Source organism: Cebidichthys violaceus, unplaced genomic scaffold (genome assembly GCF_023349555.1).
Source record: "Cebidichthys violaceus isolate CVI_PGR_0920_01 unplaced genomic scaffold, fCebVio1.0.p SCAF_19, whole genome shotgun sequence".
Taxonomy (NCBI): Eukaryota; Metazoa; Chordata; class Actinopteri; order Perciformes; family Stichaeidae; genus Cebidichthys; species Cebidichthys violaceus.
In genome coordinates this window covers 8,237,814-8,378,880 of record NW_027176361.1, presented here as the reverse complement: position 1 = coordinate 8,378,880, position 141,067 = coordinate 8,237,814, and the positions used below count along the sequence as shown (strand labels likewise).

General features: G+C 42.7%; 2 protein-coding genes across 2 annotated transcripts; one reads left to right on the top strand and one right to left on the bottom strand.

Annotated features, from left to right (window-relative positions):
* Window positions 1-7,489: 7,489 nt before the first annotated feature.
* On the bottom strand, window positions 7,490-32,372 carry LOC137874648 (leucine-rich repeat and fibronectin type-III domain-containing protein 2). Its single transcript, XM_068713506.1, has 7 exons — window positions 31,793-32,372; window positions 29,639-30,579; window positions 12,691-13,302; window positions 12,412-12,574; window positions 10,646-10,816; window positions 9,273-9,434; window positions 7,490-8,463 (listed from the first exon to the last, which is right to left on the bottom strand). The coding sequence occupies exons 3-7, from the start codon at window positions 13,274-13,276 to the stop codon at window positions 7,662-7,664; spliced, it is 1,884 nt and encodes a 627-aa protein (XP_068569607.1). The 5' UTR covers window positions 13,277-13,302; window positions 29,639-30,579; window positions 31,793-32,372; the 3' UTR covers window positions 7,490-7,661.
* Window positions 32,373-41,760: 9,388 nt separating this feature from the next.
* On the top strand, window positions 41,761-105,491 carry LOC137874831 (pyruvate carboxylase, mitochondrial-like). Its single transcript, XM_068713800.1, has 16 exons — window positions 41,761-41,772; window positions 49,420-49,564; window positions 50,602-50,691; window positions 56,434-56,655; window positions 62,222-62,378; window positions 65,249-65,489; window positions 67,875-68,042; window positions 68,580-68,661; window positions 76,298-76,455; window positions 77,076-77,162; window positions 87,609-87,788; window positions 92,610-92,784; window positions 93,660-93,733; window positions 104,168-104,308; window positions 104,671-104,772; window positions 105,315-105,491. The coding sequence occupies exons 1-16, from the start codon at window positions 41,761-41,763 to the stop codon at window positions 105,462-105,464; spliced, it is 2,184 nt and encodes a 727-aa protein (XP_068569901.1). The 3' UTR covers window positions 105,465-105,491.
* Window positions 105,492-141,067: the final 35,576 nt, after the last annotated feature.

Below are 141,067 nucleotides of genomic sequence, written 5' to 3'. Positions count from 1 at the left end.
ATTGGTGTGTATATGTGGATTCAAACAACTGGATGCTATACTAGGCCAGACAATATGGAGAAAATCTAATATCTCTATATTTGTAACAAATGTCGATATTGTTGGGTTGACCAACAAAGTATTTACGCTATTGTTGGATAATTAATCTTCAGTAATGTACATATAATGACTAAGTGAATTAAAGGCAAATGCGAGCAGCCTGGTAAGTTCAAAAGATGACATCGCTTTACTGTAGTGCAGCCTTTAAAACCAGGAAAAGACTACACTCATGTCATGTTATGATATCCAAAGACAATATCTAGTCTCATATCACAATATCAATATAATATTGATACCTTGCCCAGCCCTAGTCTATACTACTGTATGTATGATAAACTGCTGCACGGCATCAAGCTATTCAATTGGAGTTCAAAGAGTCATTTTTTTCCTAATCCTGCCATTAAACACTGCTTCTTTTATTCCCTATATCCTCCATCCTCCCCCTCTATCCGTCCTTTCAGCTCCTCTTCGATCCTCCCTCCGCCGATCTATCCTCCTTATCCTCCTTATTCTCTTTCCATCCGTCTTTTATGAACAGATTTCCCCATTTTCGCTGATCGGTCCCTCGCTCTTATCTCTCCATATCCTCCGCCCTTTCCATTGCTATTGTAACCGGCCACCCTGTCGTTTCCCCCAACCTAAATCTGCAGTCGGTGCACTCCTTTTTTTTTTTTTTTTTTTTTTCATTCCATTTCCGAGCTCTTTCTTGGCACCTTAGATTTTTAGTTGTGTTCGTTCTCTCTCTCTCTCTCTCTCTCTCTCTCTCTCTCTCTCTCTCTCTCTGCAGCCAATCAGCTCTGCTCCCACTGTAAATCCCTCTGCTATTCTCACCGGGCTCCACCTGACCCCCTAGCCTCTCTTCTTTCTGCAGTCACTGTATTATGTCTCTATTAGCCACAGCTATAACCATGTACCATTATTTAGCATCCAAGGTCATTCTTCCTCTTTCTCTCCTCTCTCAACATTTCCTCTATAGCTGCATCCTCATCCTCTCCCCTCCTCGCTTCCTCCATCGCTGTCACCTCTCCATTTGCCCACATCTTATGTTTCTCATCCTCCCTCACCCTCCCTCCCTCCCTCCCTCCCTCCCTGTATCACCGCTCTTCCTCTCCCCCGCCCCACCACCTCTCCTTTCTCTTATGAGATTGTGAATCACCTCTCCAGTTGTTTTTTGCAGAAGAAACAGGCAAGCAAATTCGCTGCAATATACATGGCATTGACAAACACATGCATCTTTGATATGCTGATTCTCTCCCACTCGCTGCATTATGCATTTTTAACTATATTTACATCTTCGTTGTCACATGTGCATGCGAACGTGCGGCTTTGTGGACACATGGAATACTATTCCCCTAAATCCCCCAGTGCTCTTGATACCGATATGTTCATGAATATAAAGTGCTCCCCTTATGACTTGGACCACTGCTCTGGAATAAAATAAATTGATTGAATGGTTATGTCGAAGAGGCAGGCCTGTTGTTCTCGTCGCGGTCCTCTGTACTCGCAGACACTGGCGCTGTGCTCCGTGACCCGACGTGCAAAGCGTGAGTGCGTGTCCGTCTCTGCTCTTCTAATTACGGTTAAACCCCGCAAAAAGGCGCGCAGCCACGCAAACCGATGCAGGGAGAAAGTGGGAGAGACGAGGGAGTGCTTTGCTCAAGCTGGTGACACAGAAACGAGTAATTATTAGTACCCGGGAGAGGGAGAAGAAGAAAAGAGTGAAAGAGTGATAGCAAGGGGATAAAGGAGTGGTAGAATCATGTACCCTTTATTTTCCCTCGTCTTTTTCTTTCCTTCCTCTCTCTCCCTTTTTTTTTTTTTTTTAAACCTAGTCTGGTGGTCTGACACCAGACAAGAAATGGCACAGAGAGCAAGAGAGACGGAGGGGAGAGAGGGACGGAATGAAAGACGAGGAGGAACAACAAAGCAATTATCTCCTCTTCTGGCTGACATCTGCGCTGCCCTCATTTCCTTTTCTCTCTCATGTCATGTCTCATGTCCGTCCACCCTTCCTCCCATTTTTGGTCTTGATTCGTCGGACTGTTTACCGTCTCATCGGCCGTCTCCCTCAATTTTGTCTGATCTCTTCTTCTGTTTTTCTTGATCTGTCTTTCCGTCAATCCCCCCCCCCCCCCCTCTGGATTTTGTTTCATCCCTCCTTCTGTCTTTTCGCTTTCCTTAATCTATCCTTCTCGCTCGGCTCTCCCTCATTTGGCCTGATTTTCCCGCGACGCCTTCTTCACTTGTTTTTCTCTCTCGTTCCCGCTCCTTTATTTTTTTTAATGAACTCCTTCTCCTCACAAATCCCCCAGTATTCGTCCCTGTCCCTCATTCCTCACATAATCAGCGGTAGTATCTCCCCGTCTCACTCTCCCACCTTCCTCTGACCCCGCCGTATAATATGAGTTGACATATGGATCGAGTGCTGACCCTTTCTCTTTTCCTTCCCTCCTCTGCCTCTGATGTGAGGTGACACGTATATTGACACAGTAGTTTAACACTTAATTATGTCTTCCCCTGGGGGGTCCAACTCTCAACCCCATTTCATCCCTCCCCTATCGTCGCCTCCATCTTCATGGCTGTCCTTTAGCTGTCTTTCTTTCTCCCTCTTTCCACATCTCCTGCCTCCCCGATGCCCCGCTGTTATATCTCTCCTTACATCCTTATCCATCCCTGCCTCAGCAGATGCACTTATCTTCTTTCTCCTATGATGTCTTGTAATGGTTACCAGGCACGTAACAGGGCTAAAGTAGGATGCTGATATTTGTTTCCTCAGTAATAGTCATAGTGTGCAACACAAAGAGCATATGCAGCATGATAGAAACTCAAAGCATCTCTGGATGTTTGATTTCTGCAGATGAGGAAACTAGTATATAGTCTATAGTATACCACATAGTATAGTGCAGCAAGTCTCCGTGTATTTTGAAATATATTTATAGACCAGATCTGCATTCCTTTTTGAATATTAGTCGAACACGGCGGGTAATTAGTGGCATCAAATCATTGCTAATGCCATGCACTTTGCGGTTTCCAGGTTCTACGTTCTTAAATCCCCCCCCCCCCTCGTGTTGCTCATTAACAATGTTCTCATCTGTCTGTGTCTCAGCGTGCTCCTTTCCTATGGCTGTCAAACGCTCAGCCCGGTGTCACTTTTGAACTGTGCGTCCCTTTTTTTTTTCTGAGGCTTTTACTCTCATTATTGTCATTATTTCTTAAGCTCTGCACGATCCAACTTCCTCCTGCCTCCGTCCCTGTGATCCTTCCTGTTCCCATTAAATTGTCCGTCACACTTGGCACTTCTAGTGCCCAGCAGGACGGTCTGGGCCTGTGGTGATGGGGGGGGGGGGGGGGGGGGGGGGATGCAGGAATTGTGAAGATTGTCAAAAACCCCCTCACGCTCCCGCCTGCACACTTAAAACACTGCTGAACCTAACGAGAAACGTTTGCCTCCGACATGTACAAGTGGCAGACAAGTACCCCCACCGACATACCGGTGATTCATAAGGTATCGTCAACTTCTATCCCAAGGTTGGTAACACAATGGAGAGCAACAGACTGCATCTCGTAGAGTTCAGAGAATAATGTCAGATTCTCCCAGTTACACTGAAACAGGTAATATTGATGCAAAGCTTTGAGCGGTAATATTTACTTCATGATAGATGGGTTGGGACATTCTTTTCTTTCATATTTTTCTGTATGTTGTGTGTTGGTTTACAAACTGAACTGAAACAGGGAAACTTGAAAAAAACGGAAACTAGAAATCTGAGAAGCGACACCGATTTTTCTAACAGATGGTACCAGAGGTCGCAAACGCCGCCTCATTAACATGACGGGACATTCTTTCCCCTGTTCTTTGTCCTTCAGGTAGGCTCTACCCATGTGTGGGCAGAAAGAAACGCAATGCCAATTCAATTATTGCTCACATTCAACCAACCAGCAACCGTGGTCAAATCCTTGGTTATTGTATTGCCGGCCCCCCCTTTTTTTTTCCTCCTCAGAATATCTGAACGCCATCAAGGACATTTCCTTGGCGATCAAATCAAAGTGTTCCACTGTAACATTGTGGCAAAGCTCCAGGTGACGGTGTCGGGGGAGCCGAGGGTGACGCGGGGAGCGGTGCCCAGCGGACGCCACATGGACGACATCCCACCTGCCACTGTCACACAGATGCCAGTAGAATTAGGCAAGCCATGCAAAAAAAAAAAAAAAAAATGGAGGCCTGTCTTGTACAGCTTGTGACTGACCTTTTTAAAGATGATTAAATCTGGCAGCCACCCAATGTGCTCTACTTTCCTGCAGTAGATATTTAGATGTCTTCCTTTTTCTCCCCTCTATCTTTCCTTGCTTTTCTTTCTTAAATCCTCTCTGCTTTCTTCTCTTTCTGTCTCACTCCGTCCCCCTTTCCTCAGCTCAACTCAGCTGGGCTGATTTGTGTTTTTTTCTTCTTCTTCACAAACATACAGCAGCAGCAACAATGACGTCAACAACAAAAAACCCGACACAAATCCCCGATAGAAAGCATGAAATCTCACTCGCCCATTCTCTCCTTTTGAATTCGTAAGCCGGACTCCGTTTGGCCGACTCCTCTCTTCCCTCAGCCTCGCTAGCTGCCGTGATACTGCGGCTGCCGCTGGCACGTTGATAGCACGATAGAATCTATACTGGAAGTCCCTGACTGCAGTGTGTGGCGTGCCTCCTTTTCAAATGCTGCTCCCCACCCTTTCCGTTTACTCTTTATCTGTCCTCCGAGACCGATATCCCGGCTTCCTCCCTCAAAGCCCTCAGACTTCTCGTCTCTTCTTTCAACCTTTTCTCTTCTCTTTTCCAATCCGTTCAAATTTATATCTCAATTTCACCTTTTGAGATAGCCGCCACTTCTCCATCTCTCCTTCGAGGCAGCCATCCCCTCCCTCCGTTTTTGTTTGGCGGCTTGATTTGTTTAGGGTTTAGTCAAACTTCGGATCGCTTACTCCCTCCCCGCTGAGTTGCAGCATCTCTCCTGTGACGCCGCTTTGCCTCGGCTCAGTCATTCACGCTTATCTCCCCTCTATTTCGCTTCTCTGGGAGTCTCTGTGTCTATCGGCATTTTCTTGTCTCGAGCTGCACAGCTGAGCCCTCACCTCAACAGATGCCGCCATTCCACTATTCCTTTAAAGTTTGTTCCCTCTGAGTTCTACCTCTGTTGCCTTTTGGTTTGCAAGAGCTACATTCAGCCAGGGCAGCTGGGAATTTGAGGTAATACTATAAACAGCTAAACAGCTGTATAACTGACAGCAATCCAATACTACCTTCTCATTGTTCAGATTTTGTTTAAATGCGTCAAAGCTGTTGTTTCAGCTCTGTAGGTGAGGCCACTATAGAGCTATATGCCGTATGCGTTGGCTGCACTATGAGACACCTTTTACTTGATGTTAAGTAGCAACACAGCTCTCCTAATAATAGAGTATTTTCCGCAGAGGAGTTAATGCAGCTGATCAGCGAGGGAGCTAAGATCTCATTCGGTTCATTCAATTCAATCTTGTAATTAGTTCTCTGTGTGTAATTGCCACAAATGTGTCATGGGACTGTACAGAATCTGCACTTGTCTGTTTCGATATTGCATTTCCGTTTGACGCCTCTTCGCTACAGGACTTTCACCGCATCGCCCTGGCTCCATTTCTTCTCACTATTTTCCTTTTTTAATTATGATTATTGTTGGGTTTTTTTAGGGATCCTTTCCATCTCTTTCTTTTATCCCATGTTTCCGAGGGCTACTTTCTCATTCGCTACCTTGGTCCTTCCACTTCCACACTCCTTCTTCCATACCCAGGTGTATTTCGTTTTCTCTCTTACTCTATTTCAGTGATGGATTTAAATACTTCCCCTCCCTCTCTCCACCCTTGCTTCATTGCTTTTTCCTTGAGGGTCCTTTAAACCCACCCCTCTGTCTTCTCCCCCCTATTGTCTGTCATTCTCCCTCCTTCCACCCATCCTTCTTTCATCTCACTCTCTCCCATGGTAATTTGGGTTGAGCCTATCTTCCCCTTCTCCCTCAATCCCTTTTTTTTCTTCCTTCTAAAATTCTCTGAGGCCTCATTCCTATCTTAAAATTTGCCCGTTCCTCCCTTTTGGCTTAATTCATCACTCGAACTATTAGTTCCTTCTCCCCATCCATCTTTCTTTTTTCCCCCCCCCATTCACCCTTGGCTGCTATCTCCCTCAATCCTTCAGATTACACCCGCACACAGTTTGTCATATTTCCAATTATCTTTCCATCTGCCTGTCTTCCCTGTTGTCTTCCTGTCATGTGGAGAGCTCCCTTTACCCCTTCTCAATACCACTTACAGCAAAACTCCATCTTATCTGAGGGGGGAACCACATTCGGACCCTGCATTACTGCGGAGTGCAAAACAACACAAATAATGTCGTGATGGCAACGTCTGCTCCCCATCTCACATTCCCTCATCCTGTCACTGCTTCAGCCGCTGCTTTGCTGCAGCAACCTCCCCAACACAAACATGTTGCATCAGTCTTTTTACTGGTGAATAGAGAGGCACTTAACTTTGGATTCATCGCTGCAAAATTTGGGAACAGCGCAATAAGAGTATTATACATGCAAGTACACCAAGTACTAAACCCAAGCCACGCTGTCATATTTTGGAAAAACAAGACTTCTTTTTTGTGAATCCATCGATTTCAGACTTATTTACTCCTCGGTTTCGTTCATACTTCCTGTCTCTGCCCATGTTTCTGTTGACGTTTTAGAAGTTTCACAGTGCTGGCACAGAAACTTTAAAACTCATAAAAAGAAAAGGTTTGTTAAAAAGGAACTCTGGGCTTTGACTCGTCTCTCCTCCTCCCTTATTGTCGGCTGTTCGAAGTGTCTACAGTAGTACTCCATCATTCTTTTTCGCGAGGCCTGCAGCTACTGCTCACAAATTGGCTCACAGCGCACACAATGCATGGAAACGGAGAGCAGAGATTGGCAGCTTTGCCAACTCTGTTCACCTCATTTTCACAGTTATAAGACGGGGTGTGGCAGCGACCTCCTAAATAATTTGTGATAACAAGAACACCATTGCAGCCCTCAACCTCCACTCAGGTCTTCATAAAACTTTGATTGTTTTTCTTACTCCATGAGCGTAGTGAGTAAACACGGACGGTGAAGGGATCTCATACTTAATGCAATATGACATTGCTTACTGAAGGTATAAACGTTAAAATAAAAAATCCCATTCAGACCCTCTGTTGCTTGATCAGACGTGTCGAGTAATGCTGTTGCTGTGTTCAGAGTCAAACACTATTTTCTACATGTGATCGTGTTACGGGGGAAACGGTTACCCTCCCACAAAATCCCCTCTATCCCCCCCCCAATGTTCATCCGCCCGTTCTCCCATGTGCACTGACTACGCACCTGTCGGGTTTAAGTGTCACACTGAGATGGAGATAAATTATTAACTCCCCTCGACCCTCTACCCCTTCATCTGTCTCCCCATTCATCCTTTCCCTCGAGCGATCCACCCGTCCATGGACATGGTGAACAGTTGCACTACTGAAGTCTCATGCTGTAATGGATAAATATTTAAGGGGTTTTGCATAAAATCAGGATATCCACCTTTTCATAGAGGAGGAGATGATAACAGTTAATTACTGGCAAGTATCAAGTATTTCATCACATCTGTTCCTATTAAGAAACGTGTGTTACACAGTTGAACTGACCTGTAGATGAGGGTCTCGTCGACGGTGCAGTTGTACTGTATCTGATACATCCAGACGACGTAAGCTGCGGACAAATGCCCCAAATCCCATCGGACCTGAGCCGAGGTTGACGTAACGCTTTGTACTCCAACCATCCTCCCTTCCTCCTCGTCCCCCTCGTCGTCCTCCACGCTCCCTCCGTCGGGCCTCCCCCCTTCGGAGGCCCTGTCGCCCTCATCGTCCTCCCCTGCTCTTCTCCCATCCTCCGCCTCTCCTCCACGTCCTGCGCCGTTGTTAATCCCTCCGTTTTTCCCCGTGCTGATATCCGAGGAGCCCGGATCGGTCCGTAAAATCCCATTGGTCACGTTCCTGTTGTTTTTGCCGTTCACATTGTTATTCCCCGTGTTTCCGCCTGCTCCTCCCCGGTGAGGCAGGGGGATTATTTTCAGGTCCACAGTGGCAGTCGCTTCACCCGCCGCGTTTATTGCAATACAGGTGTACGCCCCGTCGTCGCGGGCCACCGTTACCAAGATATCCAAGGTCCCATTGCTGAAGGAGCTGGTCCGGGACGAATTCGCAACGATGCGGTCGTCTGGTGAAACCCAGTGGATGACTGGCTCAGGGTCGCCAATGGCACGGCATTTTAGCGTGGCCCGCTGGCCCTCCAGCACCCACAGCTTGTGAGTGTGTCGGGTGATGAGAGGTGGTTCACAGGTGAACTCCTCCTCAGGAATCGACCAGAAATATCTGAGAGACAAAGATGAAGCCAATGAGAGAGAGAGAGAGAGAGAGAGAGAGAGAGAGAGAGAGAGAGAGAGAGAGAGAGAGAGAGAGAGAGAGAGAGAGAGAGAGAGAGAGAGAGAGAGAGAGAGAGAGAGAGAGAGAGAGAGAGAGCGCAGAATCACCTTTTTGGCTAAGTACAGGAATCTGTCTTCCTTTATCCCTCCGAGGTTGGTTTGGCAGATTAATTTGCTACATTAACCTAAAGATCTATGTGCTCTCGTCTATCAATTTTAGGGTAAAGTTCAGCAGTGCACAACCGTCCATACAATTTCCTAATGCGACTCCACACAAAAGATGACTAAGCAAAGAGTAATTAATGCCGACAGTGATGACAGATGCTCATTTTCCTCCTCAATCCTTTGTCTTCGCTCCATAATGTTGGTTACAGGTTTAGACCTGAACGTTCAGAGTGACGCAGGGCGGAGAGAGTGTGATCTGTGTCGCGTCATTGTTCAGAAAACTCAGTCCTTCAGGCCTACCTGTCCTGTTTTTTAATTTTTTTATCTCCAGCTCTGTTCTTGTACACATGGTGATCCAATTAAGATATCATACAATGCGAGACCCTTAATTGGATTTGTGCTAAAACAGACTTGCAGTACAGCGTGGCCTTGAGACAAGGTTGGAGAGCATTGATGGATGATGTTCAGTTAGTCATTTTGTAACTATTCTGTTGCTTCCCCTGACATTGAAGAGTGCCTCACTGATTAAACGGATCAGGATGTAAAACTGAGCAGGTTACACAGACAACACATTGACCAAAGGACGATGTTTACCTCGCAGCCAGGTGAGGAGGAGTGGCACACGTCTCCATGTCGTCCCCGCGGATAAGCCGCCGTAGCCACAGCAGTTCACAATTGCAGTGCAGCGGGTTCCCACCAAAATTTAGGCTTATGACAGCATTGTAGGGGGTGGGGCTTATTGCACCTGTCTGGGACCTGAAGATGAGAGGAATGAGAGGGCCGTCAGTTCACTTTCACAAATTCGGAAGCGTTAAGTCAAAATGAGATGCTTTACTCTTGATCGGTTTGACTTATAGAGGGAAACAATCTATTTTGAACTAATAAGCGTATCTCACCTCATGCTCTACCATTTAAAATGTAAGAGGGTTAATCCGTTTGCGCACCAAATCCACATAGCAGAAATATCTTGTTAACATTTTAATCAACGTTTTTTTTTCCTTTTCCAACTAGTCAAGGTTTAGCTTCTTTGTCATTTTTCCCTTGATTTGTAAAATTGCCTCAGTTTTTCTCTTTATTGCTATTTAATTGTTTCGGATTCAAAGGGAAAGTTTAAAGTAAAGGAAATAATTATGCCAGGAAGTGGATTTAACAAGTTAACAAGAGCTTGTTGCTCAAAATGAGAGAAACAAACAGTTTTGAAAATGGTGCACAGCAGGCGGTCCAATCCTACCCAGGAGCAATGCTAAGCAGCAGTGCTGTTTATAAGCTACTTGCATCTGGCCTGTGCAAATTCAAAATGGAATAATTTGCCAAAATCAAGGATGAAAACAGGACTCGGTAAAGTTGACTTCCTCCGTAGGTTTCTAAAGACCGGTGCGGTATTGCACTGTATCACTGTATAATAGCTTGAACACCTGTATCATTTTCTAAAGGCACATTGTTGGTAAATACAGCAGAGGTGTAAGGCTGCAGTATGGCACTTTCCATGGCTACATACGGAGATAAAAAGCACACACAGGTAAATTTAGATGACAGCGTTTAGTGAAGCTCTCGGCAGCGCAGTCAGCGTCAGCTATAATGAAAAAACAAGATCGAGAGAGAAGGAGAAAGCAATCTGAACTGTAGAATGGCGTACTTAAGACGCTGCTTTTAGAAGCAATCAGGTTTGGATTTAAATTTGTATGCATCGAGCTGTGTGGGGAAAAAACAACAAAACAAGACAAAGAATAATTGTATCTTTTCTTTGACAGCAGGCCTGATTTGAAAAAGCATCATTATCATACAGTGCTGGTCTTGCCATCATGCCGTTTACAAAGGTGAACATACACACTATGTATAGCCAGTAAGTGGGCACTAGAGACCTGTAAGGGCCTTATTCCGTCACCTAGTGGCCTCTTGCCCTTGTGGCTTTCTTTGCCATGAAGCCACGTTTTAGAGAAGCAGAACAGAAGAAGCTCATGAGTTACCTTGCAAATAGTGGATCAGGAGGCAGAGTTCGCAGCCTGTTGGAGGTCATATCCAGCCTCGCAAGCTTGTACAGCTCTCCAAAGACTCCTTCTGCGATGTGGTCTATCAGGTTATGGTCCAGGTTGAGAGTGTGCAGGCTGGCCATGTTCTGAATGGACTCCCATGGTACCCTGCAGCAATGAAATAAAGGATTCTTTTAGAGATTCATTGAATAAAAAGACATTGTGCCAAGATGGGATATTCATTCTTGTTTAAAAGTGGATGAATTAGAGAACATCTCCTGATAGTAATGGCTGCTGTGGAGACCGGTCCACCACCCTGCTGTGATGGGGATACACTGACACTTCATTTAAAAAACTAAAACACACACACACACACACACACACACACACACACACACACACACACACACACACACACACACACACACACACAATGTGTGCCACTATTATCAGTCAAAGTTTGCTCTCCATGTTCTGAGCACATCTGAATCTTGTTACTCTGCAGCAAATGGGAATGAGCAATGACTAATTACAGGTGACATCAATGATGAAATTACAACGACAGATGCTCATTTTTCCCTCTCAATCTTTCTCTTTTACTGGGTGTCACTAGTCCCATCTGTGACCCATGGCTGCAGTCATTCAGTATTCCTTTTGAGCATTCATTCACCGACGACTGAGAACCAGCGGCGTGGGATAAATGTGAAGTGATGCATTTATTTTTGGAGTCGGGGGGGGTTCATAGCTACACTGTTCATTTTCACCTTGTGTCCTGCCTTTGTTGATTTCACCGCATCTAAATTATTTCCCACAAACACTTTGATTTTGTTACTAGAGGAGAGACCTCAGGCAAAAAACATGGCGATATCCATTAGTTACACGTTGTACCCTTGTCAACCGGAGTGTGCCTCAAACTCATCTTACAAACAGATCTTGATACACAACAGTCAGACGCTAAGCATCCATAAGTTCCCTCCACACCTGGATAAGAAGAGTCCTCATATTAAATGACCTGTTTCCAGTTGATAAGGAAGAATCGGTGATGCAGGCTCACTTTGAATCTCAGTCTTAACGACTCCTCTCAGTAACCCACAACAAAGGGCAAACAGCGGTTGCTTGTTGTGTGCATCATTAAAACTCTTTGCTCTTTTCTCATGGTCGGTGGAGGTTGGAGAGAGGCCAGAGAGCTCCTGGAGAGGAGACGAATGAAACATCCTAATCAGAACTGACAGCCAAAAGCTGCTGAATTCAACAATGCAGCGAGGGAATGTGAAGAGGGGCTCGATGGAGAATATCATCATTGTTCCGACTTATTATTCAGTGCAGAGGAATGGCGTCTCCGTTGTGCTGGACAGAGACGAGTGGAATGCCACACGGTGCACTAGGAGGAACCATGCAGAGTAGCTGAAGCGATGCGCGCTCCTACTCAGTGGGGTGAGCGCAGGCGAGCGCTCATCAAATCTTAACAAAATCGAAGTCAAAGAAAACTAGGACCTCATCAAAATTGGATTTGCTTTCAATTTCCTGAGCCGTTAGTCGTCTCCTCCCACCCTCAGCAGTTTGAGCTGGTTCCTCTTCGTTGTATCTGCTGACTCTGAGATCATACAGTTAACGCTACGCCTTGGAAGGTTTTTGGGGAGCTCAGCTGTGCGTCTGCAGCATACGCTTGAGACCGACGCCTGAGCGTGAGTGATACAGTGTGTTTCCACTTAACAAAGCAGAACGGAGTGCATCGCGTGATCCCAACGGAGGCAAAAGCTTACTTCCTGAGGTTATTGTAGGACATGTCGAGGTCTTCCAGTGTGAGCAGGAAGTCGTCAAACGCCTGGACGGAGACTTTGACCAGCTGGTTGTTGTTGACGATCAGGTGTTGCAGATTGAGCAAACCTGCGAGGTCCCTAGGTCCAAGTGTTGTCAAGCGATTACCTAGACACACAAATATGAATAATACGACTTAAAGGTTTAACTATTTCACCAGGTTGTCAAACCCAAGTAGTTTAAACCAGCAGTTATCTTATAATGGGATTACTGTTTCAGCTCACCATCCAGATGCAGCGAGCGCAAACTCTCCAGGTCACCGAATGTCATCGGTCGGATCAGGTGGATGGTGTTCCTCGACAGAGTCAGATCCACCAATCCCGACATGTTGACAAAGTCGATCCCGCCCACCTCCGTGATGAAGTTGTCGGCCAGTCGCAGCTCCACGGTGCGGCGGTCGACGTGCGGGGGCACGAACAGGAGGCCCTTGTCGGCGCAGAGCGTGCTGAGCGCCTCGGAGAGGTTCCGGCACACGCAGTGAAAGGGGCAGGCCGAGACCATGCCCCACGTCTCCCCCGCTCCGATCAGAGAAGGCAGCAGGCAGCATGTGACCAGAGTCAGCCAGTGGAAGGCCGGGAAGGGGACGGGGACGGGAAGGGTTCTTTTCGACGCCCTGGGGCACGCGCAGTGGACGAGATGGGATGAGGCGGGCAGAGATGACACGACGAGAGGGGGGAGGAGAGAGAGCGAGAGGATGGATGGAGGGAAGAGGGAGGGGGAGGCGGACCGCTCTGCCCTCTGTTCGGGGTGGAGGTGCGTGTGGGGCAGGTGTTTCTGTCTGCGGGGATTGAAGAATGGGGGGACAGGCATGGTAGAATGCCTGGCGATCCACAGACCTGGAGGGAGACAAAGAGGGAGAGGGGGAAAAAAAGAGCAGAAATGTGTTTAAGACTCGTTCCCTGGTCAGAGATTGTTTTTTTAAGAGATGTCTGAAGTGTGTTTTTTTGGGTCTGCTTTGCCGTCTTCCACCCACTCTGACTAGACAGAGCTGGAACAAGAGCCTGTTCTACACACACACACACACACACACACACACACACACACACACACACACACACGTGTGCTGGTGTGGGCTAAGGCCTCCTCTTAAATGAGTACCACTCTGCACTAATGCCCACTTGGTGCCTCGTAGCATGAAAAGAATCCATATTGAGGAATGGCGGACGCTCCCTGCAACAAACACCTTATTAAATATACACTTTTGCAAGAACCTCTTCACCACCACCACCGCAGCATATCGCCTAGCAACAACATGCCTGAACACAGCCAGTCCCCATAGAAACCGTTACCTAGAAACCTGTAAGAGAGGATTAGTGTTATGTCATCGGACCCTCTTCTTAAGACTGCAGGGTCAGAGAATCAAATTGGGTCACCGGCCTTCATTCTGCGGCAAGTCCAGCACATTGCGGAATGTTTCCTAGTGAACACACAGACATCCCTAAATACGGCTCCGTGCCGGCGAGGTATAGGGATGAGTCACTGCCGCTGATTGGCATGCGTAGTAGTTGTCATAGTAACCGTAACCTAGATACAGGCGGAGTGACAGGGAGTGTTGATAACAGTCACAGTCACAGAGAGGAGACGGCGAGTCAGAGACACCAGCATCGTTGGAGAAGGACCGGTGCATCTTGGGAAAGCTCTCCGGAAATTTATACGGAGATGTATAATGTGTGCAACCCAATACTTTGAGTAACACCAAGACGCAGCCGTACATCATGCTGACTTTACAGGTTGACACAAATTGCTGCCTCAATGTTTCTTCCATTAGGTGTTAGCGTGGAACTAGAAGAGGTTTTATTTTATAACTTTTGGCTCAGATATTGAAGCGGCGTCGATATCAAAGCGCGGGGGGATTCCGGCAGTATTTTGCACTCTCCTCCCTGCTACATGGTTTGCTTTGGTCTGCATCCAAAATGTGAGCTCTATTAGACAGACTACAGCGTCCCGGTTTCTGAAACCTTCAGTCATGATGAAGAAACCCAGTGCTTTGAAATGATGTGTTTTGAGCTCAGCCTCCTAAATGTTTTCACCGTTAAAGCGAAGAGAAGGAGGGAAATAAGCAGCATCCCTCTTAGATGATGGGAATACATTACTTATGGATCACGGTGCGCTCCAACGAATGCTATCATTGCTTTCTTAATGCCGAGCGTTTCCTTTTGAAACAGGATCTTTGGGCGGAACATAAAACCGATGGGCTATTAGTTAAAGAGAGAAAGGAAGTTTGACGGGCCGAATGGCCGGTTTGTGGCCGTTCATGTGATCTTTAATAAGCTACAGTGACTGACGTGTTGGGAAACATCGCTGTAGTCAATTTTTGCTGCTTAACTCTTAATACTTGAGTGGCGCTCAGTCACTCTAGGGAGCTGTAATAAATACCAGGAACCCTTTTTAAACCAAACCTTAAAAAGAAACTTACTCCAACACACACACACACACACACACACACACACACACACACACACACACACACACACACACACACACACTCCAACTTATGTCTGGTGTCATCGGTTCCAAAAAATTGCTTGCAGCAGGAGAGGGTTGGGTTGTGTGTGTGTGTGTGTGTGTGTGTGTGTGTGTGTGTGTGTGTGTGTGTGTGTGTGTGTGTGTGTGTGTGTGTGTGTGTGTGTGTGTGTGTGTGTGTGTGTGTGTGTGTGTGTGTGTAGGAGGGGGGGGGGGACAAAGTCACGAATGCCTGCAGTGACAGCCAGTCCCCAGGGCAGTCGGCGTTGGAAGTCGACTGCTCCTGAAGCTCCCGTGGAGTCGTGCATACTAAAATGTGGAAACGCTCCGGAAAAAAAAGTGAAATGCCGCTTAAAAATGTGTCTACTCTGCGGCCCTAAAAAAAAAACCCACCACCCTAACGTCAGGTGCTGTCGAGCAGGGCGCTCCGGTCTTGTGCTCGACCGGCTCCACCCCCACCGCTCTGCTAATGCTCGCTCCTCAGACAGCTTACTTTAGCCAGCGGCTCGCTGAATGTCAATACGCTCACGCACTCTCCTGTTGCGCGGCCTGCGCCTCTCCACTCCAGCATTTGACCTTTATCTTTCCTTCACCCCCCATTTCGTACCTCTTTTCCCCCTCCTTTACTCTGCCGCCTTCCTGCCCTGTCTCGCTTGTGCTCTCTCCCTCTCTTAATAACTCCCTCTACCTCCCTTCTTCTTCTCTCTTTCTCCTCGGGAAAGCCTTCACCTCCTTTTCCTTGTGTCATGCCTTGATGCCCCCCCCCCCCCCCCTACTGGACTCTATTACTCGGGATTGCTCTTTGTTTCTCTACCATCCATCCCCTGCCATTTATCTCTGCCTGCCGCGCTCCTCCTCCTCCTCGTGTTTTCTATCCGTTTCCGTCTCCATCTTTGCTCACCTTCCATCTTATAACCCTTTCCGCCTCGGGCTGCTCCGTAAATTTTCCGCATTTTCTTTCTTTCTTTATGTCTCATTCCCTCTCTTTCTCTCTCTCTCTCTGTCTTGTCTGCCCTTGAGGCAACCTGAGTACGACAATGTTATCAGTCACAGCTCTACCCCACCACCTTTTTCACCCCCACCCCCACTCCTCCACCTCCTCTGCCTGTCTTTTTGTCTTGTCTCTCTATCGTTTGCTGACTCTGCTGCCCTCCATGTCTCCTTGCCTCTCTCGTGCTCAGTCGCAAACTATGCACACACACACACACACACACACACACACACACACACACACACACACACACACACACACACACACACACACACACACACACACACGCTCAGATCGTACGTGCCACACACGTGTTTTTCTTCTATCTTCTTCCGTGCTCTGCCCTATCTCAGAGACACGCTCCCTCCTTGCTCTTCTTTTCCACTTCTCCCTCTCCCCTTCATCTCCTGCTCTTCCTCTATTAGGGAGCCGATCTCATTTGCAACTAGAACAGTGCAGTACTGAAGCTCTCTGAGACGCACGCACGCACACACACACACACACACACACACACACACACACACACACACACACACACACACACACACACTCGACGGATCGTGTGTAACCGATCCGTCCACTTGGTGATCGATCTGACCCAGAGAGATGGATAGCACCCTGTCCCATTCATTTACACTCCTGCTCTTTCTCTTCTCTAAACATTGTCTTCCATGCCCTCTTTCTATTGTGTTCCTTGTCTTTCCCATTTAAAGGTGGCAATCATACGAGTAATTGATTTGTTAGAGGGTTTTTCACTTTGTACGCCGAGGCTTTTGGTGTGTGTGTGTGTGTGTGTGTGTGTGTGTGTGTGTGTGTGTGTGTGTGTGTGTGTGTGTGTGCGCACTCACTCGTTTGGAAACGACATGTACTTGCTAGCCGCACAGCTGTTTCAGTGTAGCTTCCAATGAAATGTAGTGTGTGCATGTTAAGTGAATTTTGAAATCGTGGAAAAACAAAATGTGAATCAGCTTGTTTTATGGAAATATATTCAAGAGGATGTGACACAATATCTACAGCAATACCTCAACATCAGATATATCTTTTTTAAATTTGAATAAATGAATGGATGAAAATCTTATATGTCAAAAAATGAAAAGCTCCCACATTCCAAGGCTATTGTATGTCTTTAGATTTCTTGGTTTGAAATATTATAACAGAAGACATTTACCAATCCTCACACTTTAGATACCTCTACTGACTATTTTATATACTAGATATTGGATAATACTACATATCAGATTACGTAGCACATTGCTGCTTTCAATTTTCTCAGGCATTAATGGAGCCGCACTACAGGTCAAAAACTGTTTTGCACATCCTACTTGTGTGCTCTAGAATAGGGTTTTGTATGTAGCTTTATCATTCCGATTTTATCTCGAAGAAGCTTTTCTTTTCCTTATCTGTTTCTTGTTTTACTGCAATGCTTGAGTTTCCCCTCTGGGGATCAATACAGTCTTATCTTACACATTGCACTGATGCAGAATACAGGTGCAGTACAGTGTGTGTGTGTGTGTGTGTGTGTGAGAGTTAACCATCAGCTAGTATCTACACCCGCTGTGTATGGTTAGCTCCACCATGAGTGTGTGTGTGTGTGTGTGTGTGTGTGTGTGTGTGTGTGTGTGTGTGTGTGTGTGTGTGTGTGTGTGTGTGTGTGTGTGTGTGTGTGTGTGTGTGTGTATTGTTGGGACTTTCTCCTGCACTTAAGAAGCCTCCACTTGCTCGTAAGAGTTTGTTGCTGAATTTGCGATAAAATGGGGATCCACACCCACGAACACACACACACACACACACACACACACACACACACACACACACACACAGTATAGCAAAGGCCAAAAACCCTTTGATATCAAGTCTGACTGATACTTTTTGGGAAGGAAACAATTCGCAAAGGAGGAGAGGACAGAATGATGACATGAAAGAGATCAGATAAAGAACAGATGAAATGTGTTATGGAGGGATAAATTCCCGTCACATACATATATGTGCATTTGCTTAGATGTTTGTGTTTTCAGAGTGCTCCTATGCACATGTTACGTACAAGTGTTGGCAACCGCTTAGTTTAAAAAAAAACAATATTGTTTCTTCCTTTTGCTCCCTCTATTTTGGGAAGCCGCTTGCTTCGCTACCCTGCGCGAACCCTCCACCCTCCAGAGAGCAGGAAACAGGCGGTTGCAGAGAGCAGAGAGGCTTCACGGACCCAGCGAGAGAACAGGAGCTAAAAGCGTCCGTGGAAGGAGCTGCTCGCCGGCGCACCAGTGCTGGAGCACGACTCTGAGCTGCAGGGCTGGACCTAACCTCGCCTCAACGTTTCTGTTTGAACGCCCACCACAGAAGGTGGCCTTTTGTCAGACTGATCCCTGCTAAATATGACTCTGCTAAATGTTACTCTGTTACTTTTTGAACCCAAAACTGCGCAATTAATGGAAGCTTCAGGCGTGACTTCTAAGCAGTAATGTGTCTGTTTGGAAGGATCTTTGTTATTTCACGTGGAAGACCGAAACTCAAAGGCTTCATTTTCTATTTGGTCTCAGTCCGTAATTCACAGTTGACTATTATAAATGTCAGGGCCTCTTAAATGCCAGCCACCATGATGGTGATAAATACTGTGTTTGTGTGTGTGTGTGTGTGTGTGTGTGTGTGTGTGTGTGTGTGTGTGTGTGTGTGTGTGTGTGTGTGTGTGTGTGTGTGTGTGTGTGTGTGTGTGTGTGTGTGTGTGTGTGTGTGTGTGTGTGTTTGCATGTACATATCCGAATCTGCATATCGGCGTATGTGTTTGCGCATCCTCTCCGGCACGTGCGAATGCCATTAGCCCGTAATCGACTTAAATCGACTTAGGGAACGTGGCAGTGTTTATAAACAAGGGGATTTGCATTAGCTCTCAAAAGCCACTTATCACAAGCGCGGTAATCCACCGATCTGATTGGAGCGCGAAGAGGCACACATCAAGGCCTCCGTCAGAAGCACTGCCAGCCCCGGTCGCCGCAGCGCCATGAAGGGGCGAACCTTCGGGGCGCGAAAGAAGATGTTGCAGGCGGGAACGAATGTCATGGAAACGACACGTGTTGGCCCGCTGCATTGTTCGATGTGGAAAAATACACACAAGCTCTACCGGTACAAATACTGGGATCAAATACAGAGGCAGCCACAAACACACAGACATTCTTTCAATCACTCTAAGGCTTCCTAGTATGCACTCTTACTCATAATCCAGGCCCTTGATATTAGGTGAGCACTTTCATACAGAAACAACTGCCAGCATACCAAAACAGTCTTCCCACACAATCATAATTATAGGGAGGCCGACACATACTCTTTCTCTCTCTCTCTTTCTCTCTCTCTCTCTCTCTCTCTCTCTCTAGGCAAGGAACAAAAGAACGCCCACATAGCCTCTCCGTGCGGCAGTCGTGTGTACTGTAAGCCCACTCATCCTTTTGATACCATCACTCCTCTGTCACTCCTCTGTCGTATTCTGTCCTCTTCAGTCATCCAGAATGTAGAAAGCACAGGGAGAGGGGTGCAACATTGGATATGGAAACGGACAACAAATGAGGGACGCAGAAATAGGCCAACTGCGCGAAATACATGGAGAGGGAGAGGGGGAAAGAAAAGCACATGGGAGTAGACTGCACAAGATGGTGAAGGAGGAGAGGGGGGAGAGAGGAGGAGGGGGGTGGGGGGAGCAGTGTGAAGAGCGGAGTGGAAGAAGACGACAGGAGGGAAGATGGAGGAGTCTGAGGAGGATGGAAAGAAGGAGGGATGAAGAGTCGGTGTGTATGAATGTGTGTCGTTAAGCGGATCGGCAGAGAAATATGTAAAGGCGATAAACGGGTGAAGGCCGCCATCCATCACTGTCGGAGAGAGGGATGAGGGAGGGAAGAGAGGATTTGATTAGGGAAAGGCAGAGCCGTGTCTGAACTGAGTTTGTAAGGCCGCAGAGAGAAGGCGGCGTGGCTGAAGCAAGGGAGTGAAAAGGTGATGAGGTAAAAAAAAAAAAAAAAAAAGAAGAAGTGAAAGGAGAAAGAAAGAGAGGTCACCGGTCAAGAGAGTGACAGTTAAGTTAAAGTATTGGCTGGGGCCATATTACGCAACACTGAAACGTTATTGCCACCATAATGTCCGAAAATCTTTCGTCGAGGCATTAAACTCTTATCGGAGGTCAGCCATTTTTCATTTTTATTAAATGTCTTAAAGTCCCGGTTGTAGCATCACTAGCTTCTGTGCTGCGAGTATTCCCCGGTGAAGTAGAGTATTTGAGTCACAAGAGGGATTTAAATCAGATCCTTCGCATGCGATTGGACCTCTAAGAAGTGGGCGGAGTTACAATTTAGCAACGCCACAGAGGACCGCGATACACACACCTTTCTGTCGCTCAAGGTTGCAGATTGATCAGTGGATGATGTCATGATGTTATTGGTTGGTAGTTTACGTACGCACATGTTTGGTTTTACAAAAGGATTAGATGCACGATGAGATCTAAAAGACTTAAAAGAGCATTTCAAAATAAATCTAATAATAATCTCAACTTTAATGATAAGCTGTACCGTATTTGAATTTAGATATTTCCCCCTCTTCATCAGATACGGTATCATTTGAAAGTCTTCAATATTAGTGTCAATATGATACCGGAGTTTCAGGAATTGTTGCATTGCAAGAACATTGCCTGAGTACATTGGAATTGGTGAAATTTTGAATTAGACCAGGATGTAGCTGGTTAAAACCAGTAAACAAGACTCAAAATTTAACCAGATGTTCAATGCCAATTTGGGTTGAATAATTCATGCACTAACAAGCGTCTAAAGAGGAAGTCTGCAAAGAGAACTATTCAGTCCTCATGTCTGTTTTCGGTGTCTGGCTGTGGAAGTCATGTCTGAACATCACTAGCTTTCAGACACAGATAGCATGTAATCCCAGTCTTTTTGTTCAGTCTTTGCCCCTCAAAAAAGAAAAGATGTGCAAATGTCAGGCATTAAGTGCTTGATGTGTAGTGCTTTTTTTTCCCGAGCCGTACAGTCATTGTGGACTTTTTTTCTTCTTCCCCCAGCTATGTAGGTAGGGGGTATTGATGGGAAAAAGCCCACAGAACCCCTGAGGTAAATGGTAGGAGTGAAGCAAGAGAAATGGGAAATCATAGAAAAAGAACTGAAGTGTGTTCTCTTTAAAATAAGAGGACTGCATTCTCCTCACAGCGGGGCTCCAAAATAATAGTTCTTCTGAAATACTCCACTCAACTAATTCCTCCCAAACCTCTATGTTGTTTTTGAGAGAGAAAAAGGTGTGTGTGTGTGTGTGTGTGTGTGTGTGTGTGTGTGTGTGTGTGCGTGTGCGTGTGCGCGTGTGCGTGTGTGTGTGTGTGGAGAGCACAGTATACCCATCTGTATGCACCACCCGCTCTGACTAAATCCTGTTGGAATCAATCCTATTTGGAAGATTTTGATAATTGTTTCTATTCCTGGAACATTGCACAGTCACATTTTTTTTTTTTTTTTTTAATGTTTTTGTTTTGGGCTGTTTTTTTTTTTTACATCTTTGGAAAAGTTCCACCTCTGCATCAGTTTAGGAATTACATGCTTACATAAAGACCTTGTTTTTGTCTCTCGGATGCGTATTTCACAGCTCTTAAGGAGACTGTTGAAGCTCAAGTTCTGCTGATTTTCTTCAGCAGTATGAAAATCAAACGTTTGCGCCTTGTGTCCAGAAAATTCCCTTTCGGGGACACGAGCGTTTCATCCGAGTGAAATTGAGGAGAGTGCTTTTGATTGCAGCACCTTATCTTAAGTAAGGAGTTCTTAAAAGTATCTATATATTTTTTTTTTTACATGGCAGTACTTCAGAGGAGGTGAAAGCCACTCTGGTGTTTGGAGTAAAAACATAAAAATAGGATTGGTGAAGGCTTTAAAGTTCTGCTTTAGAAAGGCTGCCTACTTATCTCCTTTGCACAGATAAGCAACCCCAGTCTTTAATGAACTTGAACTCAAAAATGAAGTTTAAAAAAGCCAAAGAAGTTGATGTCACCGTGGATTCTCTGAAAGTACTTCTGTTTTGGGAGTCATAACCTCCTCTCTCTGATGCGTAGAAGAAACGAAGTAAGCGCAGCCAATAAAGGCTCTGTCTCATTTTCCTTATTTTTTCATTATAATGAGTTTATTTCTAATATTTGACTGGGCACTATATTAGCAGTTATCATCATGAAGCTGAAATAAGATTAAAAAAAGAAATAAAAACTCAATACAAGCTTAAAACCTCATCTAACTGTTACTAAAGCAAACTAGGCTCGTGTTTCCACCCCTTCTACGAGCGAACAGCTCAGAAACTTTCCTCAGCAATTCCGCTGCAGCCTCGCGTCGTATCTGTGGCAGCCAATCTCCCGCTCCTTGCTGAGCTTTTGTAATTTTGCTTCCTCCCTTTGGAGATCCCGCACGGCTGCACTGCTCGGGGATCAAATTTTCTGGGAGGTGAATTGAATTGGCAAACCATGGAGGTGACAATGATTTTCCCGTGGCGCTTCATTGGCTCAGATTGTGCCGGGGAGCGGCCCTAACGTGATCCGTTATGAAGCTCTCTATGAAATCTGGAAGTGTGATCCACTACTTGGTCTTTAACTGCTGGAAGATCAGTGTTTGTGTACGTGATTATAGAAGTATACTGTGCTGGCACAGGCTGCCTTGGTCTGCATTTTCTTTCACGAGAACATTTTTCTTTTCTTTTTTCCTTTACCTTGTAATCCCTCAATATCAACGTCAACATTATCTGTTTTGAAAGTGCTTTCATTCTATACGTCTGCATTAGTCTTATAGATGGATCCAGTTGAACAGCTGAAAACAACTGAGCAAATGAGGGACATGAATGCTGAAATCAGCACCGTCGCGCCGCTCTACCGGGACGCCTTCTTTACTTGGACAGGACTCATTTTTCATTGGTGGGAGAGCTGTCACTTTGGTGCCAGAGCGGCGGCTCAATACCGCTCTGTTTTGATGCTCCTTTACTCCAGATGGCAAGAGCACAGTTGCATCTGATTAAATTGCACATGGTTTAAAATGGGGGGGGGGCCTGATAAAGCCTTTAATGAATAGTTGACAGTCTTTGTGTTTGCCTCATGCTCTTCTTTTGATGCACATTCCACACTGTGCTGAGTGTGACTTCACCTTGGCATCTGTATGGATTGGCATCCTCTATGTAAGCTTTTTTTTTTTTTATTTGAAAGCGGTATTTCACCATCGCATCAGACAAAAATGATGAGAGGGGATCGCTCCAAGTGGTGATCCTGCATAGACAATTTCCTCTCATGTTTTTAGAAGCTAAATATTGGACGTGTATCGTGCGATGCTTTAAATCTGCAATTTATTCCAGATGCATGTTGACTACTCCAGTCAGACTTCAAGGGAAGCGGCTGTGGACTTGGTCCAACTCATGACAGTCCCACCTGTAAGAGTCTGGTGCCTCTCCCGCTGTCTGCATCAGCCTGTGTCTGATTAGAAACTGAATGCTGCTCAGACTTTGTAATTATGTCCCCGTCCCGTAAAATGCGACGTGCCCTAGCCTGCGGTTTGGGCCCCATTCCAAACACTTGGAGTATGAAGCATCCAATCTATTTGAGTTCAGTCCCACTAAATATTCTTATTCAGTTTGACGCTTTGAGGATTTGTGTCGGTTGCATGTGAAAAGGGGTGGTGTTGTTTGTGTGTGTGTGTGGGTGCTCAGTCAGCGAAGGGTCAACGCTTCAACTTGAACTCCTTCCTTTTCTAATCTTCACTCACAAACGTGGGCGACACATACGGATGCTTAAACACAGTTCTGCTCACACACGCAAATTTCCCTTTGCAGGACGCACACTATAACAAGTGTTGCAAAATAACTGGCCTGCCACTCACCCCGAACATTATGGGCTTGCAGTTTTGTGTGTCGCTCTCCTCCTCCTCCCTCCATAAAGATAATGTTTCTCATTCCTCTGTCCTCCTTCTCAGTCACTCGGATCCCCCCCCCCCCCCCCCCCTCTTCGTTCTCCTGTACCAGCCTTTCCCGCACATTTCCACCGGCTGATTGTATGTGTTGTGTGCACCTGTGTATGTTTACATAGCTGCGGCCAATCAACGACGGGGGGGGGGGGGGGGAGGGATTACAATCCGCCGCAAACGCCGATCAAACGAGCCACACACAAACACATCGCTTCTGAGCTGACAACATCTCCCGCCCAATCACAAACCCTGCGGCAGCAATTATATTGACCCTGATTGGCTGACCCGACAGGATGCGGCATGACAAAAAGTGTTTCTGTGTGTGTGTGTGTGTGTGTGTGTGTGTGTGTGTGTGTGTGTGTGTGTGTGTGTGTGTGTGTGTGTGTGTGTGTGTGTGAGACAGATTGTTGATCCAGCAGGGCTCCTAGCTTTCTTAGGGGGAATCCTGAGTAAGAGAGCAGTTGGCCAATCAGCGCTCTGCATCCAGCACAGTGGGATGAGAACATGCCAACCAGGCCTCTGAATCAAAGTGATGGATGCACTGATCTACACACGCATGCACGTACACACAAACTGTGTCTGTATTGCTCTTGCATCCGTTCCTCTATGAAACTCAACCACGGCTAGGGATAAGCACTGATAATAACGTGGTTAAGGCCTGTTTGATCACAGCGGCTACTCTCAACCGTAATGAATCACAAGCTGCACTGTAACTCACCTCCTGACGCGGAGACACTAATAAAAGCTACACAACACTGCGCTGCAATGAGCCTGCAGGGTAAAACTGGTTTCCCTTGAGTTTGTTTATTGCTACATCTCGTATATTCTGATGCTTTAGCGCTGCTGATGCAGGCGGGGACGCTCCGCGCTTTCCGCTGTCAAACTTTAGGCTCGTGCGTGTTGCAGACGAGGCACTACAAGCCGGTTCTCTTTCCGACAGTCATCGCCCACGCGGCATTCCGCAGCGTGATTCACTCGAAACGTCTATAAACCCGCTGCATCTGTTGGGCGTAGTTGCAATGCTGACAAACACCTGCGAGTCACAGAAGTGGTTGGGTTTGTGTGCCGGCGCACAGCTGCCGTTGAGGTGTTGCCAACATGCGTGGCAAGGGTTCCTACAAACCACCTTTGTAAGCTGTCTCGCTCACATGTTCAGTAACTCGCTCTCGAAGGTTTTACACCCGAAGAACTACATGTACCGGTTCCGACCTCTCTCAGCGCAGTATTTGCTGCTTTTCTCAGTTATATGTAATTAGAAAAGAAATGTGTTTGTGCAGGACTGTATTAAATATTAATTTAAAGACATTTTGTTAATTGTGACATTTTATTGATTCGTAATGGCAATAGATTCAGAGAGGACTTCTCAACGGATCAATGAATAATGAAGCGTATCGGTTGTTCAGCCGTAGTTTGATAAAAGACTTGGATGGGACACGTGGCCGTCGGTGTTCCCTCCTCTCATACGACTGAACACATCACAGTTTAGTGTAAATCCGTGCCCTCTTTCCCCTCTCCATCTCCAGAGGGGGGGTTTTCACAAAGCAGGATTAGGAAGTTAGCCAGACAACTTTAAAAAAGTACTTTTGTATTTCGTAAGCAATTCTCCGTCTGCATTGCTGAATGATGTATCGACCCACCTAATATTCAAATGCAGTGGTATTGATTCATATCAGCATTACCAGGAGAATGGAGTAATCTTTTACAGATATGTGGGTAGCTCCTGATTCCTTAAATGAGTCGGTTCTAGCAGATACCTCCTCCTCCATCTTCCCTCTCTTCCTCTTCATGCTCTCTTTCATCCCTCTTTTCCTACTTGTGTCACTCTGTTGTGTGACTCCCCTCTAATCCCCCCCCCCTGTCGTCTCCCACACACACTCTTTCACAGTTGGCTCTCCCCCCCATTTCCTCCTCCCTCCCCCTTTTATCTGCCTCCCCCCAAAACCATCCCTCCGTCTGTCTCCGCCGGTTGCCGTGGCTACAGTTTGCTCTGCTCATCAGGCGCCCGCTGTGCCTAAACAGACTGTCAACAGTTTAATTACTCATCCTTTCATCCCTCTATCTATCCACACTTCTGCACTACGCTTGCGCTTGTTGCTTCCACCTCTCAGTCCGCTCCTCCCCTCCGTGACAAACTCTTTATCTCTCCTTTCATCATCTTCTTCCTCTCATCCTCATTCCTCTCCCGTCCCTCTTTTCCTCCTATGTCTGACTACTAACTGTCTAATTACTCCCCCTTTTCAACATTCCGTCGCGTTGCAGTTTTATTCCATTCATTCATCCATCTCTCCATTGCTTTATTAGCGTAGTTTTCTCTTTCAGACATTGTTATTCCTCTATTCCCTCATCCCCACCCCCTCTTATCATCCACCTCTCAAGTGTCATCGCTCGGCTTTTCATTCTTCATTAGTCAGTCTCTCTCCATCCTCTTGAGTGTTCCTCCCTATCTTAAGCAGCCAGTCTTGTAATTACTCCTCTTCATCACGCTATTGTTCCATACCTCTCTTTCCATCACCCACCATTCGGTTCCTCAGCTGTTGACAGCGGGCTGATGTCTCATCCTTATAGCCTCCCATCCTTGTTTCGCTTCCCTCCCTCCGCCATTTGTCATCTACCCATCAAATGCCACCTTTCTGACAGTGGCCACGTCTACCTTGTTTCTGGGTTTCAAATCTTGCGCTTTGTCGGCCCGGATTGAAAGCTGGTTTGAGAATCAGAAGGGTGTGTGACATCCTACATCTATCATCCATCACTGCTTTGATGCCTTTTCATGTGTCTTTCTTCCTCGGTTTCATTCATCCACAGTCCCTGCAGCTATTGCACTCGGGATTTAGTCGGCCACTATTTTCTGAACACTTCATAAATCGCCCTCTCTCATTTGTTCATTTTAACTTTTAATTCCTTAGCTGGCGTTCGCTAAACCCCTGCCCCGACAGCTAATGGTCAATCATAGCGTAGCAACCGTAAGTGGGTGAAGTAGGTCTGTCAAGCTTTTTCATTCTCCGCATGCTGGATCTCCAGTGGGAGCAGTGCTCAGTAGTTTATATAATGGATTCCTTCTTTTTAACCCAAGAGCAAAAGTAGATTAATGGATCATGTTTGTCTGTTTTAACGTAAAATACAAAAGTCAGACTAACTAGCTCATTATAGTAGCAACCAGCATTACTGCCAAGGCCAGCAGCATTACGTAACACATTGTTTTGCGGTTTACATGTTGCTTAAAAAGAAGCCGGGCCTGGATGCCACGATATCATACTTTAGAGTCACAGCAGCGGCTCTGTCCTGCTCTGCGTTCACAAAACACATCGGTTCGCCCTTAATCCTGAATGTCTTTTTCTCTCTTGGCATTAAAAATGAAAACATACTGTTTTAAAATAGGACTGCCCTGTTCAAGTACGTAAGCTCGGCTAAGTCTTTTAGCCATGCGCCATGTGTGTAGTCATCAAGTGCACAGTTAACATTCCTGTTGCAGGATTCTGTTTTTAAAACAAAGGCGGAAACAGGGCGCTAACGTTAGCTTAATTAGCTGATAAAACCGGCCAGTGACGGTTGTGACAGCTGCAAAACCGCCGGTCGCCGGCTAGAAATGAGAAGCCGGCTTATGTCTGAAATGAAGGACCCATTATTCCCAAAGAAGTTCGATGATAAATTTGTGCCGCGCAAAAGAAAAAGCTTAGCAAAGGGTAGCAACAGCAACTGAGGAGGGAGGGGCTTAGCAAAGGGAAACTCATCGATCTGCATTCTTTTTTACTCCCTTTCAATCAGTAATGCATTGCCTGCCTTTATTTTTTATTTTTTTCTAGAGTCCTTCATTCACTTGCCAGTCTGCTCATGCTGGCAAGGCTCCTGCTTTGAACAGTGAGCGTCCCATCTGTTCGAGCGTCTTCCTCACTGTAGCCTCAGAATGACAGACACCCGCGCTAACAACAAGACGATGTAGAGAATGTTCTTTCATTCTGCCTTTTGTTTCACTGTTTGAACCATGTGACACTCGCCTGTTCTGTATTCTTCTGACTATCACTAGCGGGAGAGTGAATCCAATTATAGAATTATGATTTGCTTAATGGAATTCAAAAGGCCTCTTTGTTGCACTTTAAAAAAAAAAAAAAAAAAATCAGTCATTTTCTTTTCAGAAATAGAGCTGCCCCTGTTCAAAGCGAGAGTCAAAACTGCTGTTAACGATCAACAGAGCTAGTAATGAGCCCTGTCTCCCTTATTTCAAAACACTTATTGTTCATAGAAATAGTTTATAACGGTGTATTGTTTTTAAGCTGAATCTCTCTCGTTTCCAGGCTAATTAATGTTCCTCTAAGGTAGAATTTCACTTTTCCCCTAAGTTGGGCTTCATAATTGGCATGTCTGTTACATGGAAAAGCCCCATAGTACACCATACTCCCCTTGTAGCTCTGTCTCTAAATAGCTCATTACTGGTGTTAGTGATCTTTCACAGACTTTTTGGGGTCATGTAAGACTAATTGTAGCCATTGGTGATAGTAGAAGGCTACATAATGATGGCCATCTGTCATTTCTAATTATTGCTTCCCGATCTATCTTTCTGTTTTTTATCTCCCTACGGTAAATCACCATTAATTTATCATGTTAGCCTCTTTCTAACCTTCTTTTTGACTCATCATTCTAGATTTCTTAAAGTCTTATTGTCTATCTCCTCCTTTCCTCCTCCTATAAGACTTTTTCCCCGTTCCCTCCATTCGTCTCTCGTTTTTTCCTCGTCACTTGAAGAAGTCAATCACTGTGTCTCACTTCACCTCTGCAATCCTTTCATCTGACCTCTCTAAGCCCTCGGGGCCCATCACTGTGTCGCCCCATCCCTCCCTGTCTCCCCTTTCCATTTCCTCCTCCCTCTTCCTCCCTCTCGCACTTTCCCCTCTCCTCCCGTCTCCATTTCTTTCTCATCGCCCTCTCATCCTCCCATATATCCACTCAGTCGGTCTGATCTCCTGTGTCAGTGTGCCAAATCTGTGTATGTGAGCGCGCTCAGACACAGCTTACGTAAAAAAAAAAAAAATCCTCAAACGAAGGGAGGTTAGAACTATTCTGTGCTGCTGCTGCATCCGCCGCCACCACACAAACACTCGCAGCCCCGGCATCCTCACACACTCTCACCGTGATGCACACACACACACACACACACACACACACACACACACACACACACACACACACGACACGCCAGGTGAGATTACATAAAGGCGAGGTGATGAAAGCCAAGCTAAAACGCACCTTGCGAGTAATCTGATACGGGACAGCTGGCTGACACTCGCACACAGAAACACACTCAGGAAGAGAGATTCTCAGTGGAGTAGGGCTATGTAGAGCAAAAAGAAAAATGGGGACTTTGAGGTGTAGAGGGATTAGAATAGAGGGATGAGAAGAAGCAGACAATGTAGGGGATTTGAGTGTGTGCGTTCTTCTCTGTGTGTACTCTGACAGTTACCCCCTATGTTTTGGTTGTCATGAATGCTCATCTGTTCATTATTTATAGGACTGAGAGTGTGTGTGTGTGTGTGTGTGTGTGTGTGTGTGTGTGTGTGTGTGTGAGAGAGAGAACACAGAGTTCTCAGTCCAGTGAATGCTGGTGTTCGCCGCAATGATGTGCTAAATGATTCAGCACTAAGAGAGCTAACCATGCAAACATGGATTCACCTTTACTTTCGAACGTATGCCAACAGTGTGTGTGTGTGTGTGTGTGTGTGTGTGTGTGTGTGTGTGTGTGTGTGTCTATGTTTGGAACTGCGTGGACGTTACCTTTTCCGTCTGTGCGGCTCTGTAATCCGAATCAGCTCCACATGTTATCCAGGTTTTTATGTGTGGGTGCGTTTGTGTGTGTCAGTGCTTAGCACAGATCTCGCCCCAGGTGTTCCTCCTTGTGTTGGCCCAGCAGGAGAGAGGTGTTTGGGGGGGGGGGATGGATGTGTGTTTGTGCTGAAACCTGTCCTACTCTCCTTTCAGACACGCACGAACCCACACACCATCGAAAGGAGGGGGATGTAGGTCAGTGTCAGAAAACCAGAGAGTTGCAGAAATTCCAATCCGACAATATCCTCTTAGGCTCCTATAGATGAAGAAAAACCTGGAAGATCCAGAATTACTCGCTCAATCCCAGTGTGGTACTTCCGAAATAGAGACCTCAGTGGGAGAATCCAAGAATCCACTTTGCCTGAAATCCTATTTATGGCGTTTTGATATGATTTCCACATGGCTGTATTCAGCGTCTCTCTCTATAAGTGGAGCAGTTCAATCAGCAGAGAATAGGAATCCTGGAGTCGGCGGTGATCCTCACCTCCCCCTCCTCACCTCCTTCCCCCACCTTCTCTCAATCCCTCTCTCCTTTTTGTGTTCCTCCCCCCTCACTCATACAGCTCTATCTCTTCTTATGTGTTCATCAAGCTGTCTGGCTTCCTCCTCTATTGCTTCATTCTTTCACACAGTTTTTTTTCCCCCATCCTCTCTCTCTCTCTCTCTCTCTCTCTCTCTCTCTCTCTCTCTCTCTCTCTCTCTCTCTCTCTCTCTCTCTCATCCCTGACTTCGCGGAGTGATTTCCAGGGTGTGTCACTGTCGATCACGCTGCGATCCGTTGTCTGTCCTCCCACATTGAATTAGTTGTTCATTGATGACCTTGGAGGGAGGCGCAGAGAGGGAGGTATGGGAGAGGAGTAAGCTGGAGAGATGGAGGGATGGCTAGAAACCTGCAAAAGAGGAGAAACAAGGCGAGTGTGAAGAGAATGAACTGCCTGCGCTGTACATGTGTCCCACTAATGCCGCCTGCACCCTCTGCGTGTGCATTCGCATGAATCACACAAACATTGAATGGAGTCCATTATCACTTTTATGCCTCATCCCACCCTGACCTTCTCTTCCCCCCAGATATCTACATCCATCCCCCTTTCCACCACTTCGGCCGTATCGCTCACTCCTCCCCAATGGCTTTTTATACAACACCCTCCCCACCTTGCCGCCCCGCTCTTTTTCTCCTCTCTGTCTCCCCCATGCCTCTCTCCCGCTCACCTGTCTGTCAAAGAGAATCAATAGTTCTGAGACCCTTTTAACGCCTCTCAGCAGGCTGAATTGTCTTTCATGCTCACACACACACACACAAACACTCTCAGGACCACCAAGCGCACGCACGCACACACACACACACACACACACACACACACACACACACACGCAGCACATTCGCGCAGGCTTGAACACACACCACCTCCATCGTTACTGCCACCACACACACACAGACACACACACACACACACACACATCCATTAAGTAGTCATGCAGTGATACGCTCCTGCAAGCACACACCGCCTGTGCATCCCTCTCTCGCTCTCTTTTCCAGTCACACACACACGCGCAGTCTAATGAAACAACTGGGCTATTGATCAGCGCCATGAATGTCAGACAGTTCAAAAGTCAAACCCACACACACACACACACACACACACACACACACACACACACACACACCTGCACACACATGCACACACACACACACACACACTCACACTCGCTGGCCTGTCAATCAAACTCCAAAAGCCGACACCTTTAAGAAGACAATCTCATTATCTTGCTCTAAAGCTGTGCACTCACTGTGTGTGTTTGTGTGTGTTTCTTCGTGAGCGCGTTCCTCAGAGTGTGTATGTGTACATTAGTGCAGCTGCTACATGTATGCAGCCTCTCTGCCGGATTTTCTTTCTTCCAGAAAATCTGTGATTACATTATTTTTTTTTCCTGCTTCTCTGCCTCTCCTCCTCCGGTGTTCACTTTGCCACTTCAAATGCACAATACAGCTACTTGGTGTCTTTTTATTCATTTTTTCTCCTTCTCCTTCTCGTTCTTTCATCCTTACTTAACATTTTTTTTATTTTTTTGCCCCCCGTTAGATGAAAAGGTGGAATTACTAACCTTGTTTTCCGGATCACTCCATCGCGACTCCTGGAACCGTCACATCTCCCTGTCTACACGGCGCTCTCTCTATCTCAGCTCCGTGGAAAAACACCCATCTCTCTCTCTCTCTCTCTCTCTCTCTCTCTCTCTCTCTCTCTCTCTCTCTCTCTCTCTCTCTCTCTCGCGCGCACTGTCTATCCCCCTCACTCGGTCTCGACAGCTGCAGCGCTCTGTCTGCCTCCTCTGTCGCTCTTCCGTCAGGCTGTAGGCTGATTGAATTTTAAGTCATGTTAATCCCACAGAACAGGTACTGAATGAAGGAGGGGACACTGCAAAAAAGAAGGGAGAGAGAAAGAGAGAGAGAGAGCGAAAATAGCAGAATGCAGGGAGTAAGCTGCCTTGTATTTTTAGAAATCTCCTCTCTCCTTCAGGGTGGTTTTCTCCAGTTTTTTTTCCCCCTCCACTTGTCCTGCCTCCACCTAGTCTCTTCACTTCATTTATCCATTGTATCCTCTTGCTTTTCTCTTGATTCTTTTGGCTTTCTTTGCCCTTATCTCGTGGAGAAGAGTGCGTGATCTGGCTCCGTCTGTGGCGAGAAACGGACTGAGGCAGAGAGAGAGAGAGAGAAAAGAGAGAGAGAGAGAGGGAGAGACGGAGGGAGTCATGAAGATGAGGAGCCGGCGAGAGAGGGGAGGGGGAGGGGGGGGGGCTGGATGGAGGAGAGAGCTCTTTACTCAAGTATTTTACTTGATCATTTCCTTTTTATACAAATACATAATTACTCACTCTTCTTCAGAATTCCAAACTAAAACATTTGGACCAGTTTTTAAAGATTGATGTCTGCAGTAGGGCCAATTTGACAATGTGGTTGACTGCCAAAATCAAAGTAGGGAAGGCGCAAAACGTCCAGATGCAGACAAAAGCATGGAGTTTTCCCACAATGGGAACAAATATGGACAGTGGATTTCCCCCTCTCTGTGTTGGGAGTGAGTCACTGCCCCAAGCGAAGGAGTTCAAATATCTCGGGGTCTTGTTCAGGGCCGGTTGTAAAATGGAGCGGGAGATGGACAGGCGGTTTTGGTGCGGTGCCAGCAGGGATGCAGGACCGTTTTTGGTTCAAGAGGGAGCTGAGCCGGAAGGCAAAGCTCTGCATTTACCAGTCCATTTAGTCCATTTAGTCCCGACCCTCACATATGTCCATGAGCTTTGTGTAACGACCAAAAAGAACTGCATCGCGGTTACGAGCGGCCAAATGTAGCTTCCTCTGTGGTGTGGCTGGGTTCAGCATTAGTGACGGGGAGAGGAGCTCAGGCATGTGGAGAGGAGCTCAGAGTAGAGCCGCTGCTCCCCCACGTCCAAAGAGACCAGTTCAGGTGGTTCAAGCACCTGATCAGGATCCTACTGATCGAATCCCTTTTATAGATTTTCGGGCACGTCCAGCTGGGGAACGAGCTGGAGAGATTATACATCTCATCTGGCTTGGGTACGCCTCAGGGGTTCCCCAGAAAGAGCTGACGTTGCTTCTGGAGAGAGGGGTTTCTGGAATCCTCTGGTTAGTCAGCTGTTCCCACGATGATTAAGATAAGTGGATGGAACTGGATGTGAAAATTAGTTGTGTGAAAAGAGCTTAAGAGAAGTGATATATAATAATTTCACCCTCTTTAATGGGCCATTCTGCATATTGAATACTGCTACTTTTGATGCATGAAGAACGTTTTTGTGGTAATACTTTTCTTTCACTTTTGAATTCAGACTTTTACTTGTAGGAGTATTCTTACCCTGTGAAATTACCCCATTTGCTTGAGTAAAGGATCTGAGCACATCTTCCCCACAGATGGAGGGTTGGGAGGGGGTGGGGGGGGGGTAAGAGCAGAAGGAAGGAGAGATGGAGGAAGAAGAGGAGATAACAGTCTGCTGGTATGACAAGGGGAAGCGAAGCTCTCGGCGCCTCGGGCAACTCTGGGTCAGGCCGGGATGAGCGGGGGAGCAAAGACGGTTGATTAAGAAAGGGTGAGCACATGAGTGGCGACGTGTGAGGAACGGGAGGCAGGGGCGAGAGAGAGAGAGAGGGGAGGCCGAGGATCTCTGGGGCGTGAGGGAGATAAGTGAGGAAGAGAGGGGTTAGTGAGGGATAGAGGGGGAGGAGTGGATGGAGTGATAGCATGGTGATGGAGAAGTGTAGCTGATACAACTTCAAACGGTGGTCGAGCGCTTGATTTCCCCACCGCGCCGATGGCTGCTGGGAAATAGGCGTTAAATGGAAACCGAGTGCGTGCGCCCCGCGACCGAGGCAGAACCTCTAACGCCGGAGATATTGGGTGTTGGAATTAGGTCGTTTTCCTACATTCACATTGGTGCGGGTCCATTTCGTCAACACACTCACACACCAGAGATGGAACATCAGAAAGAAAAGAGGGCAGGGACAGGGATTTGGTTGTGTTATGGATGGATTGGTTTTTCATGCGTCATAATTTCCACCCGGCAGTTCATTTTTGTTCTTCTATCACTTCTTGATCTTCTAAATATTTCACAATCTGTGCCCCCCCCCCCCCACTCCCCATTCATCTCTCCCTGCAGCGTTTACCTCTCATCCCACTTTCACGCGTCTCACTGCATCTTTCTTGAATTTATTTTCATCCCTTTGCTTGTTCCCTCTTTACCCTCACTCGTATCCCCCCCCCCCCCCCCCCCCCCCGCTGTTGGCCAGCGTATCTTTTAACCTAGTAAGCCAGACCTCCCTAAAAGCAAGGTCCAGCAAAGAGAAGTTTGATGTATCATTTCGCCCGAACGTATCCCGTTAACAGAGCACGGCTTTGTGGATCGTTGCTTCACGATTAATCAAACGTCTAGTGGTTTGGCACCCGGTCCTCTCGTCAGTGAGAGTGACCTTGCTGAATGAAATAAACTAAACGTGACCTACTGCTGGGTGATGGATGGAGTGAGTTCACCAGTCAGGAGAAAATGTCATTACTGACTTGCTCGTTAAGGAGTGCGTCCGCCACTGTAATTCAGAGCAACTTCCACTAAGTTTACCTGCAGATATGATTACATTTAGATAAATGAAACAACCATGTCAAGGATTTTGTGTCCTTAGAAAACATTCCCCGTGACCACAGATCAATCGTGTTGAAGTCGAACAAAGTTAAAACGCCTGGACTGAGAACTTAGCAGGGAGACTGGCAGGATCTGTTTTAGTTCGTCCTGAGTCCTGCTGCCCTGAATCAGAACGAGGGCAGACCTGTCCTGGTTCGGTCAGGCTAAATTAGCCCTCAAAGTGAAAACAGTTGCAGGGGAGTCGGCCTGCTGACCCCGGGCTGAGCTAATCCATCGACTTTATTTTCTGTTGCAAATTGGTTCACTGGTCAACTCACTGGTGGTGTCGGCAAACAAATATTCCCGTGGCTCACTCAGGTGCACTGATAGCTGAACACCGAGCTTTGAAGTGAGTTCACACCGCACGGCATCTCACATGCGTTTGCTCGACATGGTCAAGTATTTGGACATGAACACTTTTTTTGGCTCTTTGCTGAATTGAAATGAAACAATGACCACGCTTCATGATTTAAGTGCTGACTTAGAATATGTGCCCAATATACTGTAGATGGAAAAACTCTCAAACATCCTGAAAGCTGAGATTCAGCTATTTAAAGATATCCTTGAGGAGTTTTAGTAACTCCAAGTAGTGCAATGGAGCAGTTTTCCCCAGTTCTCTTTGTCTCGTGCACATGAATGAGGACCCACGTGCACGCACATTTGCACGCTGGTGACAGTGTTGCCAGATCAGATTGACAGATTTAGGCCCAATCACAACTTAAAACCCGCCCATTTCCATAAAAAAAAAAAAAAAAAAAAGCCTAAATCATTACCTTCACAAACCCGCCAAATGTTGACATAAGCATTGCATTTTCCAGCCCAAGGCTGTTTTTCTCAGCCCAGCTTAATCAAAAGTACCCCAACTGGGCAGAAACAAGCCCAATCTGGCAGCACTGGCTGGCGACGCGATACACCGTCTAATTAGTGGCGTTACCCAACTCCACTGAACCACAGGTGGCAGTAATTCAGCCGAGGCATAGATAAAGAAGACATGAGCAAGTAAACATGGATGTAAACAAAGCACGGCTTGAAATACCTACAACAATCTTCTTTGTAGATGTCTTATGAGGAAGGAAAAGGCATTCAGCACATTTGTTAGGCCTCAGCTGTGGAGCTGAAGAAAGTGTCCTTGCAAAGCAGCAGAAATGTATGAGAGACAGACGGACATCTGTGCGTCTAAATGAGCAGAGTCTACACCTCTCCTCCATTTCATGTTCAGCCATTCGGCTGGTTTACCATCAAGTGAGGACATTTTCTGTGTGTGTGTGTGTGTGTGTGTGTGTGTGTGTGTGTGTGTGTGTGTGTGTGTAAACACGTATGTATAAATGAGTCACATTGGGTTTGTGTGACACGGTGGCTAAACATGGGCAACACTGGAACACACAAGAACAAACACATGCTCAGAGAGAGCGCCTGACCTGTGCTCACTTGTCACACATAATCACCGGTGTGTCAAAGGCTTCCATTCACACACACACACACACACACACACACACACACACACGTCGACTTCACACGTGGACACACACATGCGACATACATTCCGCACAATCCCTCTGCGAGCGTCACGTAATGCGCTCACGCACAAACCATGATTGAACATACACACACACACACACACACACACACACACACACACACACACACACACACACATACTCACACACACACACACTCACTCACTCAAGAGATTGGCAGGAGCACAAGATTGCAATAACACCACACAAATCAGGACATGGCCGGCACAGCCTGCAGTTAGACGCACACGCCTCTTACAAGGCTAAATGAAACACGCACACTCGGACGCACACTCGCTCAGATGTGAAGTCAGGGGTAAATGGTGTGGAGGTTTAGACAGAAGTGCAGGTCCCCCTCTATTTGTCTCAATCTCTGGATAATTAGAGACAAGGACAGACCACCTCAGCCACACAACCCCTCCTTCTTATTGTGCTCTTGATGCCATTTACATGTTATTGTGCTTTTATTTCTTTCTTGTCCACAATGATTTCCCACTTACTAACGGCAGGCCGTTTCCGCGGCCGTCGATGCGGTACGAGGAAAACACACTAGACCTCATTTCTCCATATTGCTTTCAGCGTGTAGTGAAGACACGGGGCCGAAATGACTTCAGCAAACATGCAAGCCCAATGTGTGAGGGGGAGTTCCCTTCATGCATTGTGTTCTGCTGGAATATAAAGTGGAAATAACAAACATTGTATACAAGAAAGCTAATAAAACATTCTCTTTGTGTGTGGGGGCTGGTACTTCAACTAATCTATACAGAAATGCAATGGGCTGTGCAGGAGAATGAAAAAAAAAAAAAAGGCCGTTAAATGTCGAAATAGAAAGCTGGGAGGTGCAAATGAAAAGATTGCAAATTAGATTTTGTTTGTTGATTGTTTCGCCTCATACGAGCGGCAGTTTCTTGGCATTAGTTCTGTTAGGATTGCATGAATGTGCGTCTGTGTGTATAACAGAAAGAAGCTGTCAGTTCACTGACGAATTTACATGCATATAATTATCAGATTTATAGCCGATAATCAGCGTGAAGAACTACTCCGACGAACATTCTTTGATGGCTCGCGTGTTGAACGGTTCCATTAAAGCCGCTGTCTCTGTGCTGCGATGCACCGCTTTTTATTGCAATGCATTGTGGCGCTTTGGTGTCTACCCTGGCTGTCTTTGTTTGAACGTTGCAGTTAAACTCTTCCTTGAGTCGTTTTCTTTTAACATTACCGCGACTTGCTCATGAAGTTCACCCGTAGCCTAGAGAGTGCTCCTCGAGACTGTGCAGTGGAGGAGTGCACTCAAGTGCCTCACCAGCTGACATCTTTGGCATCTGTCATCAAGCAGTTGGAGCGCCGTGTGTTTTTGCGAAAAGCTGCTAAAACTCCAAAAGAGAGTCATGGCTGGATTAAGGTGTTTACGTGACTGGAAGGCCCCCCCCTTTAAATAATGCTTCTAAAATTTGCACAGCGCCTTCTGTCATTAAGCTCATTCTGACGACAAGAAGAATAGCGTTAACGGAGTCGGAGCGTGCTGTTTACATGGGCGCCACCTCAGTCACATCGCCACTGTAATCGCATTACGATTTGGATTATTGGCTGTAAACACGGCTAATAGACGTTTCTCACAGTGGGACACTTTGACTTGTTAAATACAGGTGTAACTAATAACGTTAATAAATGACTGCAGCTTTTGGTGTGCCAGAGCCACCGCGGACAGCGCACACCGCCTCATGATGAGGAGCATGTGAAAACCTATAAATACTGACGAGAAAATCACAGTCAACCAAGATAAGGCTATGAAACATTGAAATACATAATGCATGATGTTCTGTGCTGAGAAAGCCCAGACGGTTATAGTACATTCTGTAAATAAGAGGCGGACATCAGTCACTTGGTGTCCCGGGCTCCCCCTAGTCCCTGGAAATAGATACTATGGATGTTTTGGGATTAAAGGCATCACGCTGCGCCATAGATGGAAGGGAAGGATTAAATATGGTCTTGTTGGTCGAGTCAACATTTTCTATATTTGTTAAGCAGGAGTCCAGCTTTCTTAGCTCAATATCTATTAGCGCGGCGCAGATGAATCACCTCCAGACTTGTGACGGGAGTCTTCGATGCAGAGCGGCCCATTAGATGAGATGCATTGCTTTGATGATGATGGCAAATGGAGACTGGTTGAATTGGATGCGATACGGGAGAGACACGCTGCTTCACTTTGATCTCCGATTCAAATTCTAATTCGGCGAATCCTGTTCTGCGTGCCCTTGTAGTTCTCCTAAAGTAACCCTGCGGTATTTACGACACGCGAGGCAGACGTTTGTGTAATGCAACAGAAACTGGGGCGAAGGATATATGAGCAGAACCTGGTGAAACACCTCTTTTAAAATGGAAAGTGACATTTTTACTGAAAATAAATGTGCTTAAAGTGCACAATAAAATGTGGAGAATGGTGAGAAGGTATTAACTGTAGAAAAGAAATGTATTCTAATTATCTATGAATTATGTCATCCGAGTTTAGATATTTTTTTCTCGTCTATTTGTTCTGTAGAAATATTCCACCCGACCTCTAACCTATTTAGCTTCCTAAGAACTAAGCCTTTGTTTTGCTGTGTTATTATAAACAGCCCTATCTGCTCTAGTGTGGGGAAGCATTTGTCACCGAGAGTGCCGATACTTCGAGGACATTTTGTAACGTTCGCAGCCCAAACCTGACACAAAAATGTGTTTGGAGTGGTACAGTATATGGCTTTCGAGTGTGCATTCTGTACTCGCTAATTAGACTGGAAAAGGGCTGTTCAGCGCCGCACTTTTTCTATAGGACTTGAAATTGCAGGTCACACCTAAAGTGCTCATCGCCAGCACTGTAGATACCGTCATTTCGCTTCATGTTTGCTGTTTATTTTCCCCAGTTTCGTTCTACTCTGTACATTTTTCTCTACTGCACCTTTACGGTTTATAAACTTTTGGTCCACTGTTTTTTTTTTGTTTTTTTTTCACACCTCAATTGATTTCTGTGTTTATTTACAACAATACCTCAGCTCTTGATCTCTTCAAAACGTGTCTCTGGATCCAAAGTGAGTCACAGGCATTGTTGGGAGCAAGTAGAAGTAATGAGACGTCAAAGAGAAGATAATGAATGGTAACATGATGTAGACTTTTTACCTGAAGTGAGATAAAAACAAAGTTTTATGCTGAAGTGTCCATTGCATCCTGTAGTTTGTTTGACTATAGGCGATGGTTAGTGATGGCCGACATTAGTCTTTGCATTAACAACTACCACTGCTTTCATTTTGTGGCGTGTTATTGAGCTACATGTTGGTGTTATTCAACCCTGGGTCTACACACACTGTGGGGTCTCACAGCAAGACTAGGAGCACCTGAGTTTAAAACATTTTTCCAAAACTTCATCACGCTGTGAGTTTGTTCATTATAAATACCCGAGTGACTCCAGTCGGTGCGTTAGCATTCATAGCACGTCGCTGCAACCCGCTGCTGAGCTGGTGGGAGAGAAAATGTTAAACTACACATCAACCGTAAAACAGAAATGACGTCTCACTTCTGACAGGTCGACAAATATCCACTGATGTGAGTAACGGTCGACCAAAAGAGCTGCAGTGAGAACTTTCTGTCATCAAAAGCCGCTGCCTGAAGCTCATCTGTTGGCGATGAACAGTGGACTAAAACGATAAAGCGCGATTATCCAAATTAAATCTGACGTACTGCCCACGGTTTGGAGCATGAGAGGTGTTCTTCTCCCTGTTACAGGACAATCTGTCCGGCAGATCATCTGTTTTTGTTTTAGAATATTTTTTTCGACCAAATCGGCTCCAGTACTTCTGGATGGAGTCTATGTGGCAGCGGTAGCAATAGGGCTTATTGAGCTGGGACCCCACACTGAAACTATGAATTCCCAATGTTTTCTTCAGGCTCTAAAATGTTGAAGATCTCCTGCTGCTTCATGTTATCTCAAACCTCTCTGCAGGAGCCCTGGTTCAGGTGATATTTTTTTTTTTCGGCGGGGAGTTGTATGATTCTTAGAAATATAAACTTACCGATGGAGGACATGTTGCTGCATCGTAGAAAATAAAGGTGTCTGCATAGTTAAAAAGCATCAGATGTAAATGCGTCTACGGCGGCGCGTGTGATCTCAGCACTGCATGAGAAGCGATCGTGATGCTTTGCAACACACACAGACTGAGGTGATCATTCACAAGTACAAGTATAATTAACACGGAGGACCAGCCTCCTGCTAACAGAGTCTGAGACGACTCACGCTGTGAGGTTTGGAGTTCATCACGAGCGGTTTGATGCGTCACAGGCCTACTGCTTAAGGATTCCCAAAATACCACTAAGTAGCTATCGGTTTTAATAAGCCTGCGTCTCAGGGTCCCTATAAGAGGCCTCCTCTCAGCTGGCTCAGCTCAGTCTGAGTCACACTGTTTAAAGATGACACATCACGCATCGGTTTTGATCCCCGCTGAATGCATCTCCCCTGGTAGTAAAGAAACTGTCATCTTGAAACGTCGTTTCAAGAACATCTAAAAGTCAGTTATGTGGAGTCATACAAACATGGCATGTTTTTGTGTGTGAAAAGCACCTTTGTTGTATCCACTTTGCCTCACCCTGCTTCTCCTTCTGCTTCAGCGGGTGAGTCTCGACGTTACTATTAGCAGTCTCCCCCCCCTGACGGTCTGAACTTGGCAACCTCTGTGGATGAGCTGGGACACGGAGGTGGTTGGGGCTGTAGTCATATTTCAGAGAGCTCGGGGAAGAAAGCGTCAGTCAAAACAAGCTATTTTGTGGCTGCGAAGCGTTTGCTTTTTTAGACCGCTGACACATTGACTGCTGCTTTTCGCTGTAAATGTGTTCTCTCCAAGGTGTTGAACATCAGGGCAAATTGGTGAGTTTAGAGACTCCAAAAAACGTTTATTGTTCATGCTTTCGATCTTAAAATTGAGTTCTCCTATTGAACCCCGGAGTTATGTTAGACATGTCTTGACAACAGTGCAATAGCTGGTACATTTCCCCCTTGACGTCCTTTGTCCAGGATGTCTGGCTAGTTCAGCACCATGGACAGTGCCCTATACAACTCAGAGAGGCAACTGAAAGCACATTAAGCAAGCCCCCCCCCCCCCCCCCATTACAGAGTTTTAAAGTCCGTCTCTGACATATTCTCAAAGCGTCCTCCTTTTGTTCCTTTACATCTGTCCTTGAAGTCCTTTTGAAAATAAATGGGGGATCTGTAGCCTGGACTGTTCCTCGTGAAACCTCAGGTACACCGATGCAAAACTCTCATGCTAGAGGGAGATACAAAAAAAAAAAAGATGTCTTGGTCCCCTATGAGCTTATTTATAATGGAAATATGTCTGGCCAAAGCTCCCCCTGATGAACTCCAAGGTGAGCACTGAGCGGCGATAGAAGTTATTACCAGGAAGATCACCAATCATGTGTTTTATTTCACTGAGGAAGAAGCCCCTTGGTAAATGTCAAATGCCGGATTTTCAGGCACAGCCATGAAATTGTCTCGCAGGAATCTGGGTCAGGTTGTGAGACGCGGTTGAGGAGCTTCGGAGGGAGACGAGATGAGAGGTACTCGGACTGCTGCTGCTTTTCCTTTGGCATTAATAAACATTTTCCCTTATTTCACGGATGTAAAAGAATTGTCTATTCACCATGTAATTCATGGTGAATAGCCGTTGGTTGCTTACCGAGGAAGCGCAGAAGAGGTGAGAAATAAAGAGCAAATTAGTGAGCAAAGGAACCACACACAGAGTTAAAGCGTGACCTTGGAGTTAAAGAGGAGAGGAAATTGAAAAGAAGCACAGAGTAACATGGTGACAGTTTCTTCTTTTTTTTTCTGTCACATTAGCACAGACCGTGATCGTCAGTGCTGTCGCCTTCATCTGTTCCTTCTTCCCCGGGACGCAAAAACTGATTCACGCGCGCACAGACACGGACACAAAGACAACAGTGTTAACAGTTTTTGTCACTGTGTGCTTGTTTCTCTATGCGTGTTGCCTTTCAAGCCTCAGGTTCCTCAGAGTCCTCCATTATAAATATTTGTGTGTGTGTGTGTGGGCGTGTGTGTGTGTGTGTGTGTGTGTGTGTGTGTGTGGGCATGCCTTGTCTGCTTGAGTAAATTTGTAGGCCCACACATGTCCATGCGAGTGTACATTCACTCCTCCGGCTGTGTGTGTGTGTGTGTGTGTGTGTGTGTGTGTGTGTGTGTGTGTGTGTGTGTGTGTGTGTGTGTGTGTGTGTGTGTGTGTGTGTGTGTGTGTGTGTGTGTGTGTGTGTGTGTGTGTGTGTGTGTGTGCGCGCGCGTGTGTGTTGATCTTGTTTACGTGCCCGGCCCAGTGGTTAAGGCGTGACGGATGGGGATAGGGGAGACAGAGGAGGAGAGGAGGGAAAAGACGAATGACCTGACAGCTCCCCTATTCAACTCCTAATCACTTAGGTGGCGTGGAGGTTCTGTGTGACAGAGAGACGCACTGTTTGGAGATCAGGCGTGTGTGTCGTGCATTTGTGTGCAAGGCCGAGCACTGTTTGAAATTTTGCAAAAATCCAAACTCAAAATATGCACCCGTACCGTCTCCGATGCTCTTTGTTTCCTGTTTTGTATAAAGCAACTCGATATTTACCTCTAGTGCAAAAAATACACAAAAATAAAGTGACACAACTGTGACTAAAGCAGTCTATTGCAGGTGTTGATGACTAGGAAATGCTAAGACAACATGACACATTTAGTCCAGATGCTTTTTTGAGGAGGCGGGGTCTACAGTCTGCATTTGAAATACACTGATCTCTACCAGGGGCAGGAACAGAGCAGGCTTTGTTTACAACGGAACTCTGGGTGTGGGTGTAGCCAGGTGAGCTGTAGATCAGAGACACCCTGCCAACACAGGATTTCACCAAGCGTGCTCCTGACTTTCTAGACAAGCGTCAGGATTTTAAAATGTGATGTGAGGAGCCAGTGGAGGGAGTGCAGGAGCACGCTGCCATCCGTGTCTGGGTTCAGTTAGACAAGACTCTGTGGCATCACTAATAGTCTTACATATGTCACTTCATAAGCCTCCGCTGCGAAGCCAGTGACCAGAGCATTATGTTTTCAGCAGTCCATTCTCCTCGTTGTTCCCAAGCTCACTTTGTTTAGTTTATGACGTGCTGAGTCAGTCCCAGTCCCATTCTACTCTGTCGCATTTAAATCATCGCGCAAATGAACACATCAGCTGTTCAAATTCGACAATCTGTCTTGGTGGTTGCTTGGAACCGGGGAGGGGGGAGGGGGGGAGGGGGGGGGGGGGGGGGGGGATTGGTCTTGTCCATGTTGTGCCAGACATCGTGAACATTATTGGATGAGTCTTACCAGCTCTGTGATCCCTGGACAGTTAGTAAGTAGCCCACACTGAAGGCATTCCTTTTATTCTGGTGACTCTTCTCAGCCACCCGGAGGCTGCAGGTATCTGCTCCATCTGCACTCTGTAATTGGAGTGACGTCGCCAAGCCACCGTGATGCACAGCAGTAGTGTCAGAGAAGCGGCGGTGCTCCGTATTCCTCACTTTCTGTACTGTAAAGCAACATGTGTGTTGGTACACACAGTCGTATGAATTACATCTTCTCTCTCCGCTAATAACTCCTCAGTGTCTGTCAAAAACACTGGGTAACCGGGGCAACAACTGTGGGAATGACCTTCTTTTTAATGAGTCTGGCCAAAGTGTCGCCTGGAGCTCCACTAAACAATACAGGTAGACGTGTTAGCAACATGATGTGTTACGGATTGTTTGGGTCACATTTTATATGGTGTTCCCACAAACCGTTATTTAAACAATCCAAATTTGTTAGTGGCTCACTAACAGGGTCACGTTTTATTGAAATATCGATATTAAGCAGGCAGCTATTTAGTTCCAAAATTGTCAACGATCATTTTGGATGTAAAGCAGTCCGATCAAACTTAATTGTGCTTTAAAAGATGATTTCAGATATAAAGAAATACAACCTCGATAAAATGGACCACATTTAGAATTCCACTTTCATTGGACAGTAATACGTTTCCTATGAGGTAACACAGGATTCACAAACTGTCAGTCTTTCATAACAGAGAGCCCTGTTTTTAAAGAATAAGAGTATCAAATGTGACTGATAATGTATGATGATGTGTTATTTCTGGTACCACCCTGGATCCATGTGGCCCCACACAGAGAGCTGTGATCTGTTCACTAAAATCTCTTCTATCACCACATCTTCTTCTCTTACGCACCACTTGCAGGAAGCTGTGTGGCTCCAATGACCGTGATTCAGGGGTTTGACCCTGAAGGGCCCTGGCCTTGTTTCTAACCAGTGTATCCCATGCTTGTACTTAAGTTCCAGAGTCAAGCCCAAAGGTTTCTTAAAACAACGTACTGTTGTGGAAATGTGTGGGAAAATATGTCTGAAATGATGGAGCTCTCCTCTACCTCAGGTTGTTGTACTCAAAGTATTTTGGTGCATGAAATTGCAGGAGTAAAGGGGATTGCACAACATAAAGTGTTGGAGTACAGATTAGTGTCGGTAAAGGGGCAGACTTGACCTCAGGCTTGAATATGAAATCTAACGGGTTTATATCAGCGCTCTCAAAGCAAAGGCAAAGAGTAGAGTGTGACTATTTAAAGCTTCATTAGGAAAATCATGGCGGGTGTAAATGTACACATTACAGTCCGAATCTGATCTGATCAACCAACGTCACGTTCTAATTGATTTTCAGCCGCATTTGATCCCCTTCTGTCTTAACCTCAGGGACAGAGCCTGTGGTACGACGACCACATGCAGAGCAGCTCCATCATGACTCATCTTCATCTTCAACACCTGGTCGTTGTTCTCGTTCCGTTCACTCCACCTACTCGTCTGCTTTGCGTAGTGAAAAATGGCATCCGCTCTCAGTGCACACAGATTGCAGACAACGAGAAAACATAAAATAGGTGATATTTTTATGTTTTTCCTCCCCAAGATGCCCAGACTGCTTTTTACTGCCAGGTGTAAATTCATTTGGATGTTGCTTGACAACTTTGGCACGCCTTCTGAAGCAAACATTTGCAAGAAGTAATGTTAATTAATGTCAAACTTAAAGAGACAGTTCACCCCCAAATCCCAAAGATACATAGGTTCCTCTTGACTGCAGTTCTATTCATCAATATTTTATAAATCAACTTGGCTTCCAACCATAGTTTTTACTTGAAACTGCTCACAACTAGGCCTGTGGATTATCTTGAGTAATTGGGTCATCATTTCAGGAAAGACACATTGAAATGTAATATGTCGGCACTTTGAGCACCACAATATATTTGATTAAACTCACACGTAAACAATCTAGTAGAAAAATAGCACTGCAGGTCAGAGGGAAAACACGTATCTTTGATTTTGGGAGAAAAAAAAAACAAAGAAAGATAAAAAAAACTTTTAGCCAACAAGCCAAATGCCCTGCAACCAAAGTGTTTTAAGGTGTTGTTGAGCTGACTTGTGTTTGCAGTCAAGCCAGCGGCCCGGGACATCAATACTTACCTCACTACGTTGCTTTGGCAATCACCAGCGAGGCCGATTGCATCGCGAGCGATAACGACCGGCTGTGAACGGCGTAGCATTGACACCGACTAACTAGAAACGGAACACTGTGAGAATAAAAGAGAGGATAACCGAACCCTGTGTCATTTCTGTGAAGAAAGAAGAGTGCAGAGGGTTTACTTCTGCCCTGAAAAGAGGAAGCGACTTCTGATGCTGAGCTTTCTGCGTGGGTGCATGTGAACATGTGCCTGAGCGAGCATTAATTCACATTTAGACATGTTTACTTTCCCTCTAAAACTAGTTCGCAGCTCAATCTAGACAGTTCTCAGAGGTGTGTGTGTGTAGTTGCTGGTGTTTGCGGTCTGAAAAGCATCGGGGCCCGACATCATTACTGGCGAGAAAGCGTGTGTGCGCACGTGTGCGCTTTGCATGCTGTGTGCATAGCTCTGAGAGCTGTAGCCAAGCGGTTGTTACAGGGCATCTAAATCAGGGAAGGGCCTCTGTCAAGTATCTGTCTCTCTGTGTGTGTGTGTGTGTGTGTGTGTGTGTGTGTGTGTGTGTGTGTGTGTGTGTGTGTGTGTGTGTGATATCGCCGAGAGCCAGATGAAGAGTGAGAGAAGAAATGCCACATAGATACTGAGCGGGGTAAAGAGAGGGACCTGTGTGTGTGTGTGTGTGTGTGTGTGTGTGTGTGTGTGTGTGTGTGTGTGTGTGTTTCTCATCATTAGGGGAAACATGGAGGAAGAGTGAAGGGGCTGTGTGTTGGTGTGTGTTGTAGCCAGAGGCTCACAGAGCAGCCTGATAATGAACACATTGATCTGCTACAGCAGAGAGGGGAAGGACAAACCTCCATGTGTTAACGGAGTCTGCCGTCCCTCTCCATTATTTTTAGAGTCGTCCGTTAATAGCGCCTGTTTGTGTTACTTATCTCTCATTCTCCGTCACTGCCTCCCCATGTTGTTTTATTTAATTCATACCTTTTGATCACTCCCACTAGGTTTGTTTACACGTATAAATAATAGATGAAGTTTACATCAAACATAGAAAAATGAGGGGAAATTCCAAACAGGTTAAATGTCAAAATGTTCCACGGCCAATTTAAAAAAAAAGAAAAAGAACTCGCCTCCAAAGAAGGTAATAACAAATAAAAATCCAAAATAGTTCTCTTTTTTTTTTGTTGTTGTTGCTCTTTCCAACCTTGGACATTGTCTAAATTGGGAAAATATTGTCCGTTGGTAAAGACTTATGAGATATAGAGAAATAGTTCCACATCATGTTTTTCTTTTCCTTTTTTGCCAAGCGTTGGATGAGAGGGTTAGTTCCTCTCTGCAGCCTGTACAGCAAATATGATGCCACTGCCAGTAGCTGGTTAGCTTAGCTTAGCACAACGTCTTGAAATAAGGACGAGCACTTCTCACTAAAGTGTGGATTCATCGAGCGAGACATGAAGTGTTGTAATCTTGGACCTGCTGCTGGTAGGCAGAGGTTGTTACCTTTGGATGATGCTAAGCTAGCTGTTGCTTCTTGTTACCAGCCTTGATGCTAAGCTAAACCTAACCAGCTTGCTTTGACCAGTCTGCATTTGGCTGAAGTCAACGCTTACATTTTGATTGTATAGAAATGTAAAATACGACAATATCCAGATTTCACATAGCTGCTTATTTTCCCCAATTACAAGGGCATGTATGGCAGCAGCATATCGTAATACAGTTATCCTGTCGGATGCTATAAATGGATGAGAATATGACGACCGCAGGTCTCTGAAGTCGTATTCCAATTACTGTTTTGGTCTGCAGCCCAAGGCCTGGTGTAGTGCGGTACGGCTGTACGAATCCCTCGGCTCTCCTCTGTTTCTGCTGTCCAGCTCTCTGAGTCTGAGGATACACAGTCAGAAAATGAAACCCCCCCCCCCCCCCCCCCCTCTCCTTATCTGACACCGTGAGCGTCTGCAAAGACTATCACAGCTTTGTTTCTCAATTTTTTTCCTAAAAATAAATGCTACTTTATTGGCTCTATACATTGACAAAGTGGAAGATGTCTCTTTCTTCTGCTTGAACTCCCTCTCTCTGGAATGAGACTTTTCCTTGTCAGCTGAAATATAGATATTGCTCTGTGTCTCTGTCTTCCCTCTACTCCTAATAAAAGACGGAGATGTAAAGAAACTCAGGCCCTCTGTTCCTATACATCTGTATCTGTTTGCCTGTATTGGTGCGCTTTATTCACCCGGGTTACATTGATCTCTCCGCTGCATCCCCCTCTCTCTCTCAGTGCCGATAATGAGGTATGTGTAAGTGTGGTTTGTTTACTGCTCAACTCCCTTCACACAAATGTGGGATTCCTGAGAGACTGTGCTGCAACAATTATCTCAAGCCACTCTGGGTTTGTCTAAACGTCCAAACTGTGGTTGTAAATTCTGTCCATCCGTGGGTTATATTTAATGAGTGCCCTTTGTATCCTTACGCCTATGTGTGTGTGTGTGTGTGAGAAATCTATTTATGGGCTGTACATATGTAGAGAGTGAGGCTCAGAAGGAGCTGCATTAAACTCAATACCCAGGAGGTCCTTGGGGACTCTGGTTGCGTGTTTATGTGCATTTATGAATAAAAACGGATACTTGAATGCAGGGGTCATGAGTGGCAAAGGTTTACTTCTTTTTAAATGCCGCTTTAAGACGCCGACACTTTTGGGTCATATGCAAAGACACTTTTAGCAAACAAAAAGAGGGAAATAATCTTTCCACACGGTTTACATTCCTTCACTCTCTACCTTCCCTCGGGGACATTAAACAACGATAAACACATCTAAAGCTGCTCCAAGACCATATTACCATATCCTCCTTTCACTGAATCCTTCCAACTAGCACTTCTTTCTACTAATCTCTCCCCCTTCCCTTTTCTTTTCTGTCACCCCCCCCCCCCCTCCTTTTACCCCCCCTTTTCACTGTGTTCGCCTCCTCGCCACAACTATTCAAAGCAGCCCACTCGTGTTATTAAGACAGGCTTACCAAAGTGGGGAAAAAAAATAAGCAACAAATGTAGTAATGAAATTAACTCCTAACAATTACATCTCTTCTCTCTCATCCACTCCCCCCTCCTTTTGTTAATTTAGAGAGCTTAATTGGCGTGATAATACTTTTGAGGCAAACAAACAACAACAAAATAGAAACGGAATGTAATTACTTTCAACAGTTGACTTTGTCTCTCTGCTCTGATTGCGTTTTGTCTGTTGAAGCTGCGATTGTGCAGCGTTCTCCGTTATGTGAATGTGGCTCTTTAGCATAAATCTTGTCTTCAAAAGAACTGCTCTCTTTTTCTTTCATGTGATTCATTTGCAGAACAGGACCGACTGATTGCTTTCTTGACTGTCTTGTCTCTCTATACGGTGTGTTTTGCGTGTGGATGCAGCTCCCTCAGCACACTCACAGACCCTTTGTGTAAAACGCTCAATAAAGACGGACACGAATTCTAAACCTCCCCTTCTTGTTTATCCACCTGTCTCTCCATCTCTAGACCAACATCCCGTTCCTCCAGAATGTTTTCAACAACCACCAGTTCCTCCACTCCACCGTGGACACCCAGTTCATCGACGAGAACCAGGAACTCTTCAACCTCAAGCCCACCCAGAACCGAGCCCAGAAGCTACTGCACTACCTGGGTGAGTGTATAGTGTATATATAACACAGCTGGGCTTCTGCCTTATAGCTCGTGTTCAGTTCAGTCTGTTTCAAACTGTACATTCAACTAGGCCTATTTTTAATCAGCTGTATACGGTTCACAGCTCTGACATATCCTGTCAGCTATCATTTCCTGATTGTTTCTGTGGCTTCCACAGTATTTTATCAAGCTTTTTAATCAGGAAGTAACACTAGGAAGTAGCTGTATTAGCTGAGCTGATCGTGGTGATTTCAGTGAGCGGAGCTACAACGCAAAACAACATTTTGTCAGTGCAGAATTATGACATTCTGGCTCAGACAAAAAAAAAAATGAAAGAGAGGGTTATAATGCTTATACTGGATCCAATAACAACATTTACACCTGAAATCTGGGATATTACAGTGAGTGGGTAAAAACCAGAGAGGGAAGAAGTGCCGAGCTGGTTTGTAAATGACTCAAACTTTAAACCAGTGGTGTTTAATCCAAGGGTCCAACAAAAGAAAAGGTGTCATGCTCTACAGTGTACACTTTATAAGACCTTGAGGTGAAACATGGTCTGGAAAATCAAGATTTATTTAATTACATAGACTTTAATATCTATTTTATCAAAATGGGTGAGGACGGACCTACACATTGATATGAATGATATAATTAAAATGACTGTGTCTGTACAGTATAACCAGGGTAGATAGGGGAAAGCAGGGGAAGGTCAATGCAAACAAAAAAAGTGGAATTTGTGCAAATCGTGGCTGAAGAAAGACGTCTTACAATAATGATTCACTTCAGCTCAGCTTGAGGATTGGTGTGAGAGATGTGTTGGTACAGCGCATGTACTAAATACAGCTAAATCACAAAAACAGAACACAAAGGAGGAAAAAAACCTGCCGTATAAACATGTGACCATGGCCTCAGTGCTGCTGTTTTATAACTCTATGATTGATTTTTATTTTTTTCTTCTTTTCATTATTGTCTTCACTGGCTGTTCGATATGTTACAGAACTGCATCTGACTTCTATTCTCTTCTTTTGTATACTTCAGGCCATGTGATGGTAAATGGACCAACCACACCCATCCCAGTCAAGGCCAAGCCTTCCTCCATAGACCCTGTCATCCCTCCTGGCACCATGGGTATGTCAATCACATGCCATTCAGCCAATAGCGATGCAAAATTCACACTCTGTCACACGTTGTTATTATTATGCCAACCCAGTTGCAGCTCCTGAATCACCGTCTTCATTCACCTATCAAAATAAGATGTTACACCCTTTAATGATGCTATGCATCAAAAGCAGTTTGTGCAATGAGGCTTCAGCAATGAAAAAACCCCTGTTTTCATAGTGTCAACAAGACCAGCAACTGATCATTTAAAACTGTCTTTGCGCTATTCTTTTGAAAGCATCACTGGACAATGTCACCATAATAATGCCACAATGCATCACCCTTATTGCATGTATTATATTTGGACTAATTTAGCAAGGCACTGCCACTGCAAGGGTCAGGGGTTTCATTTCTCCCCGGGACTCCCATTCTAAAAAAAATAAATAAAATTGAAACACTTGTGGATCCGTAGGGCACTTTGGATAAAAGCCCCCGCCGAATGACAAATGGGCTGTCGAACAGGCCGATAGCTGTAGGCGGAAAGGCCTTCCTAAATGGCTCAGTTTAGCACTCGGGGAGGAAAAGGGTTTTGGCCCAGAGTGCTCCGCTGAGCTGTGAGTACAGGGACGAGAGGGTGCAGTTCATTGTTCGTGAAGGCAGAACTTCTATGCTCACCCTGCTCTGCACCAGCAACCCTGGAGTCTCTCAGCAAAGGCCCAAGGCCAAGCTGGGCTCTTTGACGAGCTTGTTGAGCCACTTAGTCTCTGGAGTCGAGCTCTGTGGGCTTTTTTTTTTTTTGCTCCGTTCACTGACTAGAGTGTCTTTGTGAGTTTTGAAAGGTTAAACTAAGGCTGAAATATAAAAATATTCATTTTGAAATAACAATTAGAGGTGCTCAATTTTTTTCAAACTAAATAGGCTTCTTTTTTTTTAAGTATTGAAATGTAGAAAATGTGTCTCATCTGTGGCCATATGCAACGATGCACTGTTTGCCCTTTTCCACGGCGCTTCCAGGTTTATTTTTGTGAGTTGGTGCAAACTGGCATGGATTTCTGCAGCCGCTTCTTTTGACAGCAACAAAATAGTGAGCTGTATCAATTTGACATGTTTATCAGCACCCTGTTCTGCCTCAGCACATACCCCAGCGTGCCCAGTAAACACAAATTTATAACAAAATAATGTGAATAATATGAATCCTAATCGGGCATAACTAATCAAATCTGACATCGAAAAACCATGCACAGTGGAACGTAATGGAGTAGAATAGGACAATCTAATCTGCCGTGTTTGTGTAAGTCTGCCTGTGAGTGAGTGAGTGTGTGAGTCTCTGCGTGCTCACCCACCACTTGTCTTCTTATGGACATCTTGTGTTCACGGCTATCATTGCCCGTCCCTCTTATTGCAGCAGGCACACAGTATTTACTCTTGAAAATCACACACTTGCACACGCATGCACTGTACTGAGCAGCTACTCTATAGGCAGAACACCGTTTGCGTAACTCCCCCCCCTCCCCCCCACCTTACTGTAAGCAGCAGCTGATGAAGTAGTTGTATGCAGCACAGGCACGCACAGAGGCATACCTAAAGCCTAGTAATGAGATTTGTAATGTGCTTATATCCTTTCTTTCATTCGGCGGAGGGATTGGGAGAAGAGAGGGATTAGGCCTGTATTATCACACTCTGTGGATGGATGGAGGGAGGGACCGGGGCATGGAAGGAGAAAGGGGTTATGGAAGGAGGGGAGGGGGTCCGGGCTGTGCATAATCCCTACATGTGGAGAAAATCGCCATAGTGGCGGGCAGGGAGCTATGGAGAGATACACTGACGGAGATAGATGCATGAGGAAAGAGGGAAGGATGAGGAGTGTTACTGTGGATCACCCACAGAACAGAGAGGAGCAAAGATCAGAACATTGTCATCTCATAACATCACACCTACAGATAAGGAGGAAGAGGAAGGGTGACTAGAAAGGCTATTATCTGGGAGTTCCCTCCACACGGAGGAGAGGGGGCAGGCCGAGGGTGTCCTGACACAACATGTTAAGTACTGAAAGCCATTATTTTCTAATTAGGATTTGTAGTCTAAATCGTTTCCCTGTGAAGGCTGATTGCTGGTGCTTCATCGATGGTGTAGAAGTACACCTTGTTCCAATTATTGTCTGGATTTATTTAATGGAGGACATGTAGAGGTTAATCACCAGATGCCTGTGAGCCAGCTTTAGGAAGTCCGACTCATAAAAATGACGGACTTCTTTCTTGCTCCCATTTGTGCGCCGTATTTCCACTCTTAAGATTACAGTAGCAGGGGAGTTTGTGGCACAATATGCAAAATCTGTGCACAAATGGATTTAATGTCTTAAATAATTTCCCGTTTCTAGTTTGCGATGCTTTCATTAGCCGTCTTCAAACAGAAAGGACTGTATTTATTTCTTTGTTTTGCTCCAAAACTCATTTCCAGGTAGCTTAAAAGGAGTCATAAAGAGTCTTAAATGTGGCTTTCTGAATCCTCAAGATACTCAGTGTGTGTGTACTGCAAGGTAACTTTTTCTTCTTCTTCTTTGTTCTTAAAACATTTCTTTCAATTTGTTTGTTTCACACCTCCAATACAGCTATTTTGAGGAACACAAATCCCTTTTTCTTGAAGCTGGTGCCAGTCAAAAGTTTTCCAGCAGGCAGTATTTCAGAAGTTGTGGCAAATAGCAAAGAATAACTAAATGCAAATTTAATGTAAATATTTGGTTACGCTATAAAGAAAGTGATATGTTTTGTGAATTCCGAAGTATTAAACTTCTCTGTAGCACGCAGTCTTACAACTCTTTAACAAGTCTGCTTTTAACGTGTTCCGGCTTAATTGATTGGCTTTTCCAGCATACCTGACTGTCATAACGCACTGATTAGCACTCCCACCAGGATGTGCCAATTAAAAGTTTCCTAAACACAAAGATACAAGACATTTACCAGTCTTCTCAGGAGGCAGATGCCAGCACAGGACGGTGACGACTCAAGCTGTTATTTCGCTGAGATTATCTTCTGCACAAATTGCAAATAAAGAAGTACCTCTGAGCTTTGCAGCTATAGCTCTGCCTGGTCACATTATCCGGGGATGAGTGTTGAGTGTGAAGAGAGGGCCAAACGAGTGAAGAGGTATGAACTGACACCAGTCTGAGATAAACAAGGGGAAAAGTGAGGGCTAAGAAGCTAGGTAGTGGGGGCGGGGTGTTTTCGATGCAAAGAAAATTGTGTGCTTAAGTGGGTCGATTGTCAAGCACAGCATCCACTTGGGACTTATATCTCTTTATTACTTTTTGTTTCTGCACCGTATGATACGACACACACACACACACACACACACACACACACACACACACACACACACACACACACACACACACACACACAAATCCACTCAAACACTGCGACTGCCTCTCACTTGGAAATGTATCGCATGCAGATGCCATTGTTTGGTCCCAGTAGTCCCAGTACACGAGCCCTAATTTCCCATCTATTATGTTAAAGAGTGGTAAAAAAACATAGAAAGCATGTTTGTGTGAGGAATGGGAGGAGGACTTTGAGAATGAATAATCTTTGTGTGTGTGTGTGTGTGTGTGTGTGTGTGTGTGTGTGTAGGTGTAGGTGTGTGTGGTGTTCTCCAGTCAGCCGTATTATACGCAGATCTTGATAAGTTCAAAGCGTCTGTATCTATTTGCTACGGCGGTGTGATTTCACAGAGCTCATCTAGCCTCGCAAATATTAAGCGACACAGAGATGGAGAGAAAGTCAGATGGGGTAGAGAGAGAGAGAGAGAGAGAGAGAGAGAGAGAGAGAGAGAGAGCGGGACAGAGGGTTGGAGGACAACTGAGCAGACAGACCTCATTTACTAATCTAATTGATTGATTATTGTACACACTGCAGCAAAAATAGATCTCAATTCCACCTCCAATATTTGATTGCCTCTGGTTGTGCTTGTGTTAAATTGCAAGGCAAAGAGCGATGAGGAGAGAGCAGGATTAAAATAAGAGGGTTGGTTAAGGCAGAGCCCGTAGGGCAAGGTTTCTGCACTGTTTAACTTGTTTGTTTTGAGAACTACTTAGTTTTTATGAACTGGAAAATACGGCATTTGTCTTGGGATTCCTCAGCGATAGATTATATTCCTCCTTGTGGAAGCTTTTAGCAACTGATAGCGGTTAGATGAAAAACACTCATCTAATGCCAACATGTCCGGCAGTCTTCATCCTGGGTTTCTCGGGGAGTGGATGCTACAAGGTTTCTGAAAAAATCTAATTGGATATTGCTTGATGTGATGTACCCGTTTCTAGCTCATATACAAGCTTGCATGGCTCTTGTCTCTCTTTGCAGCATGGCTCCATGGATGATCCACCACGTTGGTCCGTGCTGAATTATCTATAGGATGGATTGCTATGAAATTATTTATACGACATTCATGGTCTCCAGGGGATAAACCCAACATTTTATATAGCGGCCACCAGCAGGTCAAACTTTTCACTTCTCCATTAAAATATCTCAACATCAACAGGATGGATTGTACAAAAAAAAATCTGCCAGACATCCATGATCTCCAGAAGATCTCCAGTAGATTGATATATAATAACTTTTGTGTTTACCTGACATGTCAGTGAGTTTCACTTTTTGTGGTTTTGAGTGAAATATCTCAACAACTATTGGATGGATTGACATCCAATAGTTGACACAGACATGGTACAGACAAGCGTGCCCCACAGGACGAATCATGACTTTGTGCCATCATCGGGTCAAAATGTTACCAAGTATACCAAGTACCTGCAAAACCAATGACCTTCCCATGTATACTTTGTGTTAAGTGCTAATTAGGAGCAGTTAGTGTGCATTGACTAAGAGGGTGAACATGGTAAATCAGCATGTCTGAGTTGTCATTGTGATCATGTTAGCATCCTGACATTAGCATTTAGCTCAAAGTACAGCCTCACAGGGCAGCTAGCATGGCTGTAGGCTTTGGTTCTGGGGATATTCAGCAGACATATTTGTTGGAGAGTTTTAAGACTCATGTTTTATATAGAGATATATAAAACATATCGATATGCCAAAGAACATGGACTCAAAAAGAGGACAAAATATAGAATTCCAATGTAATCCATGTGGAGCTGCCTCCACACTTGAAAATAGAACATAAACGTATGTCATGCTCAAATATGGTCATCATGACAGCAGCTCTCGGATTGCTGGTGTAAATTTGGGACCTAAAAACAGGGTCACAGGCCTGATAAGGCTGAGAAATTAGAGGCGCATGAAAAGTGCAATAGCAGCCATTCTGGATCCGGTTTGCCTTCGAGTGGCTAACGTACAGTACCGAGCTCAGTCACTGGGATCTTTTGTTTCACTAAACAGTAGCTGCTTCCTTTAAATAGAGAAACCATGGCCGAATGAGTCACTGTCAGCAGGAGAAATCCATTTTTACAAATCGGTGGGTGGTGTGTCTAATAAGATGGCTGCTGGGCTTAAGTTCTTGTGTTCTTTTCTAGTTGATCTACTTGAGCTGAGTCAAGTGTTGTGAAAAGCACAACTTAAAAGAGAACACTGTGTAGAGAACTTGGCTTACCTGCTCACCAGGGCTACTCGAACATATTGTGCACTTAGTCAAAAAAATGTATCAACATCTGGTAGAATGTGGTTGAAGATTTTCTATTGATTTCTCACAAACTGCCGTTTTCCTTTCATTGTCCCCCCGCATCATTCTTCTCGACTTTAATTCTTCTTTCTCTGCCTCCTCCACTAATAGGCGACCCTCCCGTAGGGTTCCGGGACGTGTTGCTGCGTGACGGTCCCGAGGGATTCGCCAAGGCTGTCCGTGCCCACCAAGGCCTGTTGCTCATGGATACCACCTTCAGGGATGCCCACCAATCGCTCCTGGCAACCAGGGTTCGGACCCACGACCTGAAGAAGATCTCGCCATTCGTCAGCCACAACTTCAACAACCTTTTCAGCCTGGAGAACTGGGGAGGTGGGTGTTTTTGTGCTACATGACAACATATGGAATCTTTTCATAGGCTGTGAAATAGTTCCACGAGTTATCGCTTCGGTACGGGTTAAACCGATGTAAATTAGTACGGTGCTGGTTGGCAGAGCTAGGCCAGCAGTTTCCCACTGCTTCCAGTCTTTAGGCTAAGCTAACTGTCTCCTTGTCCCAGCTTTATTTCTTAGTGTAGAAACATTAAAGTGGTATCAGAATTACATAGATACAAGAAACTACAGCTACACCACTATTTGGCACTCGGAAGATTCCTAGTAATGAGGAAATACCCATGATATGTGATCTCATACAGGCAGTCGTGATAAGCCTGAATTTCCCTTTTCTGATGGCTATCATTTTAATTAAACTCTTTCTGTATGTGCTCCCACATTTTAATGCTTTTTAACAGCCATGCCTGTCCTCTCCATTCTCTTCCCACTCTTGCTGTGGATCCGTTCCGTGTTTCCTTCGTGACAGTGATTGTACCTCTTTGTTTTTCTTGTTTGAGCTGTGAAAATCATGTGCCATTGAAAGCATATCTCATGCCTCCATCTCCTCTCCCACAAGTCAGTCTTCAGCGAGTTCCCTCAATAGACAATGAATGTACTTCCAGCCTGCTCTTGAATGAATAGAGAAAATCAATCCGTTATTGAAACCTCGTGAGGCATGAACAGTCCAATAGCGCCCCTTGATAATTTGCAATTACTCTGAAATTGGCCAGAGAACAAAAACGACGTGCCTCATGTTTCAACAGTCGACGACGAGACCAATTATCAACACTTCTTGATAATGGTCCGATGTGAAGTGCAATTGTTATGAACTGGTTTCAAAGAGTAAATTCAGTTTTCCTGTTTGAACACTTAGGATACTCACATTTGTGGAAGAGATATGCCCAGTGAACCTCTTGAGGTTGAAACATTTAATTTAATGCTCAATTATAGAAAACCACTCATAGCGATTATGCTTATTTTACTTGGAGTGCTTTCAGTGGATCACAAGAACAAACACCCAACCGAACAACAAAGGCCTGAAGTAAAAAGGGTTTCTGTTTCAGTGACTGCGCTCATCGTTAGATGGTTAAGCAAAGTGAGAAAAAAAACAGAAACACAAGGAGAGAAAGTCTCCAGTGAAGCCTTCTCAGTGCAGTAAACCCTTTTTAAGGTTAAATTCCTCCTGCTAGCTGATCACGGCGCACCGGTTAAGGTAAAACACACTTTCATTACTGTGGCAGAGCACTTTGAACACGTCACATCAAGTAACTGTCTACTTATCTCATGTTTGAACAGATAAAAAGGTTATTGCAGAAGTCAAACTGGGGAGATATTTGGAGATGACTGCCGTCTTGCAGTATATCTTGACGAGACTGACCAGAGAAAGATGATACCAGTTCAGTTTAGCCATGTTTGAGTAGTTACATTAACAGTACATCTTTGAAGAGAGCCTGTGAAACCTCTCAGTGAACACAGTTCTTCACTCTGCAGGATATTATTAAAAAGCTGCCACTCTACTCTCTCTATGTCTCATTATACTGTGTGAGCCAGTTCTGAAAGGGGAAAGGGCTTCCATTAAAGGACATACATTCCTTTTTAACTGTTCGTTATCTTACATTTGAAGACTTTAAAAAAAAAAAAAGACTTAGAAAATACGTCCACCATTCTTCAGCCCACATTAAAATGTTGTTTACCGCCATTTACAGTCATGCAGCAATAATAACAGAACCTGTCTGAGGGCTTTGCTCCTGAGGATCCTTCCACTCTCCTGGGTCCACACACAGGCCAACGGGGCGATAGTTAAGGCCTTAACATCATGGTTATAAATCTCCTTTTTAAGGAACGGTAAGACATGTCTACATGTTTTACTAATGAAGGAGCACAAACTGAGCACCATCAGGTTTTTTTCATCTGTTTGAGAAACAGGAAACTGTCAACCAAACCTGGTTAGTATGAGCTTCCTGTTTTCTAAAGCGAGCCCTATCATGGGTTTTGAAAGCCTAAACCGATGAACTGTACAAAAGCCGGAGAGAAGCAGTGTGGTAAACTAAAACTATTGCTGGGGTTCTATTATACTTCAACATGAGTGATTCTAAAGATGCGTTTAATAAGGTTTTTTTGCCATAAACGGTGAACGTTTCCGATTAAACAATTCATAGCAACATGACATGATGTCACCACTCACTTCAACTGACTATTCTGCAAAGCACATGATCATTCTAAGCTGAGCTGACAATATGGTAAAGACTCTTAATGTGGGCATTTGCTACAGTAAAAGCTCAAAGTAAACACCGTAGAACAGTCTGGCCCCCGATTCGAATCCAGTTATGATAAAGCAACGAGAGAGCGGTGAATACATCTTTCCTTTGTGTCTTTCCGTCGAAACGCTCTCATAAAGCGTGGATGTGTGAGTTGCAGTGGGAGTCGAGGTTCGAAATCTTCTGTCAATGGAAGCTCTTGAAGTTCAAACGGTGTTCTGTCTTCATAAAAAAGTCAGAGCGAGTGAATATATGCGTGCCTCTCTCCCATTTATACGACGACAGCCACAGTACATCATTGAAATCACATGAAGAACGGGAGTCAGGCGTTTAAACACCTCCTGACGCGATGCTTCTGTAATGGGCCGAGGAGATTGTCTCTCATTTAAGAAAAGTTGCAGAGAGAGAGAGAGAGAGGGAATCGGCGAAGAGAGATGTGATGTGCTAGTGGATGCTCTTGAGCTGTCGTTAGCTCCTGCATGATGTGATTATGAGTCAGAGAGCACAGAATAGTACATTCATGATTATCTAAACACTTAAAGGCGCAATTCATTCTTGTTATGGATGCGATCCCCCTGAATCCCTCCTGCAACTTATCAGTATAATAATGTGCTTCCTGTGCATGTTAACATGTTGATGCTGATTTGACTTGTTAAGCAGGAACAACAAAGCGTTTAGAAAACAGAGTGATGCGTCTGCCACCCGGCCTTTTAACACAAAGTTCAGCTCAGTTGGTTGTTGTTCGCTTTTCTTACACACCAGCATAATCCGTATTATCACTTATCTTTTTCTACAGCAGCTCTTCTACTCTAAAGGAAGCCAAACCATGTGTTCATTTTTACAAAATACATTTCTTTGTGGGTTACGTATTTATTTTCGCTTGGTTTTATATATTGCCTTTTACGACTCTCTTATCTACTTCCCTTTTGAAGAGTGTGGGGACCAATCGGACACACCATCAGGTGTTATTTTCTCACACGGCTCCTCCACAGCCACACACGGCATTATAACACTGTTTTCACAGGACGAGTGCTACTCCCCTTGAGGAGCGCCCTTCGTGAGGGAAATTATAGAAGTGCCTCTTTGATAAGACAATGTTGTATTCTTTTCCAGTACGTCAGTGTAATGTGTGAATAACAGACCGTTTGTTTCCCTCCCCCCCGCTGTTCAACGTCCTTCATTCACGCGTCAGTCGGTCCCCGGCGTTCCCACGTACACCGGCTAACGGCCACGCTCTCGCATGGTATTGATTTATGTTGTGAAACATGAGTCGGACTACCATGATGCTGCAGTGGGAAAGTTCAGCTCTAGCACACACTGTCCCACAAGGACAGCCCGTAATTGTACCTTTAAACAGCTCCTCATAAATCACTCAACGGCCATAGGAGGAATAACTACCGTGCCTCTCTTGATAGGAAGTCCCTATATAATACACTTTGAGTACAAAGTGATCAGAGATAGAGAACATTACACTCTGCTGTGCTTGAATCACTTCCCTGAAGTAAATCGCAAAGGGAGATGACCCTGCGAGTGTTGAACACAGTTACCCCTATGCAAGAATGTTCTATATCATTTTATTTTTATATGGAATACAGAATTGCTTTCACATGTTTCAGCCACGTCTATAGAGGCAGAATGAGTCTTTGGAGATATTAGGCCTGTGAAAGCCCTTTTAGGATTAAGTCCCTTCCTGATATAGTGTTCCTCCCGACACCATGGAAGTAAAAGTAATTGGGTCACATTGTGTATCTATATGGTTCCTAACATATATTTCACAGTTGGCAAATGTATCTGATGGTAATGCGGCAGATTCCTAATCACATGTTGGTGTGTGTGTGCCCTGCCGTTGCGTAATCAGTGTTTCACAGCTGCATGCTTTAAGGAAGACGAGCCGTTTCCTGGTGCGACACAGGCAGTGGACGTTCAAACACGCCAAGCCTGACCAACATGGGTAGCAACGGCAAATCAACCAATCCAGAGCGATTAACTGGAATCGCAGAGACATAAAAATTGATCCGACAAGATAAACTGTCTGATGCATCAGAGCCATACTTGCACACTTAAGCAAAAATGCTGATAACAGCTGTGTGCGTGTGTGTGTGTGTGTGTGTGAGATGATTTAAATTATAGATATTAATCATTTTTATTTATCATGGGCTTTCCTTTATTGGCTCAAGAGATAGAAGTTTTATAGAACTTTATTTTTCCACCAGGGGAGATTTGGATGAAGTAAAGAGTTTGTCAATGTGAGAGCATTTAGTGTTTATTATTATTGAATTCTCTATAAAGTGTACTCTTACCGACCATACCTACAGAAGATGTTACAGGCGTATATATTCCCGCAGCTCCTTTTCCAGGTGAGAAGTCCCAAAATAAGTTGTTTTTCCTCTTTTCTGTCTTTAAACATTACGCGGGGTGTTGAATTCATTGCAATTGTGGGCATTGCGTAACAGGCTTGTTACCGTCTTCCTCCCTGATTTACTTCAGCTCATCTCCGTGACAGATTGTGTGCTGCCTATCTGCCCGGTGCTCCTGCCTAATGTTCCCATATTTGGGGCCAGCTGTCGTCCCTCATTCCTGTTATCAAATTATTAGAGCAAATTCTGCTGTCCCCCAGGAATTCCTTGTCCAGCATCACGTTTTGATATATCACATGCTATAATACATTAATACTAATATGTTTAACATCAGATAGGATTGCTTGGAGTCACTTCTGCTCCAAATCAGTGGTTTAAAGATGCTGACGCAGGCTGGAATCGGGGGGATTATAATTGATTAAGGGGAGGGTATCCACACCAGGGCATTCCTGCTCCTCCCAGAGTAGGGAACAAGCAATTGCGCTTAGTATTCTCTCTGTGTCCAACTGTACGAGTGCACAGAAAATGAAATTTAATGATGACAGTGTTGGATCAGCAGAAAACCACTGGAGGCTTCCATATTTCTGGCTGATATGATAAACGGGTATGAGATTCGCTAATCTACTCCCCCAAGAAAGGGAAATAAGAGATTGCTATCTGTTTTTTTTTCGCCTCTCCCACTGAAAGATTTCTTAGATTTTATAGTGACTTTAAAATGAAATGATGAAAGTGCTAGAATGAACAATGAATGTGCAAGTGTCATCAGACATTTCATCTGAGCGCCCATTAGTGTGCATTATGTGTGCCGTCTCTCTCTGTGTGTGTTTGTGGGTAACGCGATGAGTCTAACATTTAGATCAAAGTTCAGAAGACAGATGAGACTTCAGATGACAGCTAATAATATACTGCTACCTGTGTGTGTGTGTGTGTGTGTGTGTGTGTGTGTGTGTAGGTGCTACCTTTGATGTGGCCATGCGCTTCCTGTCAGAGTGTCCATGGAAGAGACTCCAGGAGCTGAGAGCTTTGGTACCAAACGTTCCTTTCCAGATGTTGCTGCGTGGGGCCAACGCTGTGGGCTACACCAACTACCCTGACAACGCCGTCTTTAAGTGAGTCACTCGTAAGCGCACATGTTTATTAAGGGGCTGTCAGGCATAACACCAAGAGTCTTATCGTGAATATGTACACATTCTTTTGTATTTGCTTCCAAATCCCTGCATTATCTCCAATAATGCTACAGAAATGAACACGCTGACAGACACAGAGTAGGGCTGTGGATATAGGTCGATGCACACAATAGGTTAATCTGGATTGTCTATGCATGCGTTGAATACTATGTACGCTGAGTGTACTGTTTAGTATGTAGAAGACAGTCAACTTCATCATTTATTATTAATAATAATTAACCTTTATTTTACTAGAACATTTGAGATTCAAAACCTATTTTTCAAAGAACAAACAAGAGACTTAAAACAACACCGCAAAACAGTTAAATCAGTTTGTAATTTTCCTATTTAACTTTTTTTTTCTCTTTGTTGAAAACATTATGGAATTTTTGTAAAACATCAATTTGCATAACATTTTCTTGAAGGCAGCTTCTGCAAATGGTTTACTCTCCCGCATGTATTACCTTGACAGTCTAGCAGTAACCTAACAGCACCATATGTTACATTTACATAAGCACAATAACACAAAGTCATATTTCTCTCCATTGTTTTAGGGTGATAATGTCATGAAATATGACGACAGACATTCAAAGCTTCATTTGAAAACCACAATAGAATAATTTAATGTAAAAAAAACATGACATTTGATGAAGCTCCTGATGTCAATAATGTAGATATTGGTTCCTCACTATAACTGTCCTCTGAAGGTAATATGTGGAATTGTTGTTTTGATGAGGTGATTTGGCAAAATGCATTTCAAAAGCTGGATGTGTACATCATTATTGGTTACATGATCATAAAAGTGATTGTTGTCTAGTGATGTGATGAAAGTCCATATGTGCTGGACACCATGTGAAGAAAGACATTTATTAAAGTTGTCATATATATATATACACATATAGGAAAATGCCAGACAACCCTCTCTACCCCATGTGGTGTAGGATACTTCAATCAATCAATCCTGATTTTCACTCTTGTAAATGAAATACTTATTTCCCCCTCACCTTTCATTCCAGCTATTCTAACAATCGGTCTCTATTTATACGACGCATGAAGCTCACACGGCTGCTTTGTCTTTATTTCTAAATGGATGTTCTGAACAGCAGCTACCCACAGACCACACAAGTGACACACACACACACACACACACACACACACACACACATTTAGGCAGGTCAATTTGGTGGACGTTTTCCTGTCGCCTCTTACCATGCTTGGTGAGTTCCACACATTTCGCGTACACACACACACACACACACACACACACACACACACACACACACACACACACACACACACACACGTACACACATCATTGATACAGATGTGCACTAGAAATGACTTTAGGGCCATAAATACCCCTCTGCCTACACACATGCATGCACACGCCTTTTCCAAATGAATTCACAAGTTACCTCGATGATGTGGATGACTCGTGTATACGGAAGCACACAAACACACCTGCATGCAGTGCCACGGACACACACACACACACGTGCACAGTTCAATTCCCCCCACCTCAGATAAATTAGGAGTGGCTTTATGACTAATGCAGCTGTCCCCTTCTCCCTCTTTCCCATTGAATCACACACACGCACACAGACCTCCCCTATCCTCCCTATTTTGTTGCTCCCCCTCTCCTATCATATAGTCATTATTTATCCCCACTCTTATAACTCCCTTTTTATGCCTCCATTCATCTCTCCGCATTACACACTTCCTCCCCTCTTTTTAACTCCCTCTCTCCATCCCGACTGCTCTTCATCTCCCTCTCCACCCCGCCTCACTCTCAGTGTCCCGTAGGGGGAGCGCCATCGAAGATGCGCACATGATTGTGATTAATGGCTTTGATCTGCTGGCCCAGCTCTCTCTCCCTCCTCCCTTCTTTCCGTCACTCTCTCACCCTCGACGTTTTCAGTGCAGCAACAACCCCGCTGCCAAGTGGCCCAAGTGTCTTCATTAAGTAAATCAAATCAAAGTGTAATTTCATTTATTTTTATTGCTTTAAAGTGCATGCCACAGGGTCACAGTGCAGTATACTCTGCAGCAAGGGGGATGTACAATTTTATAATGTCTAAAACGGCTGGTCGATCGCTAACTAGATCTTCTTGTCACTTAATTTGACGGAAAAACAACTTTCTGATAAACATGATTCACATAATGATTGCATCAGCTCTGACTCAGATATGTAGGGCAGTACAGTGTTTCTGATTTGGTGCCAGACAGCGTCCATTAGAGAGCACTCGCATTGTAGCGCTAAATAAATACCGGACACGCAGACGTTGGACTGGTAATCCTCCCGTGGCACAACATTAAGTGTGTCTGTTTATTTGCCAAAACAAAAGCTCTGTGTGTGGGTAAATACTGTATTCACAGTAACACAGCTACAGTAAGCACTCGCCCCAGTTATGAAAAACCTGATTAAGATACCGAGGCAATAATAGGAGGGATTTACCACTAGCAGCTTGGATAATGAGGCGGGTATACATTCATCTCCAGTCATTGTGGGCTCCTGCAGGCTGTGTTAGCTCACTTTTCATGGAAATAGCGAGGATGTTGTATTAACGCAGGTACAGCGATATGGAGGTGGATATAAACAGCTTATCCCAACCCCGGATATGCACTATTATCTGAGATACACTGTGCATGGAGACAAACTCATTATATGTGTGAGAGATGGCGTGAACAGTAAGTCTCAGCAGTCTCACAAACCTATTCTATTTCTGACTCTGATTTGAGGGTGGATTTTATGTACACGACTGTTTGGACTTTTGGCTCACATCGTTTTTGCCCTCCTTCCACCCCTCCTCTAGGTTCTGCGAGGTGGCCAAGGAGAACGGCATGGACATCTTCCGCGTGTTCGATTCCCTGAACTACCTGCCGAACATGCTGCTGGGCATGGAGGCTGCCGGAGCAGCAGGTGGCGTAGTGGAGGCCGCCATCTCGTACACAGGCGACGTCTCCGACCCAATGAGGCAGAAGTACTCTCTGGACTACTACGTGAACCTGGCAGACGAGCTTGTCAAAGCCGGAACCCACATCCTCTGTATCAAGGTTAGGAAGTAGAGATGGGAGCTAGTGTTTTTAGAGTGTGCTCTGAGAAAAAAAAAAATGTTTTCCTTCCCTGTGATAATCTAAAGAGTCTGGCACTTATTGTTTGCTTCTGAAATCCCTGCCCATCTGCCACCTGAATAACATACAACCAGCTGGAAGCGAGCTTTGCAAGTGTTTTTTGTTGTTTTTTCACTCAGGCTTCTATACGCAGTCTTCTACACATGTATGTCATCACAATCAGGGCCTGCACTAACAGACGTTTTGGCTGTGTACACTCTAATGTAGCACACATACACTTACTTGTTTGCGGTTGGTTTAATCTAAAGTGAAACGGCATTGGCAGGTAAGACATTTAAATTGACTAATGAAATTCCTGATGCGATTACGGTTATTTAATCATGTAAGCGAGCTGCAGTGTGTGGCTACTTGTACTGCAACAACTACCATTACTACTTGTTCTGTTTACGTTTCAATTGTCACTTTTGGTGCTGCTACTAATAAAATGTTAGCTGACATTCAGCTACTGGCGTTCTAATAATCAACTTCACCAATGTATCATGAAGAAAATCCCTTTAACACAAAGCACATAAATGCATTTTGGTAAGCTTTTTAATTAATAAAAACCCCTCAGGTTTTAACTCTTGAACAAGGAGGGAAAGGTTATTCATATATTAAATTATTATTTTCTTTATTTATATATATATATATATATATATATAACATTTCTTTTTACAATCAACACTTGAAGATGAATGCACATGAAATGACAAGGCAGTACAAAATGTAAACCATACTTTGGTGTTTAATTTTTACCTCTATACTCTGTATATAAAACACTTTCCCTGATCCATGTTAGAAATACGTCCCAGACTTCTGTATACGTGTCCATTTTTTCCATTACTCCGGTTATGGTCCTTCATAACAGGCAGTTTCTGATAGGGCTGTGAACCACTCAGAGTAGGTCTGGTCGTTCCCCCATGTCGAGTGCCTCACTGTGACCCTCTTAGCTGAGGTGAGAGCAACCTTTAAGCTTTCTTCCCACCTGTTCTCTCATGTCCTTTTAGGCTATTCAAGAAGCATAGGGCAGTGGTAAGACCAGCACCAATATGCAAGCCATTTTTTCCTTGACACCCTGCCAATAGGCTACGCTAGGACAATTAAAGAACATATGGACACTATCACCTTGTTCCATTTGGCATGGCCAGCAGAGGTTTGAATGGCTCAGTGTTGCCCTTTTTATTCTCACAGGTCTCCAGTAGAGATTCAGATTGAATAAGTTCAGACCTGGCATTGCTCATTGGATGAACACCGCTAAAGTTTTTGCGCCTTGCTCCCATTGAAATAACGTGTATGCTTGAGCCTCTTATCTAAATGAATAGACTGATAATACTCACATTGAATTAATTTCTTTATTCATGCGTGGCAGAATATTTTCAGACGTGAAATGATAAACTCCCGCTCTACTGCAGTGTGAACCATCACACACAGCAGTGGCAATCTCATAAAAGGCCTGCACAGCTAATGAGGTTAACATTTAAAAGAGGAAATGAGCATGAATTATAACTTCATGGAGTGCAATGATCACCAGAGGGAGCGCAACTAAACATCTAAGCTCTGAATTTTCTGTTAATATCATTTAAGCTTTTATTTTTATAATCATCCTCAAACAAGTGTTTCTCTTTAAAACCTCCACTCGTGTCATTATTTTGTTCTACGTTATCATTTCCCAGTACATATTAGGTAGTTTTTAGTAGCATTTTTGTAGAATTGATTAAACGTACTAAACGGCTTCAATTAAAACCAAAAGGTGGCAGTTTTATCTTCAGATGTATGCTTTTTATCAGCAAAGACACAATGATTATTTGGAGAGTTTCAACAGCAAGTCGTCCTTTACGACTTCTCATTAAATGATTTTGGTGTTGTGTTTGTGAACATGTTCCTTTCTGCTTCCATTTTTTTTGGGCTGTTTTTACTCATCTGTTTCCACCAAATTATGGGCACTCTGTGTTCAGTTCCAGCTTTCATGAGAAGCCTCAGGCTTGTGCTGTGTGCGCGCTCTCCCACTAATGCAGACTAAGACAGGTGGTTGAAATCAATCTTGTTCAACTAAGTCCAGGACTCCATATCCAAAATGTAGATTTGTTACAGAAAAAGCCACTTAAAACAGGATTAAGACATCTGTCTACTCCTGGGTTAATTTATACCCTGTCAGGGATTCCAAGCAAACATGTTTGAGCAGTGTTTAAATGGTGTGAAAGACAAAATACCTGGTAACCTATAAATGTGTCATATTTTGGGATATCTAATCATGTCAAATGTCAGTCAAACGTCCCATTTCATTTTTCCTTCAATCCTCTTACCCCCTCGATCTCTCTCTGTTACCAGGATATGGCCGGCCTGCTGAAGCCACAGGCCAGCAGGCTTCTGATCGGCTCTCTGAGGGACCGTTTCCCGGATGTACCCATCCATGTGCACACACACGACACAGCTGGAGCTGGTGTAGCCGCCATGCTGGCTTGTGCCGAGGCGGGAGCTGACGTAGTGGATGTGGCGGTGAGTACTCATCACAAACGCAGACATTTTCTACCGGTTGCTGCGGTTTGTGTTGTGAAATGTAGTGAAACAAAGACGGTTGAAGCCAGGAACAATTCTCTTGCTGCGTTCACTGACGCATGCTGCTGGCTTTGGGAGTTACATTAAAACAATTGGCTGCTATTTGTGGTTTTGAGCCATTCTGCTGTTCATTTCTTTACAGCATTGTATGAAAGGAACAACAGCGTGAATCAGACACTAAAAAACATATTTGTGTATCCGCCCCATTCGTTGTCTTTTTACTCTGTCAAGTAATAAAACGCGTATGCTTAAATATATAATTACCATTAAAGGAAGATATCCAAGAACTAAAGGTTTTTGGGGGTAAAAGCCCTGTCCCTTTTGATGGGGAATTGATGTTTCCATGCATTCTTCCCATTAATCATCATCGACCATGTATATAACATTGATCCACCAAGCTGTGGACCCACATCACACACTTTTACAACGATCAAGGCTCTTAGTCAAACAGTGTTCATGTTGAGTATCACTCTCTAGGTCGACTCGATGGCCGGGATGACCTCTCAGCCCAGCATGGGAGCCATGGTGGCCTGCACCAAGGGGACCAAGCTTGACACCGGTAAGCACCGTGTTCACCAACCTGTCAGCATCAACAGTGACAACAGACGTATTACAAGGTCCTATAGAGGAGTTGTCTTGTATACATTTGGTACTTAAGGGGCATAGGAACACTATGAAATGTTGTTTCTCTCATCTCAGTTTATTTTAGTAAAATCAATTGTAAAGAGCAGATTAGAAATGCTTGTTGGAATAAACGCTTTCATATATCCTCTGTGAACGTAAAGGAAGAATCAATATGTAAGTGTATCAATTGGAACAACACCACACGGTGCTTTCATTGCAGTGTCTAACTGTTAATGAGACACAACGTCTCTTAGATCACACGTTTCGCTCGGAGACGAGTTCTTAGTGTCTCTCCGAGGCGCTCCTGCTTTACATGAGAGGGAAAGAAATCAATCATCGAATCAATAAATGACAGAGCGCATCACTAATTATGGCTCTCAGTCAGAAAGCCCGGCGTTTTCTGCTCAGTGATAATGTACACAGCCAATTATGAGAGGAAGATGGAAACTGAAAGGAGACAGACTTAAAAAAAAAAAAAAGAGGCTGGCGCGGTCAATAAAACCTGATGCTCTGTTAAACAAAACATAAAAATAAAAACATTGGTTGTAGCCATGAATAATGTGGTCTTATATCCATCATAGCGTGCTTAAAAACATCTTGACTAATGTTCTTCCTGGAGCATTTTAAGGGCTTTTCCCAAGACATCCTTGACATGGTTGTTGATTATTCATCTGCTTCGCTAACCCACGTTCTGCCAGCTTCTATCGGAGATCTTTCATTCACACTCTGGCCCTCCACAGCTTTATTCTACCTTCTCAGGAGGTCGACAGATAAGTGGGAGATGGGTTTATAATATGTTCATCCTCCTTTGGGTTTGCTGTGGTCTAGTGTGTTCTGCTCAATGTAATTTTCACGAACTGTCTCTCCCACCTCTGATAGCCGCCCGGGCTCAGCGACCTCTGCCTCCCACAGCAATGGGTGCGAAATATATTAAAGCAGCAAGATGAAAAATTTGAAATTAAAGGAACGTGAAACAGGCTAAAGGAATTAAAACTGATGTGTGGTTTGCTACACAGTTATGTAGAGTAATGCTTTTGGGAAAACCGACTCGGCTCTACTAAATAGATCTGATAGCTCATTTCCATTACTCAGGAATAGCAACCTGCTAATTGTGTACAGGCTATATTCAAACCACACAGCTAATGCACAGTCTACTGCTGTAGTGCAGGACACTATTTGTATTATAAGCTGTTTATCACCATCTAAATGCAGATGTATGCCAAGTCCTCCTTGTGTTCAGACAGGTCGCTGCCTCTGGGCATCAGACAGACATTATTTTCCATCAGCTCGGTTTTTGATTATCATGTGGTCTTTAGAGAAAACCCCTCACTAAAGCCTATCAATGATTGGTTGTGTCCCATGGTAAAATAATTATGGGAAACTCATTCCCACATTCTCTTTACACCCTCCGCATGTTTATTCATGCGTTCTCATAGAAACCACGTCACACAGTCTGGAGTGCTTTCTGCTGGTCCCGTAGTAAAATGGGGAAAATTGGTGTCCGTCGTCATCCAACCGCTTTCAAAGTGATCATGCTTTTGTTGTGCTGTGTCAGCAAGCTTACACATAGCAACTTTATGATCGTCTTTGAGGAAAATTCCACCTCTGAATATTGAAACAGTTTAAATCCAGACTGATGTGATGAAATTGGGTCAGAGGTGTCTGCTGTTGCACCACCTGTAACCACACCCAACAGTAATGTCATAGTGTCCTGACAATTCTACATCACTGCAGCAACACATTCTCACATCCAACATAGTGGCCCTACGCTTCAAACTACGACGCCCTACGCACCCCTCTAGTGTCAGTTTTAACTCGTTACATTTCAAAATAAACTTCCAATGTTGGTGTCCTTAATTAATTCTTATACGACAAACTACTCAGTTAGGTTTATGTAACAACAGTTAAAGGCTGAGGATACGATTGTGGTTAAAATATTTGTTATGTAATTAAGAACGCTTGTTACGTAACTGGCGCTAGTTAAGTACATAGCTTACGTAACAGAAGTAAGGTAAAATGAATCAATGTTGACTTGGTTTCACTTCCCTAGCTTCGCTTTACTAGCTTCCGCTCCCACCCGCCCTACGCAGACCTCAATCTTTACACTACGTTAGTTGCTCTGAAGGTCTAATGCTGATGCAGATTGTTTACGTTGGAGTTATTTGGGAGCCTGGTGCATCTCATCCATACGCTAAAGGGTGCATCTGTATCAGGAGGTGTGCAGTTAATCCACTGGTCAAACAACAAAAACAAGATTTTCAGCAGGTGTTTCTCTTTTAAAAAAAAAAGCCAATGCTCCTTGTATTTCTGGGTCAGTTTAGTTGTGAGCGCCTAATATCCGTGGATGAGTGGCCAGAAAGACAACAAGATGTCACATTTGTATTTGCAGTGCAGCTACAGTGGTGTTGAAAAAGCAGAGGATGACAGTAAACATCAGTGTTGATGGTCTCTCAGGGTGTCCTTCAAAGTGAATTGTTTTCTTTTCGAGGCTCAGTGCTAAATACTGCTGCAGAAACAATCATACGGGGGGGGGAAATGTGTCAAGGAAGAGCAAGACAATTCTGTAATAGGCCACAAAGCAACACAACAAGAAAGCCAAAAAGACATGTTGTGTTTTGGGTATGATGTGTGAGCTGTGTTATGAAAGGAAAACTACTGCACTGCTGCTCTCTTCACGTCTTCACATTCAACCCACAGGTGGACGCAGCAGGTTCACGTCCGTTCTCTCGAAGCTGGCAAATATTGTTCTGGACCATTTATAAAATGACTGTGAAGCGGAACTCTCCCATCATTTAAACACTGTCCAAGTTAGTGACGGAATATCAATTTGTGTGCATACAGTTCCCAGAGAAAAAAAAAACCCAGCAGAGAGGAAGAGAAAGACAAGGTCATTACTCAAGAGCGAGAGGTTTTCAAGTTTGTCAGTTTATTCATGGCATTTCAATTTAACTCACTTGAGACTGAAATCGGGAGGATGTCTCCCACACACTCACACACACACTCACACACACTTACACTCACACATGTGTGCATACTTATAGTGTGTCCTGATGTGACCTTGGTACATGTATTATGCATACACGTGCAAACAAACTCCAAATTCTTTTCCACCTGTAACTTTTTTGCTCGTTTGTTCCTTTCATCTCTGCCTCTCTTTTTGCTCCCCCCTTCCCCCTCCCCCCTCCATCTGCCTATTGCACTACTTCTGCAATCAAGCAGAGCACTTGGATACTTCCATACCTTCCTTAGTCTGACCTTAGTCTGTTTACTGCTTTCCCTCACCCCCTCCCCACTTTCTCCCATCTCTGTTACAAAGCAGTAATCAGTGCTGTGCAGTTTGCTCGGCCTTTTCCTATCACCCCCGCTTCTCTCACATTGTCTCTCCAGCCTCCTCCTCCTTCCCTCGCTCTCACTCGTTGACAAAGCAATTAACAGCACTTTACATGCCTATTTCACTCCCTCAAACTCCCTCACTCTTTGCTCTTTCCCTTCCACTCCCTCGTCGTCTCCCACAATACCCCTTTGTCCCGAAGAAACAGCTCTTCTCCCGTTAAGCCATTTGTCTTTAAGCTGTCACTTTATTTATTCAGTCAGGCACGGTGTTGCGTGCACACACCCGTCCATTTAATTTAAAAAGCCATACATATTCAAGAACACTCATGCCGGTGAATGATGACACACGTTTAATTGGTCCTCGTGTTTATTTGAGACGGCATTTACTGCATCATGCATGGATTTAATTGATGTGGAATGTTGAGCTGCCACAACAATGTAGCAGTCTAAGATGCAGCGGTCATCAGGCACACAGAGGGCTGTACTCACACCACACAAAGCATAGATATTACGATTCGTAAGCGCCAAGCACTGACCCTAGACGGCGGAGCAGGCGAGCCAAGGCATTAAGCTCCTTGTTCCCCTCCCTCATCTCTCTCTTTCTTCATCTGTCAGCGTTCAATTTTCCCGTCTTTTCTCCCTGAATCCTCCCATGCTCATCTGTCTTCATCTATTCATCTTGGTTAGCTCTCATCGTCTCAGCAAACTGTGTGTGTGTGTGTGTGTGTGTGTGTGTGTGTGTGTGTGTGTGTGTGTGTGTGTGTGTGTGTGTGTGTGTGTGTGTGTGTGTGTGTGTGTGTGTGTGTGTGTCTTTCTACAACTGTGTGCAGCTGTGTCGGTGTACAGAATGCACGTACGAAGCTTACGAGGGTAAATATGTGTGCGTCTCTGTCTGTTTATGTTCTGCAGTAAAGAGTTTGTGCTGCTAATGGGTTGTATATCGATGGCACTTTGTCACCGCCAAGCAGCCATCTGAATGACGTATGTGTCTGCATGTGCTAGTGTACCTGCGTGTCTATGATATATATATATATATATATATATATATATATATATATATATATATATATATATACACACACATGGTAGAGTGGTGTAGTGATTGATGTAACCAGCAGTCCAGTAAAAACAATGCTGTATTTACCTCCAGTGTGATTTAGCAAATGTCAAAATCCGCAGCGTTTGTAGCTGTACTTCATATTTATAGAATACAGGGTAGAATAAACCTTTTCATCCTAGAAAGCAAGTTAGATCATCTCAATATCAGAAAATGATGAAGATAAAACACAATATTGTAGCGCTCGCTTAATTATGTTGAGTTTTCCGGCTGGTTGAGAAAGATGCTCTTGCCATCCATCCTCGCCAAAACACTTTCTTGATAATTGAAGTCTGTTGATTCAACTTCTCTTTCTGCTTTTTTGCCTTTTGCTTGTGGACGTCTTTTCAGCCAGATGCTGTAGGTCAGCTGCCTCTGCACCAAAAGGCCCGGGTTTCAAACCGCACTCAAGAATACATTAACAAGCAGGATCTGAAATAAAGTTTTTTTCCTCACCTGCCACTGTGGCAGGTCACTGAACATTTCTGCCACCCACTCAGTTTTTTGTCTGCCACTTCTGAAATCTATGTGGAATGCTTTAGAATTGTAAACACTGAGTCTATGGTAGCAGACAGGACAAATATGGAATATGTCACATAAGCTTAATCGATACGACGATCTAAGTTACAAGAACAAGTCCTGCATTCAAGATGTTACCTAAGTAAAGGTACATCAGCATGTACTGCAGAAAAATGGCCCTGTGACTGAACATTATAAATTAATATAATTGCAACGTTGTTTTTTAATCTAAAAAGGTATTCCTTACTTAAGGTAATACCTCATAGTCTAATTACAGTCACAGCTGTTATTGCTGTGCGCTGTGGGGCAATGCATCACCGAGATATGTGGTGGTGAAATGTCTCTCTAGTGAAACCGCTAACAACATGCAGATATCTGAAATATGACGACGGGCCTCAACTTGACATTGCTGTTATGAGAAAGTAGAAGTAAAAAGTAGCATCAAATAGATGTACTTGATTAAAATAGAAGTACTTCAAACCTGTACAGTAATTGAGTAAACATAAGTAACTTTCCACCACTGATACAGATGTTGCTCTGTGATATGCTTTTAAGTACCGTCTTTTAGCTTGAGAAAACGTTGCATTTCCCAGTTAACATGTTAAAAAGAGCATTAAAGGAATAGTTACTTTGCCTTTTTGTCTTCCAGTTGTGCCTTAGTTGAGAAGATCAATACCTAGTCTAATATCTGTCTGATCAGTATGAAGCTGGAGCGAGGAGCCAGTTAGCTTAGCATAAAGGACCCCACAATGTCTGACTATTCCTTTAATGATTGTGAATAATTTTTATGCCAGGGTAGAGTTCCATTTTCTGAAGAATTTCCACATTTTACACTATGATGAAAATCTGTAAATCTAGTTAAATCCTCCTTAAAAAAACAATGACAATCTGCCCCCTGGCTTCACTCTGCCAAGTTGATGCGTTTTCCTGATTACCATATCTGGCAGAATGTGTACTGCGTCACGTTACATTGACGTATTTCCAGCACAGCCTCAGTAGAGTTTATTTGTCAGTTTCTGACAGAAAGCTACCGTACGTCTTATTTTAAAGAATCTTCATTTTAACCTAATATCTACCAATCCATCGCAAAAGAATCCCGCATCAGCGTTTTGTTTTACCAGTCGGTGACAGCTGCTGTCAGCTGAGAGAACGTATTCACTGCTGCGACTACATATTTCATGAACGCTAACTCAAAGCTATTGGTAAAGGAAGTGGAGTAGAAGGTGGTCAGCTGGTACTGGAAAGAGGTGAGACTTCACCTGAGCTGGTATTTGAATCAGCAGTGGATGCCGTCGCGTTGAACATGCCGTCACTCCCCCTTTGTATATTGAGGCTATAATTTCACAATGGACACCAAAATGAAAGCTACCAAATTGGTTCTCAAACAGAGAAGGAAGTGGACCTAATTACTGACTGGCTTGGCAGGCAGTTGAATTTGAAGAGCAACAACATGCACATTAGTTTCACATTAATATCACACTAGCTCCATTTCCCCGCCAAGATCAACAGTGGAAACACACAAACACTTTTTGGAGTACGTACTTTCTTTGAATCATGGACATTCAAGCTTGTCACGCTGTTGTTGGGGATGTAAGGAGCTAAGTTTGTCTCATTAACGCGGCTGATTTTGTTGTCATCATTAGCCAAAAGCTCAGTGTACTGCCATTTCTGTCATGGCATTGAAACTGATTCTTCCTTTCAAGGTAATGCGCTTTAGCACACCTTAACTGGCAGCAGCAGAATGTCATAAATATGAGCAACAGAATTTTTTTTTTTTGTTGTTGTTGTTTTTAGATCACAAAATATCACAGGGATTTAATGAGCGCCAAAGGCAGGATGTAAATGCGCTCTTACAGGCTAATAAGTGAGCTTTAAAGCTTTTCCGGCCTGTAACCCATTTAAGTCCCACATTTATACTGACTTAATGCAATTTTTAGGAGTTGTCAAAAAGTGAGCTTCTGGCATATTATAAATGTCTCTGCTGACATTTTGGTTTCTCTTGCTGACTAGTTTGAGAAATAGGACCCTGGTATAGTAGAGCATAAAAATGAGAACAAAGTACTGTATGTTTAAAAAAAAAAAAACTCAGCACAATGTCAAAACTCTGACAAGTTCCCCATCATGTTTATATTTCCATACATCAAAATCAACAGCATAAACCTGTTGTCACAATTTTCTAGCTGGCACAAGTTTTGAGACCACTAATTCGGATAAATGGCAGGTTGCCACATAAGCTGCCAAAACAACTCCACTAACTTTTTATTGAATATCACATCAATTCCCTCTTTTCAATAGAAGGGCCACACATTATCAGAGAATTACAGACTTTGGCCTTAAAGCTGATTCGGCAGTGAGTCATTTCTATCCACACATAAATCGCAGCCAATACAGCATATTATTAAATCCCCCCGCATACTCTATCTCTCCATATCCCATGCTTTACATTTATATTCTGAAAACACAAAAAATAGTTCCACAATGTACTTGCATTAGTTGTTGCCCCTCGCTAAGTTGTTGTCTTCAGACGAATAAACAAGCTCAGTAGATCCGTGTTGTCAATGCTCATTAATAGAGAATGTGCATGGTGGCCATTGATTTGATGTCACGCTCTGCTCTGCTGCAGGCATCGCTCTGGAGAAGGTTTTCGACTACAGCGAGTATTGGGAAGTAGCCAGAGGCCTGTACGCTCCCTTCGACTGCACTGCCACCATGAAATCTGGCAACGCTGACGTCTATGAGAACGAGATCCCCGGAGGACAGTACACCAACCTTCACTTCCAGGTACAGTTACCTATTCTGGACGTTTTTGTATTGTATTTTGTGCAAGTGATTGATTTTGAAACGAAATAAGCTTAAATGCATTTCACAAAGCTCTTTGCCACATTTTAGCTCCTCATCTATGGCCTGTTGACATGAATAATATGGTTCAATCCAATTTTTCATGTGTGTAGTCTTATACTTTAAAAACAAGTAATATTCTGGAGAAAAATCCTTATTTTCCCTTACCGACACTGACACGAGTATGTATACAACATTCTCTTTTATGTTTGGTTGTTCAAAGCCACCGCAGATGCAAGCAGTGTGACTAATAACCGAGGAAGTGCAGTCACTTCAGAAACAACTTATTTTGGTGGTTTGTTAATTCTGTATCGTACATTCAGTACAAATAGATTCTACAGTGTCTGCACAGTCACACTCTGAAATGTGTCACAGACTATTTGAAAGTGACTGACTTCACAGCGCCGTTAACCCACTGGAAGAGAAGCGTGAGGGAGCATCCCGTAGCCCAGTTGTGACCCGTTTATATTAACGAGTGGTGAACTTCATTTTGGTGATTTTTTTTTTTTTTTTTCTAATTTTTTTTCTAATGCTCTTATTTCTTTCACTGTGGCTTATTGCAGGCTCACAGCATGGGACTCGGAAACAAGTTCAAGGAGGTGAAGAAGGCCTATGTTGAAGCCAACAAACTACTTGGGGACCTCATTAAGGTGAGACATGAAGACAAAGCTCCTTTGTTTCATTTTCAGGAGTGTATCCAAGTGTGCAAATACGCTGCTTGCAGAAGATAACGTCGGTCCGTTTTACCAGTCTTCACTGCCGATAGGTACCACAGACTGCAGTACAAAGACCTATCTGGCATCTATTTGATATCGCTCCATTATCATTTCTCTCGCTGACTGTTTCTGCCGAGCTGGCTCTCTTTCTTTGCTTGGCTGAGTCAAACAATCCCAGATTAAGGTTTGGTACATCCACCATTCTGTGCTGCCTGGATTCACTTTCAGCCTCACTGTCAGTTTGACCGTCCCTGGCTTCCTCAGCCTCTGTGGGTAATTTCTTATCTACCCATCGTTCTATCGTTTTTCCCTTTCATTTTTACAGTAAGCGGGCAAATTGTACATATTTTGTGATTTACCTTGGAGCTTTACCTTGACTTTTATATCGGCGGGATATTTCTGTTCAGCACTGATACCGAGTTGTGTTCTTTGTGTTGCCCTGCTGTATGTAAATGTGTGTAGAAACTCCAGTGGACTAGTTCTGGGTTGATTTCCTTGAAGGGCACTTTAATCCCAGTCGTGGAGAGGGAGCTCTATTGCCAATTTTGCAGTCAACAGTTTCATTCTCAGCCCAAATTCATCTCCATCCTGCTTCTTTGTTTTTCATTATCTTTCATTAATTCCTATGTTTTTCTCCCTTCATTATTTACCATCACAGCTTAGTAATAGATTCATCCCTCTTTCGCCGTGTTCACACTCACTCTGTAATTATTTGGTTATCTAGTTTGCATTCTCTCTCTTTGTCGCTCTTTTTTTCACCTTTCTCTTTCTCATTCCACTGCTACTTTACACACATCTGTTCCACAGCCATTTCTCTTATTTTGCTGTCTCTGGATTGGGATTGTCTATTACTCTACCTCCTCCTCCTTCTCTCTCTTCCTCTTTTTTAAATTCTCGCTGTGTCTCTTTCTCCCATTTTCCTTCTCTGGTCCCCTCTCCCTTATTTTCTTTGCCCCTCTCAGTTTTCCCCATCAATTCCTGTCCCCAAACTCTATCAATTCAATTTACGCTCACTCGGTGGGCTTCGCTGCACAAGCCAATGTTGGCTTAATGTGCCTACGGGTCCTGCTATGCTCTCTGTTGTATCCTTTTAGCTCGACAATGGCTCACACAGTTGGCTTGTCGATAAGGGAGAGGGGTGTGCTTGTCAGATAGAGATATAAAGTAGACAGACCAGTCACTGCGCAGGCGCTAAGCAGAGCAACCAAGGTATATACATTGACCATGCTCTCCCACACATCCACACATCCACAGCGCTGCAAAGGCTGCATCTTTGAAGCTCAGAGCTGTGGGTGAAGGACATTGCACTGCTGAGCAGCCAGTGAAAATTTACCCAATCTGCCAGAATCCATGGACATGTTTTCCTCAGCATTGATGCTAATTTCATAAGAAAGACAATTTGAGGTCAGAAGACGGTCCTGTGTGTAGACACAGTCCAGTTTGCATGTACTGTATCTGGGCAATATGATTAGTGTCTGTGGATGTTTGCCACACTGCTACAGTAGATACTGTTCAGACAGGCAGGGTTATGTGTAGCTAGCAGAATGTGGATGAGGAGGTATATGACTATATTATAGCATATTACAGAGCTGTATTATGATACTATAGTTTCAAGAATAATTGTTCAAATACAACATATTTTAATCTTAAGTATTTCAATGTATTATTAGGCTTATTCTGTATTCTTTCCCAGCCCAGATCTCTATTTAAAATGGATGAGTGGGGGGGGGGGTTAGCATTCCACTGGGTGAGTGGAATGCTAAATAAAAAAAAGAAACCATTGAAAAGTCTCTCTGGTAAAGGAACTTTTGAAAATTAGAAGAGAACTGTAGCTGAGTGGTGAGCTGCAGACAGGGACAGGGTTTTTTTTCCGTCTTCATACAAATGTTCTGTAACACGCCGTCATGTATTCTGCTCCCATCGGCTGATGCACACCTGCCACTCCTTTTTCCCTTCATCGTCCTCCTGGTCACGTAGTGGTGCTCTCGCACAGACCACACTGTTGTAATATCACCCGATCAGTACAAGCTCAAATCTGATCATCTTTTCCAGATGATAATCGTAATAATTCATCTCTTCTAATCCTGAAGGGACTTATTATTCTTTTCTTTTTTTTTGCTTGAGAGCTTATTTGCTGAAGCAACACAACAATCAGACAATACGTACAGAACATTGTTTTGATAGAATGCATCTCTTCGTAGCTCCTGAACACATCACCAGTGACGTAACCTAAGGTCAGTGAGTGTTTCGGGTCTTTCAACATCAGACACCCTCGCCCAGCCGACCCAGCCGTGTTTGATCAGACCACGACTTGTGTTCAGGGGGCATTTGTTCCTCCCCATGGACCTCCTCTCCTGATCCGCATCCGTCTCGAGGCTTTCACCGCTGCCTCTGTGGTGTTCTTGATGGCAATCTCTCCTTCCAGTGATGCCCAGTGCACTCAATTAATCCACAAAACCTCTGCAGCCACTCTCAATGGCCACACACTTTGCCTTGCAGCCCTGCTTGCGGCAGTCTTTATATATATATTTATATGTGTGTGTATACTATTTTAGTGCAGCAAGCAATGATTATTTTCCCTATTTTATTATCGGTTTCAATCTCAGGTAGTCTACAGATTATTTTTTTATCACCGTTGGGTCTATAAAATGTCAACAATAGTGAAAAATATCTATCACAAGCCGCTGATGATATCTTTAAAGGAGCAGTTCGACATTTTGGGATATGCGCCTATTCGCTATCATGCTGTGAGTAAGATGAGAGGATTGATGCCACTCTCTGAAGTGTCTGAAGTGCAGCCTTTGCCGTGAGGCAACCAGACAACCAGGGAAGACACGAGTCAAGAAATTGTCTGGCACTTAAGGTCCCGTAAAACCTCACAAAAGTATTTTTTAAGAATTAAACTAACTAGATAAAAAGTGTAAATTATATAGTTTGAGAGGTGCTGGTAGGGGAGTTTGTTTTCCTTGGACAGAGGCCAGCTGGCTGTTCAGTATGTATGTATGTATCATTTATTCAGTCTTTATGCTAAACTAAGCCAAGCCAAGCTAAGCTAATCACTGGCTGCAGATTCATGTTGCATGGATAGATATGAGAGTGGAAGCCATTTTCTCAAAATGGTGCACAATTATTTTAAATGTCTTGTCTCATCAGCAGCTCAAAATCCAAAGATATTCATTCCATCTTCATTGAAGACTGAGAAAATAAGGAAATAGTCACATTTGAGGAGCTGGAAATTTACTTTTTGCCATTTTTGCTAAAAGGAAATGACTTAAATCAAAATGTTCCATTTAATTTTCTACCCATTAACTAATTGGATTCATCTCTCTTTATTTGGACATAATAAACCAGTCTAATTTAGTTTAGTTATAAGAAAGACCTGAAACTGTCATTGGCATGCATACAGTTGGAACTGAAGTTCACCTGACTCTTCCTCTCTTTTATCTCATGCTCCTTTTTTCTGTTTTCCTCCCCTTTTCTCTCTCGCCCAGGTACATCCGTCGCAAAATGCTCTTCAATATAAGAAGGACAAGTTGTGTTTGTGTGTATATTCTGTCTTTCTCCATTACCTAACCCACTCTGTCACTTTCCTTTTTCAATTACAGACACGTATTCACTAACCTCCAGAGTCCTCAAACACACACATGCAGTGTCTCTTACTTGGAGGTGGAGCACCTCCTTGTATTGCCTGTGGGGCTGCAGATGTCCATTCTTCTTTCTGTCCTCCCCTCGGTTCATCTGTCCATTCCTTTCTTTCTCATTCTCTCTTACTCTTCCCGTCTTTCTCTTAATCACCCTGTCTGCTTTCTCTCCCTGCTCTCCCTCTCCACTTTCATTTCGTCTCATCTCCTCCTTCATCTCTCCCCCCCACCATCCATGCATCCCTCGTTTCGATTAGACTTCCTTCATGTACCCCTAATCTTCTATCGTTTCTCCCCCTCCCCCTCTCTGGGCCTCTTGTTATCGCTCCTCTCTCCTGTCTCTTCCTCTCCTGACAGGTACCATTCTTCACTCGGCTCCCAGCTTTGCTGGCTAGCATTATAGAGTGTGTTCATGTGTGTGTTATTGTATTTTCCTTCTCTCTCTCTCACACACACACACACACACACACACACACACACACACACACACACACACACAGTGTGTTCCAGATGATATAATCCTTTTGCCCATTAGGGGAGTTCAGGTTTTGGATAGAGTTGCATTTTAAAACAAATTCAAGCAAAGTACACAGACAGATGTCACACACAGGCAATACAAGCACACACAGAAACACTGGCATGCTTTCACTCTCTCACACACACACACACACACACACACACACACACACACACACACACACACACACACACACTCCACTCCACCGTATTTCTGCTGCAAGGAGTGTGGAGTCATGCAGGACCACTTAGCTAAAGTTGAACATTAGTGAAAGTGAGAACGATGGACAGAAGGCAAGAGAAGAGCAGTGTGAGAGAGCTAAGGAACATGGAGGTAGTAAGAATAGAAGGAGCCGGTCAGAGTGGGGAGATGGAGCTGGACGAGGGTGGAACAGGTCTTATGTGTCAAGTGTGATAAAATGAGCCTGTCTGAGGAACTACATAAGGTTGCACATGGGTTTAAGTGGTGAGAGAGAGAGACCAGGGTGCTGAGAGCTGCTGCATGCTGAGGGGAACAAGCAACATCCCTGAATATAAAAAGGTTTCAGATGCTTCTGTCATGTGAATTATGCCATATCGGATCAGTAAAGCCGAGTTGAAATGAGACATTTTGATTATTCACTCAGTATCTTAGTCATCTTCAAAGATTCGTTTGAGAAACGGAAAATGACACTGGGTAGTTTAATCGTATTCAAAAGTAGCTTTGGATATTCTACAAGATTGAAAAATATCTGTCCAGTAAATATGATTAGAGATGATTTTACGCTGTAGCTATACAGCAGTTGTTGTACTCAAAAACCAGCCAGATGATATCAAGTCAGTGCAAAGTGAAATATGTCAACAACCACTGGATGGATTGGTACAGATATCCAGGGTGCCCTAATGACTTTGATGATCTTCTGCCTTTTTAATTTCCTCCCACCAGGGAGTCAAGATTTACTCTCATTCAGTCAAATATCTCTTTATCTATGGATTGACACAAACTTTTGTACATAAATTCATGTTCCCCAGAGGATGGACCCTACTCACTTTGGGGTTCCCTTGACTCTTCTTCTAGTGCCATCATCAGGTCAAAATTTCAAGTTGTACATTTAATTAGAATTTAATTTTATTCATGACCAAATATCTGCAGAACGTAGAACATTCCCAGCTGAAGCTTTAATTTGTGTCACTTTAAATTGATGAAAACACTGATATTGGATCTGTACACATGCGACAGGCCGTTCAATACATATTGTAACTAGTTTAATATTGTACCTATTGTATTTCTTACATCTCACATCTTTGCTCACCCCTACGCTACATACGAAACCTAACAAGTTATATGTTGACTTTTCTGCCTACATCATCTTCACGCAAATAAACTACCTAACACACCCAACCCGATGAGAAGGCGTATAAATAGAACTTCATTTCTGCATGTCATTATTAAACAATGTGGGCTTTTTACTTACAAATTTATGTTTTTCCTCATATGCCATTCGGTGAGAGCAGGCTGAACACGACCCAGAAGGATATAGGTCGCCAAAGACCTTTATTCTGACGCCAACCTCTAGCCAATTATTTCTCTTCACTGTGACTGCTGAAGATCAGATGGATTTGGTTTTGTTCAAGAAGCGGCTCACTTAGTCCAGCTGATGAAAACACAGCAAATTAAGCAGTGCCGTTTTTGTGCTGCACCAAAATTGTACAAGCATTGCTGTCGTAGAGAGAAAAGGCATCCACGTCGCACATTTCAAAAGCTAAACTTCAAAACCTCAACGTGTAATTACATGGTTTACAGTGTGTTCTGTATCTCCAAGACAAAGGGGTGAACTTCTGACAGAATGACGCTATCCGTGTAGTTAGACTGAGACGGCTCAACAGTGAAGAGTGTGAGCTCAGCTGCACACAGGAACAGAGAAAATCTGATTTTCTAACCCTGTGCGACCAGGATGTGATTTACCTCACTCCTCGTCTAAAAATATAGAAAATCTCACTCATCATGTTCAGCTCACACATTGTGGGAAATGAGATTTCCTTTTCCTGTGTGTGTGTGTGAGGCGCCCACAGAAAGTTGGCGGTGGGGGATTCATCAACTGAGATTGATAATGAGAGAAACACCCTTGATGTTACCGTGGATTAAGGGAAAAAAAATAAATATTTGGCAGAGGGACGGGAGGATAAGAGAGATGGTCACAGGATAGAGGTGATTCACGAGGAACGACTTTTTGGCTTTTAGTTTGAAGACAGAAGATAGTACGGACGGAGTAAGAAGGATGGTTCATGGAGACGGGTAATAAAGAGAAGAGCAACAATCCTTAACTTTGCAGCAGAAATGTTTAAAAAGATTCCTCTGGAGACAGGAAACAATGGAGAATGGCTGAAGGTAGACAAGGAATGCACAGTCATGCTGCTGTCTTGTGTTTGAGACAGATTTCGAGTGACTCAGCAGTGAGCTTTTGTTCCACCTTTATACCAAGTTAATGGGCTCTCCAGGGATTGTAACAGCCCGTTCAAATCCCTTAAGCTTTTCTGTAAACAGTCATTCTGTTAAAGCAATGGATCATTATCGCCTCTTTCCGCAAACCCAATCAGACCGAGCTTTAGGTGTCGTAGCAGGGACATGCAGTAGGAAGTGCACACTAGTTTCAATCAGCAGGAAGCATTTCCTTCTTGAATCGTGCTGCAAAGTGCTCATTTGCTTGCAAGGCTCCTTTGAAAATCGGTGGTTGTGGACTCTTAACACGTATCCTGGGCTGTTTTTTAAAAGCCTGCTTGAATGGTTCTGAAATCCTCCTTGTTAAGTCATCAGTGCAAATATCAGATGGGTTTTTTTTTTTATGGAAGGCACAGACCTGCATACATTAAAACATAAAGTGAGACGTTAACTACAACTCCTGAGGTGCATTTTGACAAATTGGATCGTAGTTTCGGCTGGTGGAAGCTAATAATTCTGACATCGAGAAATGTGAAAAACAATCTACAGGTTTAACAATTCAGTTTTTACTTCTGGTTTATTGTCAGATGAATGCAGTAACTATGGCAGCGTGTTTTATACTCGCTATCGCTCTGATTCACACCTCTGACTGGCCCCGTCTCCCTAGCAATGCTCATGCCAAGGTTCATGGGCGATTTGAGGGGGGATGGCCGCCGTCCCTCTTGTAAACCAAAATGCGTCCCCCTTATAAACCTGCCATCCCCTGATCACCTAATCCCCTCGTAGCAGAGAGTGTTTTGCAGAGGGGCTGAAGCCCAACTGTGCTGTGTGTCAGTAAATCTGTGGTGCTGTCCGTGGTGCTGAAGCAGTAGATGCATTTGTAATCGTGACTTTTTCTCTGAGACCACTTCTCTCAGTTTCGTCTTGGATCTGTAATATTCTTTAAACTATATACAGGAAGGAAACGAGCCAAGTCCACCCCCCCCCCCCCCTGTGAAAATGAACAAAATGCCTACTGCTCACTATATGTAGTATTTACAGCTGTCCACAATGCCAAAAAGACAGAGAGGCAATAACGGACCTATAAGATGTTACCTAACCGGTCCAAGTATTCTTGTGTGATATCTGTTTAATGATTCATTATTTTCCTCTAGAATGATCAAAATAAGGGGAAGTAGTACAATATGCTGACTTTCAGGAGCACAATGTCGAGGTCAGCAGCAAAGGCTTCCAAGAGTTCGGGGTCACATCATCTGGAAAGACCTGCATCCAAAAATGCTTTGTTCACGGTCAGCCTTCATTATTCAATGTAGAATCCTCCAAGGGAACGCATTAGTCTACAGTCCTTTCAAAGTACAGTATGGACACAAGTACACCATTACACCATTCAGACGTCTATGTCCAGCCACATACTGTAGGCTAAGTTTTGTTTTGTTGAGCCATTTCATGGAAAATGGAATTGATTTATTCTTAAATCACACTAGTATTCAGTATTCTGTTTTCCTGCTTGATGTTTTAATCTGCCAACATCAATAGCAAACATAACAGTTCTTAACTGTGCACCTAGTTACATATGTCTCAATGTCGGCTATGACGAGATCATTTTAAACCATTATTCTTCAAACTTGAATAGAAACCTCATCAAATAGAATTACATTACATGTGCCAAGGACTTCCTGTTAATTGGTGTCGATACTGAGGGAATTTCTTTGGTGAAATAAAATAAAACTAATTGGATTCACTACAAAACCACGTTAGAAAATGAGGACACGGAGCTTGGAAAGTCATGGGCACTAGCAAGGTGCATTATTGGAAATATAGGATTGATTTTTTTTTTTTGGAGCTTGATCCATAATATTGACTGAACGTCAGGATATTTCAGCCACCGCTGCTGCAATTTTACATAAAAAAAAAAGAAACTTTAGACACTAATTGCTACTGTTCTCTTTTAGGGGGCAGTATGCTACACTTTTACTTTAAGGACAAATGACAATATTATATATAGACAATGCTTTGATTCACACTATCTTACAGCGTAGCATTCTATTCATTAACACTGATGTGTTAGCGCTGATTTAGCATTTACTTTTTACAATGAGGTTAGAATAAGGTGGTTTGTAGTCCTGTCATTTTTAGAGACCAAAGGCACTTACAGAAAACACACACACACACACACACACACACACACACACACACACACACAGTTCTACTGCGCTTGTTCAAAGACTAAAGTGATCTCAGGAGATCAGTCTCACGAACATATAAATCCTGGGGGACGTTTTGGTAATCCCAGACCTGTGTGTGTGTGTGTGTGTGTGTGTGTGTGTGTGTGTGTGTGTGTGTGTGTGTGTGTGTGTGTGTGTGTGTGTGTGTGTGTGTGTGTGTGTGTGTGTGTGTGTGTGTGTGTGTGTGTGCGTCAACTCCCGTGCTTCAATTTGGCTTCATATCTTTTAAAAAAAATAAGTGTCAAGTTCTGTTTTGCGAAATTCTTTGGGGAATGTAAATTTGATCTATATCTGTTTTTTCTTTCTCTGTCATCTGACAACAGAGTGCACTAATTGCCACATAAATAGGCATCTTGTAGTGAGTGTGGGCCCACTCTTTGTTTCCTCTAGTTCTTCAGCTGTCAATGCTTCAGTTTACAGCTCCTTCAAACCATGAGTCAGTCTAATATACAGACCATGGGACTCTGCTGGTGGCTGACGAGCTTTGTATTTGAAGAGTTTGGGTCCCGAGATAAGAGTCTCTGTTCCCTTTAGTCTTTCTTTTGTCTCAATGTATAATTTTAGAATTAAGCACAGAAATGTCTGTGTGAGACAGAAAGTTACCCAAAGGTGGTTTTCATATTATTTTTTTTATTTTTATCAATGGGTCGTATTACTTGACCCCTCACTCTCTTCAATGGTCTGAATACCAAATGGAGTTGAACAGGAAGCCTTAAATCTGTGTCTCCATTCATTACGATAGAAGAGTAATATGTGCAATTTGATATTTGCATTTGTTTGCCGTCAGAAAAAGACTCACTTATCACCATTATGCTAATAGGGATCGCTATTACTATAATGATATGCCATTATACATAATGAAAGAATGAATACAAGCATTTTTACTTCTTCCCTCTTTATTTTTCCGGTTCACTCTGTTTTCACAGAGAACCTGTGTGGTTCACTTCATGGCTGCCAAATCAAATGATTAAAGAGACTGTACAGATGTAAACCTCTACTCATTTCTCATTCTGCTGTCCAAACCCCCCGTTTTTTCCCTCTGGGTCACTCAGTACTTAATCTTAATAGACAGCATCTTCATTAAAACGGAAACTCTGTCACCACTTGTCTCTGTTGGTGGAATCGTTGAGGAGGTGCATTCCTACCTGCTCGCTGCTGACAGGAAACCACACAGCAGGACTTTACAGAGAAAAATGGTGCAGTCGAGCGAACAGCTGCTGCAACTTCTGCCTTTTTGGAATACAACTGAAAGCAAGATTTCACCATGAAAAACTGTATCGTCTTGAATATATTCTGTGTGTGAGTTTTTTTTTCACGTCGGTCAGATTAAAAGGCCAGTGGTCAAGTTCCAGAGAGAAATAACAGCACCTCTCCTCCGCCCAAGCAAGCTGAGATATCATCTGCGTGCATTCTAATATCTTGTGCTCAGTCTGTGGTGAAATAGAAATATGTTACTGAGGGCTAAACTGAGCTGAGATCAGCTCTTTTCTTTATCATCCACTTCCTTTCTTCTCCTTAACAGAAGTAGAGATTTAACACATACGTTTGGTTCTCAAGCTTCTATCGCTTTCTCTCTCAGGTGACTCCATCCTCAAAGATCGTGGGTGACTTGGCTCAGTTCATGGTGCAGAACAACCTGACCAGGGCAGAGGTGGAGGAGAGGGCGGATGAGTTGTCCTTCCCCCTGTCTGTGGTCGAGTTCCTGCAGGGATACATTGGGATACCGCATGGAGGATTCCCAGAGCCCTTCAGATCTAAGGTACAGTAGTTTGTCCTCATTACACACATGCATGACATTCCTTTCCTCCTGTAGCTTAATTGCTCACATGGATTTCTGGTGATTTCCATTCAGGGTTTCAATGGCATCAATTAGAATTTAAAGGTAGTTTAGGACCCCTAAAAATGGTTTAACACCTACATCTAAAAAAGGTAAATACAACGACAACATTCATTTAGAACCAACTCTTTCACTTTAACTTTTCATGTAATCAACACATTACACAGGCAGGAGAGCCCATTAAGCCCTTGTGCATCCTTTTAACAGAAATGATATATTAATAATATTTTCCACTTTCTCTTAGTTAAATATTTTAACCAACATCCGTACTGACCATAACTACAAAATAGTTTTTCATATGCAGAATTTTAACCCTTTAAATTCCAGTCTGTTACATAATGTCACTGTGATTAAAAAAGGAAAAAAATATTTATTTTTACTAAATTGTAGGGGGGATTTTAAATTTGTTTCGCCGTCTGGAATATGTCAAGAATTGGCAACAGCTTTGATTTTGATGCATTTTATTTTTTTGTGCAAGAAACCAGGAAGATAGCAGTTATTTGCCCCCGTGGCAAACATGAGAAAATTGATCAATCTGGAGGAAAAAAATAGTAAAAAAAAATACAATTTTGAAGCCAGCGCTCTAGATTGAAACCTGAATAGAATGCATGCTGTAGAGGCCGTGGGATCAAAGGGGTTTTGATGGGTCTCAATAGGGACATTTTTGTCCTTAAGGGTCTGAGTGCCTCTATTTTGGCTACACAGTTAATTATAGACTTATTATAGGAGCTGATGTTGGAGCCATATGCATGACCACAGCCAAAATGATCAATTTTTAAATCAAAAAGCCCAACAATGTCCCTGTAGGGGCACAAGGGTTAAAGGCACATGTGTATGCAAGTGAGGGCGCACTCACACACTCAAATTCTGTCACATGCTTGGTTACAACTGACAGTTGCAAGCGGTGAAGAAAACCGTGATATTGGTCTGCCCTCTCATCTCCTCTCTGTTTCTTTACCTCTGTCTACTTCTCTTGTCTCCTGTCTGCATGGAGAGACTCTCATGTGCATCAGGGGCCAACAGATTCAAGTCTCCAAGAGAGAGGCGCACAAACAAACACACACACACACACACACACACACACACACACACACACACACACACGCTTGAATAAAGGCAAATTTGTCACATTCTCCCAAAAAACCTGCCGACATATTGGCATACTTGACATTTCTTCCCAAAAGTTTTTTTTCCTTTAAAGAATAAGTAAAGGACACTTTTCTTTCCCCAGTAGCAGCCACAGATTTTTCATAATGTATTATCAGTGAGCCGGCTGGCGCCAACAATGTGAAATATTGGGTGTGAGACCCTGTTTGCACTTTCCCACAGGATACTCATTATGTCACCATGTGTGGCTGAGAATGTAACACTTTGTGTCTGTGTGCGTGTGTGTGTGTGTGTGTGTGTGTGTGTGTGTGTGTGTGTGTGTGTGTGTGTGTTTGTGTGTGTGTGTGTGTGTGTGTGTGTGTGTGTGTGTGTGTGAACTCACGCAGCTACAGAACATTTGTTAACATTTTTGCAGAGCTGGAAATATAATTAAAGGACAGATGAAATATAATTAGGTATCTATTTTCTGCCTTATTATTTTGATCAACTAATTCAATTCAGCTAATGGGGATTTTTTCCTGCCTTGTCAAGTTAATCTTTATTTTTAGCTATTTGGTCCTTTTATTACTTAGTTTTCTGAACCTGTCCTTCTAGTTAGTCTCCCCAGTTACTCTTTCTCCCGCACATCTTTCCTCCTCTCGGTGAAACTAGCTCCTGATGTCCTGTCGCCCTTATCGTCAGGTTGTCCTTTCTCTCCCTGTCTCTGTAAACCGGGGTACAGGCGGGAGATTATGTGATCAAATATTTGTCATTTAGCTTCCCAGGCGGACCCAGCGTTACCAATCAAAGTTAGTTTTCAGTTTTGACATACACTATACAGCCGCTGTGACCGCTACCTCTCCGTTAGTGTCTCTATCTCCAAACTGTGGCCTATGAGTCATTCCTATTAAACACACACTAGTGTGGATAACTTCTCTGTTTATTCTAATGATCTTCTTTTATTTTCAGTCAGCGCTGGAATTCTTTATGCAGAGAGAGAGGCTCGTTTCTTCAGCAATCCGCCCTCGACATTAAATGCACAAACACCAGGAGGCTTTTTTCACACACACAACTTACCGAAAAGCTCATTCTCTCCATCATTCTAATTCAGTTAGATTCAGAGCTCAGCTTTGGTCCAAATGATTCCTGCTTTCCTTTCACAGTGTTTTTATTCTTGCTCATTGTGTGCGCCTGTGTTTACATGCAAGCTGTAAGCTTGAGATGAATCTGATACATTTTACTGTCACCCACTGAGTACGAGTATAAATCAAAGTAATTGGTGTCAAGCTCCTTTGAGTTGGATGAAGAAAAAATTGTTCAAAGGGAAGAAAGTAAAACATTGCCTTATTTATTGAATTATTTTCCTAAATCAAGGCTGCTTGTTGGAGTGGTTTGTCTTATGTCAGACATTGACCATAATTTGCTGCTCCTTCACTGAATCAGTTCATCTTACTCATGGTGGATTGTTTGTGTCTGCATGTGGCTATAATTGCAAGTACCTGAGTAATTAGCTTATTAGTTAGCTGCTGTAAATGTTCTTGCATGCAAGCAGAGACATATACACTCTATTCATTGCTGCATGCAAGACCCGTGAGCTATGCGTGTGCTGTAGCTGAAGCTTATTTCTGCCAGCTAGCAGCATGGAAGAAGTCATGTTTCTTTGACGGAGCATTTGGTGGCATTAATTAGTTAGAATGCATTATATCACATGCGCTCATGTGCATTGATCGCATTCCCATACCGTCTTAAATGCATATTTGTATGCATGGGGAAAACTTTGCCGATCGAGGCGTTTCCTTCTGTCCCGCTCAGTTGATCTGCGGCGTGGTTGGACAGATGGAATGGTCAAGGGAGAGGAAAACACGAGAGACGGGAGGGCAAAGGAGGGAAAGAGGGAGAGAATAAGGAGGCCATCAGACACAAAGTGAATTCAAGAAATAAGATTATTGTCAAAAAATCCAGCACATCCCTCAGAGGCATCGCACTCGGAAAGAAAAGAAGAGGAAAAAAAAAATCTGTGACAATAAAAAAGAGAGAGTGGGAGTGTTTTTAAGAGAAATGTGGAGAAAGAGCAAATAACCTTCAACGAAGCATTTGTCTTTCCTTTCATTTCCTAATGCAGACTCTCTCTCTCTCTCTCTCTCTCTCTCTCTCTCTCTCTCTCTCTCTCTCTCTCTCTCTCTCTCACACTCACTCACTCACTCACTCAAAGTCACTCTTTTTCTATGTCTCACACTTAAACAATCAACCAGTTTAAGTGTAAGACATCCTCAGAGGATGCAATGTTAATGAGCGGGGGACTCAAATGAGCCTGCCATCTTTGAAGTGTCTCACACACACACACACACACACACACACACACACACACACACACACACACACACACACACACACACAAGTGAGTCAGCTATCTTTGAACTGTTAGCTCTGTGACTAATAGCATTGCACCGGGCCCTTTGTCTGGAGATTCCTGCAAGGCACACACACATGCACTCATAAATGTGCCCGAGATGTTTTACGCATACACAGAGACTAGAATACGGTGGGGGGCACACACACACACACACACACACACATATATTTGCAAACATGACATTATACACAGTATGTATGCAAACAGGAGACATATGATCAACCGAGGGTTTAGTTGGCGCACACAGTGCTGGGAGGAGTGAAAACACACATGCAGATTACCAATGCAGCACTTAGCATGTCAGCTTAGGCGATGATTATTTTGATCTGAACTAAGCGGAAATAGATAAAGGCACTCAGAGGGAGGTAGCACAAGAAGCTTTGCGCTTCACTTTATCTGTTTGTATAGTTCTAGGAAACACTTGCTGAAGCAGACTACATAGGCTAATTATGTGGATGGAGGGTCTCCTCCCTCTGCCTGTGTGTACACTGTCACCAAAAGCTGAAGAGATCCTGTAAAATAAAAACAGAGCCGCAGCTCCTGGAACGCCCGTGTCTTGACGCCATCATGGCCTCAGATCGATCGATGTCTCTACAAGTTGTGTCAGATACCAACAACTGTGTGGGCAGATACAATATCACATCATTGGTGCTTTAGTTTCCCTTTCCTCTCGTCTTTCTCCGCTGCTGTTTCCAAGAAGAAAACTAGGATGATGTGTCACATATGCGGCAGCACTGCAGTCATCTGTGATGACACTTAAATGGAGAGAAAAAGTTGAGGCGCATAAAAGTGTTTATCACTGCAGATCTTAATACAAGAGCGGTGTCACCTTTATGCAAATTTTGAAATAAACATAACTCGCATTGACTTTGATATTCTCTCCAATTCAAGTGTTTCTCTCCCTCCCTTTCTCCGTCCCCCCCACAGCAGCTCCCCATGTGTTTCTATCTTCCTCCTCCTTTAGTCTCTCTGTCACTTCAGTGCCTTGACAGGGTGCAGCTTTTATCCAGACCTAGAGTTGTGAATGTTTTACCAGCACTTAATACATTCCACATGGTTCAGACTCCCATGGGGAAACTATGTGTGGGGAAGCATTCATGAAGAATATATGACTTTAAATAAAAACTTTTAATAATCTGTTTGTTTGGCCTTTCTCTCACACCCTCCTACCTTCTATCTTCTCTTCTCTTGTTCACTGACCTTTATCTTCCTCACTTCTTTTCTCTTTTAACCTCCCATCCCAGGTGCTGAAGTCCCTCAAACGTATCGAGGGTCGTCCAGGCGCCTCTCTGCCACCCATGGACTTCAAAGTGCTGGAGGAGGGGCTCCGAACGGCCCACGGGGATGAAATCACCCCCGAGGATGTGATGTCAGCCGCCATGTACCCGAAGGTGTTCCAGGAGTTCAAGGAGTTTACTGGTGAGTGAGCAGACTTCATAATGGATCTTTGTTTTCAGATACTTGGATTACGGAGAGGCATCAATAAATTGTTTCTTAAAATGTGTTGTTGTTGTTTTGGATTGGATTGGATCTTGTTATACCGAATGGCATTTCGTCTTGTTCTCACACACACACACACACTCCCATTCTCATTTGTATTATTACTGGGGCTTGAAATTAGCAGCCAATCTTAACTCGGGAACATGCAAGTTCAACCATCAGGGAGAAAAGTTTTCAGTTGCTGTATTTGGCAGTTCAGGGGGCAACACACTCACCTGTCTCGGGTGGTGAATTTACATAATGCACATATATGAAACCAGAACAGCGAGAACTGGTGCCAGAGGGAGAAATCGGCATAAGCAGTAACGGCATTTTTCAGCAGGTTTGAAGTAAATGCAGTCAGCAGCAGCATGATTCGGGGGGAGGCTGTGATGTTGGAAGTTTGATAGGAATCTTTCTGGAGCAGTCGCTTTTTAAAACTTGACTGCAAGTTGTTTAAAGGAGCTACAGTAACATTCAGCTGCCTGGATTTACACGCGTTTAATTGCTGCTTTGAGGAGAGAGGAAATGTTAGCATTAAACTGGTGGGGCTCTTTTTATGAGGAGCTTTAATTGTGTACAGCTGTTCCTTCACTACTTCAGTTTAAGAGTGAACAGACCCTGAACCCACTTAACCCTCAAATTCTAATTCTGATAATAAATATTGGTCCAAAACGATCACCCTTTTAAAGCTGGCATAGCCTGATGTCTCCAGGTCTTAAAGTAGTTTGCATGCACTTTCATCTACAGTGCCCAGTGTCATAATCATAAAGTCATGTTTGCTGATATTAAGGCCATCTCTGTTTCTCTTCTAGCTAACTTTGGTCCAGTGGACTGTCTCAGCACCAGGCTGTTCCTAGATGGACCCAAGATCGCCGAGGAGTTTGAGGTACACATCTAAATATTACACAACGTTTAAGATCATTAGACCATAACGTGGGCAACGACCAGACACCGAGGGTCACTGTTGCATTGTGGGAGGTGTACGAAGCAGTGTTTTGGTGATACAAGTCAGGACATCTTGGCCTTTGAAGCACATGTTTTGACCTTTTCTTTTTTGTGAGTACTATTTTATGAAGGTACAATACTAAATCGCATGTACTGATGCAATGCTAACAATTTTTGTTTTGCTTGAGAAAGACGAATAACTGATGTGTGTGTCCAACAATTCAGACATCTATTGCAGATTCTCTTCACTTTTACAGTGCATTTTTAATTATGAAAATGAAGATAAAGAAATGAACTATAGGAATACTTATGGGAGATCTGAAAAATCACAGTCAACGGTGTGATAACCTGTATGTGTGTATCAGTCAAAAACGTTCACTAATACTATGAAAACATAGTCCGTACTATTAATAATGTATTAAAATGTCCATTTAGCTGCTTTATTAGTTGTGACGTAACAACGGTTCCATAAAGAACAGACATTATCAAAGGGAAATTATTTTTCCGTCACTGCAAGTGGATGAGGTTTGATGCAGTTTGGTGCAGAGTCACAGGGAAGTGGGGAGGACAGAGATATTAACACCATATCAAGGGAACAACAAACTGCATTTTAATCCCTCCGGCCGTCATATTGGCCTTCCCGCACAGAAATAACAGATTCATTTTGTCGTATGATGTTTGAGAGCGGGCCAGTGGGAGGCACTGAGGGCCCGTATCTCAGACCAAAATATAACTGTTACACATTTCTAAAGCTTGTACCAACTGCTTATTTTCCAACAGGGAGGCAGCTGAACATGCAGTCCAATGGAGAAATAAAACACATGAGTTGAATTGCTTTGCATGCAATCAAATTAGTGAGGCACGGCAATGTAACAATCTGTTGCTGAGAGGATATGATAATTGGTTGCCACGTAACTGCAAAGCCACAGAATCTGAAAGTGAAATGCTTCTGGGGAATATTAGCGTCTAAGTAGCAAACCATTTCCTGTCAACTATAACATGCGTGAATATACAGTCAGCAGGAATATTTCAAGATGTCTGCTGTGCTGGTTAGAAGTTTCTCTCAGAACAAGAGACGCAGGTTTGGAAACCCTGTTTTTATTCAGAAAGTGCAGCGCAGACGGAGAACATTTTAGGAATGGCACTTTGATGAACAAACAAGTATTTGTTCAAGCCCAGATTGAATTCCAAAGAGATTGTTAAAACTACCGACGGTAACCTTTGCGACAGATGTCAGAATCCAACGTCAGATTAAATAAAAATGTTGCTTTGCTACCGAAGGAGATGTTGGAAGAGTCTGTCACTCTCTATGTGATCAGGTAAAGACGTGTTTCTTGGTAAGATATTCAAAACTTTAAGTTTAAATACTTTAAGTAGTTTTCTTAAAGGCTCTTCCTAACTTTTGTTAGATTTGAGCTTTATTTCTACCTGAATTGTAAACTCGGACGCTACAACATACACATGTGATTATACCTGACAGAGGAAACACATACTGTACATAGTGACTTCACATAGTTTTGATTGAGAGATTTTTTTAACCCAGCACATTTACAAAGTAGGACACTGTGCCTGTGATCAGATGACAGCAGTATGAAGACAGTGGTGTTCTTTGGTGACTGCAGCTCTGTAGAAACACTGAACACCGCGTGGTAGTGTCCTTACTGGAAACATGCCCAATGTGAGCTAATAGTAATGGTGTCGACATTATGTGTTGTAACTGAATTGGACTTTATTCACCTTGGTGACTTGAAGCTGAGGATAAAATGAAGTTAGCTTAAAAGGAAATGGTTTCCTTTTCTCTCATCACTAGCTCTGCTGTAAAGATCTGAGAAATCCTCCTAAAGCATCCAGTGTGAACTTAAGTTTCTCTCAGAGTCCAGATGAATGTAAACGCCTTGGATTAGTTGTTGTAGCTAACTGCATAAGAATCTATTGGCCGGGGGGGGGCTACCGGTAACTCTGGTACCGCTATGCCAACTACCTACGGTACTGATCCACAGTAAATATTGGAATTTCTCTGTAAATCGAAGCGTTTAAATGACAAGCAAGAGAAGTTCTCTGTGCAGAATTGAAATTAAAACTGTGGCGCATCAGGTGCCTGAAACCGTTTTCCTTTCCAAAGAGAACAAACCTTTCATGGTTACTGTTCATAAAGGGTTTCAGAGGGGTTGTGCTAAGGTTCAGGACCATAGAAGGTTTTTTTAGACAAAATGCAACCTTTTTAAAGACCTCTCTCTAACAGAGAACAAAACATGTTCAAGGTGTTTTAAAATCCACTTCCACAATGACATTTACTGTTCTGTATTGAAAGAAATCAGTGTTGTGCTACCACAGGGACAGCTGATTCATCGCCTTAATATCCCTTTAGCTTTCATTTATCTTTAATATTGCCATAGCTTCAATTAAATAATCCCCTCTAGCCCTTTTCTGCATTAATGAAATAAAACATTTGTATGACAACATTAAAGGTCATCTCAATTCCCTCCAGCCATCTGTTACCTTTCACCATTTTCACTAAAGCATTAGGAATGTCACAGTATCAATTTTCTACTACACAATTATGGTGGCCAAAAGAACTCATGATAACAATATTATTGCGAAAAGATGATGACCAACAGTCAAATTCATCTTTTACTTTGTTTATTGTGTGTTTTGTCTCTTTTTTGACAAATAATTTACACTCGCAATATGAGTGTAGGGAGGTGGAGAGAGAGTCTGTAAACAGAACTGTATAAATTCAATAATTTAAGCGTCACTGGATTATTTACAAGCTATTATCATAAGTGTATTATTACCATGGTATCGGTATTTGATTTTTAAATATCACAATTATAGTCAATACCAGTATATTTTGCCACCCTGCGTCATTCACTCTCCTCTTTCCACCAGTTTCAATCATAATCCCAGTATCCCCTAATGCACTTCATCTATTGTAAATCAGCTTTTCCATCTACGTCCCTCTTCTTTTGATCCTTTCAATACTTTCTCCTGATTCTCTCATTATGAGTAACAACCAGATTTAAATGACTGATTCAGAGCGGCCAAAGGCAAACACGTTTAATTACTGCTTCGTTTCACTGCTGCGAAATGCTTCTAGGCTGTTGTTAATTGATTTTTATATTACGAGGGACATGGGGAACACTGCTGCTCCGCTGTTGTATTATTAGCAAAGAATCAGGAGCTGCATCGATTGTGCTGATCTAGGATTGACCCCAAGACAGGCAGACCCCCCCCCCCCCCCCCCCCCCCCCACCCTCCCAACTTTTTTTTGTTAATCACCCTAGGGTGTGTATCATTTGGTGCAATGGTCACAAATGTGGCAGGAAAACCTTCAGTCAGACCACGAGCCGCTGATTAGAACAAGTCCTTTAGATATTTTGAATATTTTGAAAGGCCTTGGCAGCTTCAGCAGTTTGATGGAGCATGTTTATTTGTTTAGAAGCCACCGTTCGATCTGTGCTGTTCTTCTATAATTCCTACAATACAACATACTAAATGATTTGCTCCGAAAAAATGTTTTTCTTGATTTCTTCTCCAAACAATATTCATCATAAAAAATGGCTAAATATCCAACAAAACGCTAAAGGCTACAGTTGTAGAGCAGGACAAATAGATGTAATATCCGTAGTCCAATCTGGTAGTTAAGCTTTCCTTGCAGTGAAATAGATTTTCTAACCGTCACTTATTTAAAATGAGTAACTTTGTATTTAACCCATCTTGTCTTTCAGTGACTCAGTTTTCCCTTTAAGTGGAAAACTCGTCATTCAACCATTTCCCAGATGCAGAACTGTTGTTTTGTTTTTCCACCTTCACTATTCACCTTCCCTTGCTGCTGTTTATCTAATCTACACTCCATCACAACCGTTGTCATTTTTGGAACTTTCAGAACATCAGTCATCCCCACAGAAACAAACTCGCCACTGTTGTCACAACGATGGGTACTCCCACCTGATCAGGTCCGATTAGCGGGACCGAGCGAGAGATGGAATGAAAACACGTCAAAAGAAATGACCTGTCACAAGCAGCATGAGGCTTCTGTTAGATGTCTTCATTCTTTTACTCAGCAGAATTCCTCAAGGGGAAGGAGAAGCTCCTGTGTTATTGTAGAAATAAATATATTAAATTATATTTAAATAAAATCAGAAGAAATCATGATAATACAATGATAAAATGGTATAAAATACCCAACAATACTATGAGATAAAAAACAGTTAAGATGGTGTTCCAGCACTAGTACAAAGCCTTTTTTCTTTTTTTAAGATACGCTTTGAGAAGGGATGTTACGGATTCGGTGGCCACAGATCTTCAGCCAGTGAGATCCTCAGCTGAGCCCAGTCTGCTTTAGTCTTTGGGACTTATGATCAGCCAGCAGAGCCCTTCCTGAGGATCTGAGGCTGGACTCTGGTTCATAGTGGATTAGCTGTACAACTTGGAGATAAGCCACAACGTGCTTTAAAGGTGATCAGTAATATCTGAAAGTCAGATGTGAAACTTGCTTGTAACCAGTGAAGAGAGGCTAACGCAGACGCAGGGCTGATATCTTGTCTTCTAGTATTTGTTAAAAGCTGAGCAGCTGCGTTCTGAGGCTTAACCCTGAATACAATGAATGACGATAGAACAACCGAGATGATACAAAAGCATGAATGACCTTCTTGAGATCAGGCTGCGAGACGAAAGACTGATTTTTGAGATGCTACTCAAATTGATTCAAACATGATTGAATGACTTTTTAAAAAAAAAAAAAAAAAAATTCAAATGAAAGGTCAAATAATACACCTAGGATTCTTGCTGAAGGATTGACATTTCTACAAGATTTATTCTTTACATTTGTAGGCCAAGACTTTTTGGTAAAGTTGGGATGGACTTTGGACGGCCAAAAATATTTGTTTTCATTTAGCTGGAGAAGGTTTTGGGACATTCAGCACTTCATTTCTGACAGACGAGATACTAACTGATTGCCTCCTTCACTGTTTTTCTAATAAGACATCATTTTGTGTGACATCCACATAATAATAATAATAATGATAGTGCTGAATTTTGTGTTTATGTATTACGTGTCTCAGGCAGATGTATACATAGAGGGACTGTAGGAACAATTGATTTTGCTGATGTGATTACTTTTCCAATTCAGAAGTGATGTTCATGAAAGTAGGCTCAGGCAGATCCATTTATGTCATTGCAGTGCGTGTAATTCAAGAGCATTGTATGTTTGAGACGGAATTTACTTCTAATCAAAGAAGCAATTTATATCACTGTATTGTGGTAATCACTGCTTTTGTATCAGTAGAGAGATGACCTACAGAACATATGGGAACACTCCCACACATAATCACAGCATCGAGACGCACAACACCTCAGATCTCAGGCCTTAAAAGTTTGTCTGATGAAAGTCTCAGAATCAATACTTTACTGTGCAGGGATAGACATTGTTCAGAAATGCTGCTATCTTGAAACTAATAATGCCTCTGCCCACAATAAGAACACACCATTGGATGCATGTTGCGTCACTCTTCCTCGGGTCTCACATTTCCCTTGTATTTGATATCTGGGTTATTAAAATACAGATAGACATTGCTGGGGGAAATTGAGTTGCCTCAATTCCTGACAAGTTGACTTTTTGGTGAAATGTGATACCCATGCCAGTTTGCTGCGAGTGTTATACATGAAAGAGGCCGGTTGACTGTCGGCCAGATGAGTGACAGCTGCTGCAACCTTTTGAGATAGAAATCAGAGGAAAGCTGCTGTTGTCAAATGCACGGACAGAGAGTGTGGGTGTTGCAGAGTGTCAGCCTGTCACAAATGGTAATTAGTAGGTGCTCATAAGAAGCGGATTTATTTTTGTGCTCGTGCTGATTGCTTTGTAGAACTATAGTCGGCACTGTTAAGGCAGAGATGAGCCCTGAGGTGAATAGCACTCTGGGGGAAGTCTCATGCACTCCAGCATGCATAGCTCCAGCTAGAAAGCTCTGGTCCACCTTTGTTTGCAAGTGTATAGAGTTATATAAGCGGCCACTATATAGACATATGCCTGTTAAAAGCACTAAATACGCAAAACATATGTTGTAGGTTAACCGGGTTTTGTACAGGATTGATGCAATAAATACAGTAGGACACCATAGTTATAGAAAAATTTATTTTTTAATGTTAAATTATCTGCAGCAGCAATAGACAATAGATGGCCAGTGTCCATCACAGACGACTCCTGCTGAACTTTGGCAGCCACACTGTTTCCTGTATATTTGGAACAAAAGCTCTTGGCAGCTTGTGTGTGTGTGTGTGTGTGTGTGTGTGTGTGTGTGTGTGTGTGTGTGTGTGTGTGTGTGTGTGTGTGTGTGTGTGTGTGTGTGTGTGTGTGTGTGTGTGTGTGTGTGTGTGTGTGTGTGTGTGTGTGTGTGAAGCACACAACGGAAATCTTTATCAAAACCGATTCAAGCACCAAATCTTTTTGAGCGCCGACTTAGACCTAAAGCCCCGAGTTGTTGATGTTGTGTGAAGTAGATATTAAGTCGTTCACAGTAATCATTTGGTATTGTTAAGCACTTCATTTCAAGCCTGTTGAAAATCAAGTTGGAGTACCTTATCAGCCCAAAAAGTGAACGGCGAGCCTGTGCCGTCTCTTTGTGCAGTAAATGTGGTGGGACGACACAAAGACTTTTATTTTGCATCATTTCTTAATGCTCTGTGAAGATTTTGAGTCCTATAGCATCCTTTTTTTAAATCAAATGACCACTTTGTGAAACAGCATCTGAAGGCCATTTCGATGCACACTCAGGCCTACACATGGGTGACGGCTCTGCCCATCGCTCATGTCCTTCACCCACACATGCATACTGTACAGCACAAACAAGAGGCAAAAAAAAAGATCTCAACCTATCTGGCATGTGCTGATGACTCACTGTGGTATTAATCATGTTTGATGGAAATATAAACACAGATTTGCACAAACATGGAGCCAGTCCTTCTCACACCCTGTCAGCGCTAATGTGCGCAGACACCAACACATGGAGCCGTGTTCGCCGCAGTAATCTCATTACTCTGTCACTGTCATTAATAAAGTCATATCTGAGACATGGCGTGAAGCACACGGTGAGACTGGTTTCAGTGTCAGAGATGCTTTGGCACCAAGTGCGTACGCAGTCGAATTCGACAGAAGAAGCTCTGCGCTTGAGGGTGCTGTGTGAATAAATGTGAGGGCTGTAGAGATAAGAACACAGCAGATGCATCACTGAGATATGGAGCATACATAATGCACAAGAGATGCTATCACAAGTATGGTAAAAGGAAACAAAAGAGGGGCAGGCTGGGTGGTTGGAGTTGGGTTTGAGAGGACTCTAACAACTTTGAAACCCTCTAGTCGTGTGTTTGAGGGTTTCGGGGACACAAATTCAAACAAACGTATTATTTTTGTATAAAGCATTCTTTTGGTACCCAGCGATAAACTGATTGCACCGGCAAGTTGATGCGTAGCGCTCACTAGATGCCTCATAGACGGAGGTTCAAGCAGAGGCGGTGCTTTGGTATAAATACATCGCACATTGTGGCGGGACGGCTTGAGGAAGATCTCTGAGAACAAAAACAAGTTCAAATTCTTGAGAACAACTTTAAGCTCTCTATTTGTCAAGTTTAATTGACATGTGGCAATCCAAAGTCCTTCTTCATCCTTCCTTCATCTTCGTCCGCTTATCCGGGATCGGGTCGCGGGGGCAACAGCTCCAGCAGGGGACCCCAAACTTCCCTTTCCCGGGCCACATCAGCCAGCTCTGACTGGGGGATCCCGAGGCGCTCCCAGGCCAGTTTGGAGATATAGTCCCTCCACCTGGTCCTGGGCCTCCCTCGGGGTCTCCTCCCAGCTGGTCGTGCCTGGAACACCTCCCTAGGGAGGCGCCCAGGTGGCATCCTCACCAGATGCCCGAACCACCTCAACTGGCTCCGTTCCACGCAAAGAAGCAGCGGCTCTACTCCGAGTCCCTCACGGATGACCGAACTCCTCACCCTATCTCTAAGGGAGATGCCAGCCACCCTCCTGATGAAACCCATTTTGGCCGCTTGTACCCGCGATCTAATTCTTTCGGTCATGACTCAATGACCGAAATCCAAAGTCACAATGAGAATATATAGTTCATACCGTACTGTTTAAACATAGGGGTGGTAGGGTGGACACAAAGATAATAAGCCCTGGTTTATGACCTGGAATTGGATTAACAATGAAAGCAGAATATAAAAGCTGACTGTAAGGGGGGAGGTCAGTGTGTATCAGGGAGGAGTAGGCAGTGAGTGTGCCAGCTTGTCTGATCAATCTGTGAACGTCTTAATGCTTCTCTGGTGTTTTCGATGTCGACCCAGTGCACTGAAGTCTAACTCTGTATGACACCTGGCATACACACACGGTAGCATCTTAGACAAATTCATCTTCAAAAGATTCCATAAATCTATAAATTCTATAAACTCTTCAAAGAGTATGCATACTGTATTTTTCATGGGAACAGTTGTGAGGAGGCGTAGTGTTGGAGCCACACAGTTGGAAAGAGGAAGGCAGTTGTTTTTTGCAAAGTGCTGCCAAGAGCCTGACAAAACGGCACAAGCCGGAGAAGTTCAGCATAGAGGAGGGTGGAGAGAGAGACGGAGAGGTGAAGATTGAGTGCCAGGGACCAGCAAAGGCACGCAAAGAAAGAGAGCGAGGGAAATAGATGAAGAGTCGGAGCAGCCGGAGAAAGACAGAGGCAGAATAAAATTGAGATCAATACATACCTGCAGCAGCACATATTTTCGTCTTCCGACTGACTTAGTTTGGAATATCAATGGAGACTCAACAGCCGAGACGGTGATGAGAGAAACAAAAAAGGATGCGAGGGGAAGGGTCGGGTAAAAGCGGGGGAAAGACACAGCAGAGGAAAAGACAGACAAATTAAAGAGAAGCCAAAAGAGGCAGATGAGGGAAATTAACAACGGCATGAGGGACGGAGCCAGGCCGCAGATATGGGGTTGCAAAAAATAACAATGCAAAATTGAAAGCTGTGACACATGGGAGGACTGACAAACAGAGAGATTGAAAGCCAGACAGAGGAAGTTGGACAAATGGAAAAGACGGAAAAAAGAAGAAAATTCTGACCGGTGAGATGAGATATTTGAGAAGAGGCGTGAGATAAATGAAGAAGTACGGCGGCTGGTGTCGAGGGAAAGACTAGCGAGACAGAACGCAGCAGTGACCAGAATGGATATGAGAAGGAAGGAGTGCGTCTGGAGATAAAGAGAGATAGAGTAGTGTCTTCGGCTTAAAATGACACTCAACAGGTCAATAACTTATAAATACGTGTCAAATGTTCATTCAGCTGAACTTTGAAGACCCTCAAGTCGTGTCTTAGAAAGTCTAGGGCTGGTGTAAACCTGTTTGGTGCATTAGTCTCTTACGTTTGGTTTGTTTGGTGCATTTTGTCCTACTGTTAAAAAGTAAGTCAGACATAATGCCGTGTTTAATCAGCTGTTTCAGTAGAAGAAGCACATTTGTAAATAATGAAATGAATGATTACTGAATTCCATTTAGCCACTTCAGTTTCTTTCGACTTGTAAATACAATATAATATATATAAATAAACAATATATATAGCGTTCATATTAACCTATCCAAGTCGTAAGTACAACTGAGAAACACTGATCTATCAGACTTGGCACTTAATTAATAATACATTAGTGCCTGAAGGCCGAGCCTCGCGTCGGCCTTGATACTGTTGTTTATGTTCTTTAAACACAAGTTGAATGGATGGTGTTATACTGTCAATTCACAGTTAATCTTCTCCATCTCTGCCATCAATCTCATATTAAGGCAGCATCACAATCACGTCTGAGTAATTGTATTAATAAAACATGTCTGCTGTGAAAAAGGCTTGTTGAGAACCTCCCCATTCAAAACATTACACGACCATAGGATTAAACACAGATGTGCAGTGCTTACAGTTGCTGATTTAATGTAGTGCATTAACGAAGCTGCGCATTAGTGTAAATATACAACATTCATAAGATGCCACATTCTTTGATTTATTCATTAAGCTGTTTGATTACAATGAGGCTTAATGAGTCTCCTCTCATGAATCTGCCCATGTGTCTCTGCCATGCTTGGAACAATTCCAGCCCAGCGAGAGGCGAAAAAGAAACGAGGAATAGAAGCAAACATTGTGCATGTTTTGCTCCAACAAGTTTAGCTTCTTTTACATTTCACCAAGCTCTGCAAATTAGTTTTATGCTTTAGCTGGACTTGTGAGCTAGGCACCCATGTGTTCATTTCTGTTTTCTAGCGTGATCTTAATTTCTGTCCCATCCTCCTTCACACTCTCACTCCAAGTCATTCTTTCTCTTCACTCCTCTACTTGTTTCCTCTCAGGTGGAGCTGGAGAGGGGGAAGATCCTCCACATCAAGGCGCTGGCACTGGGTGACCTGAACAAGGCCGGCCAGAGAGAGGTCTTCTTTGAGCTGAACGGACAGCTGAGATCTGTGCTGGTTAAAGACACTGTTGCCATGAAGGTACACAGAAGGGATTGGGGGGGGGGGGGGGGGGGGTTAGATAAATGATGGATGAGGGATAGATGGGATGGTTTGAGAGGAGGATGCATGTCTGCAGGTTAACGATGAATAGATGGAAAGTTCCTTAAATCTAAGCGTAAACAAAGATTTAATGACTGATGTGCACTTGGGAATTTATTCCTAGAAACAAATGGCTGTGAGGAGTAGATGGAGCCTTAGCAGGTTCAATGGGTCCAATGATTCTATGGATGGATCGTTGGCTGCATGAGTGGATGAACGGAGGCGGGCGTGTGCACATGACTTGGATGGATGATCGACTGGACAGATGGATGCATGAAATGTCTCTTTGTCCCTCCACACAGGAAATGAAGTTCCATCCTAAGGCTCAGAAGTCTATCAAGGGTCAGGTGGGAGCACCCATGCCTGGAAAGGTCCTGGAAGTCAAAGTGGAAGTGGGATCAAAGGTAGATTTATACTGCAGATAGCTTTGCTTTTATGTGACCTCTATTCTTTACTTCCTCTTTTAAATCATGATGCCGTTTTATGACTAAAAGGTGTTTATATATAGGAAAACTTGTTTATGTATCTGAAAGGTGATCAGTACTGAAATTCAGGTCTTGTATCACCACTAAAATAGAAAGATTTCCACACCAATGCAGTGGAGGTGTGGGCTTATTTAAAAAAAAAAAGCTCAAATCAGAAACTGTCTGATCAGAGTGGAGGACAGAATGAATCTGTCATTCAATGCAAACTTCCAGTAGCAGCTTGCAGTGCTGTGGACAAAAGGATAAGTCCAACCTGGACAAAGAACACCTCAACTACCTGCATACAGCAGCTCTGTTACTCTGTTAATGTGTGAAGCGCTTGCTTGACTAGCTTTTATGTCCTATGCTTTGAGTGTGCTTTTTTTTTTTTTGTTATCCTTTGACTGCAGTGCTTGTTCAGTGATCTGCACATTTGACTCCTGTTTTTAATGCTCTGTGAACTCTCTCTACAATCATGAAAGGTGGAGAAGGGTCAGCCGCTGTGTGTCCTCTCGGCCATGAAGATGGAGACGGTGGTCAACTCCCCGGTGGCCGGTACCATTAAGGCGGTTCATGTCACGACCGACTCCTCCCTGGAGGGAGATGACCTGATACTGGAAATCGAGGAGTAGAGTGAGAGGGCAGAGGGAGGGAGGGGGGGGGGGGGGGGGGGGGAGTAGTAGGGAGTTAAATCATCTGATTCTGGAAATGGTGAGGTGGAGGACTAGGAGGAAGAAACAGGAATCCTTTTCGTTAGAGACAACTTGCATCTGTGGCAGGACATTTTTGCCCCTGATTTGTACATATCTGATGGTTACACTAAGGAAACAAAATGAAGCACAGTAAATAGTAGATAATCCTAAATAATATATTAATTTGATGGTAATTCCTTGTTGATTTGTACCACTAATCAAATGATCTAACCCTCCCAAAAACAAAGTTATTCCCGTAGGTGTGGTGATTAGGTCTAAAACCAGCATCTCTCAATACATCTCTTAATGTCCTGTCAACTTGTGGAAAATAAGGTTGTTTTAGAAAGACATTATACAAATGAATTGTGATACATTCCATTACTTATGCTAGTCTTAAATGTGATGTACTACAAAATAACAATGTGTAACACTAACAGGGTCGTAACATCTTGCAATTAAATGCCACAATTTCCATTTCTATGCTGTTGATGTTGCCTAATATGTTCAAAGTGGGTAGGTGAGACTTTATATTAATGACTACTTAATGTTTTTCCTAGTACTCAGCGGGGGATCAGACAAAGAAGGATAGACTTAAGGAGGTATTACCAAATCATTTTTTCATAAATAGTTTCATTTTTTTAGAATGCTTGCCTTTGTACGACATTATCGGTCTCTGACATTGGTCACAGCACTTGTACTTAAATAAACTTAACACAATATTGTTCTTTGGAAAGACAACACAGCACACTGGGGGTTACACAGGAACAGAAGGAAATAAATCACAATATATTGGTCCAAGCTGTTTTAGATATGTAGCTATTAAAACCTTTCACAATAAGAGAAGCACAACAAAGCAAGAGACGCGTCCAATGTTGCACCAAAGTGAGAAATGTCTTCTGTTGCTGTATCAGTAATAGTAGATGGTTTATTTTTTTAAAGATCTGTTCTGGTGTTGAACATGTTTCCCCATTCACACCTGTCTTTAAAATCCCAAAGCCATAAGCATGCTATAGAGACGTGGTTGACATTAAGCTGTAGGCCATGTTGGGAACACCTAAATAGGATTAGGGATGTGATTTCTACAAAGTACCTCTGTTATAGTTGGTTGAAATGTGGCTTTTTAATCCAAAACCAGCTGCCCACTAAAACTAATTGAGCTCTATCTGCTGGATCATTTTTTTTTTAGTCTCTGGTTTAATATTGGAATGTAATGGAAAAGTTGTCAGAGGAGCAGCTCTACCCGGCCTTTTCTAAACCAGGCAGAGATTATGGTGAATGGTCTTTTGGCTGCATGGGGATTTTAATGCTAGGTGGAAATGGGATTACATGAAGGCATGTGGTGTTATTTTCTAAGTCTCTGCTGATTAATTTATGAATTAATTCTCTGTCAAATGATGTGAAATTAGCCGGACTAATAAGAGACTCTGGAGACTCCCAGCAGCAGCAGCACTCGGCTTTATGTTTCTAATGCGTGTGTGTGTTCGCATAAATGAGTCTGGGTGTGTGTGTGTGTGTGTGTGTGTGTGTGTGTGTGTGTGTGTGTGTGTGTGTGTGTGTGTCTGTGTGTGTGTGTGTGTGTGTGTGTGTGTCTGTGTGTAAGCAAATTTTAAGAAAGAGTCAACCAGTACCCATAATGTTGCACCTCCAGAGCTGAAAGCACATTCTAAAAGAAATGAAATATTCATGCACACGCACTGATGCAAAAATATTCACGTTAACACTCCCACCCCCCGAGTGCTGCCTGGATAAAAAGAAAACCAAGTACACCTCACAGTGGCTACATCTCCATAGTAACACTGTATCCTAAAAATTGAACAGCGATGCGGCAACGGCCTCACTCCGCTATCAGATGACGTGGGTGAATTAAACTTACAAGATTCAACTTTGTGTTAACTCAATTCTCCACTGATGTCTGGCCTTTCAGTTATTCGAAGGTCTTGAACCTGAAAGTGATCTATGCTGAATTGAATGTTCACCCCGACCAGTGAAAGTAGACAGTGAACTGAAAAAAACATATCAATTACAGTAGGAACAGTGTCACAGCATGAAGTGTTTGGGCCTGTGCAGCTCTCTCTCTCTCCACTCTCCCACTGCCATGCATCAATGCACCGCCTGGCTTTATCAATCTGCATTTGAAATCTTTTGAAAGAGATGGAGATCAAATGGTGAGATTCTATGAATGAGTGTTTTCGACAAGCTGTTGCACAATAATGTAAAGTTCCCTCCTCCTCTCTTTACTGACTCTCCTCGTTTGTCTGCTTTTCCTGCCTCATCCCTCTATCCAACCAGCTTCACTATGTTTTCCACTCCGCCCTCCTCTCTCAACAGTGTAAACTTTCACATGTAAGATGATGGCATCAGCTCATGCAATAATGTAGACTTTACCGCAGTGTTTCTCTGTCTAAGCCAGCAGTGATTATAACTACCATATTCATGACAATGTACTACTGTTTAGTGTCTGGGGAGGAAAAAATAATACATTTGAGAGACGTAAACATAGCAGGAAAATGTTATTTGTTTCAGAAAGGAGGATAAAACATTGACCTGTTCTTGAGCTCACACTATCAGGAGCTGAACTATTACAGAGAGTATAAAAATAGGATCTGTGACATTTCTTTTTTCATTGAATTGCTTTCCTTTGTGTGTTTTTATGAAACCAAACAAACTGTTTATTTACTCTCTCAGTACAGCAGGCATGACTGCCTGCAGATTTAGAACGTCTCCCTGGAATTCCTATCAAAATGTTCACTAGTGGTAATGTTTACTTTCCTTTTCTTATTTGTAAATCATCCTAGTTGTGAAATGTACATTTCTGTTTAATCATTTTCATTTACTAAGGCAATTTACATGTAAAGATCTGAGTATGTATGTTTAAGTGCTAGGAAAGACTATGAGCTGGAGTGCACAAAAAGGGAAACCAATAATATAAAAGCGATAATTGTTCTTGTTCTATCTGTACTTACAAATAAAGTTAACTTTAGCCGAATCTGCATTGTGTTGGGTGTTTATTCAACAGTAGATCAACCCTGAGCAATCCCACAAATAACGGTCAGCTTAAGTTAATGGTTTTCAAGAGCAAATGTCACCAGCACAACATGACGTACATATGATCCTGTCTGTTACGGTCTCACTACAAAGCAGACTAATCAGCTTAGTACTGACCAGAGTGAAATCTATATTTCATCTCTGAATGCCTGCATTTCATATCAGCCTGTTAAATCACAGCTCCTTCACAATAATACATCCAACTAGTAATTAGATGTCAAAAAAGATGTCATAAAAAAAGACAGAGTATATTATACCATAAAGTCATAACAACGTACATAAAGAACCCTGGTGTAGTAAGCCATAAAACGTCTTAGTATAGCATGCCAAAAACAAATCACAATATAGTAAGTTATAAAAATGTCATAGTACAGTGTCTCATGTAAAAATGTAGTATATTATGCCATTAAAGTGTAATGATAAAGTCAAAATGTCATACAAAATGTAATAAGTCCAAATATATAAAAATATCAGTCTAATATGTGAGTATAATGTTCAAATATAATATATAATACAACATTTCAAAATGCATGGTGTAGTATGTCATAAAAATGTCATGAAAAATATAGTATTGTTTGTCATTACTATATTGCAGGAGGTCCGGTCCAGATGCACAATTAACATGTAGTTGTCATGTCGATAGGGGGCGCCCGTGAGGTCGGTGGTTGTTTCGGCAGGGGGCGAGGAAGACTGCTAACAGGTGCTGTTGACATTGTTTGTTAGTCGCATGTGCGGGGTAGTGCTGATAGTGTGAAAGATGTTCGCTGACAGTGCACGCGTGTCTCTTTTTTTATCTCTGTTATTTTTTTAAAGGATCTCAACAAGTTAAAATTACCAACAAACAAAGTTCAGTGAGGCGTGTCAGCTGTGGAGGCCCCATGCCTCCGCTAAAAGAGGAGAGACCGGAGAAAACACAAGCTTCTCAAAGTATTTGAATAAGTGAAAAATCATCATGTTTTAAGATTTCCGACTATTTAAGAGAGGCGCCAGCATGAACACCGCCTCCCATCTGGGGAAAGATCACGATCAACACCTGGTGGAGAAGCTTTGGTGCTTGTCCGGCAGCTTCCGACCGCGATCAGAGAGCTGTGGCTGGAGGAGGAGGAGGAGGACGAGGAGGAAGGTGGGGTGTCCGTGCGGTGGTGAAAACTTCTGCATGACCCGGATGACGTACCTGTTGGCCAGTAGGAGGTACTTGAAGTGGGTGAGAGAAGAGCTTTGTATGTGTGTGTATACATATAAGTAAAAGTATAGTATGCCATACAAATGTCAAAAGATATACTAGTATAGTATACAAATGTCATAAGATATACTAGTATAGTATACAAATGTCGCAATATAGTATGTCATAAAATAGTCAAAGTACAGTATGCCATACGAGTCAGAATTCTAGAATAGCCATAAAATGTCAAAAATATAAAAACTATTACGATAAAGTATTCCTTAAACATGTTCTAAAAATGTTATAGCCTACAGTATTTCATAATGTCATAAAAAATATAATAGTCTGCCATAATACTCATAAATATAGTATATGAATGTCATTAAAAATGTGTGTACTATGGACGCAGTGAAATTGGTCACAAATGTTTATTGTAGGGTATACAAATGAAAAATAAGGTGTGAAAGGTTCATATTCCCATAAAAACACCAATATATACTGTATGTATTTAAAAGTGTACCATGAGAAATGTGTTGATGAAATAATCAAAAGGTATTGCAGTGATTTTTATGTTTGAATTTTTCTTTGTTTTCTATGTCGAAAAAAGCCATAATATAGCATGTCGAAAAGCCATACAATTTATATTATAGCATGTCAAAAAGTCATAGTATAGCATGTCGAAAAGCCATGAAAAGGCATAGTATAGCATGTTGAAAAGCCATAAAAAAGCATAGTATAGCCTGTCGAAAAAAGCGAAAACAGTCATAGTATAGCCTGTCGAAAAAAGTGAAAACGGTCATAGTATAGCATGTCGAAAAAAGTCAAAGAACAGTCATAGTATATTATGTCGAAAACAGTCATAGTATAGCCTGTCGAAAACAGTCATAGTATAGCCTGTCGAAAAAAGTGAAAAACAGTCATAGTATAGCATGTCGAAAAAATTGAAAAACGGTCATAGTATATTATGTTGAAAACAGTCATAGTATAGCCTGTCGAAAACAGTCATAGTATAGCCTGTCGAAAAAAGTGAAAAACGGTCATAGTATAGCATGTCGAAAAAAGTCAAAAGACAGTCATAATATATTATGTCGAAAAAATTGAAAAACGGTCATAGTATAGCATGTCGAAAAAAGTCAAAAGACAGTCATAGTATATTATGTTGAAAACAGTCATAGTATAGCCTGTCGAAAAAAGTGAAAAACAGTCATAGTATAGAATGTCGAAAAAAGTCAAAAGACAGTCATAGTATATTATGTCGAAAAAATTGAAAAACAGTCATAGTATAGCATGTCGAAAAAAGTCAAAAAACAGTCATAGTATATTATGTCAAAAACAGTCATAGTATAGCCTGTCGAAAAAAGTGAAAAACGGTCATAGTAGAGCATGTCGAAAAAAGTGAAAAACGGTCATAGTATAGCATGTCGAAAAAATTGAAAACCGGTCATAGTATAGCCCGTCCAAAAAATTGAAAAACGGTCATAGTATAGCATGTCGAAAAAAGTAAAAAAAACAGTCATAGTATATTATGTTGAAAACAGTCATAGTATAGCCTGTCGAAAACAGTCACAGTATAGCATGTCGAAAAAAAGAAAAGTCATAAAAAGGCATAGTTTAGCATGTCGAAAAGTCATACAAATTGATATTATAGCATGTCGAAAGAAAAGCCATATTCAAGAATTCAAGGATAATTTATTGTCATTATGCATTTGTAGCCCATTTACAACACAACAAAAACAGAAGTGCATTCTTTTAGTGCAATTTTAAAATTTCATCAGGAGGAATGTAAACAGCAGCAACAAAAACAATTCTCTGGACAGATAATATGGCTGGCATGTTGACATTTTAATGTCTATATCAGAAAAACATTTTCCATCAACTTTACAATATGTTTGAGCACCATTGAAACATCATCATTAAACACAGAGTCGACCTCTTGTTCCACCGTAGTCCTGTTCTCTGTGCGGTTCCCCCTTGAGTGCAACTTGATGTGGGCTTAATAGACACCAGCCGCCTGTCCCTGGGTTTGCCTGAAGTCTTATTTTCCTGCGACCGAACATCAGACTGCCAACAGTAATTTAGGTAGTGGAGTAGCCAGAGGTCCTAGCTGGGTTAGCTTAGCTTCCATCTCGGCTCTCCTCCCTCTCCTACCTTCTGCAGTTGGGTTACATTTTGGTCCGACAACTCTGCTTAGGTGGTTGTCCGTGGATGGTGATTGACTCAAGGACCGCTGCAACTTTTAGGAAATCATAGTATAGTACAGCATGTTGAAAAATCATAGTAGAGCATGTCGAAAAAAGTCAAAAGACAGTCATAGTATATTATGTTGAAAACAGTCATAGTATAGCCTGTCGAAAAAAGTGACAAACGGTCATAGTATAGCATGTCGAAAAAAGTCAAAAAACAGTCATAGTATATTATGTCAAAAACAGTCATAGTATAGCCTGTCGAAAAAAGTGAAAAACGGTCATAGTAGAGCATGTCGAAAAAATTGAAAACCGGTCATAGTATAGCATGTCGAAAAAAGTCAAAAGACAGTCATAGTATATTATGTTGAAAACAGTCATAGTATAGCATGTCGAAAACAGTGATAGTATAGCCTGTCGAAAAAAGTGAAAAACAGTCATAGTAGAGCATGTCGAAAAAAGTGAAAAACGGTCATAGTGTAGCATGTTGAAAAAATTGAAAAGCGGTCATAGTATAGCATGTCGAAAAAAGTCAAAAGACAGTCATAGTATATTATGCTAAAAACAGTCATAGTATAGCCTGTCGAAAACAGTGATAGTATAGCCTGTCGAAAAAAGTGAGAAACGGTCGTAGTAGAGCATGTCGAAAAAAGTCAAAAAACAGTCATAGTATATTATGTCGAAAACAGTCATAGTATAGAATGTCGAAAAAAGTCAAAAGACAGTCATAGTATATTATGTCGAAAACAGTCAAAGTATAGCCCGTCGAAAAAATTGAAAAACGGTCATAGTATAGCATGTCGAAAACAGTCATAGTATACCTTGTCGAAAAAAGTGAAAAACGGTCATAGTAGAGCATGTTGAAAAAATTGAAAAACAGTCATAGTATAGCATGTCGAAAAAATTGAAAAAAACAGTCATAGTATATTATGTTGAAAACAGTCATAGTATAGCCTGTCGAAAACAGTCAAAGTAGAGCATGTTGAAAAAAGTGAAAAACAGTCATCGTAGAGCATGTCGAAAAAAGTGAAAAACGGTCATAGTAGAGCATGTCGAAAACAGTCAAAAGACAGTCATAGTATATTATGTCGAAAACAGTCATAGTATAGCCTGTCGAAATGTGATATTATAGCAAAAAGCTATAAAAGTCATAGTATAGCATTTTGAAAAATGCCAGAAAAAGTCATAAAAATGTATTATAGCATGTCAAAAAGTCACAGTATAGTACAGGGGGGGTCACTAATAAGTGGACCACGATCCGGCCCTGACACCGTTGAACGTGGACCTAAAACCGATAGATCATTGAGAACTATTACATTTTGACGGAGCACCTTTACCAGAGCAGCTTTTCCAGCACTTGTTCAACGTTCCAGGAAACACCGTTGTAAATAACATCACGTGATGCTAACCGGCCAATCACACGTGTGTATTCAGATAAGCGTCAAAACTCGAGTGAGATAAACACACACATGGCAGAGACGAGGAGACCGTGAGACAAAGCACAACTTATGAGCAAATGTAACAACTCAAATCTGAAATGAAGGCACAGAAAAATAAAGGAACAAAGAGCCCAATGTGATCAGAATCATAACATGTTCCAACACTGATGTTAACAGAGAGAGCAATAGAGCTGAAACAAGTGGTTTCAACAGCCAAAGTCCCTGCACAAAATTGTCTCTTTTTAGAAGATGAGAATAAAATATAGAGGCTTTTTTGGGTGACATCACTTCACATCTGGAAGAACTGAATTTAAAGCTGCAGGACAGTTCAGTTTTCTAAAATTAATTTCCTTATTTTAAGATGCAAATTCTTTTTTAAATCCAGTTCTTATTGTACTTGCAAGATATTATATAATTATTATTAGAGTATGTCTTATTTATAATTCATCCAGTTGAAATCTGACACTAAATATTGTTGAGATATTATTCAATTGAACTTTCTATATTTTAAATGACAGTCAGTTGTTGACTACATACAGACGTTAATACAACCATTAGGCTACTTCAATATAAATGGCTCATAGCGCAAGTTCAGTCATTATTGTGACGTTCCGGACCTTTGCATGAGGAAATTCTCTCTAACTCATTGAATTTTAATTGAATACCCTGGTATAGTATTTTGAAAAAAGTAAAAATAAATCGTAGTATAGCATGTCGAAAAAGGAATAGTATAGAAAAAATGTAATGGTATAGCATGTCCTGAAACCTCATAATAAAAGTGGATGAATCAGTATCGGTCATCTGGGGAGAAAAGAGGACAACATCAGAATCTGCGTCAATTCCACAAACATCTGTGACAATATCTAATACAATTATGACAACATTTGCTGCTGCATGCACATGATTGAGGGTTGCACAGGAAAACGTGTATATTGTGACAATTTTTATGCCTCCATGTCGGCAACCTTTCTATACAGTGTTTCCCATTAATTGCCAAAGTCTCTTGAAATATGTTTCACTTCTCAACGGTTCAGCTGGCTGGCCCTGTCCGGGGCATTTACTCTGCATTGGTGCGCAACGACTGGCTTGAAAATTAAATTGATTGTAACTCCAGCTTTACAGCAGCTTTCGCTCTCCCTCTCCCTGCTGGGAGTGACAGAGCCTCCTGTTCTCAGCGTGACTGTTAACAGGTTAAGCTAATTTTAACAACTTAATATACTAAACTAGGCTATATACGTCTCAATAATACATCAGTGTGTTAGTTGATTTCATTTTGTATTTAGAATCGGAATCTCCAAACTAGCAAATGTTAAATATATGTTAAATATATGTAGTGAAGTTAAAGTAGAGTATAAATTTATGTAAAAAAAAAAAGTGAAGCATAACACTTTACATTTGTACTTGAGTAGCCTAAATGTTCTTAGTGACGATGTTGTTTATGAAAGGCTAAACATGCAGGCAGTGGAACTATTTAACTGAGGTCAACAAATTAAAGTGATGGTCTGGCTGCAATCTAACAGCACCAAAAATGACATTTATATATCCATGATGATAACAAAATCATATTTTCCCCATTTGTTAGGGCGATGACATTATAAAATATGTGAACAAACATTCAATCAATGTTCTTAATTCGAAAACTCAATAGGCTTCAAAAGTAAAAAAAAAAGAAAAAAAAGTGACATTCGGTACAACCCTGCTTTTAAGTTAGGTTTTACAGTACTGTACTATGGCCTTTTTGAAGACACACTATATTATGACATTTTTTACTTTTCTGAAACAGTCAAAGTTTCAAGACAACATTTTGCTTCTGGTATTCCCCTCACCCTGAGTTCATCCAGCAGACCGCTCGTCTTGGAGGCGGCTGAGCTGCTTCTGAAGAGCCTCCCTTTAGCTCTCCAGCTGCTCCTCCATTGGCTTCTGAAAAACACATTACAGACACACAATCATTCAAATACAGAAGTCGTGTCATTCGACTGTGGCTGTGTTTCTCAGGTCCACCTCTCCTTGCCTTAAGCGTCCAGTCTGCTGCTCCTCCCCTAAGACATGGCAGCTAAACGCATCCTCCTTGCTGAGGAGCAGCTGAAGCCGACTGTGCTTCAGAACCCATGATGTATCGGCCAATTTCTGTTGAACTTGTTCAAATAGTTTTGCTAGTAATACTTGTTTGTTGGTGTTGCCTTATTAAACAATGAAAAGCAGAATTAAACGCTTGTTTGAATCCCTCATTCCTGTCGTCTCTGCTAGCCTGCTGTGTGAATATAAACACATGTTGGTTGTTGTTTTATTAAACTTGTATTTACAGCACATGTCACTTTTCTGTAGCTTAACATGTTTTTACATTTCTTTATTCTGTTAGAACTGAAAACCTTTCAAATTTTAAAGGTATATTGAACTGAAACTAAATGTTATCAACAACGTGGGTAACATTATTTAGAAGAAGATGACATCAAAATAATCCTGAATATCAGCATCAAATTGATCAAAATTAAAAAATAGTATTTGATTGCCAACTCTGAATCCAAATCTTCAGGATTAGAAATTCTGCTTGAAATTTTCAGATTATAATTTTACCTAATCCAACCAACATAGCCCTGAAAGAACATTTTGAAATCGGGGCCTCTGGACAAAGATAATGATATTCTCAGGAAGTGTAAAATCCTACTGACTGTTCATGTCTATCACAGATCATATTCTATATTTTCAAGTAGTCCATAACTAAGCGAAAGCGGCTACTGAAATTACAATATTCAACATTAAGGACAACTCAGCTGGATATATTCTACCTCAGGGCTTCAGCACAGAGAAGATGTTCTATCAGTCTGTATAATGTCCCTCGTCTTGCCAGATGTCATCCATTGAGGCTGCATATCTAAAAGTATGTGACAGTAAGTAGAAGCACTCGTCATAACATGCAACACAACTGACAGTTTAAGTAAAAAAAACATTAAAAAAAAGTGGAGCATGTGTTCGGACAAACCTGAAGACTCCTCCACAGTTCCCACGGTGCGTGTAAACACCAGTCCACCTGCAGCCGTCTATATGAGGAAACACAAAATTAATACATTATTTTGAGTTGCAGTTTTTTCAAGTTGACCATGTTGCACACATTCAAATCAACCTGGAGTATGAAATAAAAAGTGGATATTTGCATTTCATCCATGTCTGTGTATTTTGTCTTTAATTAAGAATTTCAATACAATTAAGCTTGTATGAAAGTGTGTTTTCAGTAATCACTAAACTGTGACATTGGGATCTGGTGTCTGCCTACAACTCTAGCAATAATAGACTTTGTGGCCAATTTTGTTGGGGCGATTTTAGATTAAAAAAATAGCAAGGACGTAATATTCTGTATAATATGATGCTGCTATGGTGCCAGGATGAAAGAATAGCTTGATAATTAATTGTTATCAGATTAAGTCACAGGGGCAATGTGGCACGATGGGTATTATGACCCACTTGTCATCTCACTTGAGTGACAGCTTTGATTGATAACAACACAATCACATTTGCATGTGAATTGATAAGTGGAAGATAACAGTCGGCCTGCTATGACCTTGATTGGTTTGTTGATCTTATTAGAAATAAAACTGATGGTGGCATATGTCCCTAAATTCATCATTTTAAAAACCAACAGAGGATTTTTATCCAAAAGGTACCATTTTGGTGGAGATTATAAAGGCCATTTCCTCAAATCGCCCACCTGATGTTTTCCTCAGTTTATGTGCTTTTCAATCAGAATACTGAATATCAGATTTTTCAAATGAAGACAGCTATTGTATGGGGCGACATTTGTCTAAAAATGGTCACAACTGTGGTATTACATAATAGCAGATCCTATGAAAAATAGGATGTGTGTGTAATTTTGGGTATTCACAGATGCATGTTTAGATCTACACACAAATACCAAGCAATTAGCAGTGTGAAACTGTTGAACAAATGCACACACCCTGAATACATTTTGATAATTTACGCACAGATTATTCCATAATCACAAATCTGATAATTTTTGCCTCCAAAAAAAGGTTCCTGTGCATACAAATGTCTAAAACTGTTGTGACTCTCTTGTATTTATTTACAGATTAATAAATGTGTGTGCACAGATCGCCTGATACGCAGGATTCAGGCACAAATGCATGCTGCGTTTAAGTGCAGGTGGAAACCTGTAATTTCAAAGTGGGAAATACGTTTTTCTATCTAAACAGAATAGAACATATATTAACCAGCTACAGTACATACTCTACACAGTAGCCTATGAATATAAATGTAACTATATAAGCTTCTGCTAGGTGGTGAACGTGGCAACTAGCAGATGATGGCTGAACCTAACCTTAACTACGCTACGGGGGAAAACACATTTCAGCTAGTGAATGCTGTTTTACCACGATAGGCTGGATACGTTTTGCAGATATCCGTGATTCAATTCTTCCTATATAGTCAACATTTCAGATATCCATCTTTCTAGGAACCTTTGCCATTTATGAGTATTGGGCTTTCAATTTCAGATATCTTATAATCTGACCGTTACTAGCAACAACTGAAGTAAGCAATTTTGGCATATAATTATCTTTTTGGAACAGATATCCACAATACTTTTATATCTGAAATTGCATTTTTATTACTTAAAATGACAATTGTGGACATCCGTTGTGATATTTTTGCGAGTCACAACGTGTTACAGTTTAGATATCTGTAATGTATTTTTTTTTTTCATTTTGAATATCTGAAATTGCAATTAGTAACAGTTGGATTTTAAAAATGTGAATTTTTCCTAAAAATTCTATTGCAGGCATACATGTTGATTCTAGATATCAATAATGCAATTGTGCATATCTGAAACTGAATGCCCGAAACACATCAATGGCAAAACTGAAATGTGTCCTTTAGGAAGAATGTCTTTGTGAACAATCTGAGATGTTCTTTTTAGAATTAGATGCATCTGCAATACACATCCAGTCTAGCTATTAAATATTAAAACAGCTTGCAATAGCTGAAATGTGTTTCCCTTCCGTTAGAACTGTGTTGACCATAGCGTAGTGCCCACCATACAGTTGCTTCAGGTTAAGTTCAGCTCGCATCTTCTTTTTGTCTGGACTTCCCAGCAGAAGACCAAGTACACCACAGTAGCTTATTTTAACAAAATACTTCCATTTATATGCAGCTGTATATAATATAGAGTATATAGTTGGTAAATATCTACTGTATGTTCTAATCAAGGGCTGATGAAAAATTCTGTAAATTTAGAAAAGTATCTTTCTCACTTTGAAATTAAACGCAATCTTATTCAAAGCCCAGATGTCCCAGGTTTCCACTTGCACTTAAACGTAGCATTCATTTGTGCCCGATCCATGTGCACACATTTAATCAATCTATCACAATCTGTAAATGAATACAAAATAATGTAACAAAATTTTTAAACATTATGTGTCATTAGTTGATATTGTCATAACACATTTCAAACCATTTTGAGATTAATTTGACTCCATTCAAATATCACAGTTTCCTGTCCAGAAATAGCAAAACATTCTTCAAGTGCCTCAACTAAACATTTCAGTTTTTTTTTTTAAATAATCTGTACAAATTATTGCTGTGCCCATGCTTCAATCATTACTTCAAAGTCAAGTGAAATATTAAATCCAAGCACACAATGGATTCCTGTGGGGTTCACGTATTGCCACGCGGTGACAAGATGCAGACTATCGATGATTGGTGTGCAATAAAAACACACACAGTTCTGTCTTAATGAGGCCTCTGGTGGCATCCTTGTGGTCAACGTTTGTGTTTCAGTTGAATATTCATTCTGTAGTAATGATCACATAGAAGGTCTATTAATCTACAAAAACAGATTAGTCTGTTTCCATGGCAATGGAGCTATAAAGGATGTAATATTTGATTGTTGTTCACGTTTAATTCCATCACTTGATATGTGGGACAAAACTTCAAAGTAAGTGACATTCACAATCTTAAGAAGACACAAACTGGAATTGGCTCAGCTATCTCACACCGTAGCTGTATCCCGTTTGGTCCTCTATAGGCATCAGTAATCACCTTTTGGTGTACCTAATCGGGTGCTTAGCAGCTTAATGATGGCGCCTGCTCTCGTTAAAAGGTACCCTGTGGAGTGCTCATTGTAAACAAACTCTTTTATTTAAGTCAACATTTCATTAAAGTATTACAGGCAGGTTTAATGCATATTTCCAACCTCAAAACAAGGTCTGCTAACAGTTATTTGCACTATTGATCCACTGTTTTAAATTATGATGGATTAATGGTTTCAGATATGAAATGCATTGCATGCATTGATTATGTTCTCCATCTATCTAGTCTACAATATTTCCTAGAGAGCAGGTTGACATCGAAATGCTCTTTTTGTCGAACCAACAGTCCAAAACCTAAATATATTTACAACACTATCATGCAAGGCAAAGAAAAATGGCACATTTCAACAACTGACAAAATGAAACTAGAGGCTGTCGAGCTCGTAAACTGAAACAACTGACTAGTAAAAAAAAATAATCCTGCAACAGTTGTTTGTCAATGAACTAATCAATTAATTGACTATTCATTTGCTTTATCCAATTTGAAAGTGAGTTCAGAGAAAAGCAATAACATTTGAGAAGATTGAGATCTTTGGCGTCGTTGCTTGATAAATGACTAAAGGTATTCAACATCGAGAACATTGATATAGCAGCAAACTACTTGCTATGTGAACATACAATGTTCTCCGAGCTTCACCTTACTTGGTTTAAACAGGCCGGCCGTGCATGCTTTTAGTGCATATTAGTGCATGTGAGCGTGCCCCAGTGGCCTTCACTCTGCACTGCGGTCATTAATGGAAGCAATCGAAAAGCTCCCAATCTCGGAACTGACTGATGAGTAAGTGAATCACCATATCAATGTGATTTGAATCATTTGCAGAGGCGTTTTTAATGGGTATTTTATCCTCTTTTACTGGAGCAGATTACACATTACCTTTAATTACATTACATTACTGTCTGCAGGTTGCAGAAATGTAGACGTCAATTAAAGATGAACGATTCGAGCATTTCGATTGCCTCTCAACATGGTGACGGCGAGATTATTGAGTTACATTAAAAGTCAAAATCCAGTCAGCTACTCGGAGGAAAAAACTTGTTTTGTGTCAAAATTTGGCCACTACCAGATAAAACCATGACTTCTCTGGAGCGGTTGCCTCCTTCAACTGACTATTTGCCTTGAAATAGGTCAAGAACGCCCTTTGATTGAGCCTCAACATCACAACAGAAGCAAACGTGTTCATTTCCCTGGGTCCCGAGGTCACAGAACAAATTTCTCATTTGGATCCCAGACTGAAGCTGTTTAATAACTCCTGCCTCTAATCCATATGAGTGCCAGAGTTCAAATCCCCTTTGTGGCTTTCTCTTTGCTCGTCCCTTTGTCCGCTTTTCCACTGTCCAAATGAATAGCAAATATACCCACTGGGGAGCGACATGAAGTCTTGGCAACTCTGCGTGTCAAGCACCGACTGAAGAAGCTCTGGAATTCTGGCAAAGCTGAGCGGGAGCAGCTGGCCGAGGAGCCAACTTTTTCTAACCTGCGACTGCGTCTCTTCCATGGGCCACAGGGGTCCTCTGCTCTGTTGAGGTGCAACGTTCCCCTCTAATCCCTTTGCTGCTGTTCGATAAGCCCTTCGGTGCTTGCTTTGCTGCTTTCTTCGCTGTAATCCTGCCTGAATAAAGCGAGAATAAACGAGGAGGACGGTCTACAAAGTGTCTCAGACTGACGGGATGGACAGCTCCGTCGCTCCGTAAGCTTCCCCTCAATCAGCACAACCAGGAGGATCTGATCCGTCCAGGCACAACGCACTGCCAATTCACTGCTTTTCTGGACAGACAATGCTTTAGATATCAAACTGAATGATTCCAATCGTTGAAAATAAGACAGAGATGAAATGGATGCTAAATAATGCTGAGCAAATGCAATCTTCAGATGTTTGAAAAGAATGAATAGAGTGAAAAAAAGTGATAATCATGGTGTAAAAGCAGGAATTAAATCAAATGCTATGATGTCAAAAACAGCCAATGATAGAGCAGCACGGCATCAAACACACGTCACTTTCAAATGAGGGATTCTGAGCACTTGCTCGGCAGGTGTGGCCCTCTGCCGTCTCCATTCCTTTTCCATTACTCCCTGTTCAAAGATTGCTTGTGGGGACAATTTTCCACCTGTCTGAGAATCAGAGACCAGGGGCTTGCAAGGCGGTAAAACCCTCCACCCTGCATGTCCACACAGAAACGTCCCTGAAGGCGCATCTCGTGTGACGCTAGCATCTGGCTTTGCTCGGTTTCTCGACGCGATGATCTCATAACTTGCAGGAGCCCACCAAGCGTTCGGGAGGCCGAGTGTTCCGGTTATGAACACGGTTAAATGACGAGAAGCGAGAAACAGGAAACTCCCCCCCCCCCAGATTCAACTTCATCATCAACTTCATCATCTTCAACACTATTAATAGAACAGCAGCGCATCGCAAAGCCATTGGCCACCGTACGAGTGATGAGTCAACAATTCACACATCAATCAACCAGACAGATCAATGCTGCGTGCTGACAAATTCAATCTCTAATGAACGCACCAAATGATGGCCGGTAGCTAGCCGGGACGCGGATCATTTCCCATCACCCCTCCAGAGTCTATCTCAAGCCCTTTTGATGCTACAGCCACTGACACTCTGTAATAATGCAGGTGTGTGTGTGTGTGTGTGTGTGAGAAGTACTTTGAAGGAAAAGAGAAATAAAGAGTGTTTATACTGCATGTGTGTATGTGATGAGACATCTCATTAAGTACCGAAACTGCTCCACAGAACTGGTTTAGCCCCAGGTGTCAGAAAGGGCAAAAACACACACACACACACACACACACACACACACACACACACACACACACACACACGTATACAGCTGTGGCACTTTGTTCCTTCTTTTTTACACACAGAGGCTTTAAAGCATGTGTTCGTGTGTGTGTGTGTGTGTGTGTGTGTGTGTGTGTGTGTGTGTGTGTGTGTGTCTGAAAGTGTGACCTCTCCTTGCCACTGTGAGCTTAAAGCGTTTCAGCTTGAATCAAAGCACTGCAGCAAATATAAGAGGGAAGCTGAAGAGCAGAAACAGAGACACACACACACAGCGAGGCAGGGAGGATTCAATGCGACAGAGGCAGAGCGAGCTAACCGAGAGGAGAGGAGAGGAGAGGAGAGGAGAGGAGAGGAGAGGAGAGGAGAGGGGCTCAGACTGCGACACACAGCCGAAACAGGAATTAAGGAATTAGAAAGCAAACAGAGGGAAAGGATCAAAGAAGGAGAGCGAAATCACAGATTTTTTTTTTTTGTATTCATTTGCGTCAGAGACATGGTGCCAATCATCAGATGGGTTTTTGTGCATATACATTCACCACCTTGCTGTCAGAATTTTTGCACCGTTACCGTGGTAACAGGCGTGTTCAGAACAAAAGAAATATGGAAAATGTTTCAAATGAACAAACGGTCAGAGCAAAATCTTTATAACTCTCTATCTTCTGTCTTACGCACAAGCGTAGGACAGTGAATGCAGAGGACAATGGTAATACGTCCAGGGTTGAAAAGTCACTCGCGTAGACGATTAAAGTCGAGCACAGACGTCGTCTTTATCTGCGTTAGAACAAGTGATGCACAGTAGTCACACTGTGTCACACCTGGTAATCCAGGCTGAGCGTGCGAGAAGTCACACTTGTGCAGGCGGCCTGAGAGCTCCACCTGTGGCAAATATCAGCTTCTACAGCCACAGCCCTACAAGAGACCGAAAGGCCGAGAAGATGAGTTATACATCCTCATTGTGACGACTCCGCCTACTTTCCCCAGTTTAGCTCGCTCTACCTACCAGTGCTAGCATTTAGCTGTATGTGATTATATCTTGAAATACATAAAAAATATAAAATCACTGTTTTATATACGCGTGTACTTATCGGACGACACAAACAAAACTATAATGAGGAATTGTGAGATCAGCTACGATAGTTCGTTATTATGGAGGGAAGGTGGTGACAGAACAGAGTATAGGGTTGGGCAATAAATATTGTCAAAACTATATAAAAATATCTATTGTTTGGATTTTGAACAGCAGCTTATGGAGGGTATATACGCACCTTATATGCAGTTGATTCAGACCAAGATGTGCATATATAAATGATTATGGACCTTAATGTCTGCCACCTGTCTGGTTCTGATTCATATTAATGTACATTTGCTGTTCCCTAGAGCTCTGTTAATATATTTTTCTCCATAAGTTTTCACTCAATGAACTATAACAATCAGGTATATAAACAATGGTGCTTCCCTTCCACCAGGCCGTGCATCTGAGGACTACCTCTCAATATGTTCTGGTGATGTCACAACGAGGGAGAATATAGTAATGATGACAAACGTGTGACTTTTGAAAACGTGATTTGGTCTAAAGCACTCTCTTAAAATGTGATGTCACGTTGACAGCATGATGTGTACATATACAGCGAAAGTTGCGTTTCTCATCAGAATATTTCTTGGCTGTGAAAAACATCCATATTAAATGTCTGGTTTGGTGTCAGTACCTCATCAATCACCGCACAAGGTCTTCTTCGCTACAGATATTCAGCAATCAAGAGCTTCAGTACCAGTTACGAGTGCTGCAACTCTTTAGAGTGGAAAAACTCTTGAGCCATCACTGTACTATTCATCCACAGCTGGATAGAAGACATTCACAACTGTTCTCTGAGCTGTCACAAGTCATCCCGGGAAAGCAACAACTCAAGTAGCAGGTGAGACTCAAGTGGATCCAAAAATAACTGTAAATTAAAACACTTCATCACAAAATGACTCCCAAGAAGGCAGCATCATCACCACAGATTGGTTGCATATTACGCTTCACTGAAAGAACTGGACAAAAACATTTTTTTGTTTAAATCACTCGTGTTTTCAAAAAAAGTGATACTGGACCTTAATGGTTGGTCATCATTAGCGCTATTACATGCAATTTCTTGCCCCATCTCTTCTTACAAAGAACTGGAGACGCACTGTTGGCCTATACTCTGTCAAGACAACCTAAATTGTAATGGCTGCCTGGCTGGCTCATCATTGTCTGACAGAAATACATTTCCCTTTATGGGACATTGCAGTAACTATTAGTCGGTGTGGCCTTTACACATGCTTGTTTTATGATCGCCTTCTGCTACGTTTAAAGGGAGCGGGGCATTTTAATTGTGCTCACTCTGCCCTTATTAGTGTTGACTTCGGGGTCATGGCAAAAGTCTGGCATAAGAAATTGCTGCATACTTTTACTAGTAAAATATAAATAAGTGTTTAAAGTGTGGTTGGTTTTCTAGGTCATGGTAAATAATGTTTGCATATCTTGATGACGATAAATGAATACATCAGTACTTGAGTTGATTTATTTTGCTAAATGAATGTAATGTAATACTTTACGGCAGGATCCGAGGGAAACAGGCAGAATATTCATTTCCCTGTATTTTTTATGATTCGTTTTCTTTTCGCATTTTAAGATAAGTCTGATGATTTTGTGACTTAGTGAGTCACAGTTCCTTTGTATTTTATTGGATTATGGGATTTTAGTCCAATCCAACAGAAGAGAGTCGTACAGTTGTGATTATCTAACGTGATAACGGAGAAATTGAGTGTTTCAGGTACAGAGACTCACACAACGCAGATGTGCATTTCATCAGTTATTCACACAGTATGGCCACCGGTGTCTGCTGTGATTATTCAGAACAGCAACAGTATATTTCAAGCTTCTGCCGGCACAGTCTCAATATTTGATAATGTAACCACACCTCATTCATGTTGAGAACTGTGACACACATCAAACAATGCCAGTCAATGAAACACGATTATTCCCCCATAAATGATTGCTTTTAGATTTATAATCAAATTCTGACTTTGTGGAAACTGATACCTCCACCTCTTCATCTAATTAAAGAGATTTTGTTGTGCATAATATTGTTATTGTTTCCCTCACAGTGGCTGCACTGTTAAATCATATTGTGACTAAATGTAGTAAGCATGGTGATAAATAATAATCACAGTGATAACTCAAGGTTACACTCATTTTAAGAGAAAGCTATGACAGCTGTGATCAGCAGGTTCAATGTCAAGCATCACTGCCTGAAGAGGAACAAGTTGCTGCTAAAACTGGAAAAGGAAAAAAAGTGAGTCATCCCCCCCATCCTGCCCCTGACTCCTATTAGCAGCAACAACATGCTAATGCCTAGAGTGCAGGCACTAAAAATAAATAGCATGGCAATAGCATGAAAACACAGATGCTCTTAGAGTATTAAGTTTACAACAAAACACACTTAGAACCTGTTGGAAAGCTTATGGATTAGATAGAGCAGAGGTCTACAGCTCGCACTGGAATCGACTGGATTTCTAAATGCAGCCTACGCCTCAGTAGAACACAAGGGCGATCTTTAGGACTGGGAAATACCATTTGACAATGATATTAAATGAAGTGGGGTTTTGAAAATGCAGCCCACCGTAGGGAGGAGAACTTTCAGGAGGACTGAATAAGAAATCCATCTCACAGGAACGGTCCTCAGCCATGACTGTGGATGAAAGACATCAGGGTGCTGTTTGGCTTGAAGGGGGTTAGAGGGCTAGACATGTAGCCAGGGGCAAAAACCATGTAGTACCCTCAGAATACACTGTAAAATCAGTTCTAACACTAACAACCAGTGGGGGCCCAATCTGAGACCAGACACAACCTTACCTGCTGCACACTGAACAAGGACATATAGTCTAGTATGACTAGGGCATTCAAAAGGTTTTACTTTTGTTTAAATCGTTCAATTCTTAAGACAGCATGTCGGCACAACCCTCCCCTTAAACCTGAAAGTCAAAACTTCCATACGTTTTGGAATAATACAAAATACTTCAAGGCCACAATGTGAAAAAACTCTTTAGACCATTCGGCTGCACACTCAATGTCAAAGATTAAACCAAGACATTAGGCAGTGTCGGTATATTTAAAACAATTTCATTTTAGTCGTTACTTTTTATTTAACGCTTAAGGAAACAATGGTTTAGATTTATATTTATGTTCAGTTTTCGTAAGGTGCCTTAATGCCAAGATTATCTGAACTAATTTCTTTGTATTTTGTTGATCAACACCCGAGGCCACATAAAGGAAAAGTTACTCCCACAGTAAGTTGCAGAGTAGACTGCTTAGAGGAAGAAGAAGCGAGTTGAGTAATGAAATTATTGAAAGAGGAAATGCAGTAAATCACTGCTGTACCTCCAGGTGAAGTCCATCAACCCTGCATCTCCAAATGCTTCCACCTAACAGACTATCCCTCATGTTTCTCCAAATCACCATCTTCTCTTACAGACTGCAAACTATGTTTATTTTTCATCATCTTTTTGACCCTCGTCATTTGTAATCTTAGAAATGAATCATTCTCTGCTGTTGCTCGGGCTGAATGCCTAGAGATGTGAAATGTTAAAAACCCGTAGCCATGGTGGTGAAGAATTCTGGTAGATCAGTCTTTCATAGCAAGGCTTCAGGCTTTCTCTGTTGAAATGTGGAAAGCCAGATTATTTTATTTGCCAGCTGAGGGTCAATGTTGAAAATCTGAAATGTTCCATCACTGCTTTGCTGCACTTGCTCAAGTAACTTGGGAGGACCTGAATGCCAACAAATGCCAATCCCTTCTGCTCGCACTTCACTCTGAATTTCACACGCATGCCTGAACACGCTTCAATTACTGGCAACAGCACATATAGACATGGATGGTTGCAGGCTAGTATTGACTCTGGTAAATTAAACACCCTCACTAAGATAACCACATGACCAGTGAATAAAGGTATAGGGTGCAGCTCATTAGAGTTTGTGAGTGTGGTGCACGAGGCAGGCTGGTGTTCCTCCCACTCTGAGACAAAACATCTCATTCTAGCAAAAAACTAAATGAGTAGCGGATGCATTATTAATGAACAAAAATGGCTCTGTGTTATGTGAAAGGTTCACTTGTATTGAACCCACTGAGAATTTACTTTCCACTAAACTGCAGCTGAACACAGTTGTTTAGCTACATGGATCCCTTTGTTGTCAATTTCTGGCTGGCACATAGACCATATGGTCTCAACAATCCATGAATAAAAAATATTAGCAGACATTTCCAGCATAAGATGTCATGACAACTTGACGGAATTTGAGGACTGCGTTTCTTTGATGCCGTCTGTTTTGCCACTCGTGCGTTAAGAAATTGCTTCACGCAGCTACACAAAATTATTAAAGCTAAATTATTTAAGTTAACAGTCACTGCTATTGGCATTTGTTATACAATAACACTGTAAACTCGTGCATAGTTTATAACTTCCATTCAGATGAGACAGAAGCGTTTTCTGATCTATAGACACCTCACACTATTTCCTCCTCTGCTCCTGAGGAGACACATTTTGCACAGCGACTAGAGGGCTTTGTCTCTTCAGCATAAACATGTGTTGTTTCGGGGGATTTGCTGAAACAACTGATGCTGTCATTTTCTTGGCAGGACAGACTTACGGGTAAATGACTGTGACTTATATGTTTTTGATGACTGCCGCAGAAACGGTCCTCTTCTAGTTGGATGACCAGAAGTCACTGTGGCTCACGGTAAAAAGCATCAACCTGCCGCTGTGCCGGAGAACCCTATAACTACTTGAATTGGCCAAAAAAAAAAACATTTGTGGAAATACATTTCAAGGAGAAGTAAAGAAAAAATACCTGTATTTCTCTTCTTTTTTTGACAAAGTGTTAATGCAAACTCTGCTCTGCTTTTCTTTTTCACTGTATGAGTCAAAAGATGATGATAATGATGCATTTAAAGCCCCGTGTCAAAAGTTATTTGTACTGTACGTCATAAACTGTGTGCTACTTACTCAGAAACTTCTCTGAACGCACACAATAATGACACATCAAGCTATTATCATCCAGCCATATCTCTGGATTTTTGGATGTACAAAAAAATATTCTTTTCTCCACCAGGATCATGTAAGGAAATAAGGTTAAAAATATCTAAATAGCTAAATGTAGGGATTAGTACACACTCAGGATCAGTTGAAGGTCTAATAAATAGTGGACACATGCGGGCACAAAAGCCAATAGGACAGCACGATGCTCTGTGACGACATCAACGCTTTCCAACGCGCATGAAAGCAATTCTGGAGCTTACTGTTTGGATTAAAATCAGCATCCAGGAGTCTCTCCTACAAAATGAGACACAACCTAACCCGAACCTTTATGAGACATGTATTCAATAAGATATAAAAAGCATTAACGGAATTCTTAAGCTGTCTAACCTCCAACCGTGGGAAGAGTGACTGGTATTGTTTGTAGGAAATGATCGACCAATCAAAACATCATTCGGCATGTCTCTCTGGGCTCACAGACTCCTCTTAAACCAAAGACTCATCTTAATAGCTCATGGAATACAGAAAAAGAATCCATCTGTTACTTGGGCCGACTGTCAAAACAAGACAATTGAACTGCAGTGCAAGAGGCCACAAATCTTAAAGCGCCAAAGTGAGTCATAAAAACCCGACATGTATTACTATTGAAGACATATGCACAGAGAAGTAAAGGTTGAATTAAAAAGCATTTACAGTGGCACTCAAGATAACTCTTTTAGTCTGACACTTCTGGGAAATAACGGCTCTGAAAGTGAACAGAGAACAAAGTTTTCTCAAAAACTATATCATATACTCAGACATTGAAGGTGGCAGCGTTACATGGTCCTAGCTTTTCAGTATTTCACTGAGAAGGCCTTCCATGCTGCTTCAAAACATGAAAACCAAATGCCATATCTTAATTTCCCTCAATAGTACGACCCTTTTACATTTTAGAGGATTAAATTTTAATTTAGTGGTGAATTTATTTAGCTGTGGAATTAAGAAGCCCTGTAGCAGACCGCATCAATATTGAAGCAGTGTTGCATTGCCATGTTCATTTTTGATTGCTAGCGTACCTCAGGGAGTCTGGCACTTACCCAAAACAAAACATGCGCTGCTAACGTCTGACGAATTATTGAAGTGTTCTAACCGTTTCACAAGCATCGAGGATCTTCTCTTTTTCTCTGGAACTGACTAAAGTTTGTCATCGGCGCCACAAACGGAGAAATCTAATTTCAGTTTGTGTAGAGTTCATAATCTTTCTGACATTCTGTAACAAAAATAGATTCCTGAACAAGAGAAACAATTGATTTTATGAAAACAGTTTGTCTTTGTTTGTAATTATCCCTACGTACTGAAATCTGGTCGTCTAAAACCTCGCTCTGCTCATCTCTTTATCCATCGACTATTCTCCCCTTTTCATTGTTTGTTCCATCTGCAGCTCTTGTGTGTATTGGATACAATGCTCTCAACTCCTTGAAGATAGATTGGAGTGAGAGCTGGGGCTCGATGGAGGGAAGTGTGTGATGGAGAAAGAGGTGAAAGAGACTACAACGTGAAGAGTATAGGGCGTGAGAAATGAAGTGTGTGATTGATGAGCGGTGGGAAGAGGAGACTTGATGAGGCCATCTTGAGGCTGTTGTGTAGAACAAAGATGCTCTATAACAAAAGATGGTGTGAAATGGTTTACATTTCTTGTCTCCTAAGTGGGTGCGGTCGCCTCTCCCCCCCGATCCACCCAACCTTGTTTTGAAGTGCTGTGAAGGACGTGTGGATGGATTTATGATATTTAACGTTAAGAAAACTAGGTAGCTAAGCTAAGCTAAGTGACTGTCAGTTGATGTTAGCTTACTATTATGACACAGTTTGGCTGACGTTACCAACACTAGACTAGTGACGTCACCAGACAGACAGTATCAGAGTGTGTGTTCCTGAGACGGAGAAAGGTCTCAAAGTTGATTCTCTCCTGATTTGTCTGTATACGAAATGCCATTTTAGTGTCTGAATGGTCCGAAAACATGCGCCTTGTGGAAAACGGGTCCAATAGTTACTTTGGCGACTATGGGGCAAAAGAATAATCTGTGCTCAGGTTCACTTTAGGAGACATGGGGCAGGTCCTGAGTTCATTCTAAAAGGGGGCGGGGCAGTGGAGAAACCCACATGACACGGACACAGGGCCGTCCCAGATGTTACCTTCTCTCTCACACAAAACGCACACGTACACTTTCTTGCTTAATAAAGCACGGCCAGAAAAGTTCTCCCTCGCTGTTTATTAAAACGTACACACATACACTCACCTCGATATTTCCCCTAAAATGCCTTTTCGTGGCCAGCTGTTCCTTAGTAACTAGCAAGGCTACTGCTAGCACATTGCACCCACGCCTCCACCTACCCCGTCTCAGACACAAACATTTTCTCTCTCCGATGTCCTAAAATGCCTTCCTAGAGCCAGATGTCCATTCGCATACAACACGATCACCGACGGCATCAAAAGCTAGGGAAATAAATATGCATGTGTGTGTGTGTGTGTGTGTGTGTGTGTGTTAGAGAAAGCACTACAAAATTCAATTTTAGGATATGGTTTGTAACAGGATAATAAACATGATTCATGGATATAATAAAGCTAGTAGCGCTGTGCTTTAGACATAATTGTGCAATCACAATATCTTATTCTTTCATTTTAACTCATGGCTAGTGTGGGTTTGTTCACACCTGCCATGTAATATTAACAACAACTTGAAGCAGTGCAGCTGTAACTGTCAACTTCTCAACAGAAAACTTTTATTTGACAGAAATTACAAATGAGAAGGTGCTGTACAGTAATTTCACCAAAAAACACCTTGTGGTGCATTGCTTTGGGAATACGTAAACAATAACACGGCTCCAAAAAAAAGTCTTCATCTCACTGGATTTAATTGGGGACTGGGCCAAACCTCCCCCTGCCACTTCTTCCTGGTCGGTACTCAAACTTTGAAAACTTCTTCCTGAGATCAGCTCAGAAGTTTGCCTGCCAGAAGTGCCACACGAGAGGGGTTATCCCGTTGGCTTCCCAGTGCCAGGGAATAACAGCAGAGCACAGATAAGTGCTATCGATGTTGAATTACACCCAGCTGGAAAACAAAACATAACACGAGTCCCTTTCCAACCACAGAGGGGGAGGAGAACAGCAGAGAGGATGCGAGATAAACCTCCTAAAAATCCAGACTGGAGCCATCCAACAGCCATATTAGATGTTTGTCAAAGAAGGCAATCCACTGATGCAGAATACATCCAGTTAGAATGGAAGCAGGCATGAAGCCCCGGTCAGCCACTGGGGTGGAAGTGATACAAAAGCTACTATTAAAGCCTCAGTCTGGGATTTTTCTTGACATGGATACTTGAATGTTTTAAGCCCATGACCCAGATGCTTCAACCGGCGACCTGGAAAGTCTCCTGCCCTACAGTGGGTCTCAGATTCATTAAACCATACTGCTGCTAGTGGCCAGTTAGATTATTTTTTCCCCTGAGTGTTACTAATCATTGTTTAAAAATCAAGAGATGTGGCGTAAATAGATTAATTTCTTAAGACAGGTTCCATCAGTCTGTGTCCGTATTGATTACAATTTCTTTCAGGAAGGAAAATGTCTTATCTCGACAGTCTCAAACGCCATTCTGTAGCTCAAGGTTGTACTGTGTATCAGGTAACGGATTATACCATAGAAACATTTATTGAAAAGAAAGGAGAGCACCTTTCACCACATGCTGTTATCCTTTGTGTCAGAGTCTGTTTGAACAGCTTGTCCCCGATGTGCAGGTCTATTGGCGGGCAGGTGCATTGATGGTGGATGCATAAAACTAAACATTAGCAAGCCAACTTAAGGATGAAAATACACGGGGTTGAAAAGAAAATGTTATTTCTGTGTGAAATCTAAAATCCAGTTAGTAATTACGCCGGCGTATTAGGCTTTTGTGGGTATTCTTTGAAATTATAAATTCATAATTCAGCCAAATTAATGTTTACAACCTGTAGCTACAACATGACAATGAGACGTGCAGCTGACTCACTGATATCTTGATTTTCATCGACTACTTCATCCAAATATTGGATGCAGAATTATAAAGTTGCTGATCTTAAAGTACTGTTGTTATGCATAACTGTTTCACTATTCTCCTAAAATCTAATTTTTATACAGAGGAGTCACTACCTTGCTGGTCTTGCTGAACAGTTGTGGATTAATATATATTTTTTTCCCCTTACAAATGCTATTTGGATGAATGCAGACACAGGCTTGCAGAGCGCACAGTAACTAACCAAGACAGGCGTTCAAGAATCAATTTTAGCTGATGTGACAGGCAACGCCTGCAACAGATAAAAAGCCAGCTACCTAATAATGATAAAAATGGGAGATAAGAGATTTGTTAGTAACACAATAGAACAGAGGTGGTAAGCACATGTATGAATGAATCCTAGCACTTAATGTTCAAACGTACCTCCCCTCACTGGCGACTGAGTGAGTTAGTATGAAACCTGCCTCCAAAACAGAGGCACAGACTCTAAAGGTCTGTGGATCTCGATCGGATGTAAGAACAACATCCTTAAGGGTTGGGATCTGGTGACTGAAGGCCATAGCACACGACTCGCACCATTTCCATACAAACTATTCAACGACCCCTTGTGCCCTGTGTGGATGCATGTATACATCTCCATTCATATATTCAGGTCGCTGCTATAATTTGTCCGCCGCCTGTATGTTGCACATTTGGTATAGCCTCGGTTTTGTCCTGTTGGACCTGGCATTTTTCAACCTAAGCCCTAAGGGGAGTCACTCTAGCCCTTCATAAATGAGATGCAGAGGTGTGATTTAAGGCAGCCTTAGCTCCCCTGACAGCCTGCTTGTTACAGTTGTCAGCCAGCTGAGGTAGTTTGACACCTGTAATCTCCGTTGCTACGGTTTTCAGCCAATTTCCGTTGGCAGGGCTCATACTGCCCAGCCAAGCAAGAACTTAAAAAAGTGACAACTGACTTGACCGCTCAGTTGTTTAAAAGTGGTATCATCAACTTAATACACACCCTGAAGGAGTTTCACCTCCTCAAGAAAAAAACACATCTGTCAGACCAAGACAACACTACTTGCATCATCATCATTAGTGACTCTTTAAGTTGTGTTAGTTTGTACGAGCTAATTCATCTGCATTCAAGAAATCCATTTCTGAGATATTTCACACAACGCTATACAAGATCGACAGCAAACAAAAGTGACTTGGTTGCCTTTGATTGACAAATTACATTTTCAAATCATTCTCAGTGACAATCATGCTTTTCAAAAAGGAGTTTTCTTACACTGCTTGAAACAAAAAGAACAAAAAGTGTCTTGTGCTCTTGTGTGTTTTGCCTGCTGTGTGAGGGCTGCTTTAGCTTGTGGTCAGTGCCTTTAGTTTAGACTCAGCAGTGCATCCAGTGTGTTGAGGCCCTAGTGAGGCAGTGAAGTGCACTTAATGCTGTTAAGTTAAACCCAGTAGTGCGTGTCCTGCAGTATGTTGAAAGTCTAACATACTGGAGGAGGTGCCCCCAATTGTATTATGGCCAGGTAATTATAGAGCAAGTTAATATTCATGCTCGAGTCTAAGCATCACCCTTTTGTCTGTTTTTTTAATTTATGTCTATCTGTGTGTGTGTGTGTGTGTGTGTGTGTGTGTGTGTGTGCCTAATGTATGTTGTTCCTGCCATTTCAACTCTGTGCGAGTGCACGCTCGTATGCGCACGTGGCATTAATAAGCTCTGTAATGAAAGGGGACAGTTTCCTGTTGCCGTGGTAATGAAGCAGCAGAGCGTTGCCATGCACGACAACAGAGATGGAGCGTAACTGTATTAGGGCATCGTCTTGGAAACACGATCAGCACACAGGGATGTGTTTGGATTGAGGCGGACGGAAACAGACGGATGGACAGATAGATGGACAGACAGACAGAAAAGAAGTGAGTGATGCAAAAGACAGATACAAGAGACAAGTGGACAGAAGCGGAACACCTTTGTATGTCAAAATAAGGTCTTTGTGTATGTGTGTGAGAGACGAAGAGAGAGCGTGATGGATGGTCTTGTCTATACAGCCAGAGGTGTACAAGGAGGAGCAGAGAGAGAGAGAGAGAGAGAGAGAGAGAGAGAGAGAGAGAGAGAGAGAGAGATCTGTGTGTTGCGAGGGGGACACGGATGGGGTGATGTGATCGATTTGACTGGGCCCATGTCCCCTGAAGAGGGAGGGATTCAGATGGATGGATAGAAACAGAGATGTAGCAAAGGAAGGGTCGCCTTGACAGACGGATAGATCAAGAGAGGGGACTGCAGAGAGGCGACAGACGGATAGAGTGAGACGATAAGGAGTGATGGGAAAGACAGCAAGATTAATACAGAGGTAGATGTCGAAATAATGAGTGAGGAGAGGTCGGGCTGAGTTGACGAAGAGAATGTAACCAGAGCTCCTCGGTTCAACGTTTATGCTTTTTGTGAAACAAAGAGGCAGAGTGAACAAATTATTTTATAAGGACCTTCAGCACTGTGGTTAAAAGGTAGGAGTGAGTCTCTCCGGTAAGCCAGAAACAATTTAGGGAGTCTGTCCTCCAGCATGGGATGTCGTGCTGCGCTTTCCTCGAACACTGAAAAGACAGAGAGTCACATTTCATGGTTCAGATGTGTTTGCACTACAAGAAGAGGAGAGAGCATTTGGGTGTAAACACTTCTACAAAAGGGACAGAGAAGAGAGTAACATTCCTCTTTCCAATTTCTCCTTCAGACATGCACCATGACATAATGCTTATTTGGCTGCCAGTTTTTGACAATATATATATTTAATCGATGCCAGTCTCGTACTTATCTGCTGAAGTTTTGGTCATTTGTCTTCATGTTGTCTTTATATTCTTTCAAAGCTATAATTTAGTCTTTTGAAACGTCTCAGTGCAAAAGTATCCATTACATTCCATTATCTATATCAAAGTATCTATATGTAGCATGTTTGTTCTGAGACAAATCTGGTGATGAAACTATTCAATTAATGGATTAGGCTAGGTTGGCTAGGTTTCAAAGCTGCGATTGGCATTTGTCACTTTTCTGACAATCTATGGGCTAAATTAATCAATTAATCCAAAAAAAGATTGTCGAATGATAAATAATGGAAATAATTGTTAGTGGCAGCCCTAATTGCAACTAAGACAAAGAAAAATGAATGACCTGCCATGACCCAAACGTTGACACATTTAAATTGTTCCCAGTTACTTCAGCTCATTCTGTTTTCCTCAACTTAAAGCACGATAGCTTTAACAGCCATGGTGATGGGCCAAAGAACGCAATTCTGGCTGTGACAGACAAAAATGGGAAATACGGTTTTATTTCTGAGAAGCATAAGGCTTCCAATTATCCGTGCTTCTGACCCAGTTGGTGATTAAATCCAGAATATGTACACATTGCACATCTCCTAAGACCGTTAACCTGAATACAAGTGCATCTGTGGAGGAGTTCAAACAAAACACTCAGCTACTCTATGCAATATTTAACATTTATCTTGCTGTGCAGCACAAGCCAACATGGCACTGATCAGGCAGACTCCAAGGCCGCCTTTTGAGGAATAGTGTCCAGATGAATTTTCTAAATTTGTACGAATAAATTCTCAATACTCTTAAGCTACTGGGGTCAAATCAAAGTGAACTAGTGGGCCGAAGTCCAACACATGAAACATGGAGTAAAGCCATTCCACTCCCATAAGCTTGCTGGCATGTGTGTTACTGCGCAGTGAGCTGCAGGGTATGTCTGTCAGTGTGTGTTAGTGAGGGTGTGCACGACTTCTGCGGTGATGTGGGGGACTATCAGTGAAATATGCACATGTTAATTTATGTTCATGTCTGCTGATGTGAGTGCGCGTGTGTGGTGTGTGGTGTGTGTGTGTGTGTGTGTGTGTGTGAGAGAGTGTGTTGGATTTCTCTGATATCGCAGGTCTGTGTTGATTCAGCTTTATGACGTCTGTCAGCAATGCCATAATGGGACTGTGTTTACATGTTTTCTGTTTATGTGTATTTGTAGTATATGTATTTGTAGTATGTGTATTTGTCTTGCTGTAAGTGTAGCATGTTTGCTCTGGCTCATTTGCTGTGTGTGTGTGTTAACTGTCTTTTTTTAAGTGTGTAGCATGTGTTAATGTATGTGTGCATATTGCATGTATGCTCTTGAACAATTTTCCCCAAGGGACAGAGTGTGTGTGTGTGTGTGTGTGTGTGTGTGTGTGTGTGTGTGTGTGTGTGTTAATGTGACTGCTGTACTAATGTTACTCACACTACACTATTCATTTATTTAAAGAGAATGTAAAACTGGCATTCACCCTGGCGTCATCCAGCACTATAAACTGCCTCATATATACATACACACACACACACACACACACACACACACACACACACACACACACACACACACACACACACACACACACACACACACACACACACACACACAAAGCAGATTACTTCTATACACACTTATCAGGTGCCAGACTTCTCCCACTCTGCCCTGACCTACATCTCTCCGCTCTCTTCATTTTTTGGGCATGACAATCAAAAGATAACATGAATCAATGGTTTAAAAAAATAAATAAATAAATAAATAATCACTGTGAGTTCACGCTTTATTGACTCTACTACAACCGGATGCCTGACTCAACCATTCAGCAACCCAAATGGATCACATGATTGAAGAATGAAGACAAAACCACTTGAAGCAGACAAACGGAAAGTGAAGTGAAAAAGAAATGCTTTGTTTGGTCAGTTTGTATTTACCCACTTCCTGCAACACTTTGCTCTCAGCGGAGTCACTAAAGAACATAAGAAAATAACATATTGTGCAAAGTCCCACATCCACCAACTTGACCATGGTCTAGTTTATAAAGGACTTCCTTGCGCCGGATTGTGACACTGAGGCCGAGTCTACTCCCACTAGACCGGTGATCAGCGGCTAACAAGGCGGAATTTATAGACAACCTGAAAGGAGGTGCTGCCTGGACGGCTGAGCTCACGGGTGCCAAGTCCTAAATGTTTTCATCAAGCCAGCTGTCAGTACCTTTCTGGGTTCTTAGCAGAGACCAGGCTGCATCAAAGTACTTACATATACACTTGTATATTAGGGCATACATTCATGCATTGTGATTGCTTGTATAAAACCAAACAATTAATGACTATAACAAAGAAAAACAAGCTTGTGTAAACCTTGTTTAGGATCGTTAATGTAGTCTAACTAATCACGGCATCGCCATTTCCAAATGTCCCAGCTATTCATACAACTTTACAAATATATCTCATGGCAGTCCAAACAGTAGCTGCAACTGTTCACACAAACAAACACACACAAAGAGACAAAGGAGGGAACAGGTGGATGTAATTGCCTGAATCCCACACCATCCTGCCACGCATTATATTAGCATCCGCAAACGCTGCTCCTGTCACCGACAATAAGCATCTGCAGGAATTTGCTCTCTTAAACCTGCAGTAACTGAATGGCCACTTGTGTTGTCCTTTGAAACAGGGTTAGTGTAAGTGCAGTAAAATATCAGTATTAGCCCCTTTAAAATGAGCCCGTCTCCACCCATGTACATGCAGACATAATATTCTGTCTGAATATTGACAGGTCATTATAAAACTATCAACACTTTTATTGCTTGTTTCATACCTTTTCAACAATTTCAGAGATCCACTTTGAGAAGTTAGTATTTAAACATGTAAGACAGCATGCGTGGGAGTTTGTTTTAGAATAATGAGCTCAATTACTGCCTGTCTACTTTACTTCTACACAGAGAAAAAAACTGTCTTCTCTGGAATGTGTAGGGATTATTCATGCCTCACCATCAATCTGCTTTGCTAGTTCCTCACTGCCTCTACGAGCGTTACACTGATGGGATTTAGAAACAGGAGAAGAGATAATGATTTGTGCCAATAGTCAGCTTTAATTTAGTCAGCAAAATCCCAAATGATCGCAGCAATTCCGTCCTACCCCCAGTGTTGCACTCCTGCCAGAATGGATGCAGACAATCAGGACACTTGCAGCCTCCACCAAAACTGAGAATAAGTCCGACGTAGACATTTTCAACATAAGGCGCTGATGACGACCACCTGAAGGAAACATTTCTGTACTTCGATTCACCGACGGGGAAAATCCAGCTGTCTACACAGGCTACGTAACAGCTCACGTTTTAACCAAACTCGACACACGCAAACACGCAACCAAATCAATCAAACTACAAGTCCTGTGTAGACAGGGTGCAACAGAGAAAGGTGAAGTCATTTCCTCACCTTCATTGTTACACTACGTTGCACCATCATGACTGAATATTGCTGCAAGGTCAATTATTCATCAAGGGCTCTTGTTATTTTTTTTTTTCCTCTTGTGCTGCACTTCAGTTTCACAAAGTAAGCTGAATCTCAAATGTATCAGCAGTACAACAAAAAAAATAAAAAAGCTGCAGAAGTTTAGCATTCATCTCTGGAGCTGCAGGTGCCAAAGCGCAGAAGCATACTGTATGTGAGATTGGGCACATCCTCTTTTCTGTGTATTTTATTAAGTTGCTAATTATGCAGATGCTAACTTCAGTACACAAGCTTATTTAGTGGAGCAGCATGTTAGCTGAACTACGAACCCTGGCCTTTGTAACAGAGGGGTGTCTGCTGGATGTAACATTAAAAAGAAATGCATGTTGCATTCCAGTACCGATTTCTCCACTGGAATCCATAGACTACCATGTCAGGAAAACAAAACACTGCAGCGCTGTCGGAGGAATTACTTCCATTTGAGCAGTTTGTTTCTAGGTCACTTAAGGCTGTGATACATTACGCTTTTCCTGAACCAGTGAGGCCTTGATCTTGGGGCTCCTGTAGTTCTGTTTACCTGCGGAGGGCTGACTCTTTCTGAGTTATAGTGTTATAAGGCCTGCAGTCCTCCCTCTCCTCACCTCACTTGTGGTTCATGAGCAAGGAGAGAGGAAAGGAGGGGAGGAGGACACTTGGTAAACGGAAGGAAAACAGCATATAATTCTGCAGTATTTCATGTTTTTGCTGCAGTTTCTGTCTCGCCTTGGTGTCTCTTCACTTATACCTTTTTCATAGTCTTCCATGAAAACAATCCCGATCATATCACTTTTCTCTTTGCGCACCCTCTCACTTTATTTTCCTTCTCTTACAGAAGCAGCTTCAGATTTTCCCTCAGGTGCAGATGTAGCTCGTTTAGTTAATTACTGTCATTTCCACTTGGTTAGTGCTCACAGAATTCATGCACACACACGCACACGCACACGCACACACACACACACACACACACACACACACACACACACACACACACTGAACATTCATGAACCACCTACACAAACTCTGTAATCACATACAAAGCTCACATTTATACACAGTTTTGTTTCATTCATCTAAAGCCATAACTCATAATGATGATACAAATGCTGCATGGTACATTTTGGAGGAGGCATGCATCCGTACATACACACAAACAGACATATTCTCCAAAGGATCTGTAGATCTAGATTGTGTTGGGAATGATGAAATCTTGCCTTTATTTACTATTTTTCATCTTGGGGAAGAAGGGAGCAGTGAGGGTGGAGGAAAAATATAATAATGACTGCAGCAGTGATAAAACAAATATTAGCAGGAGAGGCTTTGGTTGGATGAAAGTTGACATTTGGGTGCCCATGGATGATGAAATTATGAGGTTAAAAAAACATCTGCTAACACTCAGACAGAGAGGAGGAAGACGTGTCAAAATGTGAAATTGTGTCTTAACAGTATTACACCATCAAAATATCTTCAGTTTAACATTCTAGATGTAATCTGGTTGCATAAATAGTGACTAGTCTCTATCATACCCCTAAGAAATTGTCTAAAAAGGACCCTTTTCGTCTTACACTCTTTCTAAAATATAAATAGTTCAAATGTACCAGTTTATTTCCTCCATTGTGCTCATTGATGTGGAAACTGTTTTAAATAAGTCATGTAAACACTCCTCGTAGTGAACTGCGAGAAGAGAATAACATCCTAAATTGCACAAACAATATAGGATGTTACATTGTCCTCGTTAACTTCAGATTTTGGTTTAAAAAGTATAAAGACACGTCCACGCTGTCTTGCAATACACTATCAGCAGTTCTCCAAAGGGCAATACGCAAGGTGTTTTCAATTGCAAATACAGGGTGCGTGGGAGGGCCGGCATTGTTGAGGAATGAAAATGGGGAGACAAAGAGGTGGAGCTGCAGCAAACTTGAGGGCAGAAAATAAGATAAGACATAAGAGGAGGTGAGGAGAGGGAGAGAGGACAAACAGGCCAGGGAATGCGAGCTGTTTGTATACAGATTCAGGGGTTCAAATCTGGCTCTGGAATAGCTTTAGCTCCAATATACAAATAAAATGTTAACAGAAAATCTCAAGGGTTACACACACAGTGCATTTGTTTCCTCTCTGGCTGTGGTGTAATCCACTGAATAGCTATATGGTGACACATGGTGACTCTGGCTCTCGCTCACACTCTGCTTTCCGTTTCTCATCCTGTCCCCTCTCATGTTATCTATCTCCTTGTCTCTCTGTTCACCTCTCTGCTGTTTTTTTAATCACTTTCCATTCGTCTTTTCTTCCTGCAAGGCTGTGCTCGAAGACACGCCGCTCCAGCGAGTGTTACTTTACAAGAGAACACAACGAGCACCTTGAGATGTACCGGCATGTGTCGGTTGTGTATAAGGTGCGTGCTCAACGATTCATGAAAATCCATGTGAATATGCATCCGAACA

Coding starts and splice junctions, on each gene's coding strand:
- LOC137874648 (XM_068713506.1), bottom strand. CDS start 13,276: ATGCCTGTCCCCCCATTCTTCAATCCCCGCAGACAGAAACACCTGCCC. Junction 10,817..12,411: donor TCCTACAATAACCTCAGGAA/GTAAGCTTTTGC, acceptor TCATTGCTGCAG/GGTACCATGGGAGTCCATTC. Junction 8,464..9,272: donor CCTCCTCACCTGGCTGCGAG/GTAAACATCGTC, acceptor TTTGTCTCTCAG/ATATTTCTGGTCGATTCCTG.
- LOC137874831 (XM_068713800.1), top strand. Junction 87,789..92,609: donor CAGAGCCCTTCAGATCTAAG/GTACAGTAGTTT, acceptor CTCCCATCCCAG/GTGCTGAAGTCCCTCAAACG. Junction 92,785..93,659: donor GGAGTTCAAGGAGTTTACTG/GTGAGTGAGCAG, acceptor TTTCTCTTCTAG/CTAACTTTGGTCCAGTGGAC.